Raw genomic sequence first — 142,495 nt, 5'->3', positions numbered from 1 at the left:
GTTAAGTGATATAATTATCATTGTTTACTTCGCCTGTATCTCATCCTATTTTCCCTTTCTGTTCTCTCCCTAGTTTGCAATTTCTAAATTAGTGCAAAGTAAAGAATTCTCTGTTGATCAATGAGATTCGCATATACAAAAGCTAGATACCAATATCCCCACGCAGAAAAATTGACCAAAAAATAGATAATTTCATCTAACATGCCTGCAGAAATTTGGTAAGAGGCCAAAATGTTTGATAGCAACAGCTTGCACTAGTCCTGAAACTGCCATCTCACGACACTAAACAAAGCTTTCATTCATTCACTACACAGTGGTCCAGAAATATTCGTTTTTAGTATGGTCCAGAACCATTATTACAAAGTTATTTAATTTAAAAACCTACTTTGACTATTCCTTATGCCATTTTCAATGTATTTATTTATTTGTTTCTCTGCATAAGAGTTGCATCCACTAACTTGGCATGAAGTGCAAATCAGAAGACATTTTTTTTTTGGCTGCAACTACCAGTTCCATAGATATTAGATAGACTACTAATATACAACTAGACTACGAACCATGTTATGCACTGGTCTGAGTTGAAATGGTTAAATCTTGATCTTGAACATCAACTTGTGACGAAGTGCAACGCAAAGGTCTAGTTGCCGAGGGTTAGCGCTTGATCCATCCAGCTTGGCATTTGGCTCTGCTTTTTGGAATTCATGAGTTCTCCCTTCTAGTGGAAGTAGCCTTCACCAGTTGTTAGAAGTCCACACTTACCTAACATACATGGAACAAACAGAAATACATTATTGAACTGCATTTTCTGCCAGTCTAATTTTGTTTGGCAATTGGCATCCCATGATATGATACCAAATCATTAGAACCTGCTGGCCAGTGCAATCACACAGATCTAACACCCATTTGACAATGTCAGGCAATAAATAAAGACACTAAAGGACATAAAGATAGATTAAAAAAGAAAGAATCAATAACTTCTGCTAGAAATTTAATAAAACTAATCAGCACTAATTAATAGTTATATTAAGATTCAAAGGGGCTTTGAAGGTTTTTAGGATATAATAGCAGTTTACCACTTTATATAGCTGCAAAATTGCCAGCCAACAGAGGTGTTTTTGTACTACTTCTTGCTCTTTCCATTTACCCCTTCTCTTGTTATTTTTTTTTTTCAATTCTTCTTTATTGGTACATTACAAAAATTTCATGGCACTGCATGTTCATTGATGATTATATATGCATGTATCACACCAATAGAAAGAAACCAATATGCCAGAAGAGTCGATTGCATCATCAATAGAAAATAATGAAGTGCTTATTCAAAGTGCATAAATAGATGTGTCATCAGTTAATTGGCCTATTATTATTAGTATATAAAAAGCCATAAGTGGCCAAATTCAGGCAACCAGTTGCCAAATACAAATTTAGTAATTACGTCTTTCAGTACGAACCGCTACTAAATATTTAATTAATAATACCAGCATCGTAGTGATGAATGACCTGGCCATAATAAAGAAAAAAAAGTTTCATTCTTTTATATGAGAAAGGTTGGTCAACAATGTTCAATTGGCACTACCAAGAAAACAATAGTACTATAAAAAGGGAAGGAACCAGAAAGGACTAGTCCTTCACTAATTTTAAAACCAACCATACAGCATAACAGAATACAGCATATGCAAGAAGTAAACATAAGAATTGACAAAAGATCTGTTCATAGATCCAGGATATTGCAGTATATTCCCATCAGCAAAAGATAATTCCCTACTGGTGAAACAATAGGACTATAACTAAAGAACCAAGGAGAAATGGGTGGTCAGCCTAATATGAGAGATCATCAAAAACCACTTTTTTTATAAGTAAAATGAAATTTTATTACCTCAGTACCCAGAAAGTGCCTCAAAAAGTTAGAACATGCTAGTCAAATTGAAAATATACTCCTATGCATGTATTATGGATAACTTCCAAATGCCCCTTTATCCAATTAAATTTTCGCACCGCATAAAAGAAATTTTACACCTACTAAAAGCATAGCGGCAGAACATGGTTCTCTCTGAATATCTGATTCCTCATTAGAATAAAAATCAAGCAATTTCTGTCTATTGACACTACCTACAGCTATGTCAGTGTACTAAGTGCTTGCCTCTAACAGAAACTAATTACTCCAGGAAGCAGTCTTACCCGAGATCTTTTGGTTTTTTCCCAATACCAGTTTAATTCTAGCTAGAGCCAATCTTACTATCAAAGCACAAGTTATCCCGCATTTTCTCTAATTACTTTGTTCCGTGTAATATGTGACTTTTTCTCCCTGTAGTCTTGAAATTTGACTATAGATTTAGGCATTCTATACATTATGAAGTATAAAGCAGTTGCCATCTATTGGAAAGCCAAAAGGCAGTGCTTCAGGTCTTAGGGGAAAAAAGTCATACTATAGGCTTCAAGGGAAAAGCTTGAGGCAAATTATTCGAACACGGTATATACCTACTTCATCACCGACCAAGGGAGAACAGAGAGCTGGTTTCTGTAAATCTACAATAGTCGTCTTCACTTAAAAGTTTGAACAGTCAAATTCTCCATATACATTGTCCTAAAACATTCACGCAAATAAAACCTATCTGGACAAACTGATTTGAAAGAAAATCAATTCTTTTTCAGAATCCCTTCCAGCAGAAGCTCAGCCAGCTATATTTTTTGTTATAAGTAAATAAATAGTTTTATCCTCCAATTGCAAAAGGAAGAGTTACCTCACTCAAATGTCATTGCCTTAGTTGTTGCCTGCACTCAGACTTGTGGCACCTACACCTATCAAAGGTTAAACGGGCATTGCGTGGCTAGTTTGTAGCTCTTCAAACTAGGTTCTTCTTTTTCTTTTTCCCTGGAGAAGATCTACTGATATTCAAGTATAATCAACTGAAAGGGAAACTCCAGATTGACCAAGAAAACTAGCAGGGAAGCTAAAAGCTCAAGTGAAAAGCTAATGACAAGCAATCATTCAGTAAGGTTTAGCATAGGAGGTAACATCCTCAAGAAAATCTTTAAGAGCCTTAATCCCATTTCCAATCATCAAGGTTCCACTGGCCTTGATCAGAAACTTGGCAATAGTAAGGAAAAGATTACAATCCATGAATGATCCCCATTTCTATAAGACCAATGCAGACACCAACAACCTAAACAAAAATAAACAAAAAAGCGGTTGATAAACAATTGAACCTTATACTATATCTGGAATTGTTCATGAATTTCCATAGACACCCCCCCCCCCCCTTTTTTTTTTGCTTGATATGAATTTCCATAGACCATCGTCCTCTTTCTTTTCTCATCATTCTGCGAAGTCCATATGTGTTGGGGATGGATTGAATAACTTTTGAGTAATTAATTAAATATTACCAAAATCTCATTGCAAATATTATTTTACAAAAAATTGCTCGTTATTTATAAATGCTTGCTCATTCAATCCAACAATTGACAACTGCATGATAGCTACACCTGCTTCTTGTCCATACTAACTAGAGAAAGTTGCACAAAACGAGAGCATTCAAGCATATACCATCATCCGCAACAAGTGGTACAGAAAAGCTGGCCTTATAAGATTGAGAAGCTCGATCTATAGCACATGGCTTCCACAAGCTACAACGAAATTGGGAAGCTTAATCTGTATAAAGAAGCACTTCCACAAGCTACAGACTAGTACAGCTATGGATTCGCTCATAGGAATAGTTTACCAAATTATGAATTTAGCGTCAGAATATTATTAGTTAGAGAAAATAAAAGGAAATTGAGAACTGAGCCAATTCTGAGACACTGATGTATTCCATTTTTTAGATCTTCATATAGTATTCCACAACAAGAACAGAAATTACAAGATATCACAACCTTAGAATGTGAGCTAATAACAGATGCAAAAGTGTAAATACAAAAGTGCTATCTATACAAATGCACCTAAAGATATTAAAACGAAAGAGAAGAGAGCTTACCCTTTTCCCTTCTCTTTCTCTCTATTCAGTATCTGATGGCAAATAAGATGAATGGATAGGGTCTCCAACTTCAAGCGATAAATTCTGTAACCCTGGCTTCAATTCCCTGTTGTAAAACTCCTCATACTCCACTCTATCTCCTCCTTTCTTCTTCACCTCAACAACTCTCAGCGACGGCGTCAACTCAAATATCTCAGCTGCAATTGTCAATGGTCCCTTTTCACCCTCCTTAGACCCCTCCAAACTCACTCTACAATCCTTCTTCCTCACTGCAAAGCTCACAACTTTAGCAATTTCCTCCAACTTACTTATGATCTTGGGCACGGGAGCCCCGGATACAAACCTTGCCCCATCTCCTCCCTCCTCAAACAAACCAGACAAATCAAAACCTCGGGAAAATGAAATGATATCAAATGCATTCAAGCTAGCTGGCCTAGGCAAAGTAGCCGGCTTCCTTCTCATCTCCATTTCAGATTCAGACTCCGATCTATCAGACGAATAATCAGCCCCGCCATCATAATCATCATCATTAACACTACACAACTTGTCATCCTCAATATAAAACTTGACATGTTTAAAACCCTTCTTAAACCACCTATTGTTCATAACCTCCTGAATAGTGATCCTAGTTTCAGGATTAGTATCAAGAAGTTGTCTTAGAAACCTAGTCAATTCAGGCGAAAACCATCTAGGACATCTAAATTCACCTTTATATATCTTCTTATACATAGCCATAATATTCTGATCATGAAATGGCAAATACCCTGCCATTAGCACAAAGAGAATAACACCACATGACCAAATATCAACTTTGGCTGCATCATAACCCTTTCTAGCTAACACCTCCGGCGCCACATAGGCCGGGGTACCACAAAAAGTATGAAACAAACCATCTTGTTTTATCTGCTCTGAAATGGCACTAAGGCCAAAGTCAGAAACTTTCACATTCCCATCTTCATCTAACAGTATATTTTCAGGCTTTAGGTCCCTATGGTAAACACCACGAGCATGACAAAAGGCTACAGCAGAGATTAACTGCTGGAAATATTTTCTAGCAACTTCCTCCTTAAGCCTGCCTTTAGCAACTTTGTTAAAAAGCTCACCGCCTTTAACATACTCCATGACAAAGTAGATTTTGGCCTTTGTGGCCATAACTTCGTACAATTGGACTATGTTTGGGTGCCTAACTCTCCTTAAAATTGAGATCTCGCGTTTTATGTGATCAATAAGACCAACTTTCAAGATCTTTTCTTTATCAATAACTTTTATAGCAACGCTCTCATTTGTCTTCACATTCCTAGCGTGGTACACCTTAGCAAACGTACCATGCCCAAGTAATTTCCCAATTTCGTACCTACCCAATAAAAGTCCTTGATTTTCCTTTTTGCTCAGACTTTTTGTCGGCGCTAGGTTGCTTCTACTGCTGGTGCTGGTGTCGCCGGCGGTAGTGGTACCGGCCATGGATTCTCCAAACTTTAACCAAAAATGGTATACTTCAAATTATGCCCAAAATATTATCAAATAGGGGTTTCCAAATTTGCAACCAAAGGGTAGTTCAAGATTTGCGAAAAATAGGGAAAAGATCAAAAGGGGTAGTTGAAAGTCAGCCTTAAAAATGGGTTTTTAGAGGAGTTTTTGCCATTGAAATGGTGGGCTGTCGTGTAGTTGGGAGATGTTGATGTTGTTGTTTGTGTTTTTGAGCTATATTTAGGAGGTTTGTGTAAAAGTAAGAAAAATGATTTGTGTATGGAGCTGTATGTATACTGTTATCTATTTGTTTGTGGGGTTATATTAAAAGGTGGTTGGTGTAGGGTTGATGGGAGGTGGGGGTGGATTCGTATTAGGATTATTTTTAATTTAATGCGTATAAGTATTATTTAACGTTGTGGGGAATCCACCAGCTGGAAATATCATGAAATTAAATTGTCAATTAAGAAAAGGTTTTTGTGTGTAAACACTACAGAAACTTTTTATTAATGAAAGAAGAAGAAAAAGAAAAGGCAAGACTAATAAAGGAAGACTTCTTTTTTTATTTTACTTTTTAAAATAAAATAATGATGCTTGAGTCACGTGACGTTCATGTGATTGCTTTTTACGTGGTTGGAGTTTATTGGTTTTGAAGATATATGGTGTCTGTTTCTTTAAAGGAAATTTCGCGATGGATATTGGAATTATTCTATTTTTGGGTCTCAACGAAAAAGATTTTTTTTTCTTTCCTTGTTTGTGAAAAGGAGTTTTATATTCGTATTGTTGAAAGCTTTTACAGCCACAAATATTTGTACGATCACGAGATTTTGGTGAATGCTTAAGGTTTTTGTTTGGTTGTAGATAATATTTTAATATTTATAAAGACTCTAACTTTAGTATTTGAAGCTTTTTGCTGTTAAAAAAATAAAACTGCAATCACAAATAACTATAAAGAAAGAATTTTATTGATAAACATTATGGGTTACAATTCTGTTTATTCCTTAATTTTTTCCTTCGATTTGTTATCCGTAATTCGAGGGCCTTAGATGCGTATTTCTCGAATGTAGGATGATATGCATCTCCTTGATGTATTTTATGATTACGAAGCATGTAGCAACACTCCATTTGGATCTTGAATGTTGCTAGAACTTTAAGCAAGACATATTTGACATGCCTTTCATCTATTCCAAAATTTTAATGGAATTTTGGAGATCGTATATTTGATCACATTGTACATATTCTAGGAGTTTATGTAATTTCTGAGATCGTCTTTAAAGAACATATGTAGTCTTATTTATAGGCATAAATTAAGGTTTGGGTGGAGTAGCCACCGAGTAACCTTAATAGACTCCTAATATTTCAAGAGTCGTCTTGAATTTAAGATTTATCTTGATCTGCTAAAATTTCAGTGTCTACAAATGCCCCACACTTCAATGTTTTGTCGAGGTGCAGTCTTTGCTGAAACTTGAAGACGAGACTTGAAGTATCCGACCATCACAACATATAATTTTGAAACTTGTAGTTTTCGATTTGCGGGAGGAAAGAGATGAAGAGCAGAACTGGTCTCACTGGGCGTGCTAATTTGTTTGCAATAAATTTGTGCAGAAAAATAAAACTGCAATCACAAACAATTATAAAGAAAAAAGAATTTTATTGATAAACATTGCGGGTTACAACTCTGTTTATCCCTTGATTCTTTTCTCTAATTTGTTATCCGTAATTCAAGGGTCTTAGAGGCGTATTTCTCGAATGTAGGATGATATGCATCTCCTTGATGTATTTGATGATTAGGAAGCATGTAGCAGCACTCCATTTGGATCTTAATATTGCTAGAACTTTAAGCAAGATATATTTCACATGTCTTTGATCTCTTAATGAACATTTCAAGATTTTAATGGAATTTTGGAGATTGTATATTTGATCTCGTTGTGCATATTTCGGGAGTTTATGGAATTCCTGAGATAGTCTTTGAAGGACATATGTAACCTTATTTATAGGCATGAATTAAGGTTTGGTTGGAGTAGCCACCAAGTTAACTTAATAGACTCTTAATATTTCAAGAGTCATCTTGAATTTAGGATTTATCTTGATCCGCTAAAATTTCAGTGTCTAAAGAAGCTTCTTAATACTTTTTAAACTTTAAATATATATATATATTTTTCAACTTTAAAAGCATGATTTTTATTTTGTCGAAGTTGGAGAAAAGTCTACCCTTCATGACCGACATGATTTTGAGGATAGTGTATCTTCATTTCTTATTTGTTTGATATATAATTAAGTAGGCCTTTGGACATAAAAATTATAATTTTAAAAAAAATAGTATTTGGAGTTAAGTTGAACAATGGTATTTGGAATATGAAATTATGTTTGGACATGCATTCTACTTGAAAAAATATTACAGTTTTTATGTGTGGAGAAAAAAAATTATGAAAAATTTGAAAAAATGGTCAAAATCACTTTTGGGTTTTTGAATAATCATTTTCAAAAAAAAAAAAAAATCAAAAACTTACAAATTTTCATGAACAAATATATTTTTGAAATTTGTTTTTAGAACAAAAAAATTATGAACAAACGGACCCAAATCAAGCTATTTTTTGTAGCCAAGCACTTCTAAATTCCTCCTTTTGTTTTTTTCTGTTTAGTGGCTGTCTCTGTCAAATAATAAGCTAACAAGCTAAGTTTATATGCAATTATATATTACATATACCTCAAATTAGATTACTCTTATTGCTTATTTTCATCTTACGAGGTAAAGTGCGAATTTTACTAAGTTGAATCAATGGTGTTGTTCGACTTACATTTATCAAGTTCATCATATTTATTATGTTGTTACTTCCAAAAATATGCATAATTTAAATTATGTTATAAAATAAAGACCGTAAAGTAAAGACAAGTATGGAGAGAAACTGATATATTATTCAACTCCAAACTGATGTACATAATGAACTGAAAACTCCTCTATTTATAGAAGAAAGGAAGCAGCTGTGAGGCTTTTTAGGAAGCAGCTGCAAGGCTTTTCTTGAGCTGTTTGTAAGCTGTCTGCATGAACTGCTTGCAACCTGCCAGTTTAATAAGAAACTGTTGTAAATCATTTCATTTAGTTGCTTGCAACCTGCCTGCATCAGCTGCTTGTAGATAAACTTTAATAGAGTACCAAACAGATAATCTTCTTGAGCGGAGTAATAAATGGATATCCACAATATAATTATTCACATAGCACTCCCCCTTGGATGTTTATTAAAAGATATTGTACCTCGTTAAAACCTTACTAGGAAATACTCAGTGGAAAAAATCATAGTGAAGGAAAAAGAGTACACATATTTAGTAATACGCATTTCTAGTTGCCTCATTAAAAACCTTAGAAGAAAAACCTCATGGGAAAAACCTTAGTAAGGAAAAAATAGTACAACGCGTATTTCACTCCCCCTGATGAAAACTTTGTTTCAAATATTTGAGTCTCCGCATTCCAATCTTGTATACCATCTTCTCAAAATTTGAAGTTGCCAAAGATTTAGTGAACAAATCTCCTGGATTGTCACTTGAACGGATTTGTTACACATCGATGTCATCGTCTTTCTGAAGATCATGTGTGTACAATAATTTTGGTAAAATGTGTTTCGTTCTATCTCCTTTTATAAATCTTCCCTTTAATTGGGCTATGCATGCAGCATTGTCTTCATAAAAAATTGTAGATCTTTTATCACATTCCAAACCATATTTTTTTTTTAATAAAATGAATAATTGATCTTAACCATACACATTCCCTACTTGCTTTATGAATAGCTATTATCTCAGCATAATTTAAAGAAGTAGCAACAATAGATTGCTTTGTATAGCGCCATGATATGATAGTACCTCCACATGTAAACACGTACCCGATTTGAGATCGAGTTTTATGGGGATCAGATAAATTAATTGTATCTGCATAACCAACAAGATCTACACTGCCTTTGTTAGCATAAAACAAACCCATATCAAGAGTTCCCTTTAAATATCGCAAAATATGCTTAATCCCATTCCAATGTCTCTTTGTAGGAGAAGAGTTATATCTTGCTAGTAAATTAACAAAAAATGATATGGCAGGCCTTGTAGCATTAGCAAGATACATAAGTGCACCAATTGCACTGAGATAGGGTATTTCAGGACCAAGGAGTTCCTCATCCTCTTCTGGAGGTCGAAATGGGTCCTTATTCACTTCAAGTGATCGAACAACCATTGGTGTACTCAATGGGTGCGCTTTGTCCATGTAAAATTATTTTAAGACCCTTTCTGTATAGGCAGATTGATGTATAAAGATCTCGTCTGCTAAATGTTCAATTTGTAGACCAAGACAGTTTTGTCTTTTCAAGATCTTTCATCTCAAATTATTTCTTAAGCTTTTGAATTGCCTTTTGGAGCTCTTCTGGAGTTCCAACAAGATTTATGACATCAACATAAATAGCAAGTATAACAAATTCTGATGCCATTTTCTTTATAAAAATATATAGACAAATAACATCATTTACGTAAACCTCTTTCAACAAATATTCACTAAGGTGATTATACCACATGTGCCCAGATTGCTTTAAATCGTACAAAGATCTTTGTAATCTGATTGAATACATTTCTTGAGATTTTGAATTTGCTTTCGGTGTTTTAAATCCTTCAGGGATTTTCATGTAAATATCATTATCAAGTGGCCCGTACAGATAAGCTGTAACCACATCCATCAGATGTATTTCAAGCCTTTCACGAAAGGCTAAACTGATGAGATATCGAAATATTATGGCATCCATAACGGGTGAATATGTTTCTTCATAATCGACTCCACGTCGTTGTGAGAATCCTTGTGCGATAAGGCGAGCCTTGTATCTTTCAACTTCATTTTTGTCATTCCTTTTTCGCACAAAAACTCATTTATGACCAACTGATTTTATACCATCATGTGTTTGGACTACTGGTCCAAAGACCTAGCTTTTAGTAAGTGAGTTCAATTCTGATTGAATTGCCCCTTATTATTTTGGCCAATCAGATCTTTGTCGACATTATTCTACAGATCGGGGTTCAGAATCTTCATTATCTTGCATAATGTTAAGTGCAACATTATATGCAAAAATATTATCCATCACTATTTCAGATCGATTTAAATTAATCCCATCACTAGTAGAACTTATTAAAAGTTCCTCGCTCACTTGAGTCTCGGGTTCATTGATTTCTTCAAGAATCTCAGAACTAATCAAATCTTGGGTCTCTTCAGGAGATCCCTTTATAGTATCGTTTTGATCATTTGTCGATTTTATTTTTCGAGGATTTCGATCCTTAGAACCCAAAGGCCTATCACGCTTCAAGCGTGCCTTAGGTTCACTAGCTCCCATGCTAGTAGATGGTCCTGCTGGCACATCAATTCGGATAGGCACATTCTCTGCAGGGATATGTGATTTAGTTATCCTTTTTAAATCAGTAAATGCGTCTGGCATTTGATTTGCTATATTCTGTAAATGGATGATCTCCTAGACCTCCTGATTACATATAGGGGTACGTGGATCAAAATGAGATAATGATGAAACTTTCTACACAATTTCTCTTTTGATTTCCTTTTTCTCTCCCCTAATTGTGGAAAATTTATTTCATCAAAGTGACAATATGCAAATCGAGAATTAAATAAATCTCCTGTCAACGGTTTAAGATAGCAAATAATAGAGGGTGATTCAAACCCAACATATATTCCTAACCTTCTCTGGGGGCCCATCTTACTACGCTGTGATGGTGTTACTGGCACATATACAGCACATCCAAAAATTCATAGATGGGTAATATTTAGTTCATGGCCAAAAATTAATTGTGATGGAGAATATATATTATAATGTATTGGTCTGAGACAGATAAGTGATGTTGCATGCAAGATAGCATGACCCCAAACAGTAGTGAGCAATTTTGTTTTCATAAGTAGTGGTCTTGCTATCAATTGCAGGCGTTTAATAAATGACTCTACAATGTCATTTTGAGTATGAACATAAGCTACATGATGTTCAACTTTTATCCCAACTGATAGACAGTAATCATCAAAAGCTTGAGATGAAAATTCTCCAGCATTATCAAGGCGAATAGCCTTTATAGGATGATTTGGGAATTGTGCCCTTAATCGAATTATGTGGGCTAATAGCTTTGCGAACGCCAGATTGCGAGATGATAGTAGGCACACATGAGACCATCTTGAAAATGCATCTATTAGGATCATAAAATATCTAAATAACCCACTTGGTGGGTGAATAGGTCCACATATATCCCCATATATATGTTCTAAAAAGGCAGGGGATTCAATGTCAACCTTCATTGGTGATGGTCTAGTGATCATTTTGCCTTGATAACAAGCATCACAAGAAAATTCATCATTTGTAAGAATCTTCGGGTTCTTTAATAGATATCCACTCGAATTTTTAGTAATTCGTCTCATCATTATTGATCCAGGATGGCCCAAACGGCCATGCCAAATCACAAAAATATTTGAATCAGTAAACTTCTGGTTTACGATAGAGTGTGCTTCAACTGTACTAATCTTTGAATAGTATAATCTAGAAGATAAAGTTGGTAACTTTTCTACAATGCACTTCTGGCTAGAAACATTCTTTGTAATACAAAGATATTCCACATTCATTTAATCTATTGTCTCAACATGATACTCATTTCGGCGAATATCTATAAAACTCAACAAGTTTCTTCGGGACTTGGAGGAGAATAATGCATTGTCTATAATAAGTTTTGTTCCCTTACACAGAAATATAGTGACTCTTCCAGAGCCTTCAATCAAACTTATATTACCAGAAATTATTGAAACATTTGCTTTTTCCTTATGCAAATAAGAAAGGTTTTTCTGATCTTTTAATATGGCATGAGTTGTTCCACTATCAATTACACAATTATCTTCATGATTGGTCTTTGATCCAAACATAACATGAGGATTGTCCATATTTTTTAAAATGACATAAACAAAATATATTATAGTAAACATCATTATCAAAGGATAACTTTATATTTATGTACAATAATTACATAACCATACTATCTACTACAAATAATAAAAATTAAAATATTTACATTTCTACAGATTCATCACACATCACATGACTTGTTTCTCCTTCTGGGAGTGCAAAGTAATCAACTAAATCCAAGTGCATGAAGTCTAAATTATCTTCATAAATAAAATTTGCTTCAGCATTTTTCTGTCTTCTTCAAGGAGGCTTGATAAAGCTCAACCAGGTGCTTTGGCGTACGACAGGTATGTGACCAGTGCCTTTTTCCTCCACATCTATAGCATGCATTTTCTGCATTTATTGCTTGCACCGCTTCATACTTTTGTTCCTTCCTTTTCCACTGCTGGTGGTAAGGCAGGTTTTTTGGTGCATTATTATTACCATGATTAGAGTGTTTTTCCCGACCAAGGCCATGACCACGATTGGGGCCATGACCTCTTCCACGCTTAGCTTGGTGGAAGTTCGTCTCATTCACTTCAGGGAATGGACAAGAACCAGTAGGTCGACTTTTATGGTTTTTTATTAATAGCCCATTATGTTGCTCGGCTACAAGAAGATGTGAGATAAGTTCAAAATACTTTTTGAATCCCATCTCTCGATATTGTTGTTGCAGGAGCATATTTGAGGCATGAAAAGTGGTGAAAGTTTTCTCCAACATATCATGATCAATAATATTATCACCACAAAATTTCAATTGGGAAATAATTTTGAATATAGCAGAATTATACTCACTGATATATTTAAAATCTTGTAGTCTTGATGAGTCCAATCATAACGTGCATGTGGAAGAACGATCATCTTCAGGTGGTCATATCTATCTTTTAAATTATTCCACAATATGACTGGATCTTTAATAGTGAGATATTTCATTTTCAAGCCTTCATCAAGATGATGGCATAGAAATATCATTGCTTTGGCACGGTCTTGATTTGATGTCTGATTTTGTCCTTGATGGTGTCTGCCAGACCCATCGCATCAAGATGAATTTCAGCATCAAACACCCAAGACATGTAGCTTTTGCCCGATATATCCAAGGGTACAAATTCAAGTTTAGAAAGATTTGACATTATTTAGAAGAAAGAAAGTTCATACCTCTGATACTTTTAAAGTATTTGTTCGAGATGGCAGAGTCTCGTGCTAATAACGTGTTATAAAATAAAGATTGTAAAGTAAAGACAAGTATAGAGAGAAACTGATATATTATTCAACTTCAAACTAATGTACATAATGAACTGAAAACTCCTCTATTTATAGAAGGAAGCAGCTGCGAGGCTTTTCAGGAAGCAGCTGCGAGGCTTTTCTTGAGCTGCTTGTAAGCTGTCCGCATGAGCTGCTTGCAACCTGCCCTGTTTAATAAGAAGTTGCTGCAAATTATTTTATTTTGTTGCTTGCAACCTGCCTGCATTAGCTGCTTGTAGATAAATTTCAATAGAGTACCAAACGGATAATCTTCTTCAGGAAGATTATCTATAGCAGAGTAATAAATGGACATCCACAATATAATTATTTTCAGGGAAAAGGGCCAAATATACCCCTCTACTTTGATATATTGTTCACATATACCCTCTGTTATACTATAGGGCCAAATATACCCCTTCCGCTATACTTTGGGTTCAAATATACCTCTTATTTAAACGGAGGGACACGTGTCATCGTCCTATTGACCAATTCTAAATATCTCCTAATTAATTAAAAAGTCCCATTACTCATATCCGAAAATCAATTTTCTAAAGCAATTTGTTTTTGTAAAAACTGGAAAAAACTGAATGGTTTTTATTAAAAACTGAAAAAAAACGAAAATATTTTTTTTCCAGTTTTTACAAAAAAAAATTGCTTTAAAAAAAAATGAAAAATATTTTCTAATAGGATGTCCCTCTGTTTAAATGAGGGGTATATTTGAATCCAAAATATAGCGGAAGGGGTATATTTGGCCATATAGTATAATAGAGGGTATATGTGAACAATATATCAAAGTAGAGGGGTATATTTGAACATTTTCCCTTATTTTCATAACAAATCAGATATATTGACTAATATTATAACAACAACAACAAGTGGGGTCTGGGAAGAGTAGTGTGTACGCAGACCTTACCCCTACCCTGGGGTAGAGAGGCTGTTTCCAAATGACCATCGGCATCCTTCCCTCCAAGAACTCCCCCACCTTGCTCTTGGGGTGACTCGAACTCACAACCTCTTGGTTGGAAGTGAAGGGTGCTTACCATCAGAGCAACCCACCTTGTCAAATTATACCAGACTACAAAGATGGTAAACATGGTTTTGATATGTGTTGAGGTTTTGAATGAACCCTAATATCTTATCTCGAATTCTTGTCATATTTCTTATTTCATGATATTTTGTCATCTTACCTCTTCTTTGTTTTTAGGTAGGATATATGTCTGCTAACTTTTGATCCTCTTTCGTTTCTTTTGCTTTTCCTTTTTGTATGGAAACAAAAATATCTCAAGGAAAAGCAAAATGTCTCATCAAGATTTAGACTTTTCTTTTTCTCTAATCTTCATGATTATGATAGTAATAATCATCTGAAAAATAAAGCCTACTCAGTGCTTTAATCACTCATCTGCATCATTTTCTCCTACTAACAAAATTGTGACAAGTTTCCTTATCTAATAAGCAAAATCACTTCTACACCTGCATAAAGATGTGACCGTCTGTTTCTTTTTTAAAATCTTTTTCGTAGGAGGAATAATGAGAGATAATGAAAAATAGTTTTCTTCTTTTTTCCATCATTTATTTCAGATGTACAACATAAGATCAGGAAAGAAAATATTGTTTTATATATTAGTTGTAAACCAAATTATGATTGCTGGTTTAAGCTTCAAGACTGGAAAAAGGCCGAGAAGATGAAGATTTGACGCAAGAAGAAGCTTTAGGAAAAGCATATGATGTGGAGTAATTAGTTAACCTAAAGAGAAAGATAACCAATTTGATGTAAAGGGAAAAGAAATATCATGATAGCAAAAATTACATAAAGGGTAGTTATAACAATTTAAAGGACAAAATTGTCATCACAATTACTATATCACTGGTCAATGACCAAATTTGAGATAGGAGACGAAGAATTTTTATTATCGTCAAAAATTGCAAGGAGATTGATTTTTTACACAAAATTGAATTGAAATATATTAATTATTAAGTATCCCCCTTTCCTTAAGAGAAAGGAAACGGAAAATTTCTTTTTAAGTCTTTAGATTTCACTTTCCTTCATAGACTTCAATGTCTTGATAAAATATTTGGGAAACCATCACAATTACGTACGTCAGCATATATATATATATATATATATATATATATATATATATATATATATATATATATATTGCACATTTCTTATCATTTATGATAGATATTGGACTAAAGGTCGAGTAGCAAGTCAACCTAATGGTCGGTTTGTGAAGTGTGATTCAAAGATACGTATTTCCCTTTCTTCTGACGGATAAGGACATTGAATTTTTAATTTTTTTATTCTAGCGAGAGTTTCAATATAAAATCAAACTATAAGAAAATTGTAGCAACATAAAAATGAAATTAAAGTGATTTGCTAATCAGAATAAATATAGGAACCTATATTAATCTAATTATTCATAATCAAGCCGTTTGGACAATATTTAGAGACAGTATTTTGAACATTTTTTAGATTTTGTGGAAGTTGAAGATGTGCGTAGATTGTTATAATTTTTGGGGAGATTTTGTGAATGGAAGTAGAGTTTGAAAATATGTCTCTGAGAAACATTCTCAAATCACAATTAATAAAAACAGGTAATGAAATATTTACTTTGCGAAAAAGAATAATCTAAACAAACATCAACTCGGAAAATCTTTTTGCATGTTTTGTAAATGAAAATTGATGTTTAATGCTACCTAAGATATTTGGTGCAGTAGTCCAAATCATTTGAACCACCTTAGGGTGTGTTGCTAGATAGTAGTCTATTTTTTTTTTGGTAGTAACTAGCAACAGAGCATGTGCACCAAACTCACAAAGGATAACTACTGTATTGAAACTTTAAAATAGATGACCAATGTTTCCAACTAATGATACAAAAATTAATCATGTTTATTAGACATATATAGTGTAATAAGAAACAGCTAATTGTGTATCATGTAAAATGAACGCGTAAACATAATAGCCAAAAGACAATTCGTTGTTGCTTCCGTAGAATAGATAGGAGTACTTTCTTGTTTTAAGGAGTACTTGTTGTACCTGTTTATGTTTAGAGAAGGTGTCTATGAAATGAGATCCTAACTGTCATTATATGGGACGAACTCTTGTAGTCTTCTTTTTCTATTTTTTTGTTCTTCTCACTTGACAATAAGATAGAGCAAAATTATTTTTTTGTTCTTCTCACTTGACAATAAGATAGAGCAAAATTACTTTCACTTCGCGTCTAAGGCGTAGCCAGAATTTAAAGGTTATAAGTTTTGACCTTATTATTAAATCTTAGCTCATTTTAGTTACTGAGTTCACAATTAGATTTTTTTAATATAAATATAGGCTTTAGCAAAAGCTAATAGGTTCGGACGTATTCGTAGCTATCAGTAGCGAAGCCACATGGTCATAAGGGTGGTCAATTGACCACACTTCGTCGAAAAATTACATTGTATATTTAGGTAAAATATTACGTTTTAGAGGTATATAACACATATTGAACACCCTTTGTCATGAAAATTTTTCACTTTTTTTTAAATTTAGATATCCTTTAAAAAAATTTCTAGGTTCGCCACTACCTCCGACAAATTAACTTTAGTCAACAATCTCGTTTTGAACGACAATGCACTTATACCTTCCGGTAATTTTTCGTGTATTGCGTGCGGGAGATGTTATTGAATTTCATTCTCTCGCATTTCTAACTAGTTTTTGTTGCTTTGTTTCTCTTTCTGCAGAAAATTACTCGATAACCACAAAATAGTGCAAAATTATTTTGAAGAGCTTTAATTCAATTTGGGTGGCACCGACCACCGCCCACACGCTGCCCACATTCCGGCCTCATACCCGGCACCAGCCCCACTACAATTAGCCGTAAATGCAGAATGCAAGAAGGAAAAATGTGGAATTTAATGAGAGAATTAATAAAAGAAAGATCTCTGAGTAATTAATGCTTGCTTTATCGTACTTCCTTCCTTGAAGAGAAAGAACAGACAATATATTATTCACCTCACTACGATCCCTCACTTGCTCCACATCTCCAAACGTAGAGGGATGCACAGAATACGAAGCAGGTTTAAGCGCACCCCCATTGAATCGCATGTTATTTTGGCTAACTCATATATTTTTAAACTTTCGTTTGCAATAAGTCACACATGAAAGTTAACTAGTATGTATGAACTTTTCATTGTTTAATTAATGAAATCATGTCTTTTGTTTTCTTGATCATGGGTGAATGGGGTAGAAAGTATTTAACAGGCTTGCTCGATCGGGTTCACTCGGTTGAGCGTCGGTAGCGCTTCCCGAAGTTGGGTCGTGACAATAACCCAATGGACTGCCACACTTTAAGCGTGCTTTTGACTCATTAGCTATGACACTAGAAGATTGTCCAACAAGAACATCAATACGGATTGGAACATTTTCTATAGGGATATGTGATTTCGTTATCCTTTTCAGATCCATAAATGTGTCTCGCATTTGATTTGCTATTTTCTACAAATGAATAATCTTTTACACCTCTTTTTCACAAATAAAGGCACGTGGATCAAGATGAGATAATGATGAATTTTTTCACGAAATTTCTCGTTCGATTTCACCAATTTCTCCCCCTAATATTGGGGAACATGCCTCAGCGAATCGACAATCTGCAAATCGAGCAGTGAATAAATCTCATGTTAATGTTTCGAGGTAGTGAATAATGGAGGGCGATTCAAACCCAACATATATTTCTAACTTTCTTTGGGGACCCATCTTGGTATGATATAGCTGTGTTACAGGCACATATACTGCAAATCCAAAAATTCTTAAATGGGATATATTAGGTTCATGACCCAAAACTAATTACAACGGGGAATATGTATGATAATTTGTCGGTCTAAGAAGAACTAGCATTGTTGCATACAAAATGGCATGACCCCAAACAGAAGTGGAAATCTCGTTTTCATGAGTAACGGTCTTGCTATCAATTGCAAACGTTTAATCAAAGACTCTGCAAGGCCATTTTGAGTGTGAACATGAGCTACATGATGTTCCACTTTTATCCCAATTGATAAGCAATAATCATTAAATGCTTAGAATGAAAACTCAGCAGCATTATCAAGTCGAAGAGACTTAATTGCATTATCGAAAAACTATACCCGTAATCGAATTATTTGTGCCATTAATTTTGCAAATTCCAGGTTGTGAGATAACAATAGGCACACATGAGACCATCTAGAATATGCATCTATTAAAATCATAAAATATCTAAACGACCCACTAGGTGGGTGAATAGGTCCACAAATATCCCCTTGTATACGTTCCAAAAATGCAGGGGACTCAATCTCAGCCTTTGTTGGTGATGGTCTAATAATTAACGTGCCTTGATAACAAGAAGTGCAAGAAAATTCATTATTTAAAAGAATATTTAAATTCTTTAATGGATGCCCATTTGAGTTTTCTATAATTCATCTCGTCATAATTGATCCAGGATGTACCAATCGATCATGCCAAAGTACAAAAGTATTGGAATCAGTAAACTTTTGGTTTATGATAGAATGTGCCTTAATTGCACTAATTCTTGTCCAATACATGCCACAAGATAAAGATGGGAATTTCTCAATAACTCTTTTCTGGCCATAGACATTCTTGGTAACGATGAGATATTCAATATTATTCTCATCTATTGTCTCAATATGAAATCCATTTCGACGGATATCTTTAAAACTCAACAAGTTCCTCTTGAACGTGGAGGAGAACATTGCATTCTCTATGATAAGTATTGTTTCATTAGGCAGAGTTATCGTAGCTCTTCCAGAGCCTTCAATTAGGTTACTACTACCAGAAATTGTAGTAACATCTTCTTTATACATACTTAAATGAGAGAAATATTTCTTCTCTTTGAATATTGTATGTGTCGTATATGAATCAATTAAGCAAATATTTTTACAATTGAACTTTGATCCAAGTTTATTTTGAGAAATTCATATTTGCTTCTCATGGTTTGACATACAAAAAGAAGTATATGAATAAATATTAGTATTTTAAAAGAAAAAAGAAAAAAATAAAGTTAAACCAATGATTCAATAGTGACTTTTAATACAATTTCGAGCAAACTCTCATTATGATACAAACAATTCCATAGCTAAAAATAATGCAATTATTTTTAGGTTGTCATATGATTTTAAAACACAAAAAACTTAAGTCATATTAATACACATGAAACAATGAGTGTGCAAATAAAGGTAACTAAACACAAAAGTAGACAATAAACTGTATAAACGTTAGAAACAGGACCAACGTTCATAAGGTATATAATAAACAAAATGACGAAATATTGTAGTCATATTAACGAGTTACCATAAATAATATATTATACAATAGTTAAGTAACAAAAAGATTTCCTAAAATATGCTAAATAAAAATGGTCAAAGTTATACATGTAACCTCTTAATTGACATCCTTATTGAAGAAAAGGTTAATGACGCTTTATTAAAACTCAGATTACTAGGATTACAAACCAATTAATTGAACAAAGTGCGACATTGATACCGTTGGTACTTTAAATAATTAAATTATATTGACATAAAAAAATCTAACATTTGTTTGGTACTAATTTTCTATGTTAAGTAGAATAATATAATATTAACACATAAAAAAAGAAGAATATTACTTGGCCACGGCCAGGACCACGACTACGAACAAGGTCACGACCTTTTTCACGCTTAGCACATTGGGAATACACCTCATTAATGTGGGCAATGGTGTAGACCCAATGGATCGATTATCGTGATTTCTCATGGGCAAGTCATTGTTTCGTTCAGCTACAAGTAGAAGAGAAATCAACTCAGAGTACTTCTTGAAAACTTTCTCTCGGTACTGCTGTTGCAGGACCATATTGGAGGCATGAAACATTGTGAATATTTTTTCAAGCATATTATAGTCAGTGATACTATCTCCACAGAGTTTCAATTTAGAAGTAATTCTGAACATCGCAGAATTATATTCAGAAACAAACTTAAAGTCTTGGAGCCTCAGATGAGCCCAATCATATCGTGCTTGTGGAAGTGTGACCAACTTTAAGTTGTCATATCTTTTCTTTAAGTCATTTCACAAAATAAGTGGATCTTTGACTCTGAGACATTCTATTTTCAACCCTTAATCAAAGTGATGGCGCAAGAAAATTAAGGCCTTAGTGCAGTCTTGGGTAGATGATTTATTTCTATCTTTAATGGCGTCTCCAAGACCCATTGCATCTAAATGGATTTCAGCATCCAACACCCATGTCATATAGTTCTTGCCCGAAATTTCGGGGGCAACGAACTTTCTTTTCATAATATCAGTCATAATTAAAAGAGGAGAAAACTTATACTTTAGTCTTCTCAAAAAGCTTCTTGAGACGGTTGAGTCTCGTACTTATAACGTGTTATGAAATAAAAGCAATTTAGTAAAGCATAAACAAGAAATGGAGATAGGGAGAATGAAGAGATTGTATTTCTTCTTCAATTGTGTGTTCTTTCCATCTATTACAATGCCTTTACATAAGCATGAAAAATGAAGAAATATGTCATTAAGCATTTGAGAGGAAGATTATGGAGGAAGATAGACATCCACCGTGATTTGATTTTTCATATAACAATGATCCTTTTATTCCAGGTTTCCAGCATAGAATTATTCATAGTTCTTAGTTACTTTGGGATGACATAATTATTTATCAACTTACCCACCATCTGCCATCTGAAACCCACCAATTAATTAATATTTGTGTAAGATAGGCTTACTGAGGGGGTGAAGGGTCCCTATTGAAACGGTTTTGAGTTTTTGGCAAAAATCATCGTTGAACTATAGCCCAAACCTATATTACATCCTTGTGATACTTTAGTGAATAAAAAACATACGTGTACTATTTAAGTTATTGCAATAATCATCCTTCCGTTAGTTTTTGTCAAAAAAACTAACGGCCAAGCAAAAGTGCATACCAAGCACATGGGTTTCCTCCTAAAGTGTTCAAGAGTACCCCTCCTGCCTATTCATCTTCCACCTTCATAAAAAGTAGCCTTGCCTAAGAGTATCATTTTGTTTCTTCTGACAAGTGTACTAACACCACTAATTCTTTATTTTCGTTAAGGTGAAGCAATGAGACATTGCAATAAAGTATTTATCAATTAAATTTTCATATTTGTTAATACTTAAAGTCAGTGAAAAACTAGCAAATGACGCCTTTATACCCTTTGCTACTTGATACCTTTAGACCATCACACTAGCACCGGCAAAAGGCAATAATGAGCAGGGAAAAACAACAAACAAGAGCAAAAAAAATAACAAAAACTTTCAGTAAAAACCAGTATCCCTATACTGCAATACCATTGATTAATTCAAGATAAAAACCAGCAACATAACACCAATGCAGAAAACCAGCAGCTAATTAATAAGAAATAAAAGAACTCCAAACACCAGTAAACGAATTAAAGACAAGAAAGTATCAATATTTCTTCAATATAATGAGAAGGCAAAATTCTTCAAGAATTGTCGTTTTATAGAGATGATGAAAAGATACAACTTTGTTGAGTGACCAGCGATGTGCCTCTTCTAACCCGAAAGAACAAATTAAAACACTAAATATGACTCTCTTTATTTATAAACTGTAATAAATTAAAAAAAATTAAGAAAAAACTTTTTTACCGGTAGCTTTTCAATATTATGAAAACTTGACGCTCCCTCAGCCATAATGGAGTCCAAACTGCAAGGGTAGTCTGATGGATGAATTTCAATAGCATCTAAAGTTAAAGTGCAAGTTCTACTGTTGTGGCCAGGTCAACCACATTTCTTACAATCAACTGATTTTGGTCTTTTTTTTAACTTCGTCCTGCTAGCTCGTAGCTCATCATCTTCTTTCCTTCTTAATTTCTGTTTCCTTTCTTCTTCTTCAAGTAAGAAGGTGGCAATGGTGGAGAATTTGGTGACTTAGGACATAAATCATGACCATTCATAGGCAATATGGAAGCTTCATAAATTTTTTTATATGTTTCGATCTTGTAGCAATCATCAACATAGTCTAGAACCTCATCATTTTTCAACCAAATGGCCGCTATAGCATGCTTACAAAGAATTCGTGAAAGATTTCATTTCCTACAGCTACATGTTTGGTTATATAAGTCAACAACCCAAGTATCACCTTCGATAGGTCCATTGACTTCATAATTCTATGTGTTCGACATTTTAGGAATATAACTAGCAGCATCCTTCATAGTTTTGGCCAACATCTTCTTAATAGTTGGACAAATATCACCCAAATTTTATTTTTCAGCTTTCTCTCTATTTGAATTAATTCTAGTCATGAGCAAGTGCCTAATGGTCTCTAAAAGTTTCAAAATTAGTTTATCTCTCGCATCAAGAATAAATTTATTAAACACCTCACATAAGTTGTTCAAAAGAATATCGCACTTAGGAAGCGAAGAGAAATGTGATCTTGACCATTCACTAGGCAATTCAGTAGAAAGTCATCCACATACATTGTCAACTAATTCAAATAAATCAGCCATACAAGCATCAAACCTGCCAACAGTTATTGCTGAAGCTGACTTCCAAAGAATATTTTTAAAAGCCATGCCACTATACACAACTCTCTTGAGATTGGTATGCAAATGTCGCACACAAAATCTATGAGAGACGTCAGGCAACACTGTTTCAAAGGCTTCAAGGAGTCCTTTTTGCTTATCTGACATAAAAGTCTACAAGTACTGCTATTCAATCTCAAGATCATTCAACAAATAGGTTAAGAACCATTGCCATGTTTCTTTATTTTCCTTCTCGATAATTGCGTAAGCTATTGGAAAGATATTGTTATTCCCGTCTAAAGTAACTGCTGACAGTAATTGTGCCCCATACATAGTGCCCTTAAGCCAACACCCATCAACCCCAACAATTTTTCTACAATCAGCCTTGAAACCAGCTTTACAAGATGCAAAACAAACATAAATTTTTGAAATCTCATCGGCTTGTTAGAAGTTTCATTAGGAGTTAGTTTCATAAAAACAGAAGTCCCAGGATTGCTTCTAACAATTTCATTGCAATAATCCCATAATATACTAAATTGATCATTTATATGTCCATCAATCATTGCAATAGCATTTTTCTTTGCCCTTCATGCTTGATGCATACTCGCATGGAGTTGTAATTCCCTACTCACTGTATCTCTGAATTCTGATACTTTCCAAGTCTTGTTTGACCTAATTCTATCAACATACTTCCTTGCAATCCAGCTAGTATTGATACTTCTATTGTTATAATTTCAGTCAAAACAAGTATGTTCAGACTCAAACGTCTTTATTTGGAAAGATATTATGTCCCTTTGCATTGGTGAGCCCAATATCTTCCACTCACATCCAGGCTTTCTGTATTCGGCCCTAGCTCTTTCTCTGTCATCTTTAATCCACTCGATTGACTTTCCTATTTTGACTTGATTTGCAATCACATCTTCCTTAAACTCTTTTGCAATCACAGCTTCCTTAAACTCTTTTTTGTTACCAAATATCATTCCCAACTCTAATTTGGGATTCAGTGCATCGATTTTTGGGTTGTGCTTGGGGAAACCATAATCTTTATTTTCAGAATTGCAGTCACTATTCAAACGGTTTAAATCATCGGAATATACACAACCTGAGTCACCCTCTTCATTCTGCATCCTTTCACTTACATAATCTTGCTTTCCATCATTTTTCTTCTTTTTTTCATGTATACTGATCCCAAAAGATTCAGCTGAAGGATCAATATTTTTGGAGAATTATATATACCATCTTCGTCCAAGGTATAATTAGAATCTTCAAAATCATCATCATGAGATTCATCACTGTTTGCTCCTGCATCAATTGTTGACAAAGTATTCATTTTCATTTCCTCGTGATGCGTGAAATAATAGCTCTTGCTTCTCTTTTTGCTCAGGAGTTTGCAACGTCTTACTGCTTCACCTTAACAAAAATAAAGAATTAGTGGTGTTAGTGTACTTGTCAGAAGAAACAAAATGATACTTTTACGCAAGACTACTTTTTATGAAGGTGGAAGATGATTAGGTAGGAGGGGCACTCTTGGAAACTTTAGGAGGAAACCCATGTGTTTGGTATGCTCTTTTGCTTGGCCGTTAATTTTTTTGACAAAAACTAACGGAAGGATGATTCTTGCAATAGCTTAAATCGTACAAGGATATTTTTTGTTCACTAAAGCATCACAAGGATATAATACAGGTTTGGGCTATAGTTCGAGGATGATTTTTGCCAAAAAATCAAACGGTTTTTAATTCCTAGTGTTCGGACTTAAGACCTCTAGTTAAGGTTAGAGAGACGTCAATCTTCACTTGTAGTACATTAACTTATGGAACACTTTTTCATTAATATTAATAACCTAGAAAAAATAAATAGAATTACTTTACAAGTATTAGGCCTAAATTCGAGAAAATCGTTTCAAGCTTCTTTTGGAAGAACCTATAAATGAAAAGAAGAAGAAAAACTATAAATGGACGATGTGGGTCGTGATCTTTAATAGGGAAACCGGAGCTTTAGAAATAAACTTTGGGATTTTTACGGGATCCTTATACAAATGTCCGCTGAATTTTACTTTTTCTAACCGATATTATACACAATTATATATATAATATGTTTGAATTATACATATATTACATATCCACCGACTATTTTAGTTAATCAATTGGGTAGGCTGTTATTTATTTATGTTAATAATCCATTGATTTGGACTCGGATTGGTCCCTTAACCCAGATGAATAGATTAGTGGCCCAATAAACGTTTTTGCAAGATAGCTTGAAACACATAGTTTGCAGATGGCCGAAAGAGGATTATGTTTAGTCGATCCAATAACTTTTCGGTTGATTGACAAGCCAACCCAACCCAAACCATATTTATACTGGCCACATTGGTAAGATTACATCGGAGTCCGGAGAACCTTTTTAGAATTACCATTTATAGTTTGACCCTGTTAAAAATCTTTTGTAAATAGCCCCACCCAGAATTTATCCATATGAATTCCAGTGATTGTCATATTTGTGCAAATCCTGATGATCACCATATGAATTTTTTTGGAGGTTGTAAATTTTGATGATCACCATGTTAAAAATTCTGGCGGTTGCTATTCTCGCAAGATTTTTTTTATCGGGTCAAAAAATCAATTCTTCATATATATATCAAGGCCCAAGCAACAATATACTTGTTTCTTCTTTTCCTTTTATCTTTTTAAATTAAGGATCACCTGAAAAGTGTAGACTAATTTAATGTTTTCGAACTTCTATTTAAATTCTGCCTTCCCCTTCGCTCCATTTCTTTAAAGGAGAAAGTGAATTGGCATGTCCATAACCAAGTATTTCAGACGGTATATGTTTTTAGTATGAAATGTTAAAGAATGATCTATACCCTATTTGTTAGCGAATATGTTGAGTCGGCTAAACCACGTGAGTTGTAGCATCTTGAAAGTTTTAAGTAGAACCTGTCTGCGGGAAATTTATACTCCTATTAAACACTTCATAACATCTTCCTTTTCAATCCAAACACATTATTGGCTAATATCTTTTTCTCTTTTAAGTTTCTCTAATTTGAATTAGCACATGCACCATTGTTGTACATTGGGATATGTATAATTAGGGAATGATGGCATTGACTCCTAAAAAAGCTATGTGAAAGCTTTACCAAGAACTCAAGTTGTTCAATATGTATTTTGAATTGAGACTTTGATCAAAACAAATTACTAATAGGATTGAGGAGCAGATACTTCCCCTCCCAACTCAAAATGGAAAACCTAACTCCACCTTTCTTCAAAAGTTCAACTGCAATTCCCAAATCCAATAAAAACCAACCCCAACATTATTGCAAGTCAATAGCGAAACCATAATAAAGCAAGTCAAACATCGGAAAGGAAATAGAAAGGAGAAAGGAAAATAAAATTCATCAACCAAGTGTGATAATATTAAGTGAATGTGGCAGATGGTACGTTGAAAATAATGTTCTCATTTTCACATTCTATGAGTGGCAGTAGTACAAATTAGTCAAAAAATGAGAGGAACAAAAAGAAAGTGGTAGCATAGTTATACTACTACCGAGTTTTCCCTTAAAATGAAGCAAAATACATTTTGGGAACTCAACTGCTAAAATGGGATTAATTATAGGGTTCTAGATGTTTCAAAAAATAATTACACGATTAGATCATATACAAAGTAACTACAAGCAGATTTTCACGGTAGATTTAGTTGACAACCTGGTAAAAATAATAACTAATATGCCATAATTGCTTAAACCACGTGATAATTTAAAAAATTATTACAGTGTATATAAGCTTAATCTTAAATATAATAATGAACTTGTAAATAAATTGGTGCCTTGGTGGTATATAAGAGTATTATCTTTTGCGATTGTCTATCACATACCATCAAATTATCAGTTAAATGGAAATCTCATTGTGTTCCGGGATATACTTTATAAATTGGACTTACACTTACGAACGAAAAAGGAAAATGAAAGAAATTATATACAAAAAGAAGGGTGAAAAAAGGTTTGAACCAACTGATTATTGGTACTGTAGAAAGCAGCCAAAGGAGTCATATTTGTACCACCAGCACAAACAATGAGAGAATTAGCAGCAAGAACAATGCTCTTGAATTTGTTAAAATATGCTAATTTAATTTAATTAAAATATTTATAATGGCTCCAAATGGGTAATCAACTTTCAGGTAGATGGTTGGTATATTTATATTTTGTACCTTTTTATTAGAATTCGAAAATCTTAGTTGTCATTCCATTTGGAAGTTATCGTTTGGTTTCAACTAGGTTAGGTAATTCATTAGTCATCCATTATTATTCTCTCGGGAATTAATAATACAAAAACACATTCTTATCTAGATTACAATAAGGCATAATGTAGAAATTAAAAATCAATGGTTACACGTTGGAACTCAAATGCCGTGAACTAAATTGCCTTCTTTTGTCCCAATATACCTTTTCTTTTCTTTTCTTTTTTTGTCATTTTATGTTATACAGTTTACCTAGACTTAAAAAATTTATAATATAAGCCATCAAAGACTTATATTGGTATCAGCTTAGTAAGGTTGATAATGATAAATTTGTAAGCATATATTACTGAAATAGTGGTGATTATTTAAAGCGAAATAGAGAATGAATGCAAGTTAATATTTTTAGTTAATTGATATAACAACGAAACTTTATTTTACACCCCTTATAAATCTTTGGCACGTAATTAGTAAAATAATGACTTGGAGCATATTCCACTAATTGAAGCAATCATAGTAAGTCTGAAAAGAAAAGTTATAAATATTTCATATTCACTAAAACATCAAATATTTTAAAATTAATTCAATTTATTAAAATACTAAGCTGTGAGACCAAATGAAGTAAATACATGCATTTGAAACTTGTCATGTTCTAATTCCAAATTGTTTTTTGTCCATCATATATTTGTTAGGGACATTGAATTCAACATTTTTTGGAGGTTTGTGTACATATAGATGTAAACATGGAATTTGTAATTTACAATTACTTGTCGACGAGAATTTAGTGGTACATGACTTTGGATGGAGTCAAGGTCTTTTATCAAAAAATTGTGGCACGATTATTGTCAGTTTATGCTTGACTCTTATTATTATGTGAATATTCTTTTGTCCATATATTTCACATCCTCTTCCTAGAAATGATCGCGCTGCCTCCTTTGTCAAAAAGTGTAGCAGATTAAAAAGAGAATAACTTGTTATAAAAAATTGTAGATTCAAGTAAGCATGTCTCAGATGATTAATTTGAGTGTTAGATTCTGCAGTAAAGTAGATGTCACATGATTAACATTAACTAATCTTTGTTAAAGTAACACAAGAGAGTGACTTTGAAATGAATACATCATCTTCAGTAATTATTGATTCTTCTCCAGTCATTTCCCAAAAGTTTCCTGTTTTCTTTCATTTTTCAAATAAAATTTACGGCATGTCTACTTTATGAAGAATTAATGGATCAGACATGAACTTCATTAGCAGAGCAAATTCCTGCGCCTCTCAAAAGATTTACTAGCACTTAGTGTTTCAAGTCAACAAATGTCAAACATCCTTCCTTCACACATATGTTTGTCACATAATCATGGTTAGTCGTTATACTTTCTTACTTTAAATTATTAAAATTAAAGTAAAATTATTTAATTTAATGTGAACACCAAGTGTATATATGCATTTCTTTCCCAATCTCAATAAAGAAAAGAAAAAGATTTTGTGAATCTTTGTTATTTTTAATATATATTTTTACATAACTCTTTAATATGTGGAATTCAATAGATTCAATATGTGGAAAAATTTATAAAAAATAATCAGTTACAAATAATCTCACTCTGCATGGTGTAATTAACTTTATCCTACTTTTTAACAAAATGTAATATTAGCCTATACTTGACAAATAATTGGGATAGAGGGATATGCTATAAAGTAATTCTGCCCAACAAGTTCATGTATGATTTATTATCTCTTTTTCTCCCTTTTTTCCCGAAAGAAAACGTATTAATCACTCACGAGAATGAATAATTCACGAGAGATGAATTGACAAAGGTTAGAAACAGGTCAAACTAGATTTCTGGCACCGTTTGACGCCGAACACGCGTTTAATATTGAATTGAAATTGGTCAGTAAATATTCTCTTTTGGAGTGTGTTTTCCACCATGGTACACGTTTTCGAATTCGCATCAAAAAACTTTTCTTTTTTAAAGGTAAAACTAAAATAACTCTAATCTCAAAAGTTGAATCCAATTTTTTTTATCAGTAATTGAAAAAATACTTATCACGCATCACAACATTAATCGGTCAGTAAATAGTTACCTGTAGGGGAAAGATATTTTTTGCTTTTACATACCAATAATGATAATTGATTGACAATGCATTTGTAGGTCATAAACGTAATAATACTTCTCTCCGAATGGAAGCAGGCATTTGGAGAATATTTAATTTATAAAAGAAGCCTATGAATTTTTTTTTTGGACATGTTTGGCCAAACATCAAAAATCAGCTTATGTTTGAAAAGTATTTTTCTCAAAAAAGCTATTTGTGTTTGACTAATTAATTTAAAAAGTAACACTAACAACAATTAATGTTTGACCAAGTTTTTCAAAATAAGCTATTACTCATCTCACGACTAAAATGTTTTTTTTTTGTTTTAAAATATTGAAACTTCAAACTACTCTTAATCACACTATTAAAAGAAAATCGTAAAATCCAATTAAGTAAAGAAACGGAGAAAGAGAAGAGCTTTAAGAATTTGCTCAATTAAAAAGATATTTTAAAAATTCTATGGTTGAACCCTAAGGAAGTTTAGGTTCAACAAAACCTCCCACGGGTCCTCATCTATTTGTGCATCTCTCTCTCTCTTTCCTACCATTTCATTTCCTTTTCTCTTTCCATATATAAAACCAAAACCATTTCGTTGGACTTATTTACCTCCACTTGAAACCCCTTCTCCATCTACTCTTATCAACTCTCTAAGGCATTTAAATCAACTACTTCCAACTGAAAGAAAGAATTCCAGTTCCATCAAAAAATGAAAATCTTCTTCACTTTTATCATCTTCCTTTCTCTTTTCACATTCTCATCAAAATCAGAGTCCACTTGCAAAAACAACACAGATTTATCTCTAGTTTCCAAGGCTTTCAGCTTTGTTTATGGCTTCAACATCACTTGGTTCAGCTCAAACTGTTCCTCTACCACTCCAATAACTGTGATAAAGTTATCTTCAAGAAATCTAACTGGCACAGTCTCATGGAAGTACTTAAGAAACTTGTCACATCTTCATACTGTAGATCTCTCGAACAATTCCTTAAAAGGTTCTGTTCATCCTCTGTTTTGGTCAATCTCATCTTTGGTTGAAGTCAACTTATCCAAGAATAAGCTAGGGGGAACAATTGCTGTTACAAGTTCATCTCCTATTCAAAGACTTGATCTTTCTTTCAACAGGTTCACCAACTTAGGCTCTACTTTTTATGGTTTTCCCAATCTCACTTCTCTTGACCTTTCACATAATGATCTCAAGATTTTGCCTTTTTGGTTCAACAACCTAACCAAGCTTGAAAATTTGAGCATTTCTAGTTGTAACATTTATGGCAATCCAAAACCCATTTCACATATCAAGTCACTAAAGCATTTAGATGTTTCTTTCAACCACATGAATGGTACATTTCCAGATGATTTCCCTCCTATTTCCAGTCTTAAATTCTTGAATATCTCATTCAACAACTTCACTGGCCTAATACCTCAAGACCAGTTTGCAAAATTTGGGAACTCTTCTTTTATTCATGCTGGCCATTTGCAAAGCAAGAATCTAAAATTACCAAATCCCAAGAATTCCTCAGAACTTCACATCAAACATCATAACTTCACAACCCCACCACACAAAGTGTTGCCTATCAAACAGAAACCTACTAAACCAATGGACAAAAACACCAAGAGAAAAAAACCCAAATCAAGAAAGAGAGTTTTAATCACAGGCATTTCAGCTGCTTCTGCATTTCTAATCTTGGCCATAGGGTCAGTCATTTTATGTCTATACAAGAGGAGAAAAACAGTGGCTAGGAAAAACAAATGGCTAATCTCAAAACCAATTCAAATACCATTCAGAATGGACAAGTCAGGGCCATTTTCATTTGAGACAGAGTCAGGAAGTTCGTGGGTAGCTGACATAAAAGAACCAAGTTCAGCACCAGTTGTGATGTTTGAGAAGCCATTGATGAACTTTACATTCAAGGATCTCATAGCAGCTACATCTCACTTTGGGAAAGAATCATTGTTAGCTGAAGGGAGGTGTGGGCCCGTTTACAGAGCCGTACTTCCAGGTGACCTCCACGTGGCAATTAAGGTCCTAGAGCATGCTAGGGAACTAGGAAATGATGATGCTATTGCTTTGTTTGAAGAACTGTCAAAGCTTAAGCACCCTAATCTGTTGCCTATTTCTGGTTTCTGCATTGCAGGTACAATTTTCTTCTCTTCTTTACTTTCCTTTTGACCATTTTCAATTTTACATGCATGGGTCAGTAAAAAATCTGATACTATTATTTTATAAATATTGTGTCTGATTGGGTGAAATGCTAAATATGTGGCACTCTTTAAATGGGGTTACCCCTTATTTTCAGTAAGGAAGAAAAATGGAGAAAATTTTTGTGTGATATTTAAGGGAAGATATTTGAGGTGGAACCATATTGAATGTATTCACGTGGAGGATGAGAGGAGAAAGAGTACAGTCAGTAGTGAGTAATGAGACAGAAATCTTTGCAACCATAGAAACGTAAGCAGTAGTTATGATAACAAGCAGTAAATAGGAATGCGTGAATAATTTGGATGTTAGTACTATGAGTACAACATTACATTTGAAACTGCTTTAAATGCTCTTTGTAAATTGTGTCCATTTTTACAAACAAAGTCAAACTTTCAAATCTTATGCCCGATTGGGCTTTGAAAAAAAATTGAACTGTAAACGTTATTTATGATAATGCTCTTTGTAACTTGTGTCCATTTTGACATAACAAAGTCAAAAAGTTTAAAATCTTACCAGATTGGGAGGATGGGAGTTGAACTGTCCCAACCTTATTTTATGATTTTGGAAGAATGTTGCACAAATGTTTTCCACAAATTATTTTTTCTTGGAGAACTTTTTTTAAGCATTAATGGTTCCAAAGAATGTTTTATTCAATTAAAAATGTCTTAAAGTTGGAAAGTTAGAGTAGAATTAAACAGTTAAGCCGCCAAATTTGTTCTCTACATTATATTATGACTGGAAAAATTATTTCATGACATAGTTGATTGTACAATCAAACTCCTTGTAAATAATATTTAGGACTTTTCTAGCAACCAAAGAAAAGAACAGATACAGGGAATCCAATTTTATTGTTCCTTTCAATCAAATCATATTTAAATCTAATTTAATGTTCCCCTTGACGCAGGGAAAGAGAAGCTAGTGTTGTACGAGTTCATGGCTAACGGTGACCTCCACCGATGGCTACACGAGCTTCCAACTGCTGCCATCAACGTGGAGGATTGGACTACTGACACGTGGGAGCAGCAAAATGGGTCCCATCTGACATCACCGGAGAAAATGGAATGGCACACGCGCCACCGCATTGCAGTGGGCATAGCGCGTGGACTCGCCTACCTCCACCACGCTCAGTCAAAGCCGGTGGTTCATGGCCATTTGATACTGTCTAATATCTTATTGGCCGATGACTTTGAACCTCGAATAGCCGACTTTGGACTGAGTCACGACCGAGTCAGTGGATCCACTGAGAAGGATGTGTACGATTTTGGAGTCGTATTAGTGGAGTTACTAACTGGAAAAACTGGTTCGGATGACACGATCAAGTTGGTGAGAAGGCTAGTGAAGGATGGACATGGAGCCGATGCGCTTGACTCGAGATTAAGACTCGGTGGTGACTCAGTGAGTGGGATGGTGGAGTGCCTCCGAGTTGGATATTTGTGTACGGCGGAGAGCCCAAACAAGCGACCGAGAATGCAGCAAGTTTTGGGTTTGCTAAAAGACATACACCCCACCAATTCGGAACTCATTTTGAGTTGACTCAGTACAACTCGGTAACTGCTAAAATTCTAATCTCTGAACAACTATTCTCACCGCAGCGCGTAGTTGGCACGACGAGGAAATACTGGCTGGCAGCATCGAATTATTGTACCACCATGTGTTTGATTGACCTCTGAAAAGTCAACAGTACAAGACATCTCTCCACTAAGGTTTCCACTTCATCAAGGGCATTCAGTCACGTGCATGTCACGTGTTTTCATTGTCGGGAAGATGCACTTCAAAATGTAGAGAGAGGGACATGTTTGCTTGGTTGTCAGTTTATTCGTCTCACTATTCTTCTCTTTTTTTCGTTTTTTGTATTTTGTATATCAAATTAGAGATAAAAAAGAATTTGCACAAAAATATGCGGGTAAAGCTTGGTTTTGACAGAATATTTATTATTTTTGTTTGGTTTAATCAGAGAGTCTTATGGTATTTGAAGTGGAACAGAGAAACCAGAGAATCCCACTTATTGTTCGTCTCTTCTAATAAGGGGCATTAACTTCATCAACTCCTTTAGTTTTCTACTCTTTTCTTTCTCTCTTTAATTTGAACATTTCTTGTTCGTTTGTTCTTTTCCTTTTTCATTTGTTGCTTTATTCCCTTTAATTTTTATTATAGGAGCAGTCTTTAATTTTGCTATAGAGGACAAAAGGCAGTGATGAGTATCTAATAAAGTGGTTTAGAACAATCTTTCCTAAAGTGATTGGTTCAAATATTGAACCAATGAAGGGACCTTTAATTTTATCTTATTTCATTATATTTAAACCTTTCCAGCATTTGGATGCCACCAAGGCCATATGGGGTGCCTTTAATCTTCAAAAAAAGAATTTAAAAAATCATGGATTTGAAATATTAATAGTCAATTTTGTAGGCCAAAATTCCACTCTATCAACTAGCACATTATTTTGACCTGTTCTCAATGGCAGACAATATACTAAGCATTGATTTATCCTTTCTTCATTCTCTTTTTGTTTTTAAATTTTGGATAAAAATCCAAAAGAATCATATTTGAACAATTAACAAATAGAAATAGATAAAACATGATTGAGGGGTCGAAGAAATTTGAGGTAAAAGATTATCCATTGGCTATTGTATGTTCCAATGAAGATTTGGGGGGTTCTGTTTATTTGGATCAAAACAATGAGGTAAAGTTCCTCTTTCAATTATCTCACTTTCAAAGGTTTGGTCCTTTTCTCCTTTTCCACTTTTTTTCCCTTCAGATTTAATCTCATCATTGGCCGTGTAAAGAGAAGTAATCAATTATTAAAGAAAAAGGCAGAAATACCTTTTGCCCCTTATCTTTTTTTGGTTTTCCCAACCATTTTTGGAGAAAATGGCGAACAATGTTAGCTTTTCCGTCTTTCTTTTTTTTTTACATGAGGAACTTTAAAGTAAGCTAATATGACAAATAGAAATGTCATTCCTAAATTACAGCAAAGAATAAAATGTGATGATACTTGAAATCTTAAGGAGTAACTAGGATCAACGATCAAATTTTTAACGATGTGAAGGTCTCCTAAGTAATTTTTTCTCGGGGGGTGGGGTGGGGTGGGGTAGGGGGGTTAGAGGTGGGGAGATTGGTAAGGTCCAACTATACTTTTGAAAATAAAAAGGAGCTTATAGGGCTCTCCATGTAAAGAAAATTGGGACAGGTTCAGATCTAGAAATAGGAATAGATAAGGGAAAAAGGTTATCCAATTACGAGGGAATAGAATGGTCCATAAAAACAAACATGAGAACAAACTGGAAAAGAAGTTAAACCGTCCACTGCGTTCTGTGCGATGAACAATTACGAGTGATGTTTAATGAAACTAGAATTAAAAAATTAAAGCAAACATGCGTGCCCTGTGGTTTTTTTCCTTTTTTGTTTTGTATATAATTTAACGTTAGAATGTGAAGGACTTAAGTAAACAACATGAATAATGAACATTATGTAACTACTCTATTTTGCTTGAGATTGAGTGGAATTGTAAATATTTGTTTCTAAAGACGGTCATACAATACACAAGATTGAAATATTAGTACATGTGAACGTACATATTGCTTATTTGCTCAATTGCTCTGAGCTACCATGAGAAATTGTTGATGACTCTATAACACAATTTTTTTTTATATTATCCGATTATTAATGACACAATTTTAATATCGTATAATTGTTCCTTTTAAGTTCACTTATATTTTATATACACATTTTCAGCCGAAAAAGATTGAAATTGCATGTTATGCTGGTCAGTTATGTACCAAGGAAATCGTTCTTATAAGTTTTTAAGTTAAAACTGTAAGTACTTGTACGTGGTGATTATTACTCACAGTTGAATTTTGGTACAATACTTCCAGCAACGAAAGCATAGGTCATTTGTGAAGTGCCTAAGGATTACTGTTCAAAACGTGTAAGTTGATATAACATTAAATTGCAATAACCTCTTATCCAATATGTAGTCATGATCAAATTAAAAGTTTTAAAATCAAATAAATAAAGGTCAGTCTAATTAGAGGAGCTAACAAGAAAAGTCTTTTTTTTTTAAAAAAAAAAAAAAAAAACTAGTTATGGACAAAAATGGACTGTAATTACTAAAAGATACGGCCCAAGTTAATTGTTAATGAGTGCATAGCAGTTTTGTAGCCTAGCTCAAATAAGAGCAAAGTGCTTCGTGGTAAAACTCCAGGAAAAATGACATTGTATAGTCGCTATCAAAATAATAGCCAAAAAATATATAATTTTTATTTTTTTGTATATATATATATATATATATATATATATATATATATATATATATATATGTAATATATAAAAATTATACATCTTTTGTATACTTTTTCGGCTAAAGAATATAAATAATTTTTGACGTGGGCTAAAAGTGATAATAGCTCGATCCATAAAGAGTTCAGCCCACAAAATTCCATGACCAAAGGAAGCTTTTTTATCTTCCTAAGATCGTTCTTGCAAAAAATTACGTTTGATGAATTTTTTTAGATCGTCGTTTATATTTTTACCTTGTTAAGAAATATTTTGAGAAAATAACCTCGTACTAGGATACACTCGTGACGTTGAAGCATCTGGAATTTTAATGATCACCAGAATTTTAACGATTGCTATAACTTTTAAAAATTTAAAATTTTGACACAAGGCTTTTTTGTCCCTTCCAAAACTCTTATTACTGGCCACTCCCTATCAAAATGCAGAAATTCCTATTTGTGTCGTTCGCCCTTGTTGTTTTTGAGGCAATTAGTCTCTTGTAACGTGCGTTGCACGTTTGTTCCCTATCATTATTATAAAATATCGATAAATTTAAAAAAAATATTAAGTTATCAAATAGGAAATGTTGCAACTAATAAAAAATATCAATTTTACCGTTTAAATTTTATTCATTAAATACATAACATTAGAGTGGTGTATTTTTCATTTACCAAAAAGTGTTTGAAGCTAATTAAGATAATATAACCTCTAATGGTACGGATATGTTGATGAATTCCTGCTCTAAATTTAATAAACGCATGTAAATAATCTTAACAAAATTAGGAAAAACATGAAGAAATATATATTTCAATGAAACCTCCAAACAAAGCATAATGATTATACATTTATCTTCGCCCCAAACGTTCAAAAGTAGGATTGTTCGTTCAGATTTATAAATACTTCCCAGAAGTAGAAATAAAAATAAAATTATAATAAAATCTAACTTACACTCACTAATTAAATATTTCGCTTTACCCAGCCAAGTACTCAAAATTGCATACCAAAATTTGAATCTCGTTGTCTCAAAAGATAACAATAAAAGAAAATATAGAATGAGACTAAAGTTATAACACCACAATGACAAAACAATAATACATATTTATGCACTAAAATTACTAAACCTCTAAATACTATAATTTAAATGGATTGACAACTGAATAGTTAATTATGATACAATACAAGAATTATGTATACAAACACAATCAGAATTTATATATTTCAAACCCCAAGCAATAATAGAAAAGACATCTGAGTAAACATAGGGCAAATGAACAAAAATAACAAAGAGGATACATTAAGAGTTCATCTGGCAACATAATATTTGCCTTTGGCCTCGACAATAATGCTAGGACTCTAAACTAGGTAGAAAATTCAGATCATATACAGCAATATATGAATAAGGCCTTCTGAATTTTCTTTGTCCAACATCTAGATAATCAAGATGATAACTCACTTGTCATTGACAGTAAATAGCCAATAATGTTATTTTAAAACAATGAAAAAATATTATTTTTACATGGCACAATTCACATAAAAATCTTGTAAGGTAATTGTATTTATAAGCAAAAAATACACTCAGGGATAATGCAATGCAAAAATCTCAAAAGTCACTATAATGAAAGGTTAATTAGCTAGTTTTCTTCATTTCCGTTACAAGTGAACAAACACGGCGCATTAGAGAGACTTTAATTTCAGAACAACTATTTAATTAGTAACTTTTAAGTATGTAATTATTGCTAGAAGTTGCTGCACGCAACTCCAAATGCCAAGCAATATATATATATATATATATATATATATATATATATATATATATATATATATATAAAATTAAATAGTAGTAACTTTTTATTGTCTTGCTAATTGTAACTTACAATTGAATATTAGTCCATACAAGAATTTATGACGTATATTTACATATTTGTACAATAATAACAAATTGAATATATGTAATAAAAGGGTAAAATGGTTGATCAATGTTTGAAAGAGATTTTAGTAAAATAACTTCCACTAAAAGTCCATATTGGAGGATCGGGTTGCACACCGCAACAGACTTATTAAAAAGTCCATATTGGAGGATCGGGTTGCACGTCGCAACAGACTTATTAAAAGTCAATATTGGGGGGATCGGATTGCACGCCGCAACAGACTTATTAAAAGTCAATATTGGGGGATCGGATTGCACGTCGCAATAGACTTATTAAAAAGTATATATATACTTGATTAAAATAAATATACGACGGACTTGATTAAAAGGAATATATTGGGAGAGCAGGTTGCACACTGCAACAGAATTGAATGTGAATATATTGTGAGAGCGGGTTGCACGCTGCAACATAATTGGTTGAAATAATAATGGATTATGACTCCTTAGTTGGCTTCAATTATTATAAATGAGTTACCTGATTTATTTTTATTATTTGTCGTTGTCATTAATATTGCGTACAGGTTAATGTAAGTGAACCGCCTTAGCCTAGTCACTACTTCACCCAGGTTAGGCTCAGCACTTACCAGTACATGGGGTCGGTTGTACTGATACTACACTCTGCACTTCTTGTGCAGATTTCGGAGTTGGTCCTAGCGGCATACCATAGGCTTGCTCGGATTTCAGCTACTAGAGGAGACTTGAGGTATAATTGCATGGCGTCCGTAGTTCTGAAGTCTCCGTCTATTTTATTTTAGCTGTGTGTTTATTTCCAGACAACTTTATTTTTATTCAGACCTTTATTTGTATTTATTCTAGAAACTCGTGCACTTATGACACTAATTCTGGGATGGTATTTAGACACCGTTGTATTTATGGATTATTCACTATATTTCAAACTTTATTTCCGCATTTGTTTCTTTGATTATTAATAATTTAAAAATTATTTAAAAATTAGTTAATATTATTCTAACGTTGGCTTGCCTAGCAAGTGAAATGTTAAGCGCTATCACAGTCCGAAGGTGGGAATTTCGGGTCATGACAGATTAACTTATTGAAAAACTAATTTGGCTAAGAAGGTCGAGCCTAAGTTAAAGCCATATAATTAACTAAAGAACTAAAGAAAATTTCAAGAGTAAATTCATATAAAAGCAAAAATAATAACCGTGATGTCATAAATATAATTAGCTATATATGAATATACTTACATAAACATGGAGAAAATAACTCACATCATTTGAAGGTATTTAGGCAAGCAAGAGTGACAATATTTGTACTAAAAGATTGATTTATGAAGTGCAGATAAATTATAAGCATTGTAGACCCACATACGTCAATGCCAACTTCTATTTACAATTTATATTTTTTTAATATAAAAAATCTTATAAATATAAGCACATGCAAGATAATAATCTCCAATAAATCAATCACAATAAAAGAATTACATAATATAAGAACTAATTGTACGAAAAATGAACATAGCAACAAAAAAGATGAATTGCACAAGCTTTATTGATTTTTAGTCATCATTTTAAGAGACTTACCAGCTCTATATGGATAGCAACACATTACCCTAGTTGAATAGCAAGAAATACAAACATAAGCTAACTTTCCTTCCAAAAGTGTTACGGGAACCGTAATCATTAACCTTTCAATTTACAATTCTTAATCAAGCATGCATATATGAGACGTACGTCCTATAAAATTCATAATAATTGATAACCTTTCAATTTGTAATTTGTTTTTATCAAGAATGCATGTTTATTGTTACATAACTTCAAGAAGAGATTACATGTAGAAAATTTACCTCAAATCTCAAGTTAGTTCACCTCCGAATGTTGGCGCTATCAAAATATAGAAATAAAGTGAATGCTAAACCTAAACAAAGACAAGTAACATGAATTAATTGGTAATACAGAACCAAAAAAATAATAGCGAATAATAAACGGAGAAGAACTTAAAAAATCCTAAACCTAGTGAAAAGCTACACCGCAATAAAGAATCCTAATCTATATATAAATATAAAGTTGGGAATTGAAATAGTGATGTGGCACCTCCAAAACCCAGCATCTATATTTATCTTTTTTCCTGATTTTTTGAATTTTCATCATTATTTCAATACAATCTCAATTACTAAAATGCTTTCCCTATACATAATTATCATGAGTCTTAAACCAGGGAAGAGGAGGAAATTTTGGAATTGAATTACATCTTCCCCCACATACATTAATTATTAGTCTTAAATAAGGGAGAGGAAGAGATTCAAGTTAATTGGGAAAAATAAGCAGCTTTAATGACTTAAAGAAGAAAATGCATAAAATAAAGCTGGTAAGGAAGTATAGTATTCTAAATCAGAAACGGCTTCTCCGGTGAATCCTCACTCCTCTTATTTTTCTTCATCCCAATGAAAGCTCTTTGTATTATTTTTCCAACCGTTATTAGAATTAATGATACAATTATGAGTAGTAAATAGTATCTAATTGATATTTATTTGTTGTTCTTCCAGTTCTCTACTTGACCATCCAATTTCGAATCCAACTATATATAATAGTCTCTGGTTGCATACCAAATACATTGTGGTGAGTTTTCAAATCCTTTTTCATCTTAATAGTATTCTGTATTACATGTTGAAATTAGAGTAAAAATCAAATATTTCACCAATTATTCATGTATCCATATTATACATGTCATACTATATTTATGTATATAGATATGGAGGAGACTAAGTCCATGATGGTGATGATAATATTAGAAATATTTTTCTATCAAATTCCACGAGCTGGTGAAGAAGTTTAACAAGCTTTTATCTGAAGTTGATTCAATATTACTTTGTAGTTCGTATTCACTTTCAAGTGTTTTTGTTGTTTTGTTTGTGTCCATCATATGTGGATCATCATGGGGGTTATAATGGTGACCGTGTTGTCACAAATATTATTTTAGTGATATTTTGCTTTTTTGTAAAGTAGAAAATATATTCTAAAAGTTCTTATACTTTATTGGGTTTTACTAGGAGATTACTGGTCATTGTGTGAAGAATAATTTGTATCTAATTTACAGAGATATAGTGTGGCACTTCTCCAAGACTAATGACCAATTATTTTTATCACTTTTTGGTATTTTTCTCTTATTCTGTCCAATTATTTGATTTATGGAGATATAACGTGACACTTTTCTAGAACTAAAATGACCAATTATTTTTATCAGTTTTTGGCATATGCGCAATTAAAACTATATAACAATTTTAATTCTTTTTCCTCCCTTTATTTAAGGTGTACATATAGTAACTCCAAAAATTAATTGACTGCGGTAAGAAATTTAAAAAAAGTTCCCCTCTTTCCGGTTTTTGCATAGTAATAATTGTCAAGAGAATAAATTTAATAAGGCAAATTGAAATAGGAAAGAGAAAGAAAAAAGGAAAGAAAGAATAAAAAAATGTAGAGGAAGTATAAGATAGGGAAAAAATAGTAGAGTGTTTAGGGAATTGAGAAGGAAAGAAAAACAAGATCAATAAAAGGAAAGACAATTAGGAAAAAGTATAAATGACTTGAGTTTAACCAATGGATTTTCTTTTTTATTTTTAGTTTCTTTATTTTTCATTTCATGTTTATTAAAAGTTTTACTATTTAGTGAAAAGAAAAAAAAATCAAATGCATATCTAAGTACACATTCATGTATATTAAAAAACAAGTATTAAAACCATATGCGCACAACTATGCCCCATACAAACTACAAGTCTCCTTAATATTCTTATTAAAAAATCTGATCAGAAGATAGATTCATTAAGCTCAACTTCTAATAAGAGTATTATTTTTTGTAACTTAATCAATACATAGAATAATTTCTTATATACATTTAAATAAAAAACAGTTATGTCTCATATCTGGATTGAATTTATAATAATTATTTTGTTCAATGACACTTATTGCAATCGCGCGAAATGCAGACAAGTTCTCTAGTTATACATAAACAAAGAAGAGCCTAAATAATTGTAAACCTAAATAAAGTAAAGTCCCGACCAATAGAAAACACTAAACGAGAGTTTTTGTTTTTTGAAAAATAAAATTTCTGATTACAATTATAATTATATCCAATGTAGAATGCATATAGAAAGGATAAAAAAGATGAATAATATTTCGATAGAGGTTTCGTGCTTTTAATATAGTATAGATAGATATAGGTATATGATATGAGGATATTAGAGGTTTTGACCAATAGTTTCCCTTATCTTTAAGGGTAGGTCTACTTTGGTCCCTCAAATATAACCCTAAGCATATTTAGTTCCTTAAGTATGCTAAAGTGGAGCATCTTTAGTCTCACTGACAGAGGTTTTGACCAATATTGTCCCTTATCTTTGAGGGTAGGTCTATTTTGGTCCCTCAAATATAACCCTGAGCATATTTAGTCCCTTAAGTATGCTAAAGTGGAGCACCTTTAGTCTCACTAACACAATATATTAAAAAACTAACAGTATTACCCAACTATGATTCATAAAGCAAATCTTGTGCTCTAAAGCAAAATGATTCCTCTCATTTTATTGGATAACGCAAATTATCACTTTAATTCCTCATTTTTAGATAATGTCTTCTAAAATTTTGATCTTGAATATATCCTATTCTGTGCCAGTTTTCAATGAGAAACTGACACTGTATAACCGTTGTTAAAATAATAGCCAAAAAATGTATAAAATTTGTAAATTGTTTTGTGTATATATATACATTTAAAAATTTCGGTTGATTTTTCTAAAAAGAAAAGTTAAAATTTGAAAAAAAAATAGAGCTGCCAGGATCACTTCTAGGCATATTATTGAAGCAAACGAATAACCAGTTTGTATTATCATTTTTAGCCCGTACCAAAAACTATTTACATCTGGTAGCGGAATAAGTATATAAAGTTGGTATATTATTTGTATATTAACATACAAAAAAAAATTAAAAAGAAATATATATATATATATATATATATATATATATATATATATATATATATATATATATATAATACAAATTTTATAATTTTTTTTGGCTATTATTTTAACAACGGTTATACAGTGTCATTTTCTCATTAAAAACTGGCACAGAATGGAATATATTCAAGATCAAAATTTTAGAAGACATTATCTAAAGATGAGGAATTAAAATGATAATTTGCGTTATCTAATAAAATGAGAGGAAACATTTTGCTTTAGAGCAGAAAATTTGCTTTATGAATCAGAGTTGGGTAACACCGTTAGTTTTTGAATATATTGTGTCAGTGAGACTAAAGGTGCTCCACTTTAGCATACTTAAGGGACTAAATATTCTCAGGGTTATATTTGAGGGACTAAAATGGACCTACCCTCAAAGATAAGGGACAATATTGGTCAAAACCTCCGTCAGTGAGACTAAAGATGCTCCACTTTAGCATACTTAAGGGACTAAATATGCTCAGGATTATATTTGAGGGATCAAAATAGACCTATCCTTACAATATTGGTCAAAACGTCGAGAATATTATGTTAATTTTCACCCGTATCTCTTTCCAACCCGAACCGGACCTTTCCTCAACCCAATAGCTGCTCTCGGAACCCCCAAATGTTCATTATTTTCAATTTTCCAAAAACCCCTGAAATTTGAAAACTTCGAAAATCCCCAATTCATTCATCAAAAGCCCTAATTGAAGTATGTCACAGAAGAAAGAATCAGAGGGTATCGCTTTGCTGTCGATCTACGGCGATGACGAAGATGACGAAATGGAAGATATGGAAGAACGCCAAGAAGAAGAAGAAGAAGAAGCAAGGCAAGAAGAATACAAACCTGAATCCGAAAACATGGACTCCGAGCTCCTCCAAGATGACAACAATAACAGAATTGTTGGTTCTGATTCGGGTCGGAGTTCGACTCCATCACCACTGATTCAACAACTTCAGCAGCAACAGCAATATGTTGAAACTTTGACGGTTTCGAGCTTAGGGGTAATTGGGTCTACCATTACGACGCCGTTTATGTCAGTCGCTTCTCCAAATAATCCTCAGCCGATGGATTTGAATGTGAATGTGAGTAGACGAGGAAGGCTTACAATTGTTGACTATGGTCATGATGAAGTTAATATGTCTCCCGAACCTGAGGTAGCTACTCCTATTTTATGCTCTCATTTAAGCTTTGATTTAAACTATGCTAGAAGACTCAGGTTTAATAGGATACTATTAGAGATTTATTATTCATGTAATGAAGTTATGAATGTAGGAAGGAGAAATAATGGCCAGTGGGAGAGTCATGTATGGAGAGGAACTTCAAACTGTTAGTGGTATGTATGTATGCTTTGTGTTTTTCTATATTCAGCTCTGCACCTCTCTATACTTTGTTTTTTTTTTTTTGGTTATGGCCCTTGCTTATTTGAAGTGATCCTACGAGTTATATGCCTAGTGTGGTTTACTTCGTTCATATATGGATCAAATTGAAGCATGTGTTCTCAATATATAGTCAACTATTGTAATTCAACCAATTATTATCTCACTCCCTCTGTCGCAGTTTGTTTGTCTCTATTTCCCAAGTACGGCTCTCTATTTTCAGAACTATTTAGATTACATATTTTCATTTTGCCTTATTTGCACACTCTTATGAGAATTGACATGACTTGTTGTAGACCTCACTTGATACAAGAGAGGAAGTCAGTCTAATACTAAAGATACTTTTGGTATTTTATGCATATTTAGTTTATGTGTCAAAAGTCTCATTTTCTCTTAAATTCCATGTCCAGTCAATTATTTGGAATAAATTGGGACAGAGAGTTTCTTTTATAAGCTTCTTCATAAATATGATTGGGAGCAACTTTTGGGTAAAAGAAATCATTTTTAGTTGGGTAGCAGAACGTCATTTGGTAAGAAATTGCCATTACAGTTTTTTGATCCATATATTTGATATGTAAAAAAGACGTCTTCCGTATTTGTGAAGTAAGATTGACTAATGTTACTCCAATTATTCAAAGTCAAAACTAAAAAGAGAACTCTGTTGTTTTCTGCACCATATTAATTTGGGAGTTCAAGCTTAAAAATCTCACTACTTTCTTTTTCAGTTGAATCTATAGAAAAAGCTTCACCAGCTCTTCAGGTTAGGACACCGAGCACTCAAACCCCTCCTCAGTCAGCTGAACCATCTGATCAGATCGATGATGCTATGGACTTTCCTGTTAATGAAGGACATGGAGTGGCTGAAGAATCTGATATGGTTCCCGCAGAAGAACAAAAAGATGTAGATTTTTTGGAGAAATTTCTTCCTCCTCCACCAAAGGAAAAGTGCTCAGATGAATTGCAAGTAAGTTTGTGGTATTAGTATTTTCCAAACTTTAATGATATTGGAAATGTACTTATCTTAATTTATATATGCTATCTTGAGGTAGCACTGAATTTGAAATAGACCTTTAAAGTTGAAGCTCTGCATCTTCAGACTTACTTCTGTAGTGTACATTTAGATGATATTGGCAACTTATATGTCTCTTGCATTATGTCTTCTAAAATGAATTTGCATCTTATACAGTACCTTTCTGCTATAGATTTTGCACTGCCTGAATTGGGACTTTGAGAAATATGTTTCTCAATTCTACAGTGATTGGTAAAGGAATGGTTGGTTACATGAGGACTGGCTGAAATGAACTGAGGGAGATGAAGCAAGAACTTAAAATGAATGTTTTTCAGCTGTCCCGACCACGAAATCTGTGCTTGCTAAATCTCTCACACTGACACAATATCTCATTCTCTCTCTCTCTCTCTCTCTCTCTCTCTCTCTCTCTCTCTGACACACACACACACGTGTAATGTATAAATACTCTATCCTATCATGTATCCTTTATTTTCTACTTCTTGACAAATCTTAAGTGGATTACAATAAGCTCAAGTTGAAAGTATATCATGCTTTTTGCATAGGCAAGTTTCCGAGTTGGTAAGAGATTTAGACTCTGAACAATACATGTATCTAGTGTCATTTAGTAATTTGACCTTGAATGGAACATACGTGCCAGTAAAAAGTGAACCTTTATCATACTAGCTAACCAGAAACTGCTTGCCTATTTGGAATACACTAAAAGGAAACTACTTTTGGCTTCCATTTTTCTGTGAACTTACCATTCATATATAAGGAGGGCCTTTTGGTGTACCCTTGTTGCATAGATGATTGATTTGGCTAATTTGCTTTTAATTTGTTACACTCTTTTTCTTGTCAATTCATTCTGCAGGAAAAGATCATTAAATTCCTTGCTTTAAAGAAGACTACTGGCAGAAGCTTTAATGCAGAAGTGCGCAACAGAAAGGAGTACCGGAATCCAGACTTCTTGCTGCATGCAGTGACTTATCAAGATATTGACCAGATAGGATCTTGCTTCAGTAAAGACGTATTTGATCCGCGTGGATGTGACAAAAGTGACTTCTATGATGAAATAGGTTACTAGCAATATAATTTTCTATTTTTTTTGTCTATCTTTCGACTAGAAATATCTCATTTGAGTTGCGTTGGTTATGGCATGTTTGAACAATTTAGCTACTTCCACTGTTATACTTTTGTTAACAAAATAGTTCCTTCTGTGAATCTGGAACAAGAATGGGATTATGACTTTTTCTGAGAATTCAGTTCAATCATATCTTTTTGCTGGTATTCATTTTGGGGTTTAAATTTTAAAATCGTAAAAGTTCCGTTATTTTAGGACTCTGACAGATAGCTGTTAGAAAATCTTAGTATATTGTACTGTCCTGAAGATGAGTGACTTTATATCTAAAAATACAGCCTTTTTACTGGATCTAAAGTACACGTCACAAGGATTTTCATGTTATGTAGCTAACATCATACCTTTTCAACTTTTTTGTTGGGAGCTATAGGAGGTTTAAAGGATATCTATTTCTTTTGAGGTTAAGCATTCACGAAATTTTTGTTCATTTCAGTGTTAGAATAATTTCTCTTGAGTTTTTGGATAATTTCTTATCTACGAATGCTTTATCCGAAAGAAATATTGATTGGAATATTTATTTTGTAAGCAGAAGTTGACATGAAGCGTGAAATGGAGAGAAGGGAGCAAGAGAGGAAGAGGAGTCCAAAAGTTGACTTCATATCTGGAGGAACACAACCTGCAGCTATGGTTCCTCCACCAAAAATCAATTTGCCAATTCCAGGTTACCCACCTTTCTTCTTCGAGTCAATTTCTGTAGCACAGGTCTCCATTCACGATTGATTATAAGAGTTCCCTGCATTACTCATTTTCTCTCTGCAATTCTTTTGCATGGGACGGCTCCTGTCTCTGTTGGTGCATTACCGCCCACTGTAGATGTTGTAACTCGGGATGGTAGACAGAACAAAAAGTCGAAGTGGGACAAGGTTTTTATCTGCACAATGTCAATTAAATTGCATTTGATCAACCCCGATGCCTCTTGTTTATAACCCCAAATGTTACTTTTTTAGGTGGATGTTGATCGGAGAGATCCTGTTTCTACTGTCGGTGCACATGCAGCACTTTTATCAGCTGCTAATGCTGGTACTGGCTACACTGCTTATGCGTAAGTTTATTACGACTCCGTTTTATCTGTATTTCTGTAATCTGGTAGAGTTTCCTTTGCATCACTTGACCCACCTCCCCTGGCCACCCTACGGGATAAGAAAGGTGTAGATTGTAAGGGTGGCTAACTACTTCTTAGCTTTCTAATAATAATGAGCCTCTGGTATTACTTTCTGAGAAATAATTGATGTCGAGCCATGATGGGTTGAAAATTCAACATGTTGTGCAAGTCCCACATTGGTTTATCTTTTCATAGTTGTAAGCTTTCACCATAACATCCCTATGAGCGTCTAAGGTATGCCTTGTTAGAAGTGTGCAAATAGTGCAATAGGTAGAGCACTTGCCTTGAGAAAAATACACAAACACTGGAAGATGGATATATATGCCTCCTATTAATCTGTAGAGTGGTGCAGTGTTGGTTTCTTAGGAAACACACTAAAGATATAGGAAAGCTCTTCTTTTCTTTTGCTTAAATCTTATCTTTATGTAGGTTGAGGCACTTTTCCTGCCTCGCTGTGGTATTTTTAATGTTCGTAATATAGCCATTTTTTGTGTGATTTTTTTGCCAAAATCCCTAAAAGGCTCACTATTTAAGTTAAAATAGAGACACAAATAAAAAAGGGAAAAAAAGGAATTATAATGGAAGTAGTTAAGCTCAGTGCTTTAAAAGGCTTTTTTGGCGAGTCCCAGGGCGGGCCGTATCGAAAAAGCTTCAGGGCAGTATAGAAAGGTGTAGTTCCTGTGGGCAAACACACTATATAACAGGGCGCACTCCAAGGCGCAATAAGTGCACCAAGCTTAGGACTCACGCCTTATGGATCTCAACTAAATTAGGGATAATTAGGCAATTCCCACTTCTTTTTTAAACCTTCTTCGTGCATATGCCTCTTTCCACCAGAGAAAAATATCCCTAATTCGTTAACTTCTTTGCTGAAGAAACCTCCTTGCTCCTCGATTGTCGAAGACTCAAAGCTCTTTGTTTCACCACTACTCTACAACTTTAAAATATATGCTTCGTCCCTCTTGCTGCTTTATTTTTTGTTTTCCCCGTCCGAAATATGAAACTCTCTCTGCATTTTAATCATATTTTGGGTGTAATCATTGTGATCCATGGCTTGTGATATTACGTTCAGCATATACTTTATTTGCTTGTTTGAATTCTAACTGTATTTAAGCCTATCCAATGCTATTGAACATGATTTGTTTGCTTAAGCTTTTTCTACTTTTTTCTTATCTGTAATGTGTAAAGAACTAAAAGTAAAATATCATTAAGATGTACCTCAGGTATTATCACATTTTGTGTTGTTAGTTCACTCATATAATAATTATAATAATTTTCCTATATTTTCTTTTTAATATTCTACCAAAATTTAGAAGGGGATCCTTGTTGTAACTGGTAAAGTTGCTGCAGCGTGACCAGGAGGTCACGGGTTCGAGCAGTGGAAACAACCTCCTGCAGAAATGTAGGGTAAGGTTGCGTACAATAGACCATTATGGTCCGGCCCTTCCCCGGACCCCGCGCATGGCGGGAGTTTAGTGCACCGGACTGCCCTTTTTAACCGAAATTTAATCAAATTTTCATATATTTCAGAAAAAAATAAAGCTTATTTATTAATTATAAAATATAAAATTGTAAATTGAAGGTCCATGGGACTTACGCCGTGTCTAGGGTCATAAGCCTTGCCCCTTTTTAGGTAAAACGCCTCACCCTTCCCCCTGCCTTTTAAAACATTGGTTAAGCTCACATCTAGTTGTGTTTTGTTTTGCAAAGGGTGTAGTGTGTGTAGTTCAAGAATGTATACCATCATGCTAATGTAAGAAATTGTAACTTCATTACATATCCTGCAAAGAAACTTGAGGTTTTGTACCTTATCTTTTTTTTTTTTTTTAAAAAGGGAATTGAGTTTTCGTTTATAAACATGACTCACCAGCGTTCTCTTATTGCCGATCATTCATATTATTAAAATGATATTTTATAAATAAAAAAAAAGAGAGGAGAGAGATGCTAACTTCATAAAGCTATGAATGTATTTCCAGTTCAAAGATGTGTCAGATTTTCATTGTTAATTCAATTGCAGCACATTATATTTTAGAAGTAAAACATCTCTCTCTCTCTCAACATAATAACTCATTTATGGAATTAAAATCTATCTGTCTTTCAGCTTACTAGTTACTACGGGGTCCTAAATTTGTGATCTTGATTTTGAAATAATTCTATAGATTTCTTCGACTTCTTAGATACACTGCTATTCCTATCGGCTGTCTGTCTGTTAGTCAAACTTGCAGCGAAGAAAGAACTTCAGATTACGGGTGTCACATCCTAAAACATCAGTCCTAAGAGCTTTTGCAGTTTAAATTTTATAGGAGCAATCCATGGCGTCTAATGTCGCATACATCTCTTCTCTTAAACTTCTATAGTTCTATATACATTTCCCTCCACATTGTTTTTGTGGGTCATGCAGTCCCTATCCTTAATGAGTATAGCTAATTTATTACTTTTAGTATTTCATCCAAAAAAGGAGATTCATGTTTCACTTTTTATTACTTTTTGGTACCCAAAAGCCTTTCATCATCCGTGTTTTCCAAGTATAGACATGTACCTTTCATCATCCGTGTTTTCCAAGTATAGACATGTACTGACGTTTCATCTAGCAGAGGGTGGAGTTGATGTTTCATTTAGCGGATGGTGTGGTGATGGTTCATTTTCCTTTTCTACAGGCAACAAAGACGCAAAGAGGCAGAAGAGAAGCGACCTAGTGACAAGAAGTTAGATAGAAGATCTTGACAATCTAATTAGATTCACTGACTGTGAAATATTACAGCTGCAGCACCCAAGTATAGACATGAAAGTAATGCCTCTAAAGAGATTATGGACTCGGGATTATGATCATCTTTGCTGTGTATAGACGAGCTTTAGAGCTTTCTATATTTGTCGTGCCAACACAATCCAGTCCTGCAAAATTTTGGCACAGACAAAACAGTTATCTTCCTTGGAGCAATGGTGCCTCATTTAGAGAGGCAATTTACTGGCAACATGGGAAGATTCCTATATATTGTAAATTGACCTTGATACCCAGTTTTTATGCTTGGTGAAATCAATCATGGGTTTTGAAGTCAGGAATGTACTTAGACAGTCGGAAATTGAAGGTCGTGTGAAAGTTTGTCAATATGACAATTGGAGAGAGTAAATTGTATTAGATTCTTTTTGCCCTTTGTGCCATTGATGCAAAGTACACCTTTGGATATTATAGAAAATTTTCAACTCGAACAAATTATTCTGAGGAAGACCCCGAGCTATTTGGGTGAAACTTCTTTCTTTTTGCTGCACTGTTTCACTAGTCCTAAAGGGCGAAAATTTTTTATGCACTTTTTGTGAAAAGTTGGATACTTTGTTTTCTTTATCCAGTCAAATTTCATTATTGAGTTTTTATCCAGTAATCTAGTCATTCAACCGAAAGCAAATCCCTTTCCAAAAGGAATCCTAAAGGCCATATAGACCCTCTACCTTAGTCTATCTTTTAAATATGAACTTTCCAAATTCTAGCCTAGCCTAGCTTGCCTTGTATTGTGAATTTTGAACTGTAATCCTTATCTTTATGTCCACCTTTTGAAATCGGGTTAGGTTTTAATTCTACTTAGGTTAAAGAATACCCCCTAGATAGAGGTATTTACCTTTTCAAAAGTTTCAAACCCACCATATGATAGCACTATTTTTGATTAATTTTCTCATATTTGCAATTGTGTTGTAAAGTTTGTGAAATTTAATCTTGGATGACGTTGCCCAAAGTTTTTATAAGTTTCAAATCCACGCTGGCCTATTTCTATTTGAGGGTCTATCTTGTTAGGTAAATTTGCACATAAAAAGTTCAATTCAGGGGTCACATCCTAAGATCCCAATCTAAAGAGCTTTTGCATTTTTAATTTGAAAAATGTGGAGCAATCAATGGTATCTGATCACACAAACACATACTTTTCTTAACTTATTTTAAAGTTCCCCTTTATTTCTCGACTTTTTAAAGTTTCCATCCACATTCCTTTTGTAGGTCATGCAGTCCTATCCTTATTGTATGTATTGGGAGAACATATACTTCACTTTGTTTCAATTTATGAGATATTTTTTATTTTTTGAGAGTACATTTGACTAATTTTTAAAATTAAATTGAAATTAATCAGTTCAATATTTTAAAGTAAAGATGTAGATATTAAAAAATTATACGAAAAGTACTATAACTTGCGATTTCTTCTCATGTCAATATGATGAAAAAATACATTTTAAATATTAATTAAAGTTCACATAATTTGAATCTTAAGAAGCAAAAAATATTACATAAATTAGGACGGAGGGAGTACTTGTATTTGTATTACTGACACATAAATTAGGAAGGGAGTACTTGTATTTGTATTTTGATGTAACAAAAACATGTGTCTTGCATATAAATTTTTATCTTAACAAGGTTAAATGATTAGTGTTCTTCAATTTAACTTGTATTAGATCTCTTATAAACATAGAGTGTTGTAAGTATTTTCGGTATATTTAACTCTTTTTTATTTTGTGAAATCCAAAAAGAGAGATTTTCTCGCATTTTTATTAGAGTAAGTAAACTTTCTCATAATTAAGGTACGCAATTCACCTCGTATTTTTGGAGAGCAGTACAACGCGAGTTGACCACGTGGGTTGAGTTGAGCACAGTGTTTCATTCTCAGACGGACGGGCAGTCCGAGCGCGTCTTCCTAGTACGACTGACAATAACGAATCTCATACTTCTATCCTAAACCCAATTATTCTTATGTCCTTATGTGATATTATTGTTTGGGAGTCAAAGACTTTTTTATTATGATTGTCTCAAAAATATTTAAAGAATATGTGCTCGAATTTATATTGAAAACCAGGTGTTTTTATTTTCGAATTGCGAACACTTTCACATAAAATCAACGAGACCGAGGGAGTATTATATTTGGCATAGTAAGGAATACTCGGTTCAGAGAACTTTGGAATGCCTTATTTATTTAAGAAAACTCCAAAAATGAAATTACCTGGTACAAGTTCAGATATCTAATTATTTTCATTAAAGGAAAGAGGAAGAGATATAGGCTTCTAAAGGATTAGCTAGAAAAAGAATTTCATTACTAAAATTTGAGTTATACTAGTTAATTTGATTTGATGTCTAAATAGAAGGCACTGCACTTTCAAATCTATTTTCCCCTTTATGACCTGTTATATTTTTTCAAAAGATTCTTAAATAAAGTACCTCTCTTTATTGTAATTCTATTCTATCTGATCTAGAAAAGAGAGAGAGAGTTCGTCTTGATTATTTTTACATTCTCTCTCTCTTTTTTTTTTTAGAATTCTTGTTTGCAAATGCATGTATATTTTGGTTAAAAAAAGGAGGACCTCTATGTATTTAAATAGTTATATCGAATCAAGTTTACACGTTAATAGAACATACACATGGATTTGACTTTTTAATATACTGGAGATTGAGATAGACATAAACTCCAGAAAAAAGAAGAAGATAGACATAATTCTCTTTCAAAACATTTTTGAAATTATTAGTTGTACTTTCTATGCATCCCCATTTTATGTGGTACAAAGATTGTCATGTTTGAAAAACTGTTTAATTTTATTAACCTCATTTTATCATTAATGATATAATTTAAAAGTTCATCTTTTTATGAGGGGCGAGAAATAAGAAAAGACATGCAAAACTCATAGCAGTTACCCCAAGTCCTAACTCATTTAATTGTTGGAACTTGGTATTATAATCTGCTATTTTAGAATAACATATATATACAATATGTAATATGTATGTATTGTTATTCCCGGTCAATATTCCTGTATTTGTAAATATTAATTCTGCAAAATATAAGTTAACGTAATGAAACAATAATAATAAATTCGAGCCCACTGAATTCACAGTGTTTCCTTAAGGAATTTAATCCCCTCCTAGTACCCAAGGTAATGGATTATTTCCTCCCAGGATAGAACGAATAACACACTGGTGTAGCGGTACTTCAAACCCCAGTGTTTCGGCGAACACAAAGTTCGGTAGCAAATCACACTTACAGTTGCTTTGTTTGAAGTTAAAAAACAATGCAGAACGAAGGGGTATATACTCAGAAAAACGTATGGAAGTTCTGAGAGGAAGGAATGCAATGTATAGCCAATTTGTTGAGCGAATTGTATGTTGAGTTTTTTTGGTATCTTTCTTCAACATTTGCTGCTCATATATATAGCAGCCAAGAAGGAGTGCAAGACCAAATGTCCACCCTTCATGGTGGATCAAGCATTACATATTTGTGGAGCAAGCACTTCATATTTGTGGAGCAAGCACTTCATGGTGGGAAGACCATTATCCGGATGCCAAATTATCAATACACGGATTGAAAAATATCCGTTTACAAATACGGATAATCTTACGTTAATATTTACTATTAACAAATAAATTTGGTCCAAAAAATTAATCAATCAATCGATCATTTGACCAAATCCAAATCCAAATCCAAATCCGAAGCCGAAGCCGAAGCCGAAGCCGAAGCCGAAGCCGTAGCCGTAGCCGAAGCCGAGCCGAGCGAGCGACGACGACGACGACGCGAGGCTTGCTTTCTTCTTAACTCTTTAAGAGCTACAAGAAGAGCAATTATATATATACCCACCAAAAATGTCTTCCACTTCCAATATGGGACAATGTCTCATTGTTAAGAGGGAAACTTAAAATTTTACTCAAAATTTTATTTTTCCTCCATTTCACATTCACCCTCATTTTAAGAATATTACATCTTAAAATAAAACCTCAACAATCCCCCACATGAATGGGGAATGGCTATATCACGGAAGTATGCATGAAAAACTGTGTGATTTACAAGCAAGGATTAATTGCATCTGGATAAGTAGGTTTCCCTTTGAACTTTCCGTAGTAAACTTATGTCGGATATACTCGGTCAATCGGTAGATTTGATATCTTTGAACCGTCGATCTTTGGTGTATACCTAGACAACCATAAGTCACACAATCAACCCTTAACCGTCTTTGGTTCTCATTGTTGTGTTCGTTTCAGCCATGAACACCGCCTGGTTTCATAAGTGCGTAGAGAACTGGCCTTACAAAGTTCTCCTTGAAGCGGCTCACACTTCACACTTAAATAGGTGATTCCTAAACGTGTCATCCTGTAGATACACTATTTGATATACCCCGTATCAAATTTAGAAATCATTAAAAAGCCTTAATGCTTTATCCTTGGTACTGAACATTATCTCATCACGAGAATGGACTAAAATTTTATTTGACAATGTTGAACCGTCATTAATGACTTTGTTTGATCTCTTTGAACCTAGATCTTGGGATCTCCAGTCTTCTAGGTAGAGTTACCGCCACAATGACTTGTTCTCGGCCATAGCCCCATTCTCCTTGATGATTTCTCAACTACCTCTCTAGTTAGGCCTTTTGTAAGTGGATCCGACACATTATCACTTGACTTTACATAGTCAATTGTGATAATTCCTCTAGAGAGTAATTGCCTAACGGTTTTATGTCTTCGTCGTATATGACGAGATTTACCGTTATACATGACGCTCCCAGCCCTTCCAATTGCCGCTTGACTATCACAATGTATGCATATTGGTGCCAACGGTTTGGGCCAAAATGGAATGTCTTCCAAGAAATTCCGGAGCCATTCAGCTTCTTCACCGGCTTTATCTAAGGCTATGAATTCAGCCTCCATTGTAGAGCGGGCAATACATGTTTGTTTGGACGACTTCCAAGATACCGCTCCTCCACCAATAGTGAATACATATCCACTCGTGGACTTAGAATCAGTTGAACCGGTGATCCAATTTGCATTACAGTATCCCTCAATCACCGCAGGGAAATTACTGTAGTGCAATTCAAAGTTCTGGGTATGTTCTAAATATCCCAAAACTCGTTTCATTGCCATCCAATGAGATTGGCCTGGATTGCTCGTATATCGACTCAGTTTACTTATAGCACAAGCTATGTCTGGTCGTGTACAATTCATGATATACATTAAGCATCCCAATACACGAGCATAATTCAATTGTGATATGCTTTGGCCTTTGTTCTTTGCTAATGCAAGATTCACGTCAATTGGAGTCTTTGCAACTTTAAAGCCCAAGTGCTTGAATTTTTCAAGTACTGTCTTAATATAATGAGATTGTGACAATGCCAGACCTTGAGGAGTCTTATTGATCTTAATTCCCAGAATTAAATCAGCAACTCCCAAGTCTTTCATATCAAACTTGCTATTGAGCATACGCTTAGTAGCATTTATGTTGGCAATGTCATTACTCATTATCAACATATCATCCACATATAGGCAAACAATGACTATGTGATTTGGAACATTTTTAATGTACACGCATTTATCACATTCATTTATCTTAAAACCATTTGACAACATTGTTTGGTCAAATTTCGCATGCCATTGTTTGGGTGCTTGTTTTAGTCCGTAAAGAGACTTAACAAGTCTACATACCTTCTTTTCTTTACCTGGAACCACAAACCCTTCAGGTTGTTCCATGTAAATTTCTTCCTCCAACTCTCCATTTAAGAAGGCCGTCTTAACATCCATTTGATGAATTTCAAGACCATACACTGCAGCTAATGCTACTAACATCCGTATGGACGTAATTCTTGTAACTGGAGAGTATGTATCAAAGTAGTCTAGACCTTCTCGTTGTCTATACCCTTTGACTACGAGCCTTGCCTTGAATTTATCAATAGTGCCATCATCTTTGATTTTTCTCTTAAAAATCCATTTAGAACCCAAAGGTTTATTTCCAGGAGGAAGATCAACCAATTCCCATGTATGGTTGTTCAATATGGATTCTATTTCACTATTGACTGCCTCTTTCCAAAACAATGATTCCGAAGAAGTCATAGCTTCTTTAAATGTTTGAGGCTCATTCTCCAATAAGAAAGTCACAAAATCTGGTCCAAATGAAGTAGACGTTCTTTGACGTTTACTACGTCTTGGATTCTCCTGATTACATGTACTTTCTTTTGTTTCTTCTCGAGGTCGTTTAGATCCTTCACCAAACGACTCACATTCCTTTTTATACGGATATATATTTTCAAAAAACTCAGCATTATCTGATTCTATAACCGTATTATTATGAATGTCGGGATTTTCTGATTTATGAACCAGAAATCGATATGCTTTACTATTTGTCGCATATCCTATGAAAATACAATCAACGGTTTTCGGTCCTATCTTTACCCTTTTGGGTTTAGGAACTTGCACTTTTGCCAAACACCCCCACACTTTAAAATAATTCAAGTTGGGCTTCCTTCCTTTCCATTGTTCATAAGGAATGGATTGTGTTTTGCTATGGGGCACTCGATTTAATATTCGATTAGCCGTAAGAATGGCTTCCCCCACAAGTTCTGTGGCAAACCAGAACTTATCAACAACGCATTCATCATCTCCTTTAATGTGCGATTCTTTCTTTCCGCAATCCCATTAGATTGGGGCGTGTAAGGGGCTGTTGTTTGATGAATAATTCCATATTCTAAACATATTTCTTCAAAAGGAGATTCATATTCACCACCCCTATCACTTCTTATCATTTTTACTTTCTTGTTAAGTTGCGTTTCAACTTCATTTTTGTATTGCCTGAATGCGTCTATTGCTTCATCTTTACTATTCAGTAAGTAAACATAGCAATATCGAGTACCATCGTCAATAAAAGTTATGAAATACTTCTTTCCACCGCGAGATGATATTGACTTCATGTCACAAATATCTGTGTGAATTAAGTCTAAAGGATTTGAATTCCTTTCAACTGACTTATAAGGATGTTTAACATACTTACATTCCACACATATTTGACATTTTGATTTTTCGCATTCAAACTTGGGCAGTACTTCCAAGTTAATCATTTTCCGCAAGGTTTTATAATTGACATGACCCAAACGTACATGCCATAAATCATTTGACTCAAGTAAGTAAGAAGAAGCTGAAATATTATTATTATTTTCAACAACCATTACATTTAGATTGAAAAGGCCCTCGGTGAGGTAACCTTTTCCCACAAATATTCCATTCTTACTAATTACAACCTTGTTGGATACAAAAACGCACTTAAAACCGTGCTTAACAAGAAGTCCAGTAGAGACTAAATTCTTTCTCATTTCGGGAACATGAAGGACATTGTTCAAAGTCATGACCTTGCCAGAAGTCATTTTTAGAAATACCTTCCCATATCCTTCAACTTTTGCTGTTGAAGCATTTCCCATATAAACTGTCTCTCCGGGTTCAGCAAGAGCATAGGTAGCAAAAGCCTCTCTAACTGCACAAACATGGCGAGTGGCTCCTGAATCAAACCACCACAGTTTAGGATTTCCCACCAAGTTACATTCAGAGAGCATGGCACACAAGTTATCAACATCATCATGGTTTACTACCATGTTTGCTTGACCCCTTTTCTTGTCTTTCTTCGGAGCACGACACTCCGTAGATTTGTGTCCGGTTTTCCCACAGTTGTAGCAGTTTCCACTGAACCGCTTCTTGCTTGGGTTGTATTTCGGACCAGAAGCCTTCTTCCTCTTTTTGTTAGCTTCAACAATATTTGCTCCCATTATTGTTGAATTTCCATGGCCTCTCCTTTCAGCAGCTTTATTGTCCTCTTTGATTCTCAACCGAACAATGAGATCTTCAAGGGACATTTCCTTTCGTTTGTGTTTCAAATAATTTTTGAAGTCCTTCCACAACGGAGGCAACTTCTCAATCATTGCTGCTACTTGGAATGCTTCATTGATTACAAGACCTTCAGCAAGTAGATCATGAATAATCACTTACAATTCCTGGACTTGAGTAATAACAGACTTGCTATCTATCATTTTATAGTCCAGAAATTTTGCGGCAACGAATTTCTTCATCCCGGCATCTTCAGTCTTATATTTCTTTTCAAGCGCATTCCACAATTCTTTGGATGTCTCCATGCTACTGTATACATTATACAGATTATCATCCAGTCCGCTAAGAATATAATTCTTGCATAAAAAATCAGAATGCTTCCACGCTTCAATCACGAGAAAGCGTTCATTATCTGGAGTTTTATCCGGCAGATCAGGAACATCTTCCTTGATGAACTTCTGTAGACATAACGTAGTTAAGTAGAAGAACATCTTCTGCTGCCAGCGTTTGAAATCAATCCCGAAAAATTTTCCGGGTTTTTCTGCCGGTGCCAACGCCGGTGTTCGGCTTAGAATTTGAAGCTCATTTACTTAATGTGATATCACTTATTCTTGAAGAACCGATGTCGAAACATTCTAAGTTCGATGCCGAAATATAGTAAATCAAATCCGATTGACCTCGAATTTTGCACACAAGTCATAAATAACATAACGGACCTATCAAAGTTTTTATAACTGAATTCCAACCCCGATATCAATAAAGTCAACTCCCGGTCAAACTTCTAAACCTTCAATTTCCAACTTTCGTCATTTCAAGTTAAAATCAACTACAGACTTCCAAATAAATATCCGGACATGCTCCTAAGTCCAAAATTACCATACGGAGCTATTGAAATCATAAAAATTCCATTCCGAAGTCGTTTGCTCGAAAGTCGACTCTCTGGTCAACTCTTTCTTCTGAGTTTCTTAATTAAGAATTGTTCTCCCAATTTGATCCCAAATTGTCCGAAAACTAAACTCAACCACACACGCAAGTCATAATACGTATTATAAAGTTGTTCGGGACCTTAAGTCGATGTACGAGGCGTAAATTCTTAAAATGACAAGTCGGGTCGTTACAGCACACCGTGAAGGCGGATAATCTCGCGGATGTAAATCTCCGCTAACCGCTCTGAAGAATAGGTAATTGCTACTGGAATAAAATGTGCTGACTTGGTCAACCTGCCCACAATGACCCATATTGTGTCGAGCTTTCTCTGAGTCATTGGGATCCCAACAACAAAATCCATAGTGATACACTCCCACTTCCACTCAGGAATTTCTAACTTTTGAAGCAAACCACCAGGTCTCTGATGCTCGTACTTGACTTGCTGACAATTTAAACACCAAGCTACACATGCAACTATATCCTTCTTCATTCTCCTCCACCAATAATGTTTCCGCAAGTCTTGATACATTTTGGCTACACCCGGATGAATAGAATAGCGGAAACTGTGGGCCTCCCCAAGAATTAATTCACTAAGCCCATCCACATTAGGAACACATATACGACCCTAAATATGCAAAACTCCATCATCTCCCACATCAACCTGCTTGGTACTACTGTGCCGCATTGTGTCCTTAAGGACAAGCAAATGGGGATCATCATACTGTCGCTCTCTGATGCATTCATACAAGGAAGACCGAGCGACTGTGCAAGCTAGAATCCGATTGGACTCTGAAACATCTAACCTCACAAACTGATTGGCTAAAGTATTAATATCTACAACTAACGGTCGCTCACCAACCGGAATATACGCAAGGCTGCCCATACTAACAACCTTTCTACTTAAAGCATCGGCCACCACATTGGCCTTTCCGGGGTGATACAAAATGGTGATATCATAGTCTTTCAACAGTTCCAACCATCTTCTCTGTCTCAAATTGAGATCTTTTTATTTGAACAGATATTGTAGGCTACGATGATTAGTAAATACCTCACACGAGACACCGTAAAGGTATGCCTCCAAATCTTCAGCGCATGAACAATGGCTGCCAATTCTAAGTCATGAACATGGTAATTCTTCTAGTGAACTTTCAACTGTCGCGACGCATATGCAATCACTCTGCCATCTTGTATTAATACTGCACCAAGCCCAATGCGAGATGCATCACAATACATCGTATAAGATCTTGAACTTGTGGGTAGTACCAACACTGGCGCCGTAGTCAAACCAGTCTTGAGCTTCTGAAAGCTCAACTCACATTCGCATGACCATCTGAATGGGGCACCCTTTTGGGTCAATTTGGTCAATGGAGATGCTATAGATAAAAATACCTCCACAAACCGGCGATAATAACCTGCCAGACCCAGGAAACTCCCAATCTCTGTAGCTGAAGTAGGTCTAGGCCAATTTTGAACTGTCTCAATCTTATTAGGATCCACTTTTATGCCTTTTGCCGATACAACATGCCCCAAAAGGCAACTAAGTCTAACCAAAATTCACATTTTGAAAATTTGGCATACAACTGATTATTTTTCAAAAGTTTGAAGCACAATCCGAAGATGTTGCTCATGCTCCTTTTGATTGCTGGAGTAAATCAAGATATCATCAATGAATGCAACTACAAAAGAATCCAGATAGGGTTTGAATACCCGGTTCATCAAATCTATAAATGTTGCTGGGGTATTTTTGTCAGCCCAAATGACATCACTAAAAATTCATAATGCCCATACCGAGTCCGAAAAGCTGTCTTAGGGACATCAGATGCCCTAATCTTCAACTGATGATAGCTTTTCCTTTGCTACTAGACAAGGTAACTACATTCATCTCTCTTGCAGCTGGTTGATCTGCTTGACTCCCTACGGTGTGGGAAATTTCAGCAATTGATGATGAGTTGAAGGCACAACCTTCATTTCATGTATCCATGTCCTTCCAAGATCACATTGTATCTTATGTCTCCATCTACAACTTCAAACCTAGTGGTCTTCCTTATGCCTTCGACATGTGTTGGCAGTAATATCTCTCCCCGAGTCGTTACAATCGTTAGGTTGTTGTCACGACCCAAAACAAACCCCTGTCGTAATGGCGCCTATCGTGAAACTAGGCAAGCCAACTCATTTCCAAAACAAACCGATATTTTCATTTTAAAGATATTTCAAGGTTATTTAACATAAAACCTCCATTTAAAGAGTTCAAATCAAAGAAGTGCAGAAAAGAATAGCCCGACATCGGGGTGTCACTAGTCATGAGCATATACTACAATCTGTCTAACAATATCAAGACTAACGCAGCCCGGAGAATAGATAAATACAACTAGAGGATGATAAGAGGGAGAAGAGCAGGGGTTGCGATCGCCAAATAGCTACCTTACTATCTCCAAGAAAATCTGCAACCAGAATACTCAATAACCGCTACCGTGTCCAGCTACACCTGAATCTGCACACAAGGTGCAGGGAGTAACGTGAGTACGCCAACTCAGTAAGTAACAACAATAAATAAAGACTGAGCAGTAGTAACAAGCAATAAAACATATAACGTTCATATCAGAAAATCTCAATAAAATACCACATGCTTTTTAAAAATCAAGATTTGAATCAAATTATCTAGTTTAAAACCAGTTCCAGTAAAAATCATTTAAAGATATTTTTCCAACAGTTTTTCAAACAAAGGCTCAATGCAAAAGTGAGCAAAAATGATGAAATCATAAACAGCCCCTCGGGCAAAACATCAGTCATAAACAGCCCCTCGGGCAAACCTCACAGTCACTCGTGCCACTCGGGCATACCTCACAATCACACTTGCCACTCGGGCATACCTCACAATCACTCTTGCCACTCGGGCATACCTCACAATCACTCATGCCTCCCAGTCACTCAGCACTCGGCACTCGACACTCGGCACTCGCACTCAGTAGGTACCTGCGCCCACTGGGGGTGTGTACAGACTCCGGAAGGGCTCCTTCAGCCCAAACACTATAATCTGCACGGACAACTCACGTGCGATAATAATAAAGTATGCAGCAGGCGGACAGCCCCGATCCACACTCATCCTCACAAATCATGCCCTCGGCCTTACTCAGTCATAAATATCTCAAGCCACTCGGGCATTTCAGTAAAACGGGGCATTCGGCCCAAAACATTTATATGCATCAAAATAGAGTCATAAAACTGAGTTATGCGGTAAACAAGTATAAACATAACTGAGTATAGATTTTCAATCGAAAACAATGAGAGGATGGTAAGAAACAGCCCCTAAGGGTCCAAACAGCATTGGCGCAAGGCCCAAATATGGCATTCAGCCCAATTTACATAAATTCTTTCTAAAACATATAAGTATCAAATGGTTTCAACAAAGTATGAAACTTTACAGTTGCTACGGGACGGACCAAGTCACAAATTCCCAACAGTGCATGCTCACACACCCGTCACCTAGCATGTGCGTCACTTCAAAATAGTAGAATGATACGAAATTCGGGGTTTCATACCCTCAGGACCAGATTTACAATCGTTACTTACCTCAAACCGGTCAAATATCTAAACGGCAATGATCTTGCCTCTGTACTCGGCCTCCAATTGCTCCGAATCTATTCACAATCAGTACAATACCATTAATACGCACTAATGGAATGAATTCCACAAGAAAAACTACAAAATTAGACCAAAACCCGAAATTGGCTCAAACCCGGCCCCCGAGCCCACGTCTCGAAATCTGACCAAATTTATAAAACTAGAAAGCTCATTCACTCACGAGTCTAACCATACCAAATTCATCAAAATCCGACATCGTTTGGTCCTTCAAATCCTTAAATTACTTTCCAAAATTTTCAAGCCCTAACCCCTCATTTTCACTAATTACCATGATTAGAACAACGAGAAACCACAAGTATAAAAGTATAGGGCTCAAGTAACGTACCTCAACGAATTCCCCTTGATCCCCTCTTCAAATCTCTCCCAAAAGCTCCAAAAACCGAGTTGAAATTGTGAAGAATGACCAAAATTCGCGAAGGGTTCTATTTATGGTTTCTGCCCAGGTTTTTCGCACCTGCGGCCATTTTCTCGCACCCGCGCGACCGCACCTGCGGTCCAAGAAGCCGAACCTGCGCAGCTCACTTAATCACCCAGCTTTCGCGCCTGCGGACACCTTCCTCGCACCTGCGGACTCGCATCTGCGGTTCCAGGTGTGCATCTGCGAAACCAGCCCAAACTCCTCATCTCCGCATCTGCGCTCAAGGCCTCGCACTTGCGGGCTCGCAAATGCGGCCAATTCTTCGCACCTGCGTTCCCAGCCTTGGCCTAGCGTCTCCCGATCCTGCGCACTCCCCACGCGCATCAGCGGCCTCGCACCTGCGACCCTTTCTTCCGCAGGTGCGGAAATAGCAGAAGCAACAGCTCCAGCTGCAATTTCCAACTTCAACAAATCCGTTAACCACCCGGAATCACCCTGAGGCCCTCGGGACCTCAACCAAAAATACCAACAAGTCATATAACAACATACCAACTTAGTCGAACCTTCGAATCACTCAAAACAACATCCAAATACCAAATTCCCTTCGGATTCAAGCCTAAGAACTTCTAAATGTTCAAATTCGGCAACTGGTGCCGAAACCAACCAAACCATGTCCGAATAACCTTAAATTTTGCACACACGTCACAAATGACACTATGAACCTACTCCAACTTCCGAAATTCCATTCTGACCCCGATATCAAATTTTCCACTGCCGACTGAAATTGTCAAATTTCAATTTCGCCAATTCAAGCCTAATTCTATCACGGACCTCCAAATCACATTGCGGACGCACACTTTGATTCTGCAGGTTCAGCAGAAGGCCGAATTGGTTGAGCAGCTTCGTAAGGAGGCCAAGATGAAAGAGGCAGAGACTTTGGGGTGGAAGTCGAGCATGGACCGTCTCGCCTCGGAGAAAGATGCGGTTCGGGCCCAACTATCTACGGTTGAGCTTCAACTCCAAAGTGTGAAGGTGGAGAACTTGGCCCGAGCCCAGAAGGTTGAAGAGCTCGAGACTCGGTTGGCCGCTGAATTTGTCGCCATCGGAACAGCTTGGTTTTCGTTTTCAGTCATCATCTTTTTCAGAAAAGAATGACACAAACAAACGTTTAATACACGTTTTCAAACTGGAGTAAAAATCACGTAGATTTTAATATCCAACAAAACGCCACGAAGGCTTAACTCTCCAAAACGGGAGTACACAAACCACAAAGGTTTTAGTTTGCAGAATAATAAGAATAACACAAGTACAGAAATAAATATTAAATTCCTTAAGATTGTTATTCCCGGTCAATATTCCTGTATTTGTAAATATTAATTCTGCAAAATATAAGTTAACGTAATGAAACAATAATAATAAATTCGAGCCCACTGAATTCACAGTGTTTCCTTAAGGAATTTAATCCCCTCCTAGTACCCAAGGTAATGGATTATTTCCTCCCAGGATAGAACGAATAACACACTGGTGTAGCGGTACTTCAAACCCCAGTGTTTCGGCGAACACAAAGTTCGGTAGCAAATCACACTTACAGTTGCTTTGTTTGAAGTTAAAAAACAATGCAGAACGAAGGAGTATATACTCAGAAAAACGTATGTTGAGTTTTTTTGGTATCTTTCTTCAACATTTGCTGCTCATATATATAGCAGCCAAGAAGGAGTGCAAGACCAAATATTTACTATTAACAAATAAATTTGGTCCAAAAAATTAATCAATCGAAGCCGAAGCCGAAGCCGAAGCCGAGCCGAGCGAGCGACGACGACGACGGCGCGAGGCTTGCTTTCTTCTTAACTCTTTAAGAGTTACAAGAAGAGCAATTATATATATACCCACCAAAAATGTCTTCCACTTCCAATATGGGACAATGTCTCATTGTTAAGAGGGAAAACTTAAAATTTTACTCAAAATTTCATTTTCCCTCCATTTCACATTCACCCTAATTTTAAGAATATTACATCTTAAAATAAAACCTCAACATGTATATTATTGATGTGTCAAAAATCTTCCTCTATTTTTAATTCCGTGTCCGATTATACATCACTACATAAAATGAGTAGGGAGGACGTAAAAATATTACTATTTTGTTGTATTTGTTTAGTCGTCTAAAAAACAAAACCCCACCAACTTGGCTATCTTTTATGAATGTTTGTTGGAATTGGAGCAAGCTTATTATTGTGAAGTAGACAGAAGAGAGGAAAATCCCTCAATTTTCGCTGTTTTTGCAGGGAAAAAGTTGAGAAATTTTGAGCCCAAAAATATTTAGAATTATATATTCCATATGAAATAAGTACTCCATAAATAGGCTCGAATATCTAAGCTGCCTCTTGTCCTTGCATATAAAGAGAGACATTGGTGAAATTAATATACTGTTTTAATTAATGTCCCCTTCACACGTTGGGTCTTACTCAGACACTGTTCTATTTCTGCATAAACTAAAGAATCTTTATGGTGCTCATAGATTCTACTTTCACCAATTATTTTCTCTCTTTCTTGCTTTTTTTATTTTATTTCTAAATGCTAAGGTATAGAACATTTAAGAGGGTTTCGTTCAGGTAGTTTATATTAATTGTTTATCAACTACATATTGCACATGAAATGCTAAAGTCTTTTCCTAAATAACAAATATAGACTTGTATTGACCTCTCTGATTGTTATTATTTTAAATTAATTTTATTCATGAAAGTTCACTTGTTATTTGAAAGTTTACTTTGCAGATTTCGCAGCTAGCACTAGATTGGACTATCACATTTATTCACTCACACACACAGATAGAGTTTTATTTAAATTTTATAGCAACCTTTAGATTTTAGAGCTAAGTCCTTTCCAACTTCCAAACTGAGCCTCTAACTCTAGAAAAAATGAAACTTCCAAAAGATACGTGTTGTTTTTTTCTTTTTCTTTTTGTTGCAAAATTTCACCAAACAGATAGTTTGTTAAAAAATAAAAAGAATTCCAAACTCAGTTTTTGCATAAGGTGAAACAATCGCCACCTTATTAATTGCTGTAACCAGAAATGGAAAACAAAAAATGGACAGAAAACGAACAACAAAATCCAACCTTAGTTACTCTATAAAAGGTATTGGAATCTAACATAAAAATAACATGAAATAGTGAAACCGAGTAGTATATCAGTTGAACTTTCAACTTCTAATTACAAATTAAATCATAAAATTGCCATTTTCGTTCATAGCCAAAATCTTATTTCACCTATCATTACACACATATCAATCTAAGTCACATAAAAAAGTCAAGTTGACCGCGAATAAATCAAGCATTACAAGACATCCTCGTACTTGGCTAAAATTAGTTGCATGAATAAAAGAAATGACTATAATTTCTATTACTTTCTATTTTAATGCCAAAAATTCATCTAAACTGAAAAGGAAAATTCTTTCATTTTACTATTCAAATAATTTCTTTTTCAAATATTTCTGTTTTCCAAGACTTCCCAAGTATTCTGCCTATCATCAAATCAAAATCAGAATTCACGTGTTCCTATAACAATATGTTTAAGAAAGAGTTTGAAGGATTTTTAAGAAATATTCACACAATCGTATCACTTGTAAAATAGTTAATTTATAAGTCTCTGTAATACTAAATATTACTCTCTCAAGTGATTTAATATTACTAAATATTAAATAGTTAATTTAATTTTTTCAGATATCAAGAAGGAATTAACTTCTACTCCATCCGTTCACTTTTACTTGGTATGTATACTAAAAATAGATTTTTATTTTTTGTCACTTTACGCATATTAAGAGAAGATAATTTTTTTTTCCTGTTATACCCACAATATCTATTACTCATTTCAAATCATTTTCTTAAATCCAATAAAATATGCATTAATTAATATGAGTATCATGGTAAACTATGCACTTCATTTATTATTTCTTAAGAGCCGTGCAAAGTTAAAACGTGCCAAGTAAAAGTGAACGGAAGGAGTACTTTTTAAAGTTGCCCTTGGAGTAAAGAGCCCATGAATAGTTTGTTATATTTTCAATGAACAAATTAAGGATAATATGGTCAATTTTATTATTAATTAATGTTAAAAAGTGAATTCTTTAATATGCGTGAAAAAAATAAAAAAATTACTTAAAGTGAACTAGAGGGAGTACTAATTCATAATATAGTAGAGTGGTAATTAATTTGTGATAATACAAGTCTAAAGGGTTTTTTAATGAAGTTTGAGTTAAAAGATGAAAAATAAAGAGGGTGCAGAAAAAAGTACAGTCAAGCAAACAACAGAAACTAACGGTAACATATGAGGTGTCTTTGGAAGTTCCTTCAGGGCATTTCCGGAATACACGAAAAAGTTAACGGACACTCTCATTATCAAAGCCAAAAGAACACTAAATAAACCTTAATAAGCAAAGTAAAAATTCACTTTCAAAGAGTGGGTTGCAGGTGCTGCTAAATCTTCTTTCTCTATAGTCTATATATATATAAACCGATACACATCACATCATCTTGACTTCTCTTTCTCTCTTTTTCTTTCCCTCTCTCTCCAATCACCTTTTTTTGCTTTTTTCTTTCACTAACTTTGCTTGTTTACAGCTTTTACTTTGTTATCTCATTGATTCACTAAAACCCCACTTGCATTGAACTAGTCATCTTTCTTGATTCATTTTTTGATACCCCATTTGAGTTTTTAGTGGAAAGAATTGAGAGATTTTAAGGCAATGGCAGCTGCTCCTAAACCTGAAGAAATTAGTCATCCTCCAATGGACCAGCTTCAGGGTTTGGAGTATTGTATTGACTCTAATCCTTCTTGGGGTATGATAAAGTTTGTATCTTTTTGAATGAATGAGCTTGTTATTTGATTTCTTTGTGTTTTGTATGAGATGAATCTGTTTGAACTGAATTTGGATGTGTGAATGAAACAGGGGAAGCTATTGCTTTGGGCTTTCAGCATTATATATTGGCATTGGGGACTGCTGTTATGATTCCTTCATTTCTTGTTCCTTTGATGGGTGGAACTGATGTAAGCTACTTTTTCTGGAGTTTTCATGCTTTTTTTTCCTGGCCAATGTTCATGTGTTTTCATTGATTGTAAACTCAAAATCATTTAGTAACTCCATGAAAAGCGAGTCTCATTTTTACAAGTCAAAAGAATGAACATAACACTTTCTTGGACATTAAATTACTTTGATAGGTCTTTCACATTCTTAGACTTGATTTTGAATCGACTTGTAGAAAAAATTATCATGAATTAAAAAATTCCATTTGCTTATGGCTTGTTTATTTATTATTTTCTGCTGATTTTGGATGTTATGTTTGGTGGCATTTTTGATTCTTAAATGGCAGGGTGACAAAGTGAGGGTGGTGCAGACCTTGCTTTTTGTTGAAGGAATCAATACACTCCTTCAAACTTTATTTGGAACACGTTTGCCTACTATTATTGGAGGGTCATGGGCTTTTGTTGTACCAGTAATTTCCATAATCCATGATTCGTCATTGACAAGGATTACTGATCCTCAAGAAGTAAGTATTCTAAGACTAAGGTGAATTAACTTAAGTAGAGATATAGAGGGGTGGGCCCATTACCCATCCGATTTTGACCCGTGCACCAGCTGTCTCTAAGTGATTTTTTCTGTTATAAAAGGAAACGAGGATAGTGGGTAATTTTGTCTGATCAAGTGTGCACTATGATGTATTTAGTTCATTGATTGGATATTTGGATTCAAGATAGCTAGCTGCATTTTGTTGCTCATAATAATGAAGTAGGAAGTGATTATGTGATTATTTCAAGTATGGCAGTTGTTTTTGTTCTTTCAGTCTAAGCACTTGTGCTTTTAGTGTGATTTTAAATGATCAAGTAAAATCTTGCAAATTCCCTTCAGTCTAGATGTGGTTGTAGCATTTCATGAATGGCTGGCTTATTCAAGGAGTGCAAATTTAGTAGCCATTTCTTGGCTTATTAATATTTTCTTGAGAAAACTAACAGTATTGCACTATTTTTGTTTTATCCTCACTTTTAGAGATTCTTAAGTACGATGAGAGCAATACAAGGTGCATTGATAGTAGCATCAAGTGTTCAGATTATTTTGGGTTATAGTCAACTTTGGGCTATTTGTTCCAGGTACAAATTTTCCACCAAGATGAAATTTCTTTTCACTCATCATATACTGTTTATCATGTTAACGGCTTCAAAATGCTGACTTGCTGTATACTTCAGATTTTTCAGCCCACTAGGAATGGTTCCGGTAATTGCTCTAGCAGGATTTGGTCTTTTTGATAAGGGTTTCCCAGTGGTAGGTTGAGGATTTATCTACCGAAAACAAAATTGTTTCATGCATAATGTTGTATGCTTTTGTCAGCTTACACCGACTACTGTTTTATGCTCGGTTGAGGATTTATCTACCGAAAACAAAACTTTATTGTTATATCCAATTGTTTCATGCATAATGTTGTGTATGCTTTTGTCAGCTTACACTGACTACTGTTTTATGTTTGTGCAACTTTATAACAGGCTGGACAGTGTGTGGAAATTGGTGTACCAATGTTCATTTTATTTGTGATCTTCTCTCAGGTTTGTCACTTTTTTGAAGCTTTTAAGCCTGCTTTTTTGGGTCCAAAACCTAATAGTTTGCTTCTTGCTTATGTGAAACTAAATTCATATTTTTGGCCAGTCAGTCTTCTTTTACAACATCGAGAATTACAGAGACAGTGCTATCTCCAAACTTTTCTGTCTTCTATTTCATAAATATAAATGCAAGGGAACTTCAAAATGGTTGCCTGATGATTAATTCATTTTTTGCACAGTATTTGAAAAACTTCCAGTTCAGGCAACTGCCGGTGATGGAACGATTTGCTCTAATTATGTCAATCACGGTTATTTGGGCTTATGCACACCTCCTAACGGCCAGTGGTGCATACAAACATCACCCAGAGGTTACCCAAAAACACTGCCGCACTGATAGAGCAAACCTCATCTCGACTGCACCATGGTTGATATCCAATTTCAGCTTCTTCCACTTTTTAGATGAATAATGTAGCCTTTTTATCTAACGACACACTCTAGAATTTAAAGTAGGGTCTGATAAACGACACATTTTATTAGAGACTTAAAGATTGGAGGAATTCATCTCTTGTCCACTTTGGTTTTCAGGATAAAGATTCCATATCCACTTCAATGGGGAGCTCCTACTTTTGATGCTGGTCATGCTTTTGGAATGATGGCTGCTGTGCTTGTCTCCTTGATTGAGGTTAAACCTGAATAAAATTGATGGATTGTGGTCATGTTTTTCCATTTTGTACACAGCTAAGTCTTACTCTTTTGTCTTCAGTCAACTGGAGCATATAAAGCAGCATCTCGCTTAGCAAGTGCAACACCGCCCCCAGCTCATGTTCTGAGCCGTGGCATTGGCTGGCAGGTTTGTGCAGTAACTTGTAACAAACATGTTTTCTTGAAAAGAATTTGTATGAATCTTTAATATCATGTTTTATGTTGAATACCAATAAATAGATGATGTTAGCAGCCTAGATCTTCTAATCCTTTTCCAAATCTCACCTTTTGAATCTTGGTTTGTCAAGTTATCAAATGAAAATTCACTTCAGCTGGATATAAATAATATACACATTCATCATTAGTGGTTAAATTTCATTTTGGGGTCCCTTTTTAAGAATACTTCTCAAAATTGAGCCTCTGGAGTTCTCATGACAGTGATGATTCTCTAGTCTCTGCAAACCTGGAACATCTATAGGTTGGTGGTAGTGAGTGTTTCCAAGAGGACCTTGCATAATATAAGTGCAGAATATAATGATGTTGACCCTCAAATTCCCAGAATTTCTTTATTCTTGAAACAAGTCGTATAATATTAGGTGCTTCATACCTGTCAACATCTTAGGTTGGCAGTGTTTAAGTGGGGATCTAAAAAAACGTTAAATATTTTAAGTGCAGAATACTTTGATTTTCAACTCTCCAATGATAATTTCTTCTCGAAAAAAAGATTTGAATCACGGAATGCCCCATATTATGTGATGTTTTAGGGAGATGTAGCTAGAGACTGATGTTGAACTTTTTGTTTGCAGGGTATTGGTATCTTGTTTAGTGGACTTTTTGGGACAGCCACTGGGTGCACAGTTTCTATGTTAGTAACTCAACTCCTATATTACTTTATGCTCTGTGATTTTTCTCTCGGGTTTGACATATCATTTATGACAACAGTGAGAATGTGGGTCTTCTTGGAAGCACTCGTGTGGGTAGCCGCAGAGTTATCCAAATTTCAGCTGGCTTTATGATCTTCTTCTCACTATTAGGTGGGTGATTTCTGCCATATCTAAAATTATCTTTCAGCTAGTCTTGACTTATTTCCTCATAAATAATCCATTATTTTGACATTTGTAGGCAAATTTGGAGCATTATTTGCATCAATACCTTTCCCAATATTCGCTGCTGTATATTGTGTCTTGTTTGGTCTTGTTGGTGAGAACCTTTAGTAACTCATCTCCTGACAACTTCATTCTTATATCTCTTTGTTTATCTTCCCCAACTGATAAACATTTCTTTTATTTCCAGCTTCTGTGGGATTATCATTTTTGCAGTTCACAAACATGAACTCGATGAGAAACCTCTTCATTGCTGGTGTTTCTCTCTTCCTCGGGTTGTCTATTCCCGAGTACTTCAGGGAATACACTACTGCTGCTTTTCATGGTCCTGCCCATACTAAGGCTGGATGGGTGAGTCAAGCATTATATATTTAACTTTCTAAATTTGTTGATTTCCTATAAAGTCATCAGTAACTGATATCTGGTTCTACTGTAACTATGCAGTTCAATGATTTTCTCAACACTATCTTTCTGTCTTCCCCGACTGTGGCGTTGATGGTTTCTGTGTTCCTGGACAACACATTGGATTACAAGGACAGTGCGAAAGACAGAGGAATGCCATGGTGGGTGAAGTTCAGGACTTTTAAGGGGGATAGTCGAAATGAAGAGTTTTACACTCTCCCTTTTAATCTCAACCGCTTTTTTCCACCTTCATGATCGTGTTAAAGATGCATTTTTGGACTAAAGGGAAGGAGGTTAAAGTGAGAAGAGTTTTATCTCATCCTATCTCAGGGTTGTGACCCCTAATGATATATTTGGATCAAAGGACTGGAGATGAAAGGAAATGAAGACCTCTCTATGTAGAAGAGTTAGGATGAACGAGGAATGCACTATCTTAGGAAGTAGACATTAATTGACATGAATATTTATTAATTTATTTGTAGCCATAAATGTCAAGGCCTATTTTGGCATAATGAAAAGGTTTTCTTAAAAGATAGTACCGTACTCTGTTGGATGCAAGCAAAAGTTTTAAGTTTTTCTCAGATACCTTATCCCTTCAATGACGAAGGTGCAAGCAAAAATTCACTTGCCAAAAGCTTTTCGACGCGAGCTAAGTTAAGTTTTTCTCAGTTTCCTTTTCCCTAAATTTTTTAGTGATGAGAAGACAATAAGTAGGAATTTCAATGAGAAAGATGCTTTCATATGCATGGGACTAATTTCCAGTCGTCCCACACTTTTTCTCCTTAGGATTTGATACAAAAGCGGACCAACTTTATGTACTATTCTAAAGTTCTTTTACACAACAAATTAATGTTGGACAAGGAATTTGGAGTTGGGAGTTGCTGAGGAAAAGTTTGATCACTCTAATGCCTGCACATGCACTCTTTGCATCTGGGGTGTCGATAAATACTACGACCAAAGCCTCGTACCTGCACTCTCTGACCTTCATCAATCATCTTCCGGATCTTCTCCTCGAAACTGTTCCATCCTATGGTCTTATTTCTTGACAAAATTGCAGCAAGCCTCTTCTTGCTAGGCCTCAACGTGGGAGCATGACCACCACCATAATATGTTCTGAACCCTGACACAAGGGATGATAGCTGACTGCCCGAGTCTGTTATTGCAAATACATCGGATGTTGCACATGCAATGAAGTCCAATGCTGCAAGCTGCATTATAAGTGATAACTTGTTGTTAGAGTCACATATAATATGTTCGTGTGTGTGTGTGTGTATTCGCATGCCTACAAATCAGAAGCAACTTACTTGAGAAGAAAAGTTTCTAAATGGCGCGAGTTCACTTGGTGAGAGAAGATTTTCCTTGGTCACTAGGTTGGGATAGAGGGTAGTTAAAGCTTGCATTCTTGATTGACCTCCATATATGTCGGAACCAGCAAGATAGATGTATGTTCCATGTTTGAAACCAAGGCCAGCGAGAACTAGTGCTGCTTCTTCTGGTGTCAATGGACATTTGCCCATCCTTCTTAGCTCCTCTGGAGAATAAGACCTGCAGACACCGGTAAACCAAAACTTATGGTCAATTGAACTATCACTCAAACTCTGTCAAACTAAAAGGTGTGTAATTGTTGTACAGCAGAAACTATACTTTGATTCCTTAAGACGCTCAAGAAGTAAAGGAAAATGGACTTGTCGATAAGTTTGCAATTCCCTTCTCTCAGTTTCTCCACCACCAAATTCACACAGAGAGTAGGCCACCATATCAATCTCAAACCTTAAATGCAAAGCAAGGTACTTGGAAGGGCCTTCTGCTGCACTATGGTCAACACGCGGCATTAAGTTTCCAAGAAGTTGCTTATCCAATGTGCTCCTTGCAAAATCATATCTCCGAATCCGCCTAACCAGTAAAGAACCCCTTTTTTGGATCTTTGGCACAAACTTTAAGGCATGGAAGTTGCACTTGCACCTTAGTCTCTGCAACAAATTACAAATTTGTCTATAAACAAGAACAGAAACTAAAATACCGTCATTGATCATTTTTACAAAGTCTTATGAATAAGTAGCACAATCTAGATATTTTTTGCAGATGTCATACCAAACATACATATATTCCCTAGCCAATCAAACAATTAAAGAATGCTCTTCACCTGAAGTTCATATGGCAATGGGTCAAAGCCGAGTCTATTTCCATATCCTAAAAAGTGAACAACTCGATTGCGTAAGAGGAGGGGAAGTATCTTCTTAATGTATTCATCAGGTGTAGCCTCCTTTGAGAGATCTGCATCAGTTATCTAAGCAAAGGAAAAAAGGTATTATAAGCTATCCTCCAAGTAAATACAATCTGTCCCAACTTTTCAACTTAAGAGAAAAACGTACAAGACTTCCAGCTGCTTCTACATCAAGTAATTTCAGATTAGGAGGGAGCTCCTTTATAATATTAACTTCATCCTTCAACATATCCAAGAAATAGTCTTCTTGATATATATCCCCGAACTGGCTGTGCTCGCAGCAAAAAGAGTGTTATAGCTTGCTGTTAAATTTAGCCGACTGGTGGAAGAAATTTTGGCTGTAAAACTAATTTTCCTCTTTTCTTGGGTATTTGAATAACTAGAGGGACAATTAGAATCAGACAAAAATATCAAACCTAGGATCCTTCCAGACATTGCTATAAAGAAACTTGGGAATGACCAAAGTGGCATTTAGGAGAGATGCTACAGCAACAGCATTGCAGACCTGCAGGCACAATTACAAAATTTCATTTCATGATCTATTCAAGAATAAGCAAACATAACAGTCCTACCTAGCAAACAATCATGAACGTGCGCAGAGTTCCATATACTAGTGTTTTCACTTGTAGATCACAATCTTCAGGACAAAAAAAGAGACAAGTAGACTCAACTGTACAACTCGACTAAGAGTAGAAAGGAAAAAAAGCACTGTTCTATACTTACAGCAACTCTTTGTTGATTTAGTCCTCCATTTGCGCTGATCAGTATATAGCCAGTGATGTTTCTAGGTTTCCCTGCCCTGACAACTTTAAACAATTATATACCGGAATTCAAAATTCAAAGAGTGAATCACCTACTCTCAGATATGAGAAATGAAACAATTAAAGATGCATATAGTAAATCAACATAATTCATGTATGAGCAAACTACACATAAGAGCAAAAATACCCTTACCTTGTGGACTAGTTTTATCTGCACAAGGTTTCCAAGATGATGCCTGAGGGTATGGCTCCTCCCATAACTTTGATGACTCTTGCTTAAACTCTCTCTGCAGCAATTTAAAGAAAGCCAAATAAAAGGTAGAAGTTATATTAGGATTGTTAGTGACTATGGTTTTAAATGCAATTTTCGAATGAAATTAATCTGGTTGAGTATCACAACCTCAGCAAGAGAAGCAGCAGCCAGATTTAGCAACCTTTCATGCAGCTTTACTGGACCTTCTTTTTCAGTCTTCTCTATCATTCCCACCTTCAGGTGCAAAATAAGATAGCAAATTAAAATAAATCACCTTTCGGAGTTCATATTATATATTCTAAGAAATTCATGTTTACACATTCCATTCAGTATACTAGGGACTTATGTGAAAATCATAGTTCCTATCACCTTAGCGTTGTTCTATATCATCGTTATCTGGAAAGGCGTAAAATGACTGCTAGTAGACTATAGGAATCACAATGTCATACCTTGGTCTTACTTGAGCCTTGTAAAGAAAAATTATTCTGAAGCATTGCGGGGTCAAAAATAAAGCATACAAGAGAATCTAAAAGGAAAAGAAAGCCCATTAACAAAATTGTGAAAACTATAGACCTAATATGTCTATGCAGCCACCACATTTGCCTCTTCCCAACATGAACTCCTTTAAAAGGAGTGAACTTAACAGAATCATTTTTCAACCCTTTGGACAAAACAACTTTGTCCCAATTGTAATCTCCCCCTGATAACCTTCTTCCTAGAGGAGGATCACCTCCGTGTTGCATATCTAAACTTCGAAATTCATGTTCTTTAACCCCAAATGATACATCTAATTCCTGGTTCTCCACTCGACGACCTCTAGGAGACCCTTTTTTCCCCATTTTCTCACAACTAATAGCTCAGAAAGTTTGAGCTCCAACGTAACAGAAGCAGAGATCAATTACACTATCTCCTCCTTTTCTTTTTAATATGTTCTGAATGCCTAGAATATAATTCCACAAGTATGTTTAAAATATTTTTTGTGAATGCCCATTTCAAGAATTGGTTTTCAATTGAAGTTTGTTGAGAAAGTTACATGAAAAATAGATCAAACTGAAACGTCTATGCATAAATTGTAAGTAAAGTTATTGGTGACTGTGAGATATACAACCAAACCAAAACTAGGATCATCCAGAATTAGCATACGAGTAAAATTTAAGGCATTAAAAAAAGTTGAATATTATATTTGTTTGAAGCAGACACCGAATAGGATATAAAAGAAGAATTGCCATCTAACTATAACTACTACCCACCAAACTGTGAGAAACTCTGGTCTTTACGCTTATGATTTTGTGTTATTTAAGAGGGATTTTGGAAGAGGAAAATGGGTTTAAATAAAAAACCATTTACATGGCGTCACGGATTAATTGTTAGTGGTTCAATTTTTTCATTCCTATAAGAAAAAACATGGCCTTTTCAGTTCTTTTTGATACGAGGGGATCGTTGGTGCCTGGTGGGGCCTTTTTAACTAACATTTAATACCAAACGGTTGATTTTCCTCAATGTCCTATTCTATAATCTTTATTTTATTTTTATTTTTATTTTTATTTGTACTTAAAGGTTCTTCTATCTCATTTTTTGTTACTATCTTTTATACAAATCGAAAGACAAAGTTTAAAAAGTAGTTTGAAAATTTTCCTATAACTACATAATCTGGAGATTCTTGTAGCCACATCCCATATATGGCCTTTTAGTCAATGTCCCCATCTCCGATGGTAGTTTACGTGTAAACATCAAAAAGGAACGGCGTTATTCAAAAGTTTTTCCCTAAATTTTTTCATTATATTGAAAGAATGTTTTCTTTAACAACTTAAGCTTTTAAATGAGCTGATCATACACTTCAAAATAGTAGCATAGCAGACAGAAATCTTGTTCGAGTCTCACTACCACTCAATATTAAATTTTTTTTTCATTTGTTTGGCCAATGAAAAAGAATCAAACTTGCACATGATTAAGTTCACACTTCAACACTACGAAACTAATTTGTATCATTCATTGGAAAATACCTACAAATCATATTGATACAACTTATAATTTTCTTTGCCTTCTGTTTTAGTGGTGAATGAAGTGTAATGACAACATGAGAGACCATTGTTCGCTGCCCAAACAATAGTTTGATGTGCGGCCAAGCTAGCCCAAACACCACTGTTATAATTTTGTTGTTGTTGTGTAACCACATTCTTCTCTGGTAAATAACTTGACAGATTAGGAGCACCTTTCATACTGTTGAATGGCGGCCCTAAAGAACCTCAGCAAGACATTAAATTCCTAATTTCGAGGCCTTCAAGACCTTAGAAATTCAATTCAAAAACTTGACAGTAATATAAGAATATACAACCATCTTCCTCAATCCTTTAGTGCCTTATTACATTTTCCAACATAGTCCTGAGAGTCTTGAGTTGAACAAGAACATGTTTGATATTCAGTCTTTCCTCTGCCAAGTCTGCAGTGCACCGCAGAGCTAATTCCATGATGGTTGATAAGCACTGCACCTTTCCTGTTTTGTTCTTCTCCTCTGGTGTCATTAGCTCAGGATCTATTATCTTGTCCATTCCTTGTGGCCATGATTGTCTTATCCACTCCCTCAAGCTTGCATTTTCAGCAAACTGTTCATCTGTTGGCTTCTTTCTCGTAAACGTTTCCATCAACATGATACCATAGCTGTAAATGTCACACCTTGTAGATACTAGTCCTTCCAATCCAAACTCTGCATTAAAATACAACAAGATATCAAGAGAATATGGTCTCTTTCAAATGGTTGAAATTAGGAGGAGAAATGAAGCATGTTGACATGATTGTTACCTGGTGCAATGTACCCGATGGTTGCAAGAGTTTTGGTTTGTGCAATACTTTCTCCTACCCCTAATAACTTTGCTAGGCCAAAGTCACTCACATGTGCAACCATATCTTCGTCGAGTAGGACATTGCTAGGCTTTAGATCACAGTGAACAACGGACACAAAATAGCCGTTATGGAGATAGTCTAATGCTGATCCCACATCAATCATTATGTCTACTCTCTGCATGATATCTAAGGAACAACTCTCAGAGTGAAGCCAATCGTCTAGGTTTCCATTAGGCATGTACTCTAATACCAAGGCTTTGAAATCAACGTTGGAGCAACTATTGATGACTTTAGCCAGATTTCTGTGACGAAGGTTGCGCAAGACTTCACATTCTGTATCGAAACTCTTGAATACGCCTTCTGTTTGCAAGTTGAATACCTTAACGGCCACTATAGTACTCCCAAATGTAGCTTTGTAAACAGACCCATAACTTCCATACCCAAGCAAGTTGCTCGTACTGAATCCATTTGTTGCTTGTTGAAGGTCATGGTACGAAACTCTTCCATGTACTGTGGCTGGAGAAGAATCCGCCTGATGAGTAGCAATGATTGTTTTCCTCTTTCGACATCTAATCACCAAAAAGATGGTGAGCGTGACTGAGAGCATTATGATTGAAGCAGCCATCAGTGAGATCAGCACAATAAGAAGCACTTTCTTTTTTCTTTTCCTATGAGGAGAATTAGACCTACATGCTGGTATCTGCAATCTAGCAGCGCCACATAATGCCTCATTTGAAAGGAATGAATCATAAGAGAAGTTCGCAAAAGGACCTCCAGTTGGAATTTCACCACTCAATCTGTTGTAAGATACATTGAGATGGTTAAGATGTGAAAGACCTACCAATGATTTGGGAATGCCACCAGAGAGTTTGTTATGAGACAAATCTAACGATTCCAAGGCGACCATGTTTCCCAATGACTCTGGAATAGGCCCTTCTAGTCTATTTTCTGCAAAAGAAAGTTCAGCCATATTTTGCATTGCTCCAATTGTGCTCGGGATAATTCCTGAGATTCGATTCTTCGATATATTCAGTAATGTTGCGACTTTTAGATTTCCAATTTCTGGAGGTAGAGAGCTTTCCAAGAAATTTGAGGACACATCAAGATGCAAGAGATCATTGAGGTTCCACAGGCTGGGAGGTATGCTAAAAATCAATTTGTTGGAATCTAAGTAAACGTATCTAAGAGATTTAATGTTCCCTAAACATGCTGGTATAGAACAGCAAATCTCATTATTTCCCAAGCTCAAGAATCCCAAATTCTTCAAATTGCAGAGTTCCTCAGGGATAGGTCCACTTATCATTTTGTTGTCATACAAATTTAATGCTTGAAGATTCTCTAAATTCCCTATTGAACTTGGAATGAATCCACTCAAGTAATTGCCTTGAAGAAACAAGAAAGACAAACCACTTAAATATCCAATTTCACTGGGCATGCTGCCTCTGATTTCACTATAAGCAGCATAAACGTAGTCAAGAGAACTTGAGAGATTTCCAACAGAAGCGGGAAGATTTCCATCGAGTGGATTATAACCTATCCACAGTTGTCTTAAATGTCTGCAATTTGTCAAGGAATCGAAGAAAGTCAATTCTGGAGATGAAGGTTCTCTTGTGAAATGATTGTCATTCACATTTAGGTACTCTAAACGTCTTAGATTACCAAATGACCTCGGAAAAGGACCAGAAAAGTTATTATATCCAATTCCCAGCCGGAAAATGTTGGAAGCATTTGATAGAGAGTTAGGGATGGATCCAGTAAGGTTATTGTAACCAAGATAAAGTTCTTCAAGATTAGGAAGGCCATGTCCTATATCTGCTGGAAGACTTCCCGTAAAGAAGTTCCCCAAAAAAGAAATGCCCCTTATGTTTGACATGTTGAATATTGTAGATGGAATAGGACCTGTTAAGAAGTTGTAGTGTAGATCTAATCTTCCCAAATTGAAAAGATTACCAATCTGCATTGGTAACTCACCTGATGATGTTTGAGTGACTCATCAGGATATGAAAAGCATAGCAACAACACCAAAATTTTGTAAAAGAAAAGGAAAAGATGATACCAAGAACCATACAAGGTTAAGAATAGCATACCAATACACGCCAAAAGCTTGAAAAAAAATAACAAGATGATACCTATTAGGTTGTTTTCTCTTAGGAAGAGGTCAGAAAGTGAAGTACAGTTTCCAAATTCTTTTGGAATGGTTCCACTGAATTGATTATTCCCAAGATCAAATGCTCTGAGATCAGGCATGTTCAAACACATATCCGGGGGCAATGAGCCAGAGAGCTTATTGCCATAAAGGTTGAGCGATCGAAGTGAAGTTATGTTACTTATAGAAGATGGTAAAGGACCACTTAGGCTACAGTTCTGCACATCCAGTATCTCTAGATTACGGAGATATCCAATCTCTTCTGGTATTTCACCTGCAAATTAAATCATAAACAGTAAGTCCACTTTCTGCAGTAGAGAAATTAAGGAGCACATATATACAACAACAACCCAGTAAAATCCCACAAGTGGGGTCTGGGGAGGGTAGTGTGTACGCAGAGCTTACCGCTACCCGGGATAGAGAGTCTGTAAGGAGCACATATATGACTCCAGAAATAATTTTTCATGTATCCGCAAAGAAGAAAAAATACAAATATGTATAACTCACCTTCCAAATCATTTCGACCAAGGTATAAAGAAGATATCATAGTCAAATTCCCAATCTTTCTAGGTATCACTCCAGTGAACCTATTGAATGATAATGACAAAATTTGAAGGTTTGAGCATTTGTCAATTTCCAAAGGAATTTGTCCATCAAATTCATTGTTAGACAGTGCAAGTACCATGAGTTCTGAGAGATTCGAGCATATATCGACAGGAAGGTTTCCAGACAAACTATTGTTTGTCAGGACCAAACGTTGTAACGACGAAATGTTGAACAGGCTAAGTGGTACAAGGCCTGTTAGCTGATTTGATCCCAAACTCAACCATGTCAAGTCTTGAAGATTACCAATTTCATTTGGAATTTCCCCTTGTAACTGATTAACTCCCAACACTAAACTCTCTAGTTTGGATGCATTAAAAATGGCCGGTGGAATCATACCTGTGAAACTGTTAAATGCTAGATGCAAGTGCTGGAGTTCTGGCAAAAGAGAAAACCATGAGGGAATATCTCCAGTGAACTTATTAGAAGTGACATTTATAAATTCTAATCTGTGCAAATTAGTCAACTCTTGAGGCAAAATTCCATGGAAACGGTTGCTACTGATATCGAAGGAGACCAGAAAAGACAGATTTCCCAAGTGAGGAGGGATGGTTCCTATTAGTTCCATGTTGGAAATATCCAAGGCTGTGACTCTTTGATGGCGAGAGCCGCATGTGACTCCAATCCACTTGCAAACTGAAGTGGTTGAGGTCCAGTTGCTTGTCAAGATATTGTAAGTATCAGAAGTAACATAGGATTTCAAAGCAAGAAGAGCAGCTTCATCAGTTTTGAGGTTGACTTCTGCAGTGGCTGATAATATCAGAAAATGCTGCCATATTGAAACTACAAGAGGGGAAAGGAAATTGTTTTTTCTCTTCATGATTGTGTTTATGTTGGAATAGAGAAAGTGTACCAGAACTAAGGCATATATCCCCATTACTACTAAAAGTGCCTTTTTGTATTCTGTAAAGAATTCAAACAATTGTCCACTTTAAGGTCAATCAAGAGAAATAGAGGAAGGTGACAGACAATGATGATGTTAGGTTTGAATTCATTAGCATTTTCCATCTTTGAAACATAATGGACTGATTGTCATTCTTGAATTCATTAGCATTTTCCACGAAAATTCCTCAACGTATAAAAATAGAAAGCTTAGAAACAGGCCAAATGATAGTCAATGCTGATTGTTATTTTCTTCTTTAGTTTAATGCCATTTCAAAGACCAGAGTCACCCTTTTGGACAAACATTATGTGGCTTTTCCCATTACTTAGTTATACCTCAATATGAACTCAGAATGGGTAACTTTGCTGAAAAAGCCCTGAACCTTACAAGTATATCTACATGTTTAACATAATAATTAAAAATAGAATGGTCCAGAACCTTAATGTTCTTTAAATAAACCTAGTAATTTGTTAAAGAAGACTGATTAATCAAAGATTAATTGTTTACTATTATATAATTTCCCGTATTTTACATATTATGAACAGAAAATGAGATCCTACAAGTCAAATTATAGAAGCTGAGATACAGACAATCAGTTCTTGGACTTTGAGCCTTTAAAAATCATAAACTGGTATGAACATGTTAATGAATAGTAACTTTTATACATCGTTTTATTTTGGTTTGTTATAGCAGGTCATTTTAAGGCAGCATATAATAGATCCTTGTGGTCCGGTCCTTTTTCGGACTCCGCGCATAACGAAAGTTTAGTGCACCAGGTTACCCTTTTTTAATAGCAGGTCATTTACTTTATTTTTTAATTAAGTTAAAACCCACTTTAGATTTGGTCTGATTATCTTAGTTGACTTAGAAATAGAAACCTAAATCATATAATTGGTTTAGAAAAACCAATTATATTTTCAGATGACACTTGTCGTTTAAAATCTTAAATTTTACAAATTTAGGAAAAATAAATACTAAAACCAAACTGGCACAAATTTACGGGATGATCCTAAGAGAAACTAAAGGAAAACCAGTATTACATAGTTTAACAGTAATATCTCGCACTATAAAGTTATTCTGCTTAAAAATATTACTCCATTTGGTCCCAAATATTAGCCTTTTTAGTAAACTGAATTTCTTTCTAAATATTTGACGTTTTAGAAAAACAATAAGTCATTTTTCTTGTCAAATCTACCCCCAACTTTCGAAATAGTGGAGTGTTAATCAAGTGTGATGTTTAATAAGAGATAAAAGTAGCTTAGACAAACAGTCTTATGATTAGGATATCAAATATCTTTCTTAATCAGTGTGCTAAAATATTAAAGGCAGATAACATGGACCGGAGGTAGTACAGTAGAATGGCTATAAAATACAAACAAAAATATAAAATGACAGTCTATATATGGAGCTAAAAATGTTTATCAAACACTTGCTATACCAATTAAGTAATTTGAAACAACTTTTTTTTATGTACTTGCAGAATATGAAAGAAGTTGAATCTTGATCTTCTGTAGCATTCCTACGACATCTTTCATGTTGATCCTTTCTTCAGGAGATTCAGCAGAGCAATCTAGTGCCACTTTCATGATCGACGCTACACAATCTATCTTGTTCACGAGTTTCCTATCTTCTGGCTTTAGCAAATTCGCATCTACAACTTCGCTTGTTGCCTTTGGGATTGAATCACTTACCCATTTCTTTAAACTAAGACCTCCATCAAATATTTCATCATTAGGCCTTTTCCTTGTAAATGTTTCCATCAACATGATCCCGTAACTATAAACATCACATTTTAGTGACACCAATCCCTCCCTTCCATACTCTACAATAAAATCACACTTATAGTTTATCATTTTCATAGCGAAAAAAGAAAATTAAAGATAGCATACTGAAACAAGAAGCAAGAGACTTACCTGGTGCAATGTAGCCCAAGGTTGCCAAGGTTTTAGTGTGTACATCACTCTCATCTTCTCCAAGTAGTTTAGAAATTCCAAAGTCACTTACATGAGCAACCATGTTTTCATCTAACAAGACATTGCTAGGCTTCATATCACAATGAACTACAGGTTCAGAGCAACCATGGTGTAGATATTCCAATGCACATGCCACATCTATCATTATGCTTAGTCTTTGCATGATGTCTAAGAAGTGGTTATGTGAATACAACCACTTATCAAGGCTCCCATTAGGCATGTACTCGAGCACCAAAGCCTTGAAGTCAAGGTTGGAGCAACTACTAATCACTTTGGTGAGATTCCTATGGCGAAGGTTGCGGAGAACTTCACATTCTATTTCGAAACTCTTGAATGCACCTTCTAGTTGTAGGTTGAACACTTTAACTGCAATTGTAGTGCCATTTCTGAGAATGCCTTTGTAAACAGAACCAAAACTCCCGGAACCAACGCAATTACTCTCACTAAACTCATCAGTGGCTTGTACTAGTTCATAGTGTGAAATTCTTCCCCTTGTAGCCAACAAATCAGCTTGGACTGGAACTGGAACCTTTCCTTCTCTTCTGTACCTCATACGTACAAATACCAGTGTTACGAAAACAATTATCACAGCAGCTCCCAGAAGAGGAAAAACTATCAGAAGTAACTTCTTCCTCTTTGATCCATGGTTTGACGAAATGGGGCATCGGGGGACACGAAATCTTGGAGCACCACACAATGCTTCATTGAACATGAATAACTGGCTAGAAAGATTTTTGAAAGGACCACTGGAGGGAATTTCACCATGCAAGCTGTTAAAGGAAACATTGAAATAGTTGAGATATTGAAGTTTCTCCAAGGACATGGGTATTGATCCAGATAGATTGTTATGGGAGAGGTCTAGAAATTCCAAGCTCAGCATGCTACCAATTGAGTTAGGTATAAATCCTTGTAGCTTGTTTTGTGCCAAAGAGAGGTGCATCAGATTTTGCATGCCTCCTATTTCTCTAGGAATAACATTTGAAAATTGATTCTGTGAAAGATCTATACGTATCGCACCCTTTAGATTTCCAGTTTCTGCAGGTAAAGAGCCGCTCATGTTGTTACACGATAAGTCGAGCTCCAGAAGATCTTTGAGGTTACCTAAGCTTGATGGTATAGTGGAACTCAGTCTGTTGGAATTGAGTTTTATCTCCCTAAGGGAAGTAACATTCCCTAAACATTTAGGAACAAGCCCTGAAAGTTGATTTTCACCCAAATATATGCTACCCAAGTTCTGCAATTTACATAGGCTATCTCCAATGGATCCTGTTAGCTTATTGCTGGCCAGAGACAGTTGTTGTAGCCTGATTAAGTTGCCAAGCGTTATGGGTATTGATCCGGTCAAGCTGTTCCCATAGAGAAACAAAAATATTAAGCTGCTTAATTTCCCAATTTCATTTGGAATTCTACCTTTGATTTGGCAATCGGAAATTAAAATTTTCTCAAGAGAAGTTGAAAGGTTCCCAACTGAGGCTGGAAGCATACCATTTAGAGGGTTAAAGGAAAGACTAAGTTCTTTTAGATTTCTACAATTCGTCAAGGAAGTTAAGAAGCTGAGTTCCTGAGAAGACTGGTCACTGCTCAAATTGTTCTCCATCAAGTTTAGAGTCTCTAGGAGTGTCAAATCTCCAAGAGAGTTGGGAATCAAGCCGTACAGTTTGTTCAGAGAAAGATCTAGAACAGTAAGTTTTGAACAATTTGAGAGGGAATGAGGTATAGTCCCAGCAAGGTTAGTTAGGCCACCTAGATAAAGAAGTTCAATGTTGGGAAGCATAGAACCTATATTCAATGGGATGGTTCCCAATATATTATTATCGGTAAGATCAATCAATCTCAGTCCCGAGATGTTGAAAATCCCCACTGGAAATGAACCACTCAATCTGTTACTCCCCAAATCAAAGTCCTCCAACTCAATGAGATTGCTTACTTCTTTTGGTATTTCACCTGCCAAATTTATATAGAACTAATGATCTTCAGGAAGGTAGTTCAGCATAGCAAACATTTTTAACTTCTTTGGCTGCATACCTGTTAGCATGTTTCTACCAAGATATAGACGTTGAAGCATAGTTAAATTTCCAATCTCCCTTGGTAATGATCCAGTTAGATTGTTGCCCTGCAGCGACATAAGTTGCAGTGAAGAAATATTGAATATGGACATGGGTATAGGGCCTGTAAGCTGGTTTTTCTCCATAGCTATCATTATCAAATTAACAAGATCCCCAATTTCCTGTGGTATTTCCCCTGCAATCATGTGACAACATCCTGTATAAGTAGCTAAAAAAAAAGGAAAAAGAAAAAGAAAAAGAAAAAGAAAGACCTCATAACTTATTAGAATTAAAAAAAGAAAGACCTTGTGCCATACCTGTGAAACGGTTAAATCCAAGATATAATGTCTGCAAGTTACTTAACGTCCCAATTTCACTATGTATTGGTCCATCAAATTCATTATTTGATAGAGACAATAGCTGAAGTTTGTAACATCTTGACAAGCTTGTTGGCATATGACCTCGTAGCTTATTAAAGGAAAGATAAAGCCCTTTTAGTATCGGAAGACGATCACATAAATCAGTAGGGAGACTACCAGATAAACCATTTTCGGAAAATCCAATAGTCTCAAGTGTGGAAATGTTGAAAATTGAGAATGGTATAGAACCTGTAAGCTAATTAGTTTCTATAGTCAACCAGTTGAGGTTGTGAAGATCACCGATCCCATTTGGGATGTTTCCATGGAGGAAATTCTTAGAAAGAATCAAAGTTTCTAGCTTTGAGGTATTTGAGAAGGATGGAGGAATAGAACCTGTAAGATTGTTACTTTCAAAGCTAAAACGCTTCAAAATTTTAAGGTTTCCAATGTCTTTTGGGATCTGTCCCTCTAAAGCATTGAAGGCTAAATTCAAAGTTGCAAGATTGGAAATGTTAGAAATAGAATAAGGGACTAAACCAGTAAAACTGTTATTCCTTAGAGTAAGAACTTGAAGTTGAGCGAAGAAACCAAACCAAGAAGGAATTTCACCGCTAAAATTGTTATAACTCAATCTAACAATCTTTAGCCGATGCAAATGAGCCATTTCTTGAGGCAGAGTGCCATAGAAACTGTTGCTTCTCAAGTCAAGAGAAACAAGAAATGTGAGGTTTCCAAAATATTGAGGAATGATTCCTGTTAGATCCATGTTGGAGATGTTCAAGGAAGTCACTCTATGGTGCAGAGAGCCACAAGTGACTCCAATCCAATTGCAAACAGAAGTATCCTGAGACCAGCTTTTGGCCAAGAGCTCAAAAGGATCAGAAATGATCTGAGATTTCAAGGAAAGAAGAGCTCATTGATCAGTTGTGATGTTGGTTTCGGTCTTGATGGCTGAACTAGTCACTACATATTGAAGCAACAAGGCTGCTAGTTGAGAATAGAGCAAGAATTTCTCCATGAGTGTCATTGCTTTGAAAATAGAACTAGGTTCCGAGAAGTAGTAGTGAGAATTTGGGACATATACTATAAATGTTTCAACGTTCTGCTTTTATTTCTTCTTACAGACTTAATTAGTTATCTTTGTATGTTATCTCATTCTTCACAGAAGATTGTTTCTGATGATAAATGATACTAATATAATAATTGGCCGAAAATGGTTTCCATTTTCAAACATATCTGGATGGAGGTTGATGTTAGTCATAGATATTTTCCATTGGTTTGTGGGGTATATAAACATCTTGGAGTTATTTTACACAGCTGAAGTAATAAGATCAATTATTTGAGGGGAAAAAAACAAACCTACAAAATAGAGAAGACTTCCATTCTTGAAGTCAATTAACGACTCAAGTTGTTACAGCTATGACATTCAAATGCTGCAGAACAGTCAATACGAATCATTAAATAAGATGACGAAAACCAGCCTTGGTGCTTTCTACAGAAGATGGTAACGGTAGACTACAGTTCTGTTCTGTGTAATTGTATCCAATATTTCCAGATTTAGAGAGATTTCGAATCTCGTCTGGTACTTCACCTGAAAATGAGAAATTTCCATCTTCTGCAGTAGCGCAATTAAGAAGCACATACATGACTCGATAAATAATTTCATGTATGTACAAAGAAGAAAAAAGAAACAAATATCTATAACAGCATAGTCAAGTACCCAATCTGTTAAGGCATCAATCCGCTGAACTTACTGAATAATGTCAATGAAAAACGTTTGAAGCTTTGAGCATTTGAAACTTACTGAATTGACAAATGCCCATTATCACTAAATGCTTAAAAACAACAACGACAAAACCCAATGCACTCCAATAAAGTGGGGCTTTGGGGAGTATAGTGTGTTACCTTACCCCTACACTGGGAAGAAGGTGGAGAGACTATTTATTCTCGGCTCAAAGAATAATGACTATCACTAAATGCTTCAATATAAAGAATTCGAGCAGTCGTTCATTTTAGAGCCAATCAAGAAAAATTGGAGGAGGGTAACAGACAATGATGATATATGAAAAATAAGACAGACTTATTTGTGCGCTCACAAATTCAAGAAAGATAATGGACTGATTATCCTTGGAAAGACAAAGAAATGGCAATTAAGGGAGTAATATAACAAATAGGAACCGGAAGGAGGAGAAGATTCATAACCGGGTTGATTTTTGTGAAAAGACAAAACACTCCTCTAGCTAATTTGTTACTAGTGTCTTGTGCGGGGTATTTAAGGAAAACAAAAGCTAGGAATATATACATAGGCTTTTTTTAATTACCTCTGTTTCTGAGGACATGAATCTAAAATTCCTTTCAATTGATTAGAGGGTTGGGTTTCAACTTCTTATGCCTATACTGTTCACTCATATAATTGCAGAGAAGATATCAAAATGGGACATTCTCTGGCTTTAACATCTACAATCCATATCCGACATGGCATTAAGAATCCAACAACTGGGGCTTTACCTAGGGTAAGTAATACATCTTTTCGAAGCTCAAATAGATTATTCAGAATTCAGGCTGTGCAAGATAACGGAGGAGGGCCTCGGCGGCTAGTTGATATTATCCGTGTCGTGCCAGAGATTTCAAGAAATTATTTTAAAAGCCCATCACGGAGGGCACTATTTGGAGGTATATCATTGCTGGGTGGATTTTATGTGGCTCAGACAATTTCTCTATCTTTTGGTGCTTTAGGAGTCAATGATGTCATTGCTGCTGTAGTCTGCGTCTTAATTACCGAGTATGTGACGCGGTTCTATTACAGTCGGCCTAAAGTGACTTTTCCCATTGCTCTTTTGAACAACTTCAAGATGGGTTTTACTTATGGTCTGTTCATTGATGCTTTCAAACTTGCCAGCTGAACTAATTGCCTCAGTTTTACAGCAGTAAGTAACTTTTTACCGTGTAGTTTCTCCCTTTTGTTATATATCTCTTATAAAAGATCAACTCTCTTATTGATGGAGATTAAAGCATTATGTAATGTCACCATTTTGAAGCAATGCCATAAGGGGCGGATCCAAGATTTAAACTTTATGGGTTTGCAATGTCACAGAACCCACTGACTATCTGAGTTACATGGTCTAGTAGATCTGCCGGCGCAGTTTTGCGGAACCCGTAGCTTCTATACTGCATTCATCTCGTCCCTAATGGTTAATTGTGCTCCCATTACTGAAAAATAGTTCTACAACATCCTTTTCTTTTTGCTAATCAGCATCTGTTTCGAAAATGATTTTAGGAAAAAAGTAACAGAGCCGGGTCTTGTGAAGTCTAATGGTCAGTAGATAGGGTCCGGCAAGATTTTGCTGAACTTGTGGTCTTTCTCAGAGTGTACTGCATTGTTTGAGAAGCTGGAAGAACCTGCTTTCGATGCCCATTAGTTGTGTTAGTCTCACCCTCTGGAATTTCGTTTCATAGAGAATATAAGACAGGTCCAAAACCTCAAGGCTTGACAATTTTGAAAAGAGGGCCATGGAAACCTTTATTTCTTAGAGTCAAAACTTGAATCCTGTTCAAGAAACCAACCACAATGGTAGTTACCCATTGAAGCTGTTATAATCTAGTTTGCCGCTGCCTCGTAGTCATAAATTAACCAACTCTTTTGGCAAGTCCTCCTGCAAAAAGTTGCCACTCGTATCATGAGAAACAAGAAAAGATAGATTTCCTAATTCGTTAGGAATGGTACCTCTAAGACCCATCACCCATGTTAGAAACATCTATTTTACTTACTCTCTTGTGGCAAGCACGACAAATGATTCCAAACCGGTGGCAAACTGGAATAAAAGTAGACCAATTGTTTGCCAAGACACCTTGAGGGTCTGAAGTGATTTGAGCCTTCAGGGTAAGAGGGGCGAATTGATCAGTGGTGATATTGGTTGCTGCCATGGCTAAGCAAACCAGTTGGCCAAAGACCAACGGTTCAAGAAAAAAGAGGTGTGACAACTAGTAAACCCAACTCCTCAATATGACAGTAACCACTCAATTACTGATCTAGGTAGCAAACTCAATACTCAATAATGGAATTACAATGGGAATTACTGAGACAAATTAGTATCTAAAGATATAGACCAGAAGGGAGATGTGAAGAACAGATACAGAAGGGGGATGAGAGGAAATCAGAGATCACTCATGATTTAAGTCTATCTTATTTCAACTACTACTTTCTTATTTATAGTTATTGCTCTTCTAGAATTTGCTCCTGCTCACGCGTTCTCTGCCCTAGCTGCCAAACAAAATTATTTAGAGCTTTTGGCGTTTTGCGAATTCTCGTGCTCCGCCTCATGTTTCCAGTTCGTTGAGGATCCATGACGTGGCTGCTGACTAGGATAGCTGATTGGGCGTCGAAAGTGTTCATAACATTACCTCCGTCCCCGAAAAGAACCTTGTCCTCAAGGTTCAGATTATCCTGTGATGGGGTAGTATCGCATAAATGCAGTGGTGTGACATGTTGATCTGGGGATCCCACACATCTCTTAATCACTGAAATATGAAACACAAGATGAATCTGTGCAGCTGCCGGCAATTCCAACTTGTATGCAACAGGTCCAATCTGTTTCAAAACCGTAAAGGACCCAAAGTATTTGCGTTCCAGCTTGTGCGGCGTCTGAAGACGCAGTGAATGCTGACGGTATGGCTGAAGCTTAACATAAGCCCAATCCCTGACTTGCCCCCGACTTGCAATGTGACCTCAGTCCTCTTGCGATCAGCAAACTTTTTCATACGATGTTGGGCCTGTAACAAATTCCCCTTAAGCTTCTCCAAAACCTCATCTCTGTGAAGGAAGTATGCCTCAACAAGCTTATGAGAACTGCTATGTTGAGTATAGCGAGCGAGAGTTGGAGGTTCACGACCATATAGCGCTTGAAAAGGTGACATCCCCGCAGAAGTCTGGAATGAAGTGTTATACCAGTATTCTGCCCAAGTAGCATGCCTACCATATCCTTTGGAGAATCGGCCACATAACACCGAAGGTATTGTTCTACACATTTATTGAGAGCCTCGGATTGCCCATCCGTTTGAGGATGATAGGCTGTGCTCATAGCCAAATTAGTACCCTGAAGACGATGGAGCTCTTGCCAGAAAGAGTGCAAGAAACGAGGATCACGATCTGTGACGATGGATATAGGAGGGCTATGTAACTTCAGAATATTAGCAACAAATGCTTCTGCTACAGTGATGGCAGAAAATGTGGCTGGTAAGGGAATGAAGTGGGCGTACTTGGAGAGTCTATCAACCACAGTCATGATAGTGGTCTTGCCTCGTGATGGAGGAAGACAAGTGATAAAATCCATTGTGATCTCTTCGAATACCTGCTCCAGAATAAATAATGGTTGAAGCAGCCCGGCGGGATGATGGTGAACATCCTTCATCTGCTGGCAGGTGGGGCAAGAAGATATGAAGGTACATCATGACGCATATTTTTTCAGAAGAAGTTCGAGGACAGCCGGTGGAAGGTGTGCCAATGCCGGAATGCCCCCCAAGGGCGAGGAATGGAACTCCTGAAGCAAATAAAGTCGCAACAGAGAATCTGAAGGGAGCACAATGCGACCCTTAAAAAAAGCATCTCATCTCGGAGCTGATAGTCAGAAAATGTATTAGGATCATTTTGCAACCCTTGGTGGATAGCAAGTAATTCAGGATGGACCTTGTTCAACTCCTTCAGTTGCTCAAACAAACGAAATGACTGACTGGACAAGCCCATGAATGAGGCAGTAGGTAATCGAGATAGAGCATCAACTGCGAGATTATGTTTTCCTGGCCTATACACGATATCAAAATCGAAACCCACTAATTTCCCCAACTATTTCTGCTGCTCCGGAGTTTGTATAACCTGGTTAGTGAGATTCTTTAACGCTTGTTGATCAGTGATGATTGTAAAACGATGCCCGAGTAGGTATTGACGCCACTTCCCAAGTGCTTGGGTGATAGCAAACATTTCACGAACATAAGTAGACGTCTGTTGCATCCTAGGGCATAACTTTTGGCTGTAGTAGGCAACTGGATGACCCTTCTGCGACAATATCGCTCCGATGCCGATCCCAGAAGCATCTGTTTCAACCAGGAAGGGTTGAGCGAAATCAGGAAGTGCCAACACTAGTGTGGAGCTGAGACATTGCTTCAAATTCTTGAAGGCCTTTTGAGCTTGAGCTGTCCAAAAATATGAGTCATGTCGAAGAAGATCAGTCAACGAATGAACCGTCGATAATATCCAGCGATCCCAAGAAAACTGTGTACTTCCCTCACGTTTCGTGGTGCTGGCCATTGTTGTACAATAGCAATTTTAGCAGGGTCCACCGATAGGCCTTGCTGTGACAGAACATGGCCCAAATAATCCACTCGTTCCTAGCCAAACGTACATTTGGACATTTTGGCAACCAACTGATATTGTTGTAACAAATTGAGCACCTTAGTCAGAGGCTCCATGTGCAGGTCCCAGGTTGGGCTATAAACTAAGATGTCATCAAAGAAGACAAGCACAAAGCGGCGCAAGTAAGGTCGAAAGACCGAGTTCATAGTAGCTTGGAATGTTGAGGGAGCATTGGATAGCCCAAAGGGCATCAGCAAGAACTCGTAGTGTCCCTCATGAGTGCGAAAAGCAATCTTCTCAATGTCTTCAGGCCTAACTCTGATCTGATGATAGCCGGATAATAAATCGAGCTTCAAGAAGTACTTTGACCCATGTAGTTCATCAAACAACTCATCAATCGTTGGAATGGGAAAACGATCTTTTATCGTTATAGCATTGAGTGCTCGATATTCCACACAAAAACGCCACGAGCCATCTTTCTTGCGAACAAGGACAGGGGATGAAAAAGGGCTGGTGCTAGGTCGTATAATGCCTTCAACAAGCATCTCATTGACCATTTCTCCATGACTTGCTTCTGAAAATAAGGGTATCTGTAAGGCTTTACATTGACAGGGCCCGTTGCAGGTGCTAAATGTATGGCATGGTCCTGTGATCGAGCTGGAGGAAGGCCATACGGTTTGGTAAAAACATCTGTATAAGAGTCTAATAACTCGGAAAAAGCTGGTGGTGGGTCAAAAGGGGTTGGGGGAGAATCACCAACCATTTCCAAGTGATACTAAGTGGCAACAACATCAATAACACATAGGCGTCGCAAACTTTGGAGTTACACATGCTGCATATCCAGAGGGGGTTCACATTGCCAACTAAATTGCTGTCCATCTAGAATAAATTCTAACTGATGTTGGCCATAATCCTTCACCACTCGGCCCAATGTGGCTAACCACGATACACCAAGGACCAAATCGGACCCATGCATAGGTAGAACATAGAAGTCCATAGAGAGGAGACACCCCTGAATGAGTAAGGGCATCAGTCGGACCACCCCTTCGCAAATGAGGCGTTGACCACTGCCCACCACGGGAAATGGCGTGATAGGCTCCACCGTTAAATGTAAAAATTTAATTGCTCGAGTCTGAATAAAACAGTGTGTACTACCGCCATCAACTAATACTTGTACCGGGGACCCTTGAATATGGCCGGTAAAGCGTAGGGTGGTGCCAATGTTACCCCCAGCCAATTCGTGATAAAAGATGGCAGATTGCAGGAGGACCTCTAAGTGTTGTAACTCCTCGGCAAGAGCTTCATCCGTAGGATATGAATCAACCCCAATAGCCTGGTCGTTGTCATCTTCTGCAAATAATAGTAGATGTGGAAGAGCCTTACATTTGTGACCCGGAACATACTTCTCATCACAATGGTAACAGATACCTTTCTCGCGGCGCTGCTGGGCTTCAGCCGGCAAGAGACGTTTAATAGGTGGCCTGTTGGTTGGAAGACCAGAAGCTTTATGACCTAAATTTGAGGTAGGCAATAACGGTGGAGTTCTAGGGAAAGCAGGTTTGGGCGACCCGCCCCGCTCAGCCAAAACTCTTTGCTCGTGTATTTGGGTCAACTCAAATGCTTCATCTAATGTAGTGGGCCAATGGGCCAACACAGCGTTTTGGATATCCAAACGTAGGCCGGACGTAAAAATAGGGACTAACCAAGACTTCGGCGTATCATTCGTCTCATTAGCCACTGGGCCTGAAACTCAGCAACTGTCGATGTCTGCTTGAGCTTAGAGAGGCGTCCCTCCGGTGGCAATAGAGCACGTTTTCGAAAATGGCTCGAGACCTTGACGGCGAAACGATCCCAATCACTGAGCTGCATATTGCGAAACAACCAACGATACCATTCCAATGCCTCACCATCTAAGTAAAACGAAGCTAATGTCAATTTATGATCCTCCGCGATGTGGTAGAAGTCAAAATACCTCTCTGCTTGAAAAACCCAAGCCTCTGGGTTATCATCATTGAAACGGGAAAAGCCAACAGAAGCTGGCTTATGGCGCATAATTGGAATTGCTGGAGCAGTATCAGCAACACCCTTGCAAAGCGACGAGTTCGCAACTTGAGTCATAAGATCGAGAAGCAACTTCTGCTGACCGGCGAACGCCGTAGTGAGCTCAGCGATAGAAGCCACGATATCTGAAATCTCCTTAGAGTGAGCAGCAGAGGAAGAAGGCGGAACATCTACCGGAAGTGAAGAACTCGAAAAACCAGTCATGGAGTTCGAACCAGTGAAAGCACCAGTGTGACAACTAGTAAACCCAACTCCTTAATATGACAGTAACCACTCAATTACTGATCTAGGTAGCAAACTCAATACTCAATAATGGAATTACAATGGGAATTACTGAGACAAATTAGTATCTAAAGATATAGACCAGAAGGAAGATGAGAAGAACAGATACAGAAGGGGGATGAGAGGAAATCAGAGATCACTCATGATTTTAGTCTATCTTATTTCAACTACTACTTTCTTATTTATAGTTGTTGCTCTTCTAGATTTTGCTCCTGCTCACGCGTTCTCTGCCCTAGGTGCCAAACAAAATCAGTTAGAGCTTTTGGCGTTTTGCGAATTCTCGTGCTGCGCCTCATGTTTCCAATTCCTTGAGGATCCATGACGTGGCTGCTGACTAGGATAGCTGATTGGGCGTTGGAAGTGTTCATAACAAGAGGTGCATGGTTCTCAGTGAGCATATCTCTGGTTTTTGAGTTATGGGATTAATGAAGATACCAATAACATACTGAACCACAAAAAGAGAGTGAAGCTTTTGTATGTGATTATAGGAGGTGTCATGCTGTCTTTGTCAGTATTGAACCACAGAAACTTTCTGATCTGTTGAGATTCAATATTGGAGGATTAACAAATGTATGAAACCAAAGTTGTTTCTGATTTTGTATGCTTGTTACTAACTGCTACATGGTCCAGTTAATGTTGGAATTTTACTGGAAATTGCTTTCTTCTTTGAGTCGCTGGATTTTATTTGCCAAGTGTTAGTGATTGGGCGGATGATCTAAGTACTTGGGAAAGAAGTTCAGTCTTTTAGTGTTTTTTTCCACCAATTAGGACCCACCTTAAATATTTGGGTTTTTAAGTCTCAATTTCAATTGTGACTTGTGAGTGAGTGGAAAATCTGGACTATATTTGTGCTTTCAATCTGTAGCCAAGCTGTTAAGTGTAACTTGGTAACCAAAAGAGCCTATAGCTTGTAGTTCAACATTTTACACTGCTCTTCATCGACTCTTGAAGCTGATTCTACATAATAATGATCATCAATATTATACAAGGTATTTCCATACCAACTTCAGTACACACTTATTTATTAAAGTTATTTGACACGCGCGCACACACACTCAAACCTTAAACACGCACAAGAGAAAAGCACAATAAACAAGAAAAGTCCAAATCTCGGACCAAATGTTGGTTGTCATCTCAATTGGTGTCACCCATAGGAAAAGGCGGCACCACCTGTTCAAAATTAAAGGGATCAAACATGAGTTGGCTCATTCACTATGGTTACGAACGCAAAAATATACTACTAGTAAGAGAGACTTGAGTTATTTTCATATTTTTCCTTTGATAAATGAAACTCTTAATTTTTTGAACTTTAAATTTCTTAGTTGGCTCATTGGACTTTGTTTTCCTTTTGTTTTGCCTTTTAAATTAAGACTCTTTAAAAAGATGTCCTTCAATTCAGTTCTTTTTTTACTACAAGGGAGATATTTGTATGAAAGAAAATGCTCATTTTCTACATTTATATATGGTATAGACAAGAAAATAATCATTTCTATCCAGAAGACATGAGAATATCGACGAAAAAGCTGGATACTTACCATCACATAAACTTTGCTACATCATTCGCAAAGAATTCCAGCTTGATCTTCTTGATATTTGCCCGGACATCTTTCATGTTCAGCCTCTCATTAGGAGATTCAGCTGTACAATTCAATGCCAACTCCAAAATAGAGGACATACAATGCAACTTTTTCTTGAAATCAATCTCTTCTGGTTCCAATAAGGTGGCATCAATAATATCCTCTGAATTACAGACCCAACTCCTCATGCTCAAATTTTCTTGAAACATTTCATCATATGGCTTTTTTCTTGTGAATGTTTCCATGAGCACTATGCCATAGCTGTACACATCACATCTTCTAGAAACTAATCCTACTGATCCATACTCTGATCCAATGTTACTAGAGTGAATTAGTTTCTTAACAAACTAAATAAATAACGAAAGTAATATCTTTGTATTTGGAAGATATTAAAAAAAGCTAAATCTATATTGAGTAGATAAAAAATTTAAAAATAAAACTGAAGGTAAAACGAAAATGAACCAAGAGTAAGACAATCAAATGAAACAAAAACTTGCAGTTTTTTTTAAATTGTCGTAGATGCATGAATATAGGGTTTGACATTGTCATATTTCATGCAAAATCTGTGATATGTTACATTAAAACTAGCAAATAAGATATTTGTGTTTGGCAAGCCAAAAAAAAAAAAACTGTTTAAATTTCTTGTACTTTTAAGCAAAACATAAGCCAAAAGCTATAAGTTGGGCATATATTAATTACTACTATGTTATTTCAATAAATAACTTATATTCATTTAAGATAATTTTATCTATTCAATTTAAAACTTAAAAATGAATTGAAAGATATAATAATTTGTATCGGAAATGAAAAGTCGTGCAATAATCTATTGTTTGATATTAACATCTTTAATGGCATTTTGGTCATTTTAGTAGGAAAAAAATGCCGCACTTCTATCTAACCGCATAATTGTTTGTTCATAAAATTAGTCTGAGCATTTAGAAAGTGTTTTCCGGCACGTGGTGCTTAAAAGCAACAGTCCTGTTTTTGTAATGGGCACTATATTTCGATGTTTTCAATACCATTTTTTCATGAATCTGTGATATATTACATAAAACTAGAAAACAAAAGATTACGTACTATTTGATACATTAGCACTTTATATTCGATAATAAAAAACCAAAACAGAAAGTTACCTGGTGCAATGTAGCCCATCGTTGCAAGTGTGTTAGTATGAGCAATAGATTCCCCTTCTCCTAATAACTTGGTCAGGCCAAAGTCACTCACGTGTCCAACCAGCCTTTCGTCTAGCAAGACGTTACTAGGCTTCAAGTCGCTATGTACAACGACTGTTGCATAACCATGATGGAGATATTCCAAAGCTGATGCAACATCGATCATTATGTCTAATCTTTGGATCATATTCAAGTAGTAATCATCAGAATGTAACCATTGCTCTAGGCTTCCATTGGGCATGTACTCTAGAAGTAATGCTTTAAAATCCATGTTAGTACAACTACTGATAACTTTGGTAAGATTTCTATGGCGAAGGTTGCGTAGAACTTCACATTCAGTATCAAAACTCTTGAATGCACCTTCAATATGTAAATTAAACACTTTGATTGCCAATACCATCTCATTCGCAAAGATGCCCTTGTAAACAGAACCGAAACCTCCACGGCCTAGCAAGTTGCATTGGTCGAACCCTTGAGTTGCCCTTTCAATTTCAATGTATGAAATCCTGGCTAGTATGGTTGTTGTAGGTAAGGATTCGACTTGGGTTGGAACATTTTTACGTCTCCTGAACATGAACACAACAATTGAGCCAAGTCCCATTAATGAAACCACCAATGGGACAAGTACAATCAGAAGAAATCTGCTTCTCCGTGAGTGATGAACAGACCTAGCCTTACAAGGTCGGAAAAGGAAACCACCACATAACTCTTCATTTCCCATAAAAGATTGAGAGGTGAAACTGCTAAAAGGTCCTTTACTTGGGATTTCACCTTCTAATCTATTGAATGATACATTGAAATCCTTCAGATACCGAAGTGCCTCTAATGATTTTGGAATCATACCTGAAAGAATGTTATTGGATAGATCAGCTGATTCCAAACCTATCATTTTTCCGAGTGACTCAGGAATAGATCCTTGTAACTCATTAAAAGCCAAAGAAAGATAAATTAGTTTCTGCAAACTGTGGTTGGAATACTTCCTGAAATGTGATTCTTCGACAAATTCACTAATGTGATGGCATCCAAATTTCCAAAATCTGGAGGTAAAGAACCAACCAAAGAATTATTGGACAAGTCAAGTTGTACAAGATCTTTGAGGTTCCATAGACTCATGGGTATGTTAGTGAGCCTATTTGAATTTAAATAAATATTTCTCAAAGAGGTAACATTACCAATGCAATATGGTATTGGACCCGATATTTGATTATAAGACAAACGAACCAAGCCCAACTCCGGCAATTTGCAAAGGCACTCCGGTAAGGGTCCACTTAATCTGTTCTGTTCAATATATAATACTTGAAGATTGTGTAAATCACAGAATGTTCTTGGCATTGATCCAGTCAAGTCATTGCCGGATATGGAAAAAGTGTTTTAAGTTACTTAAATTACCAATTCCTAATGGTATCTCTCCCCTAATTTCAGTTTCCTCTAAATCAAATAGTACAAGAGAACTGGAGAGATTGCCAATGGAATCTGGAAGAACACCATTAAGAGGATTAACCGCTATCTCTAGCACTTTCAAAGATCTGCAGTTCGCCAAAGAAGTTAAGATACTTAGGTGCGGAGATGATAAGTTGTTTTCGAACAACGTCAAACGTTCAAGCTGTCTCAAATCCCCCAAAGAGTTAGGAATCGGGCCACTGAATTTGTTGTGGTTAAGATTTAATTCCTTTAGATTTGAAGAATTGGAGATTGAGCTGGGTATAACCCCATCTATGCTGTTATTACCAAGATGCAGATAATGTAGATTTGTTTGCCAGTAGCTTGAAGCAGATGGAAGACTACCCGAACGGTTATTAAATGCAAGTGACATCACTCTTAGCGTAGAGATATTGAAGAGCTCTTCCGGTATGGAACCACTTAATTCATTAAATTGCAAATAAAGTGTCTCCAACTTGTGAAGGTTCCCAATCTCTTTGGGTATAACACCTGCAAAAAGATTTAGATTAATGTTATTTTTAATTTTGTTTCATGAAACCATTCAGAAAGAGTATATCTGGATGGCCAAACAACAACACATTGCTCGAAACTTACCTGTTAAGTTGTTGGTCTTGAAATTAAGTATCCATAGCGATGTCATGTTCCGTATGTTATTATTCTGTATTGCTATAATAAAGAATTAAACTTTCTGGGAAAAACAAAATAGAAAGTTAGTAATACTTGTTTAACAAAATAGATTCTGGAAAACAAGAAAACAGTATAGGAATAAATCGAGCCCACTGAATACACAGTGTGTCCTTAAGGAAATTATTCCCCTCAAGTACCCGAGGTGCTGGAATATATCCTCCAAGGATAGAACGATTTAACTCACCAGTGTATAGGTACCAAAACTCTGATGAACTGCGAACCACTCAATGGTCGTAAAACACACTGGAAAATATTGTGCAGAAGAAGAAGAAGAAGAAGAAGCTCAGAAAATTTCGTAAGGAAAGATTCTGGGATTCAAACTCTATTTATAGTGTTGATGGCAATGTTTCTGAAAAGGTTTGCAACCTTTCAGAAACAGCCATGGCTGTTGAAAAGGGGTGTTTGAAATATTGCGGGAAAAATATATTTAAAATAATCCGGAAAAGAAAACGGGCCTGACCGAACCGGGTCGCGGGTCATGGGTTATTCCGGATTGAATTTTTCGTTAATTATTTAATTAATTAATTAAATAATTGAAAGGAATTTTGTCCAAAAAGATTAATCAATCAATGAATCTTTGACTAAATCCAAATCCAAATCCAAATCCGTAGCCGAAGCCAAAGCCGAGCCGAGCGAGCGATGACGACGACGGCGCGAGGCTTGCCTTTTTCTTAACTCTTTAAGAGCTAGAAGAAGAACAATTATATATATACCCATCAAAAGCCTTTTCTTCCTCCGATATGGGACAATGTCCCTTTCCCAAGGGAAACTCAAATATTTCATTTTTCCTCCATTTCTCATTCACCCTCTTTAAGCTACACAAGCTTAAAATCCCAACAATCCCCCACATGAATGGGGAATGGCTATAAAATAAAGGAATGCACGGACACGTGTATGTTTTACATGCAAGAATTAATTGCATCTGGATAAGTAGGTTTCCCTTTGAACTTTCCGTAGTGAACTTATATCGGATATACTCGGTCAATCGGTAGATTTGATATCTTTGAACCGTCGAGCTTTGTTGTATACCTAGACAACATAAGTCACACAATCAATCCTTAACCATCTATGGTTCTCACGGTTGTGTTCGTTTCAGCCATGAACACCGCCTGGTTTCATGAGTGCTTAGAGAATGGGCCTTTACTTTCATTCCCCTTGAAGCGGCTTACACTTCACACTCACATAGGTGATTTCTAAACGTGTAATCCTATAGACACACTATCTGGTCATATCCTGCCAGACTTAGCAAATCATTAAAAAATCTTTAAGCTTTGTTGACTCATCAAAAAGCCTTAATGCTTTACCTCGATTTCTGAACATTGTCTTCATCACGAGAATGGGTTGAGTTATTTGACAATGTTGAACCGTCATTCATAACTTTGTTTGATCTCTTTGAACCTAGCTCGTGGGATCTCCAGTCTGCTAGGTAGAGTTACCGTCATGATGACTTGTCCTAGACCTTAACCCCATTCCCTTTGATGATCTTTCAACTGCCTCTCTAGATAGGCCTTTTGTAAGTGGATCCGACACGTTATCTCTTGACTTTATGTAGTCAATTGTGATAACACCACTAGAGATTAGTTGTCTAACGGTATTGTGTCTCCGTCGTATATGACGAGATTTTCCGTTATACATAATGCTCCCTGCCCTGCCTATTGCCGCTTGACTATCACAATGTATACAAATAGGTGCCTAAGGTTTGGGCCAAAATGGAATATCTTCCAAGAAATTCCGGAGCCATTCAGCTTCTTCACCGGCCTTATCTAAAGCTATGAATTCAGATTCCATTGTAGAACGGGCGATGCACGTTTGTTTGGATGATTTCCAAGACACTGCTCCACCCCCAATTGTGAAAACATATCCACTCGTGGATTTAACTTCAGATGATCCAGTGATCCAATTTGCATCACTATATCCCTCGATCACGGAGGGATATTTGTTATAATGCAAAGCGTAATTTTGGGTATGTTTGAGATACCCCAAAACTCGTTTCATTGCCATCCAATGTATGTGATTGGGATTACTTGTAAACCGACTCAGTTTACTAATAGCACATGCTATATCTGGTCGTGTACAATTCATGATATACATCAAACTTCCTAATACTCTTGCATAATCCAATTGTGAGTCACTTTTACCTTCATTCTTTTGAAGTGCATAACTCACGTCAATTGGAGTCTTGGCAATTTTGAAATCCAAATACTTGAACTTGTCAAGTACCTTTTCAATGTAGTGAGACTGTGATAATGCTAGACCTTGTGGAGTCTTGTGAATTCTGATTCCTAAGATCACATCAGCAACTCCTAAGTCTTTCATATCGAATTTGCTAGCCAACATGCGCTTAGTAGAATTTATATCTGCCATGTTTTTGCTCATTATCAACATGTCATCAACATATAAACAAACAATGACTTCATGACCTGGAGTGTTTTTAATGTAAACACATTTGTCGCACTTGTTGATTTTAAACCCACTTGCCAACATTGTTTGGTCAAATTTGGCATGCCATTGTTTTGGTGCTTGTTTAAGTCCATAAAGTGACTTAACAAGTTTGCACACTTTCTTTTCTTTACCAGTTACCACAAAACCCTCAGGTTGTTCCATGTAAATCTCTTCCTCTAATTCTCCATTTAAGAAAGTTATTTTAACATCCATTTGATGGATTTCAAGACCATACACGGCCGCTATTGCCACTAACACCCTAATAGATGTTATCCTCGTTACTGGCGAGTAAGTGTCAAAGTAATCAAGGCCTTCGTTTTGTCTATAACCTTTGACAACAAGTCTTGCCTTATATTTGTCAATAGTGCCATCAGTTTTCACTTTCCGTTTAAATATCCATTTCGAACCTAAAGGCTTATTTCCTAGAGGAAGATCTACCAATTCCCATGTATGGTTATCCAAAATTGATTGAATCTCACTATTGATTGCCTCTTTCCAAAACGCTGAATCAGAAGATGACATAGCTGCTTTAAAAGTTTGAGGCTCATTTTCAAGCAAGAATATCACAAAATCTGGTCCAAAGGAAGTAGATGTTCTTTGACGTTTGCTACGCCTTGCATCTTCTATACTTGGAATATTTTCCTTTGGTTCTTCCCAAGGTCGTTTAGGTCTTTCACTTAACGACTCACATTCAGTTTTATACGGATAAATGCTTTCAAAGAATTCAGCATTATCTGATTCCATTACCGTATTAATGTGAATTTCGGGATTATCAGATTTATGAACCAAAAATCGACATGCTTTACTGTTTGTAGCATATCCAATGAAAATGCAATCAATAGTTTTTGGTCCGATTTTAACCCTTTTAGGTAAAGGAACTTGTACCTTTGCTAGACACCCCCACACTTTGAAATATTTCAAGTTGGGTTTTCTTCCTTTCCATTTTTCATATGGAATAGATTGCGTTTTGCTGTGGGGTACTCTGTTGAGTATTTGATTAGCTGTAAGGATAGCTTCGCCCCACAAACTCTGCGGTAATCCGGAACTTATTAATAAAGAATTCATTATTTCCTTTAATGTCCGATTTTTCCTTTCCGCAATTCCATTGGATTGAGGTGTGTAAGGTGAAGTAGTTTGATGGATAATTCCATATTCCGAACATATTTCTGCAAATGGAAATTCATATTCTCCACCCCTATCACTTCTAATCATTTTGATCTTTTTATTCGATTGATTCTCCACTTTATTCTTGTATTGCTTAAATGCTTCAATTGCTTCATCCTTACTATTAAGCAAATAAACATAACAATATCGAGTGCAGTCGTCAATAAAAGTAATAAAATACTTTTTTCCACCTCGAGATGGTGTCGACTTCATATCACAAATGTCAGTATGAATTAAGTCTAAATGATTTGAATTCCTTTCAATAGACTTATAAGGATGTTTTACAAACTTAGACTCAACATATATTTGACATTTTGATTTATTACACTCGAATTTAGGCAACACTTCTAAATTAATTAACTTTCGCAAGGTTTTGTAATTGACATGTCCTAAACGAATATGCCATAAATTATTTGACTCCAATAAATAAGAAGAAGCTGCAATTTTATTCATACTGTCAACAACTATTACATTTAGTTTGAAGAGGCCCTCTGTGAGGTAGCCCTTTCCAACATACATTTCATTCTTGCTTACAACAACTTTATCAGAAACAAATACACATTTGAATCCGTTCTTAACAAGCAAAGAAGTAGAAACTAAATTCTTCCTAATAGTAGGAACATGAAGAACGTTGTTGAGCGTTAACACCTTGCTGGAAGTCATCTTCAGGAATATTTTTCCATAACCTTCAATCTTGGCTGTTGCAGTATTTCCCATGGAAAGCTCTTCTTCGGGACCAACAGTAGAGTAAGTCGCAAATGCTTTCTTGACAGCACAAACATGTCGAGTGGCTCCAGAGTCAATCCACCACTCCTTCGGATTTCCAACTAGGTTGCATTCCGAAAGCATTGCACAAAGATCATCAATATCATAATTCTTCTCCACTATGTTGGCCTGTCCCTTCTTCTTATACTTTTTCGGGAGGCGACAATCAGGGGCTTTGTGACCGGTTTTTCCACAATTGTAGCAACTGCCCTTGAATTTTTTTTTGTTCTGCTCCTTAGTCTGTCCAGAAGACCTCTTTCTCTTCTTACTTTTTGGAGCAGTCTCCTCAATGATATTAGCTCCCATGATCGTTGAATTTCCACGAGATTTCTTCTCGGCTGTTTTGTTGTCTTCCTCAATCTTGAGACGAATCACAAGATCTTCCAACTTCATTTCTTTGCGCTTGTGCTTAAGATAGTTCTTGAAATCTCTCCACGAAGGAGGCAATTTTTTAATCATTGCAGCCACTTGAAATGCTTCATTCACGACCATACCTTCAGCAATAAGGTCATGAAAAATAAGCTGAAGCTCCTGAACTTGGGTTTCAATAGTTTTACTGTCTATCATTTTATAGTCTAGAAACTTGGCAACCACGAACTTCTTCAAGCATGCATCTTCAGTCTTGTACTTCTTATCAAGTGCGTCCCATTATTCTTTCGAAGTATTCATCGCACTATACACATTGTACAAGTCATCCTCTAAAGCGCTTAAGATATAGCCTTTGCAAAGAAAATCTGCATGCTTCCACGCTTCAACAATCATGAATTTCTCGTTGTTCGGCATGTCTGCAGCAGGCACTGAATGTTCTTCACTAGTGAATTTCTGCATACCAAGTGTGGTAAGCCAGAAGAACACCCTTTTCTGCACTGAATCCTTTTTTTTTTGAAAAAAATGAAAATAGCTGAGTATGGGTTTAATTTCGGAAATAAAGCCGAAGAGAGCATATTCTAAAGGATAGACTTATAGTTCAAGTCCATAGAATCTAAAAAAGAAAGCTATTGAAAAAGTTGTTCCACGTGAGATCAGTTTAAATGCATTAACATAGTTAATGATGATACATAGAGCTAGGGGTGTCAAATGGGCTGAAGTTGGGCGGGTCAAGATGAGCTGAGTAAATAAATGAGCTAATGCCCAACCATGCCTAAAGATCATTTGGGTCAAGATGTGTTTGGTCAAGATAAACTAAATAATGGGTCTAACATAACCCGTCCAACTTGACCCAAATCCTTACAATATTCTCAATTTTTAAACAAATCTTTACTATATTCTCACCATAGGATGATGAAAGCCTACAGATGTCACTGTAAATAATGATGTGGAAGAATCCTAGAGTAATTAGTAATGAACAAAAAGAATTACAATGTCAAAACATTATCATTAACAGGTATTATCGAAAATAATTAATGATGAAAATCTGATAGAGAAGTGTGAATTTCATAACTTAATCCATCGGTCAAGGTTGATCAACTGTATCATTACTTATTAGCATTTGTTTTAACTGTTGGATTATAATTGACGTTTGTTTCAAAAGATAGGTGGAAAAAAATGAAAAAAAAAAAAATCAACCAAATTTCATTTAGAGAAATTTTGCGAAAATTGAAAATTATTGCAGAAGTGTTTTTTAATTTTTGCAGAAACTGAATAATTGCACTAAGACGAAGATTCTGTATAGAATCTTACCTACGAACCATATATCTAAACAACTATTTTTTTTTTTTTTTTTTGATATGTCCGGACAACTGGTATTCAAGATCTACAGATTTTTCTTTTCTTTTAGCACAACCAAGTATGTATCTCTATATCTATATGGTGAACAAAAGATTGAAGCTATAACATGTGTTTAGGTATAACTCTTAAGATAGAGCATTTCCATGGGTCAAAATTGTGCATCATCATGGGTCCATCTGGGCTGATGATTTGAGATGGGTTAACTTGGACTAGCCCAAACCAGCCCATCTTCAAAACTATTCTAGCCCAAACCCATAAAAACTTGGACGGGTTGGAGGTGTCAAATGAGTTTGGGTTAGTTTTGCCACCCCTACATATAGCCTGACCCAACTATTTTGGGACTGATATTTAGTTGTATTGAAAAAGGTGTTCCCATAGTGGTTATTTTGAAAATAATTCTATTTTTTCCCGAAGTTATTTTTAAAGGTTGAAGGTTCGTCCAACCAAACATCATGTACGTCCAATCGCCTACCTAGGATTGTAAATAGAGCAGGGCTGGGGCTATTATTATGAGGGCAGAGCAACACGACTTCTTGAATTAAAATGCAATGTTACTACTCCTATTAAACGTCACAATTTTCTATAGATCACGTGTTTATAAATGCTAACAAAGCATTCTAAATGCAAATTGAGAAAAGTACTTACTCCTATCAAGTGCGTACCTTGCAAGTTGTTTCCCCCAAGGGCTAAGATCACAAGCCTCTCCAAGTTTACAATGTCTGGTGGAATGATCCCATTGAAGTTATTGTATGACAATGACAACTCATACAGTTCTGTGCAGTTAGGCAAACTAGCTGGAATGTGACCACTCAACTGGTTGGAAATTATTGTAATGCTCTTGATTTTATGCAGACCGCGGCATATATCTGCAGGAAGACTCCCTGATAATTGATTATATGTGAGAGCTAAAGTCTCCAACGAGGAGATGTTGAAAATGGAGTATGGAATAGCGCCAGTAAGTTGGTTACTGATTAAAACCAGCTCCTTTAAACTCTGAAGATTGCCAATATCTTTGGGAAAATTACCTTGAAGATGATTGCTTCTAACACTGATAGTTTCTAACTTGGACAGGTTAGAAATAGAAGCAGGAGGTATAGCAGTGAAACCGTTGTTATCAAGAATTAATATTTGAAGCTCAGAAAAGAAACCGAACCACATTGGAATCTCTCCTCTGAAATTATTGTATCCCAGATCAATCACCTTCAATCGACGTAAACGAGACAAATCTTGAGGGATGTCTCCAAGAAAATTATTTTTGCTCACATCTAGAGAAACGAGAAACGAGAGGTTTCCCAACTGTGGTGGAATGGTTCCAACAATTTCCATGTTTGATATATTGAGTGCTCTCACCCTATGATGGCGAGAGCCGCAAGTGACTCCAATCCAGTCACAAACTGAAGATTGAGAAGACCAATTTTGGGTTAAGGGATGAGAAGAGTTTAGAGTAACTTTGTCTTTTAAGGCAAAAAGAGCTGATTGATCTGTGCTTATGTTTGTGGCTATGCATGCCACTAACAAGTAGAGTAATTGCAAGATAACAGAAAGAATAAAAGAGTTGGCTTTCTCCATGGATACAACTGATCTTTGTAGTATATAATAAAAATTGTAGATAAAATAAGGAATGAAGTATTCAGCTATAAATAAGGATAAAAAATTGTTAAGAATGTCGGGAGGAGGGCAATTGGGGCAAACCAGTGCGTGAATAAGGGGCTATAAATTTTCCAGAGGCAGACGACATGACTTTATTAAGTCTTCTGAAAGTTTGCCCCAAAAAGGCGTTAGATTCCTGGAGTTTAAAACACGTTCTTTTTGAATGCTGTATGATGTGTGACTTGTCTGTCCATCTTTACTTGGCATAATTGTATACGGTTAAAACCGATCCTCGATCATGAAGATTGATCGAGGATGGCATCTCAGTCAAGGGGTATCTTCATGGAGAACCCGAACGAATTCCGAGATGGGGGCGTCGAGCTCGGGGCGTCCGAATCGACCGAGGTAACATCGACCGATACAGGTCCCGAACATCGATGCCCGAAAGTGATCACCAAGCTCGAAACCAAGGCCGAGGTTCCGATCCGACATCGAGCTCGAGTCTGTATCGAGCTCACAGACAAAAAGCTATTACAACCGCACCAAAGGAGAGAATCTTAGCGGGAATTAAGGAGGAGACACACCATCATGGGTCATCTAGTAATATTATTCCATTATGTTGCTATAGATAAAGTAGTGATCCTTGGCTATAAAAGGCAAGATAGATTGTAATAGAAGACATCTTCCGGGGGGATTAAGAATTCATTGTGTTTATCTTTCTAAAGCTCACTAAGTATCTTTGTTCATCATTTTCTATTTTGCATCATAAATACGTGTATTGTTATCTTCAGATCAACGGAGTTTACTTACCCTTAGAACCATACATAAATTCAACGTTATCCGATTTTTCGGGTAAACAGTTTGGCGCCCACCGTGGGGCTAAGTATAACAAGTGATTATTTGATACAAATATACAGTACACTCCAGCTTACAACTTCATACCAGCAATGGCTCTGCCAATCGACCTCGAAGCCGGCCTTTAGGATGAAACCAACAACTTGGTGCCCGTGGCCGAAAGGCTACCCAACAACGGAAATGAGGCTCGAATCGAGGAACCCGAAATCCGAGCCGAAGTACCAGTAGATATCAATTCACAAATAGCTCTAGAAGCGAATCAGCGTTCCGAGCAGGAAAGAAGCGTTCAGGGTGGCGCTCGACCCATAGCCCGAGACACCCACAGCACGGGGGAAATCGGGGTCAGCTTGCGTATGATTTTCGATATGCTACAAGCCCAACAAGTAGCGATAGCTCAGTTGCAGAGCCAAACTCATATGCAAAGTAATCCAAACTCCAATCCACTTCTTCGAGAAGTAACCCCCAGAACGGAGCCCGACACAGTGAAATCGAATGAGCGAGAATCAGGAACCGCTCCTGAAATTGCTAAACTGCTCAAGGAACTCACAAAACGAGTCGAAGCCAACGACAAAAAAATCGAAACATATGATGCTAGGATCGATCAGATCCCGGGGGCTCCGCCCATGATGAAAGGGCTGAATTCGAAGAAATTCATACAAAATCCTTTTCCATCGAGCGCGGCCCCGAAACCGATCCCAAAAAAGTTCCGTATGCCCGTAATTCCCAAATATAATGGTACGACCGATCCTAACGAACATCTCACCTCCTATACATGTGCCATCAAAGGCAACGATTTGGAAGACGATGAGATCGAGTCCGTATTATTGAAAAAGTTCGGAGAGACCCTCGCAAAAGTAGCAATGATCTGGTATCACAACTTGCCACCAAATTCTATCGATTCTTTTGCCATGTTAGCAGATTCGTTCGTAAAAGCACATGCTGGTGCCATAAAGGTCGCAACGAGGAAATCGGATCTATTCAAAGTAAAACAAAGGGGTGACGAAATACTGAGGGAATTCGTATCCCGGTTTCAAATGGAACGCATAGATTTGCCACCAGTCACAGACGACTGGGCCGTACAAGCTTTCACCCAAGGGTTGAACGGACTGAGTTCGACAGCATCACGTCGGCTGAAACAAAGCTTGATCAAATACCCTGCAATAACTTGGGCGGATATACACAATCGGTATCAATCGAAAATCAGGGTCGAAGATGATCAATTGGGATTTCCGTATGAACCCACGCGTCAGAACCGCGCAACCACTAAAATTATGAAGGAAACCAACAGAGAACAAAGGTCAAACAGAGACCGATACCAGTCGTACATCACAGATCGGGTGAACCACGGTTCGGCACATGAGACAGTTAGGAATAACCGTAGGTATGATCGGGGGCAAAATTCTCGGGGACTTATGAGCAAGAAAGGCTTTGATAAATATGCCGATCCTATAGAAGTTCCTCGATTATCGGAATATAACTTCAACATCGATGCATCCGCCATCGTATCGGCTATCGGACGCATCGAAGATACCAGATGGACTCGACCCATGCAGACCGATCCAGCCCAAAGGAATCCCAATCAAATATGCGAGTATCATGGCACCCATGGTCACAAAACGGAAGAATGCAGACAATTAAGAGAGGAAGTAGCCCGCTTGTTCAACAAAGGGCACCTTAGGGAATTTTTTGAGTGATAGGGCGAAGAACCATTTTAAAAACAAGGACTTCGGCAAGCAAAACGAAGAAGAAGAACCACAGCACATCATTCACATGATCATCGGCGTCGTCGATACCCCTCAGGGACCTATGCTCAAACGCACTAAAATGTCGATTGTGAGGGAAAAGCGATCTCGAATTCAAGATTACACTCCCTCAGGGACTTTATCGTTCAATGATGAAGATGCAGAGGGAATCATCCAACCCCATAACGATGCACTGGTAATATCTGTACTCATGAATAAAATTAAAATTAAGCGTGTGTTAATTGATCCAGGTAGCTCGGCCAATATCATCAGATCGAAGGTCGTAAAACAGCTCGGCCTACAAAACCGGGTCGTATCCGCAACTTTGGTTTTAAACGGATTCAATATGGCATGCGAAACCACCAAAGGCGAGATAACCCTACCGATAAACGTCGCCAGAGCAATTCAGGAAACAAAGTTTCACGTGATCGAAGGCGATATGAGATATAACGCCCTTTTCGGAAGGCTGTGGATCCACAACATGAGAGCTGTACCTTCGACCCTACACCAGGTCCTCAAATTCCCAACACCGACAGGTGTCAAAATAGTGTATGGAGAACAACCAGCCGCAAAGGAAATGTTCTCCGTCGAGGAAGCAAAACCAACATCTTCGTTTTCGCCGGTGAATGGATCGGGTTCAAAATGAGGCACAGTCGAAGACTGGAACGCCAAATAGCAACCAAAGACATCGGCCTCGACCCAGCCAGATAAGCAGAGCATCAAAGAAGATAATGATAAGTGGATCCCTCGATCCTTCGTGACCCCCGATGACTCCGATGTCACCAAATCAACTATTGAGGAATTGGAGCAAATCATTTTGATCGAACACTGGCCCGAACGAAAGGTATACCTGGGAAGGGGTTTGAGCCCCGAACTCAGGAAGAAAATCATTCAATTTCTTATCGATAACATCGATTTCTTTGCTTGGTCCCATTTAGATATAACAGGAATCCTGCCGGACATAACGACACATCGACTAAGTGTGTCCCCTAGATTCAGACCGGTGAAGCAAAAAGAAGACCCCAATCGGAGGTGAAGCACGCATTCATAAAAGATGAGGTAACTAAACTGCTCAAAATAGGATCCATTAGAGAGGTAAAATACCCCGAATGGTTGTCCAATGTGGTCGTAGTGCCTAAAAAGGGAAACAAACTTAGAATGTGTATAGACTACAAGGACTTGAACAAAGCATGCCCCAAAGATTCTTATCCACTTCCCAACATCGATCACTTGATCGATGCCACGGCCGGCCACGAGATCCTTTCTTTTCTCGATGCCTATTCCGGGTATAATCAAATCCAGATGAACCCGGAAGACCAGGAAAAGACTTCGTTTGTGACCAGATATGGAACATATTGTTATAACGTAATGCCCTTTGGGCTAAAAAATGCAAGAGCTACTTATCAACGCCTAATTAATAGAATGTTCGAAGAACAAATAGGTAAATCAATGGAAGTCTATATTGATGACATGCTAGTCAAGTCCCTGCGCGCAGAGAACCATTTGACCCATTTGCAGGAAACATTCGATATTCTGAGGAAATACAACATGAGGCTCAACCCCGAAAAATGTGCTTTCGGAGTCGGCTCGGGTAAGTTCCTTGGCTTCATGGTGTCAAATCGGGGAAACGAGATTAACCCAGACAAAATCAAGGCCATTGAAGACATCACCATCGTGAACAGCGTGAAAGCTGTACAAAGGTTAACAGGAAGAATAGCAGCCTTAGGCCGATTCATTTCGATATCATCAGATCGAAGCCACAAATTTTTCTCTCTACTCAAAAAGAAGAACGACTTCGCTTGGACACCGGAATGCCAACTAGCGTTACAAGAACTGAAACGATATCTATCGAACCCACCACTGCTGCACACTCCAAAAACCGACGAAAAACTTTACCTGTACTTGGCAGTATCAGAAGTCGCCATAAGCAGTGTCCTGGTTCGAGAAGAGGAAGGTACGCAATTTCCTGTTTACTACGTAAGTCGGACTTTAGAGGAAGCGGAAACTAGATATCCGCACTTGGAAAAATTGGCGCTTGCGCTGATTAGCGCCTCTAGGAAGTTACGACCGTACTTCCAATGCCACCCCATAAGCATATTAACCACCTACCCACGTCGTAATATTTTACATAGGCCTGAACTATCGGGCCGATTGGCCAAATGGGCCATCGAACTCAACGGGTATGATATCGAATATCGACCTCGAACGGCCATCAAGTCTCAAATTTTAGCAGACTTCGTGGCCGATTTCACGCCGACCCTCGTACCCGAAGTCGAAAAAGAACTACTGTTAAAATCAAATTTATCGACGAGGGCATGGATCCTCTTTACGGACGGAGCTTCGAACTTAAAGGGGTCCGGACTAGGCATAGTTTTAAAATCTCCCACAGGTAACATTATTAGGCAAGCTATTAAAACTATCAGGTTAACTAACAACGAGGCCGAGTATGAAGCCATAATTGCAGGTCTCGAGCTAGCTAGAAATTTGGGAGCGGAGGTCGTTGAGGCCAATTGCGACTCTTTGCTGGTGGTGAGTCAAGTAAACAAAGCCTTTGAAGTTCGAGAAGGCAGAATGCAAAGGTATTTGGACAAACTGCTTATCACTTTGAACCATTTCAAACAATGGAGTCTACGACATGTTCCACGAGAACAGAATAACGAGACCGATGCGCTTGCTAATTTGGGATCATCGGTCGAGGTGAATGATTTGAACTCGAAAACTGTCGTTCAACTTTCAAGATCTGTAATCGAAGAAGGGCACGCCGAAATAAATTCTACTAGCTTAACCTGGGATTGGAGAAACAAGTATATTGAATACTTAAAAAACGGAAAGCTCCCTTCAGACCACAAAGAGTCCAGGACCCTTCGAACTAAAGCTGTTCGATTTACTTTGACTGCGGACGGAACGTTATATCGAAGAACATTCGATGGACCGATGGCGGTATGCATAGGTCCGGGAGATACCAATTACATCCTCCGGGAAGTACACGAGGGCACTTGTGGCAATCACTCCGGTGCCGACATGTTAGTTCGAAAAGTGATCAGAGTAGGGTATTATTGGATCGATATGGGCAAAGACGCAAAAGAATTTGTTCGTACGTGCGATAAATGTCAAAGGTTTGCTCCAATGATCCATCAACCCGGAGAACAACTTCACTCGGTCCTATCCCCATGGCCATTCATGAAATGGGGAATGGACATCGTCGGCCCCTACCATCGACCCCAGGTAAAGCCAGATTTATTTTGTTTATGACTGACTATTTTTCTAAATGGGTTGAAGCGCAGGCGTTCGAGAAAGTAAGAGAAAAAGAGGTTATCGACTTTTTGTGGGATCATATCATATGCCGATTCGGGATACCATCCGAAATAGTATGTGATAATGGGAAGCAATTCATTGGCAACAAAATCACAAAATTCTTCGAAGACCACAAAATAAGAAGGATACTAGCAACCCCGTACCACCCCAGCGGAAACGGACAAGCTGAATCAACAAACAAAACTATTCTTCAAAACCCGAAGAAGAGATTGAACGACACTAAGGGAAAATGGAGAGAAATCCTGCCCGAAGTCCTTTGGGCATACCGAACAACATCGAAATCCAGTACAGGGGCGACCCCATTCTCCTTAGTATATGGCTCCGAGGCATTGATACCAGTCGAAGTCGGAGAGCCTAGTCCCAGATTTCGATTCATGATGGAAGAATCAAATAACGAGGCTATGAACACCAACCTTGAATTATCGGACGAAGGACGAGAAGCTGCCCTCATCCGGTTGGCCGCACAAAAGCAACGAATCGAAAGGTATTACAATCGAAGAACTAAACTTCGCCACTTCAAGCCAGGGGACTTGGTGTTAAGGAAAGTCACCATCAATACTCGGAATACAAACGAAGGAAAACTAGGACCAAATTGGGAAGGACCGTACCAGGTGCTCGAGAACTTTGGGAAAGGATCATACAGGCTCGGCATCATAAACGGCAAACAGCTATCAAGCAGTTGGAATGTATCACATCTAAAACGGTACTACTGCTAAGGTCCGACCTTTCCCATATTTATTCAACTGTCCCGTACAGAAGTTCGAAAAAAGAACAGAAGTATTCTTTTACTCAAAAGCACGTGTTGCACTCTTTTTTCCTTAGACCGGTTTTTTCCCAAATGGGGTTTTGCGGCAAGGTTTTTAATGAGGCAACCATCGATTGTGCTGCGCTTTTAAAACAGTATCCGAGGCTTTCGAACCTTAGCCCGAACGGCCTCGAATACCGGGGGGGGAGGGGGGCACCAGACCCTCAAATACATCGAGTTCAGATGCAACAAAGTCTTCTCACAACAATAGAGGAAAGATTGTAAGAGCCAAAATGGTCAAAATGAACCATGCTCATATAGATTGCCCCAAAACATATGTACAATGACTTGAGATTTATTATGCAACCAGAATTAACAATCACTCGAATATTAAGCCTACGGGCTACCACATTATCTCGAATTCAAAATAAACACTCGAATATTAAGCCTACGGGCTACTTCTATATTGAGTTCGAAATACTCAGTCGACCGTTGAGCCTACGGGCTACTTCAACATCGAGTTCGAAATAATCACTCGAATATTAAGCCTACGGGCTTCCACATTATCTCGAGTTCGAAATAATCACTCGAATATTAAGCCTACGGGCTACCACATTATCTCGAGTTCGAAATAAACACTCGAATATTAAGCCCACGGGCTACTTCTATATCGAGTTCGAAATAAACACTCAAATGTTAAAGCCTACGGGCTGCCGAGTTCGAACAAGGACCCAATTGAGTTTGAAACATTGAAAAAGCTACGTTTACTCAGAGTTTACGTTAACTACCACATTATCATCAACTCAACAAGCAAAACGTCACTCCAAATCTGATCGATCAAAATTGACCTTGTTATATATATACAAAATTGCCTACGTAATTAATTTACAGATATAGAGAATTAGACTCTAAGCTTCTGGGTCGGGGTCTTCCCCACCCTCGGACCCGCTTTTGCTACCATCATCGTTATCATCGTCATCATCATCAGAAGCCAAGGCTTCAGCTTTCGCTTCAAGCTCTTTTGCCTTTCTTACCTCTTCGGTAAGGTCGAAACCTCGAGCATGTATCTTCTCGAGGGTCTCCCTCCGAGATCTACACTTAAAAAGTTCGGCAACCCAATGAGCTCGCGCATCGGCAATCTTCGCCGCTTCCCGGGCCTCCACCTGAGCGGCCTCAACATCAGCTCGATATACAGCAATAGACTTATCCGCCAAAACTTTTGACGACTCAACCTCTGCCTTAGCCTCAGCACGTCGTATCTCAAGCTCATCGATTTTCTTAGCCTGAACTGACACCTTTTGCTTGACGTTTCGAAGCTGAACGTCGGCTGATAATAACTTTGTTAAGATGTTTTCTTTCTCCGCTGCCAGGCGGTCAATAGTCTCCTTCCACTGGTTGCATTCGGCCCGGATTTGATCGACCTCCTCTCGAAGTAGCCCAATCTTCTCGATCTTTTGCTGCAACTGAGACAACGAAGGGTTAACTTCCACAGTCGAGTCGAATCCATACTTTAACAGAACGAGGCTCACTTGCTGATCGAGCTCGACCCTTTCTTCACGAACCTTAGCCAAATCCGTTTGAAGATCCTTTATAGCCTCCTCCTTTTTGCTACAAAGAAGCCGAAGGTCATTTATTTCACCTAGGACCTTCCAGAGTTCGGCCTCACACTGGCTAAGATCAACTCGAAACCTACCGATGGCCTGCATAGTTAGAAACTGTCATCAACACCAATAAAACAAAGAAGGATCACCGATATCGGAACCGTCAAGTATGGAAAAGAACAAAGAAGCCAAGTATGGAAGAATCATTACCCGAGTAATAAAACGCTGAGCTTCCTCTAACAAAAGAGAAGCATCACCGATATCGGAACTGTCATCAACACCAGTAAAACAATCCTTAAAAGGATCCGCTGCACCTGAGCCAACACCAATATCGGGAGTCTTCAGCTCTCGAGCCTCCTTCAACGCCTCCTCAGAAAAAGACGGAAGAGAAGGTGAATGATCCATTGCCATTGCCCCGAGCAAATCACTCAGAGTACTCCGATCGAGACTTAGGTCTTCGGAACCAACCCCGATGGGCACGGCCGCCATCGGCTCAGTAGCTCTAGCAACCTCGACTGCCTCCGTAGGTCGGACTACCAAAGCCGAGGAGCTATCTTCTTCTTCTTCTTTTTCTTCTTCCTCCCTCAGTCGTTGGACCGAGTCGATCGAAAGGGCAATGATTTTTCTCCTCACCTTTCGAGTTTTGGGCTTAGGGTCCTCCGGCCGAGAGGAAGCCCTTCGTTTCTTTTCTTTTCCCTGTTCCAGGACCGAGGACTTGTTTCCTTCATCACCACTCGAAGGCCTCAAAATGGCATCCCTAGTTACACCTATATACAAAGGAAAAATCGATAACGAAATGAACGCAGAATATACCTGGAGGGAAACAGGAACCAAACCTCACCATGATTCTTGGCCTCCCATCTACCTTTAGCCAAATCACGCCAAGCGCGCTCGGTATATGATGAAGTCGAGGCTAACTTTCGAACCCAATCCTCGAGATCAGGCACAGCTTGTGGCATCCAAGGTGCAGCTGGACATCATAAAATAATATTAACAAAAATGGAAAAAGACACGAAAAGCAAACATGAATCACTTACGGTCGAAATTCCATTTTTCAGGAAACGACATCTTTTCCTCCGGGATAAGATCACGAGTCCTCACTTGAATATATCGACCCATCCAACCTCGATCCTTATCTTCATCGATGCTCTACATCAAAGCCTTCGATGTTCGACGATGTAGCCTAATTAGTCCACGATAAATCTGAGGCCGATACAGTCGTATAAGGTGGTTTAGAGAAAAATCCAACCCTCCAGCTTTGATAGAGAAGAAACGCAATAAGATGACTATACGCCATAAGGAAGGATGAATTTGGCCGAGGGTGACCTGATATCTCCTGCAGAAATAAAAAATCACGGGATCGACAGCTCCCAACGTAAAGGGATATGTGTAAACACTTAAAAATCCCTCCACGTAGGTAGTGACGCTCTCATCAGAGGATGGGATTTGTAACACAACCTCAGAACCCCAGCCGCAGTCTTTTCTGACGGCCTCGAGGTGAACCTCCGCTATAGAGCACGTATACATCGATACGTGCTCACACCGACCCGGAACGGACGAAGGGTTCTCCACCCTAAAATCAGTTTTTAAAATACACGGGCCGGGAATATAATCTTGAACGGATGGCTCTGTCGGCGCCTTATCATCACACGGCCGTGAGGAGGAAGCTTTCTCCTTGTGAGGTACGATTTTTGAAGTTTTCGGCATCAATATGAGAAGAAAAAGTCGCAAAGGAAGGTGAAAGAGGGGACAACACCAAAACTCTGGTATAAGCGGCACTAAAGCAACGAAATAGAGAAAATAATCAAAGGGAATTTGGGAAAAGAGGAAGCACAAAAGTGGAAAATATTATATGGGAAAACTATTTATAAGGCATGGCGATTCGTTTCTAGCGGTGGCCGACCACCGACTGACACACATTAAATGCCTCGATAAAACCAAATCGATGGGACAACTATCACGCATGTCATAGTCAAAGTCGATAGAAACGTCATCATTGATTCGATCGAACCTTAGGGAAATCACATCGTTTCTCGTCATCTCCTTTCCAAGAAACGAGGGGGCTATCTGTATACTTTTAAAACCGATCCTCGATCATGAAGATTGATCGAGGATGGCATCTCAGTCAAGGGGTATCTTCATGGAGAACCCGAACGAATTTCGAGATGGGGGCGTCGAGCTCGGGGCGTCCGAATCGACCGAGGTAACATCGACCGATACAGGTCCCGAACATCGATGCCCGAAAGTGATCACCAAGCTCGAAACCAAGGCCGAGGTTCCGATCCGACACCGAGCTCGAGTCGGTATCGAGCTCACAGACAAAAAGCTGTTACAACCGCACCAAAGGAGAGAATCTTGGCGGGAATTAAGGAGGAGACACACCATCATGGGTCCTCCACTAGTAATATTATTCCATTATGTTGCTATAGATAAAGTAGTGATCCTTGGCTATAAAAGGCAAGATAGATTGTAATAGAAGACATCTTCCCGGGGGATTAAGAATTCATTGTGTTTATCTTTCTAAAGCTCACTAAGTATATCTTTATTCATCATTTTCTATTTTGCACCATAAATACGTGTATTGTTATCTTCAGATCAAAGGAATTTACTTACCCTTAGAACCATACATAAATTCAACGTTATCCGATTTTTCGGGTAAACAATAATCTTGAAGCTCAGTCCCCTCATGTTATTCAATAGCATACTAATCTTCGTCCACAAAATATCACTTCGATTATTAAATTTATTAACAGAAGAAACACACAGTGACTTAAAAAATCAAGATGAAGAATATTAATAATCAAGTTTGATCAAGAAGAGCACACTGATCGGTGGGTTACTATGTAAGATATATATTGCAACAACAAATTTTTACAGATGCACGCTCTGGTGAATGGTGATACTTTACCTTCTGAAGTTAGTGGAGATAAAGTTTCCATTTTTCTTCAATATTAGTTCAAAAAGTGCGCGGTATATTAGCGAATTTAAAAATAATTTTTTAATAACATAAGTTTAGATAGAAGAGATAAAATTTTCTATGCTTGGAGCCAAGACTTCATTCCCCTACTAACACATAGCACAAAAAGGAAAGAAAATAAATAGAATTATAAAATAAGTTGATACCATAGAAATTGTTTTTTTTTCTGGCCATAGAAATTGATTTAAAGGAAAAGAAAAGTGTTTTTTTTTTGGATTGAGTGTTCAATCCAATTTTGATATTGATTTGGTTTTACTGAACCATGTTATATATTTAATATTTAGCTAACTAAGAAGTTGGTTTTAAGCAAGACGAAAGTTTTATATATAACCAATGATCAAATCTCTTTTCCCATTCTGATTAACTCTTGAATGCGAAAGAAACGAAAGAAAGAAAAAACGTTTGTTAAACGCCGTACCCTTTAATTGAAAATTTACTTAAGAAACTTTTTATTGTGGAAAAAAAATAAATGGCTTCTCTAATCATAGAGTGCCAAATCATCTTGTCTTAGGCCCTGTTTTATATAAATATACGGATTAGTGCAAAAAGTGTTTAGCTCGAGTCTTGATGCTTTGAGTAGATAAATTAGAAAGCCAAGAAGTTTTGAAGTTAGTAGAGATAAAGTTTCCAATTACCATTTTAAAATGCATTGTTGAGCGCTCTTGATCCTTTAAATAAATTCGAACGCGAAAGAAGCTCTTTTTTTCCCCTCCAAAGTTCACTCCGACTAGAAATTACGACATTGTATATCATTCTCTTTGATAGCATAAAAAATTATCAGTGTATGTATTTTTTCTTTTACCTACGACTTTCGATGTGCTTCCCTTCTCGGCTCCTGCCTCACGTTTGACATGTCTCTTCCGTTTATTATACTTTCTTCCCTTTAAAATTTATATGTCACTTAAAATAAAGGTTTCATATGCACTTCGATTATAAAACCACTAAACACAAAATTTTAAGAAATACAAATTCATCTATATTTACCCGAAAAATCGGATATAGTTGAATTTATAAGTAGTTCTAAGGCTATGCGATATAGCCTGACATAAATCGTATGCAGAAGTGGAAATGTTTGGATTCTTGGCTATAGAAATGAGATATAAATTATTGAACTAGGAGAATGAGTATGTTGAGTAAAAAACAAGCTTAAGAGATTTATTCTTCAATAAACAAAAGTAGTCTTTTCTTACAATGTCTCCACTGTGTTTACAAGGATTCCCCCTTTTATAGTAGAGGGATCTTACTATTATTTATAATAAACAATATATAATGGAGAACCCATGATAAATTGTCCCTTCCTCGATTTCTGCCAAGATTCTCTCCCCTAGTGCGGTTGCAACGACTCCTGTCTGCGAGCTCGATACTGGCTCGAGCTCAATACTGGCTCGAACTCGGTTAGGGTCGAGCCCTCGGCCTTGAGTTCGAGTTCGACATTCGGGGTGAGTGTCAATCGGCCTGTGCATTTCCGACAACCTTCTCTTTGCCTTGCGGTTCGATTTGATCATGGGCTTAACAATGATACCGAGTCGATTCCTCGATCGGTCTTGGAGCTTGAGGCTTGTATGCACTATCCTCAGAACTCGTCTCGGGCTCTCACTTCGATCACTTATCATTCGAACTCGATCAAACGCACGGAGGCCGAAATCTATTTCGACCGTATTCAGATAGTCCCCTCGTTTCTCAGGAAGAATGTGGTGAGAAGCGATATGATTTTCGACGGCTCGATCGGATTATAAGCTGACGTTTTCACTGGGCTCGTTCGTGACATATGTGATAGCTGTCCCGTCGATTTAGTCTTTCAAGGTATTAATGCACGTCAGACGGTGGTCGGTCACCGCTGACATTGAACCGCCACAGTATAAACCTTTAAATAGCCCTTCCATTTATCATTTACCACTTTTACATCTTCAATCTCCCAAATTTTCTTACTCTTTCCGCCTCTATTTCGCCGCTTGTAGAGCCACCTTCATCAGCGTTTGGCACCATCAACCTTTTATCTTCCTTCGCTTTTCTTTCTCTTACATCAACGGCGAAAACTTCGAAAACTGTACCTCAGAAGGAGAAAGCTTCTTCTTCATGACCGTCCGACGATAAGGCGCCGGTGGAGCCGCCTCCCCATGAGTATGTTCCTGGTCCGTGTACTCTGAAGATTGATTTTAAGGTTGAGAATCCTTCGTCTATTCTGGGTCGATGTGAGTATGTGTCGATGTACACGTGCTCGATAATGGAGGATCATCTCGAGGCTGTGAGGAAAGACTGCAACTGGGGTTCCGAGGTTGTGTTACAAATTCCATCTCCCGAAGAGAGTGTCATCACTCATGTGGAGGGGTTTTTAAGTGTTTACACTTACCCCTTCACGTTGGGTCCCGTCGACCCAGTGATCATTGATTTTTGCAAAAGATATCAGGTCACCCTCGGTCAAATTCATCCTTCTCTATGGCGTATAGTAACCTTACTTCGTTTCTTCTCCAACAAGGTCGGGGGGCTAGATTTTTCCCTAAATCACCTCATACGATTGTATCGGCCTCAAATCTTTCGAGGACTAATTAGGCTTCATCGTCGGGCATCGAAGGCTTTGATGTCGAGCATCGATGAAGACAAGGATCAGGGTTGGATGGGCCGTTATATCCGGGTGAGGACCCGTGACCTTATTCCGGAAGAGAAGATGTCATTCCCCGAGGAATGGAATTTCGACCGTAAGTGGTTTTCATGAGACATTGCTTTTTGTATCTTTCTCCGATTTTATCTGATGTCTTTCTCCGATATACAACTGCCCCTTGGATGCCACAAGCGGTACCCGACCTCGAGGATTGGGTTCGAAAGTTAGCCTCGACTTCCTCTTATGCCGAACGCGCTTGGCGTGATTTGGCAAAAGGTAGATGGGAGGCCAAGAATCACGGTAAAGGTCACTTCTCGTGTTCTTCGAAATGTTTTTTATGCTCCATTCGTTACCGATTTCCTTTCATGCAGGTGTAACCAAGGATGCCGTTTTGAGGCCTTCGAGTGGTGAGGAAGGAACTAAGTCCCCGGTCCCGGAACTGGGGAAAGATAAGAAGCGAAAAGTTATCTCTTGGTTAGAGGACCCCAAGCCCAAAACTCGAAGGGTGAGGAGGAAGGCAATCGCTCTTTCGACGGACTCGGTCCAACGATTGAGAGAAAAAAGAAGAAGAAGATGCCTCAGATTTGGTGATCCGATCTGCGAAAGCTATCGAGGTTGCCAGACCTTCTGAGCCGATGGCGGCTATACCTGTCGGGGTCGGTTCCGGTACTCCGAGTCTCGATCAGAGCGTCCCGAGCGATTCATTTGGGACTATAACAGTGGGTCATTTGCTTTCTCTTCAAAATTTTTCTGAGGAGGCGTTAAAGGAAGCTCGAGAATTGAAGACCCCCCGATATGGGCGGAGGCTCTAGTGTAGGCTACCCTTTTTGGGATTGCTTTACTGGAGTCGATGATGCCTCTGACATTGGTGACGCTTCTCTTCTCCTAGAAGAGGCCCAACGTTTCATTTCTCGTGTAATGATTTTACTGTGCTTGGTTTTTTCGTTCTTTTCCAAACTTGACTTGTGTTTTTTCCCTACTGTGCATGCCATTAGCAGGTTTCGAGTCGACCTCAGCCAGTGTGAGGTCGAGCTTCAGAAGGTCTCGGGGGAGAGAGATGCCCTGCGGCTTCTTTGCAGCTAAAAGGACGAGGCTATAAAGGACCTCCAAGCAGATTTAGCTAAGGCTCGTGGAGAAGAGGCCGAACTAGATAAGCAGGTGAGCCTCGTTCTGTTAGAGTATGGGTTTGACCCAACTGTGGAAGCTAACCCTTCGTTATCTCAGCTGCAGCAAATGGTTGAAATGATCGGGTTACTTCGGTAAGAAGTCGATCAAATCAAGGCTGAATGTAACCGGTGGAAGGAGACTATCGACCGCCTGGCTGCAGAAAAAGAAACCATCTTGGCCAAATTATTATCGGCCAATGTTCAGCTTCGAAGCGTCAAGCAAAAGGGTTCGGCTCAGGCCAAGAGGATCGAGGAGCTTGAAACATGGCTTGCTGAGGCCAAGGCGGAGGTTGAGTCATCGAAAGTCATGGCGGACAAGTCCATTGCCATGTATCGGGTTGATGCCTAGGCTGCTCAGATGGAGGCAAGAGAGACACCGGATACTGCCGACACTCTTAGCACATTACCGAACTCGCTAAGTGTCAGTCTCGGAGGGAGATCCTCGAGGAGATACACGCTCGAGGTTTCGACATTGCTGAAGAGATAAAAAAGTCTAAAGATCTCGAAGCTGAAGCTGAAGTCTTGGCTTCTGATGGCGATGATGATGATGATGATGATGATGATGATGATGATGGTAGCAAGAGCGGGTCCGAAGATGGGGGGGATCCCGGTGGAGAAGAGACTGCTCTCGATGATAACCTAGAAGCTTAGCCCTTAGCTTCTTCTATGTTGCATTTATTTGTGTAAACCACCCATGTATATCTATACAAATATCTTTATCTTTTACTGCCTTGCTTCGTGAAGATTTCATTTATGTCTTGCGGATGCTTTTATGAGGATTTAGGTGATTTTATCGAATTCGGTCTTCGTAGCCTTTAATTTGAGTGAGTGATTGTTTCGAACTCGAACTCAGAATATCTTAGCCCGTAGGTCTTTTATGACCGAGTGAGTGATTGCTCGAACTCGAAGTAAGATTGCCCTTAGGTTTTAATTTGAGTGAGTGATTGTTTCGAACTCGAACTCAGAATATCTCAGCCCGTAGGCTTTTAATAATTGAGCGAGTGATTGTTTCGAACTCGAAGTAAGATAGCCCTTAGGCTTTTAATAGTTGAGCGAGTGGTTGTTTCGAACTCGAACTCAGAATATCTTAGCCCGTAGGCTTTTTATGACCGAGTGAGTGATTGCTCGAACTCGAAGTAAGATAGCCCTTAGGCTTTAATTTGAGTGAGTGATTGTTTCGAACTCGAACTCAGAATATCTTAGCCCGTATGCTTTTTATGACTGAGTGAGTGATTGCTCGAACTCGAAGTAAGATAGCCCTTAGGCTTTAATTTGAGTGAGTGATTGTTTCGAACTCGAACTCAAAATATCTTTACCCGTAGGCCTTTTATGACCGAGTGAGTGATTACTTGAACTCGAAGTAAGATAGCCCTTAGGCTTTAATTTGAATGAGTGATTGTTTCAAACTCGAACTCAGAATATCTTAGCCCATAGGCCTTTTATGAATGAGTGAGTGATTGCTCGAACTCGAAGTAAGATAGCCCTTCGACTTTAATTTGAGTGAGTGATTGTTTCGAACTCGAACTCAGAATATCTTAGCTCGTAGGCCTTTTATGACCGCTATCAAAAATCCCTTTGATGGTGGTTGGCCTTTAAGCCCGTTTGAATCATGAAGCAGGAAAATCTTTTCAAAGTGTGAGATATCTGAAAAATAAGTTCTCCTTTATAAGTCATTACACATGTGTTTGTATCTTGTGCCAGAGTCCGAGCGAAACTACGTGGGCATGGTTCGTTTTGACCATTTGGCCCTTACACTTTTCTCTATCGAGACCTTGTTTGTCATGAATTTGATATGGAACAACTTTCTTATGTCGGACTTGATTTATTCGCTTGGTAGCCCCCCAGTATTCGAGGTTGATTATGAAGGAGCCTCAGATACTATTGATTTGTCCCCAGGTAGCACATAGTTGTTGTCTCGTTAAAAACCTTGTCGGAAAAACCCATTTGGGATAAAAGTCGAACTTGAGGGAAAAAGAGTACAACGCGTGCTTTGAAACCAGAGGTCTTGATGTTTTTCGTCGAATTCCTACAATGAGTTAGTGTTGAATGTACGTATATAGATGATATAGGAGAAAATCATACCTTAACAGTAATATCGTTTGAGAAGCGATATGTTCCAATTGTTTGATAACGGTTTTCCATCCGTTGCTCCAAGTTTATAAGACCCCTTCCCGACTATATTGAGGACTTGATAGGGTCCTTCCTAATTTGGGCCGAGCTTCCCTTCATTAGGATCTCGAGTGTTAACAGTGAGCTTCCTTAGGACCAGGTCCCCAGCCTTGAAATGGCAGAGGTTGGTTCTTCCTAATTCGTTGTTTTTGTGCAGCCATTCGAACCAGTGCCGCCTCTCGTTTTTCATCTAATAATTCTAGGCTAGTATTCATTGCCCTGTAGTTCGATTCTTCCGATGTATGTCCGAACCTTGCGCTTGGTTCCCCGACTTCGACCGGAATTAGGGCTTCGGATCCATACACTAGGAAAAATGGGGTTGCTCTTGTACTGGATTTGGATGTTGTCCGATATGCCCAAAGGACTTCGGGCAAAATTTCTCTCCACTTTCCTTTAGCTTCGTTCAATCTTTTCTTTATGTTTTTGATGATAATCTTGTTCGTTGATTCGGCCTGTCCATTCCCGCTAGGATGATATGGTGTAGATAGTATTCTTTTTATTTTATGGTCTTCGATGAATTTCGTCACTCTGCCGCCGATAAACTGTCTACCACTGTCGCATGTTATTTCTGCTGGTATCCCAAATCAACACACGATGTGGTCCCATATGAAATCTATAACCTCTTTTTCTCTCACCTTTTGGAATGCCTGTGCTTCAACCCATTTAGAGAAATAGTCAGTCATAAACAGAATGAATTTAGCTTTACCTGGGGCCGATGGTAGAGGGCCGACGATATCCATTCCCCATTTCATGAATGGCCATGGAGAAATGACCGAATGAAGCTGCTCTCCGGGTTGGTGGATCAACGGTGCAAACATTTGACATTTATCACATTTTCGAACGAACTCCTTAGTATCCTTCTCCATGCTATCCCAATAGTACCCTGCTCTGATGATTTTGCGAATTAATGGTTCGGCGCCAGAATGGTTTCCACAAGTGCCTTCATGAACCTCTCGTAAAACATAATCGGTGTCTCCTTGTCCTAAACATACCGCCAGTGGTCCGTCAATCGTCCTTCTGTATAATGTTCCATCTTCAACCAACGTGAATCGAGCAGCCTTGGTTCGTAGAACACTCGATTCTTTAGGGTTCGATGTGAGTTTTCCGTTCTTTAAATATTCAATGTACTTATTCCTCCAATCTCAGGTTAAGCTCGTGGAATTATTTCGGCATTTCCATCCTCGATTACGGATCTCGAGAGCTGAACGACAGTCCCCGAGTCGATCTTATCTTCCTCGACCGATGACCCCAAATTTGCGAGTGCGTCGGCCTCACAGTTTTGTTCTCGAGGAACATGTTGTAGGGTCCATTCTTTAAAACGGTGTAGAGTTACCTGTAATTTGTCCAAATACCTTTGCATCCTATCTTCTCGAACCTCGAAAGTTTTGTATACTTGGTTTACCACTAGTACAGAGTCACATTTGGCTTCAATGACCTCTGCTCCCAGGCTTTTAGCTAGCTTGAGACCTGCAATCATGGCCTCGTACTCGGCCTCATTGTTAGTTAATTTAGTGGTTTTGATGGATTGTCTAATAATGCCACATGTGGGAGGTTTCAGTACGATGCCAAGCCCAGACCCCTTCACATTTGAAGCACCATCTGTGTAGAGGGTCCAAACCCCTGACGTCGTACCCGATTTTAACAAGATTTCTTTTTCAACTTCGGGTACGAGGGTTGGCGTGAAATCGGCCACGAAGTCCGCTAAAATTTGGGACTTGATGGTCGTACGAGGTTGATATTCGATATTGTACCCACTGAGTTCGACGTCCCATTTGGCCAATCGACCCGATAGTTCGGGCTTGTGCAAAATATTGCGAAGTGGGTAAGTGGTCAAAACGCGTATGGGGTGACATTGAAAGTATGGTCTTAACTTTCTAGAGGCGCTTACTAGTGCAAGTGCTAATTTCTCTAAGTGAGGGTATCTAGCCTCTGCTTCCCCTAAGGTCCGACTTACATAATAAATAGGAAACTGTGTACCTTGCTCTTCTCGAATTAGGACGCCACTTAGCGCAATTTTCGTTACCGCCAAGTATAAGTACAACTTCTCATCTGTCCTCGGAGTGTGAAGTAGTGGTGGGCTTGATAAGTACCGCTTCAATTGTTCTAGTGCCTGTTGGCATTACGGGGTCCAGGCGAAATCGTTCTTCCTTTTGAGTAGGGAGAAGAATTTGTGGCTTCGATCTGATGACCTCGAAATGAATCGGCCTAAGGCAGCTATCTGCCCAGTCAGCCTTTGCACTGCTTTCATGCTATCCACGATGGTGATGTCTTCGATGGCCTTAATTTTGTCGGGGTTGATCTCGATTCCCCGATTCGATACCATGAAACCAAGGAACTTTCCCGATCCAACCCCAAAAGCACATTTCTCGGGGTTGAGCTTCATGTTGTATTTCCTTAAGATCTTGAACGTTTCCTGCAAATGAGTCAAATGGCCCTTTGCGTGCAGGGACTTAACTAGCATGTCATCAATGTAAACTTCCATCGACTTACCTATTTGTTATTCGAACATTTTATTCACTAGGTGTTGTAAGTAGCTCCTGCATTTTTTTATCCCGAATGGCATTACATTATAGCAATAGGTTCCGTACTTGGTGATAAATGAAGTCTTTTCCTGGTCCTCCGGTTTCATTCGAATTTAATTGTACCCGGAGTACGCATCGAGAAAAGTAAGGATCTCGTGGCCGACTGTGGCATCGATCATGCGATCGATGCTAGGCAGCGGAAAAGAATCTTTGGGGCATGCTTTGTTTAGATCTTTATAATCTATGCACATTCTAAGTTTGTTCCCCTTTTTAGGGACTACAACTACGTTGGATAACCACTTGAGATATTTTACCTCCCGAATTGATCCTATTTTGAGAAGTTTAGTTACCTCATCATTTACAAATGCGTGTTTCACCTCGGACTGAGGTCTTCTTTTTTGCTTCACCGATTTGAACCTAGGGTCCAAGTTTAGCAGGTGCGTTGTTATCGACGGTGGGATCCCTGCCATGTCTAAATGGGACCAAGCAAAACAGTCTATGTTATTGTATACGGTCAAAATAGATTTCGGCCTTCGCACGTCTAATCGAGTTCGAATGATAATCGATCGAAGTGCAACTTCGAGATGGGTTCCGAAGATGGAACAAGCAAGCTTCGAACTCAGGGGGTCGATCAATGTCGAGTTCGATATTGTTACCGAGTTCGAATCCAAATCGAACTATGATGGAGAGTAAATCTATCAAGCTCATGATCCAGAGACCAACCAACATTGACCCTGAATCAATTCATGGGTCCGAGTCAGAATCGAGCTTAAGTCAAAGATCGAGAGCTCGAGTTAGAATCGGACTCAAGCCGAGATCAAGAGCCCGAGTCAGATCGGACTCACTGACAAAAGCCGTTGCAATCCCACTAAGATGAGAGAATCTTGGCAGGAATTGTGGAAAAGCTGGTTTATCATGGATATCTCACAGAGTATTTTTTAATTATATTTAAAGTAAGACCCCTCTACTATAAAGAGGAGTTTTTATCATTTCTGGCTGGACAATGTTTGGAGCTCACATTGTAATTGAAGCACCATATTCTCTTATATTCAAGAGTTATTCTTTTAAGCCTCATAAACTGATTCATCTTGCTTAATCCCCAAAAATCGCTTTCATTACAACAGTGTTTATTTTGTCTTCTCTGCGATCCATATTTGATATTTCCTTTTATTCTTACAGTTTGTATTGAGCTATATCACATATCCTTAGAACTACGAATAAATTCAACTCTATCTGTTTTTCAGGTAAACAGTTTGGCGCCCATCGTGGGGCTAAGGATAACAATGGTTATTTGATGTGAATCTGAAAAAACACGCCATTGTGCTTTGCACTTGTTTTCGAAAATATCTTGAATTTCGGATTAGCTAAGACTAACCATCAATCAAATGGCTTCACCGATCGATAACGGGGCCGGTCTTTAAGATGAAAACAATAACCTGGCACCCAGTACTGAAAGACCACTTGTGAACTCCGTTGGAGCTCGAATTGGAGCGCCAATTGATATCAATTCGCATGTAGCCATCGAGGCGAACCTACATGCTGAACCCGAGAATAGCATCCATGGTGGAATTCGTTCTGCAGCTCGAGATACCCACAACGTCGAGGAAAACGACGTTAGCTTGCATATGATTTTCGAAATGTTGCAATCCCAACAGGCAGCAATAGCTCAGTTGCAGAGCCAAGCCCAGCTACAAAGCAGGCCGGAGCCCAATCCACCCCGAGAAATCACCCACAGAACGGAATCAGCCATAGTAAAGTCAAATGAGCAAGAATAGGGGACTACTCCCGAAATTGCTAAATTTCTCGAGGAACTCACAAAACGAGTCGAAGCCAGCGATAAAAAAGTAGAAACTTATAACTCTAGGATCGATCAGATCCTGGGAGCTTCACCAATGATAAAAGGGTTAGATTCGAAAAAATTCATGCAAAAACCTTTTCCCTCAAGCGTAGCCCCGAAACCAATCCCCAAAAACTTCCGTATGCCCGAAATTCCCAAATATAACGGAACGACCGATCCCAACGAGCACGTCACTTCTTACACATGTGCCATCAAGGGCAATGATCTAGAAGATGATGAAATCGAATCTGTGTTGCTAAAAATAATCGGAGAGACCCTCTCGAAGGGGGCAATGATTTGGTATCACAACCTACCGCCAAATTCTATCGAATCATTCGCCATGTTAGCAGATTCTTTTGTGAAAGCACATGCCGGCGTCATAAAAGTCGCAACAAGGAAATCAAACCTCTTCAAGGTAAGACAAAAGGATAACGAGATGCTGACGGAGTTCGTATCTCGTTTTCAAATGGAACGAATGGACTTGCCACCAGTCACAAACGATTGGGCTATTCAGGCTTTCACTCAAGGTTTGAACGAGCGAAGTTCGACGGCTTCACGACAATTAAAGCATAACCTGATCGAATACCCAGCCATCACATGGGCCGATGTGCACAATTGGTACCAATCGAAAATTAGGGTCGAAGATGATCAATTGGGGTCTGAACCCGCTGTTCGAAGGGATGCTAATCGGGGAACGAGGTCCGATTGGGATCGATACCAACCGTACAACGAAAGCCACTAAGTCAGTGAATCGAGACATAACCTCAGGCAAAATAACAAAAGTGATCGAGGTCAAGGGTCTCGGGGGGTGATAAACAGAAGTAGTTTTGATAGGCCTGCCAGATCTAAGGAAGCACCTCGGTTATCAGAATATAACTTCAGCGTTGATGCATCCGCCATCGTATCGGCTATCGGATGCATCAAAGACACTAAATGGCCTCGACCCATGCAGAACGATCCTGCCCAGAGTAATCCTAATCAAATGTGTGAATATCATGGCACCCATGGCCACAGAACGAAATATTGGAGGCAACTAAGAGAGGAAGTAGTCCGGTTATTTAACAAAGGGCACCTTCGGGAATTTTTGAGCGATAGGGCGAAGAACCATTTTAAAAATAGGGATTTCGGCAAGCAAAACGAACAAGAAGAACCACAGCACGTCATTCACATGATCATCGGCGGCGCTGATACCCCTCAGGGACAAATGCTTAAACGCACTAAAACATTGATTGTGAGAGAAAAGCGATCTCGAACTCAAGATTACACACCCATAGGAACTTTGTCCTTCAATGATGAAGATGCAGAAGGGGTCATACAACCTCATAACGATGCACTGGTAATATCCGTACTGATGAATAAAACTAAAGTTAAGCGTGTGATTGATCCAGGTAGCTCGGCCAACATTATCAGAATGAAGGTCGTAGAACAGCTCGACCTGCAGGACCAGATCGTACTCGCAACCCTGGTTTTAAACGGATTCAATATGGCATGTGAAACCACCAAGGGCGAGATAATTCTACCAATAAACATGGCCGGAACCATCCAGGAAATGAAGTTTCACGTGATCGAAGGCGACATGAGATACAACGCCCTTTTCGGAATGCCATGGATCCACAATATGAGAGCTGTACCTTCGACCCTGCACCAGGTCCTCAAATTCCCAACATCGAGAGGAGTCAAAATAGTGTACGGAGAACAACCAGCTGCAAAAGAAATGTTCGCCGTCGAGGAAGCGAAACAAATATCCTTGCCTTCACCAATAAAGGGATCGGGCTTAGAAGGGGAACAAGATACCAAATAGAAATCATAGACATCGGCTTCGACCCAACCAGATAACCAGAAGATCGAAGAAGATGATGATCATAGAATCCCTCAATCCTTCGTGATTCCCGATGACTCCGATGCCACCAAATCAACAATTGAGGAACTGGAGCAAGTCACACTAATCGAGCACTGGCCCGAACGAAAAGTATACCTGGGAATGGGGTTGAGCCCCGAACTCAGTTTGAAACTTATTCAATTTATTATCGATAACATTGATTGCTTTGCCTGGTCCCATTTAGATATAACAGGGATCCCACCGGACATAACGACGCATTGGCTAAGCTTGGACCCTAAGTTCATACCGGTGAAGCAAAAGAGAAGACCCCAGTCCGAGGTAAAACACGCATTCATAAAAGACGAGGTAACCAAACCTCTCAAGATAGGGTCCATTCGGGAGGTAAAATATCCTGAATGGTTAGCCAATATAGTTGTAGTGCCTAAAAAAGGGAACAAACTCAGAATGTGTGTGGACTATAAGGATTTAAACAAAGCGTGCCCCAAAAATTCTTTTCTGCTGCCCAACATCGATCGCATGATCGATGCCACGGCCTGTCATGAGATCCTCACTTTTCTCGATGCCTATTCCGGGTATAATCAAATCTAGATGAACCCGGAGGACCAGGGAAAGACTTCATTTATCACCAAATATGGAACATTTGTTTATAATGTGATGCCCTTCGGGCTAAAAAATGTAGGGGCTACTTACCAATGCTTAGTAAATAAAATGTTCGAAGAACAAATAGGTAAATCAATGGAAGTTTATATTGATTACATGCTAGTTAAGTCCTTGCACGCAGAGGACCATCTGACCCATTTGCAGGAAACGTTCGAGATTTTGAGGAAATACAACATGAAGATCAACCCTGAAAAATGTGCCTTCGGGGTCGGATCAGGAATGTTCCTCGGCTTCATGGTGTCAAATTGGTGAATCGAGATTAACCCTGATAAAATCAAGGCCATCGAAGACATCACCATCGTGGACAGCGTGAAAGCTATACAAAGGTTAACGGGACGGATTGCGGCCTTAGGCCGATTCATTTCGAGATCATCAGATCGAAGTCACAAATTTTTCTCCCTACTAAAAAAGAAGAACGATTTCGCTTGGACCCTGGAATGCCAACAGGCATTAGAGTAACTAAAACAATATCTGTCGAGGCCACCACTACTTCACACTCCAAAAACAGACGAAAAACTTTGCTTATACTTGGAAGTATTGAAAATCGCAGTAAGCGGTGTCCTAGTTCGGGAAGAGCAAGGTACGCAATTTCCCATTTATTATATAAGTCGAACCTTAGGGGAAGCAGAAACTAGATATCCGCACCTAGAAAAATTGGCGCTTGCACTGATAAGTGCCTCTAGAAAGTTACGACCATACTTTCAATGTCACCCCATATGCGTATTAACGACTTACCCACTTCGTAATATTTTGCACAAGCCTGAACTATCAGGCCGGTTTGCCAAATGGGCCGTCGAACTCAGTGGGTACGATATTAAATATCAACCCCGCACAGCCATCAAGTCTCAAATTTTAGCAGACTTCATGGCCGATTTCAAGCCAACCCTCATACCCGAAGTCGAAAAAGAACTCCTGTTGAAATCGGGTACGTCATCGAGGGTATGGACCCTTTTTACGGACGGGGTTTCGAATGTGAAGGGGTCCGGGCTAGGCATAGTTTTAAAGCTACCCACGGGTAACACTATTAGGCAATCTATTAAAACTACCAGGTTGACTAACAACGAGGCTGAGTATAAGGCCATGATTTTAGGTCTCGAGCTAGCTAAAATCTTGGGAACAGAAGTCATTGAAGCCAAATGTGACTCTTTGTTGGTGGTAAGTCAAGTAAACAAAACCTTCGAAGTTCGAGAAGATAGAATGCAAAGGTATTTGTACAAACTACGTGTCACTTTGCACCATTTCAAACAATGGACTTTACAGCATGTTCCATGAGAGAAAAACAGTGAGGCTGATGCACTTGCGAATTTGGGATCATCGATCGAGGAAGGTGACTTGAGCTCGGGGACTGTCGTTCAACTCTCGAGATCCGTGATCGAAGAAGGTCACGCCAAGATAAATTCTACGAGCTTAACCTGGGATTGGAGAAATAATTATATTGAATACTTATAGAACGAAAAGCTCTCATCGGACCCTAAAGATTCAAGGGCCCTACGGACTAAAGCTGCCCGATTCACGTTGTCTTCAGATGGAATACTATACCGAAGGACATTCGATGGACCATTGTCAGTATGCTTGTGTCCGGGAGATACCGATTACATATTACGTGAGGTGTATGAGGGCACTTGTGGGAATCACTCTGGTGCCGATCTATTAGTCCGAAAAATAATCAGGGCAGGGTATTATTGGATCGATATGGGCAAAGATGAGAAGGAATTTGTTCGAAAATGTGACAAATGTCAAAGGTTTGCATCAATGATCCATTAACCCGGAGAGCAACTTCACTCAGTCCTATCCCCATGGCCATTCATGAAATGGGGAATGGATATCGTCGGCCCTCTGTCATCGACCCCATGTAAAGCTAAATTTATTTTATTTATGACTGACTATTTATCTAAATGGGTTGAAGCGCAGGCGTTCGAGAAAGTAAGAGAGAGAGAAGTTATAGACTTTATCTGGGATCATATCGTATACCGATTCGGGATACCCGCCGAAATAGTATGTGACAATGGGAAACAGTTTGTGGGCAGCAAAGTGACGAAATTCTTCGAAGATCACAAAATAAGAAAGATATTATCAACACCGTATCACTCCAGTGGGAACGGACATGCCAAATCAACGAACAAAACTATCATTCAAAACCTAAAGAAGAGGCTGAACGACGCTAAAGGAAAGTGGAGAGAAGTCTTACCCGAAGTCCTTTGGGCATATCGAACGACGTCAAAATCCAGTAGGGGGCAACCCCGTTCTCCTTAGTATATGGGTCCGAAGCATTGATACTAGTCGAAGACGGTGAACCCAGTACCAGATTTCGATACACGACAGAAGAATCAAATAACAAGGCTATGAACACTAGCCTCGAATTATCAGACGAAAAACGAGAAGCTACTCTCGTCCAATTGGCCGCCCAAAAGCAACGAATTGAAAGATATTATAATCGAAGAACCAAGATCCACCATTTCAAGCCCGGAGACTTAGTTCTAAGGAAAGTCACCCTCAATACCCGAAATCCTAACGAAGGAAAACTAGGACCGAACTGGAAAGGACCATATCAGGTTCTCGAGAATGTCGGAAAGGGATCATACAAGCTCGGCATTATAAACGGCAAACAATTATCAAGCAATTGGAACGTGTCACATCTAAAACGATACTTCTACTAAGGTACGACCCTCCCATATTCATTTACATTTCAAAATTGACACCTGCAGAAGTCCGATCAGGAGCTAAATGAATCCTTCAGTACGAAGCCTTAAGATCTGAAAGCGCGCATTGCACTCTTTTTCCCTTAGACCAGTTTTTATCCCAAATGGGTTTTTTCTGCAAGGTTTTTAATGAGGCAACCAATGATCGTGCTGCGCTTACAACAGTATCTGAGGCCTCTTTACAATCGACCTCGAATACTGGGGGGGAGGGGGTATTAGCCCTCAAATATATCAAGTTCTGATGCAAGAAAGTTATTTCGCAACAACGGGCTTCCAATAGGAAAAGTTGTAAGAGCCAAATGGTCAAAACGAACCATGCTCATGTAGTTGGTCCGAACCCAGATGCGAAACATAAACACATGTATAGTGAATTGCAAAGAGAGTTCTCCTCTTTGCCAACATCTTATATCCAAGAAACAATCCTCTATTTGGAGATTTATTATGCGAACATAATTAAGATAAACTCGACCACTAAGCCTACAGGCTACTTTTATTTCGAGTTCGAGCAAGCACTCACTCGACCATTACGCCTACGGGCTACATTACTTCGAGTTCTAATCATTCACTCGACTACTAAGACTACGGGCTACTTTTATTTCGAGTTCGAGCAAGCACTCACTCGACCATTACGCCTACGGGCTACATTACTTCGAGTTCGAATCATTCACTTAACTGCTAAGCCTATGGGCTATTTTTATTTTGAGTTCAATCAAGAACTCACTCGACCATTACGCTTACGGGCTACATTACTTCGAGTTCAAATCATTCACTCGACTACTAAGCCTACAGGCTACTTTTATTTCAGGTTCGAATCATTCACTCGATTACTAAGCCTATGGGCTACTTTTATTTCGAGTTCGAGCAAGCACTCACTCGACCATTATACCTACGGGCTACATTACTTCGAGTTCGAATCATTCACTTGACTACTAAGCGTACAACTAATTTTATTTCGAGTTCGAATCATTCACTCGACTACTAAGCCTATGGGCTACTTTTATTTCGAGATCGAGCAAGCACTCACTTGACCATTATGCCTACGGGCTACATTACTTCTAGTTCAAATCATTCACTCGACTACTAAGCCTACATGCTACTTTTATTTCGAGTTCGATCAAGCAATCACTCGACCATTACGCCTACGGGCTACATTACTTCGAGTTTGAATCATTCACTCGACCATTACCCCTACGGGATATATTTCTTCAAGCTCAAATCATTGACTCAACTAATAAGCCTAAGGGCTACATCACTTCAAGTTTGAATAAGCACTCGCTTGATTATAGAGGCTACGAAGTCCAAATTTGATTAAGTTGTTTAAATCCTTGTTAAAACATTCATAAGGCATGAATAAAATCTTCACAAAACAGAAGCAAGTCGGCAAAATTGTCTATATACAAAAATTGTCTACATGATTGATTACAACGTAAAAATTAAGGGCTAAGCTTCCTGGTCATCCTCAGGAGTGGTCTCTTCTCTATCGAGCTCCCCCATTCTCGGATCCGCTCTTATTCCCATCATCATCATCATTGTCATCATCATCGTCATCGGAAACCAGGGCTTCAGCATCGGCTTCGAGTTCTTTGGCCCTTTTTATCTCTTCAGCGAGATCGAAACCACGAGCATGGATCTCCTCGAGGGTTTCCCTCCGAGATCGGAACCTAGCAAGTTCAACGACCCAATTTTCTCGAGTATCGGCGGTCTCGGCTGCCTCTCTTGCCTGGACCTGGGCGGCTTCAGCATCGGCCCGATAGACGGCCACGAGTACATCCGCATCGGCCTTCGCCTTTTCGGCATCAAATTCGGCCTTGGCAAGTACAGAGGCCAACCGAGGCTCGAGCTCCTCTATTTTTCTTGCTTGAACCAGGCCTTTTTCCTTCATTCTCTGAAGTTGGGTTTCGACCGATGATAACTGGGCTCGAGCAGTTTCTTTCTTTGCAGCAAAGCGGTCCATACCTTCTTTCCACTGCAAAGACTCCGCTTTTATCACGTCGATCTTCTCATGAAGCTTCCCAATCATCTCAATTATTTGCTGCAACTGTGAGACCGAAAAATTAGCCATCGTTCTGGTATCAAGCCCATAGGCTTGTCAAAGTATCATTACTTGCTCAGACAAATCGGTCTGATCTCGATAAGCCTTGGCCAACTCAGCTCGGAGGTCTTTTATTTCCTCTTCTCTCTGCCCTAAGAGAAGTGTTATGGAGTTCTTATCATCAGTAACCTATTGAAGGTCGGCCTCATATCGACACAGCCCGTTTTGGGACCGAGAACATGCTTCTCGATGAACTGCCACTGCCTACAAAGAAACAAGAAACGAAGTTAACAAAAAAGTAAACATAAAGGTAGTACCGACAAAATAATTTTAAGACTTACCTGATTCAAAGCCTGCCGCACCACGTGAAAAAGATCCGATCCATCACCAGTACCGTCAACGTCCTCGATACCGGTAAATAGGTCACGAAAGGGATCCTCTTCATCATGAGGTCTGTCTAGATCGAGGTCCCCCAGAGCTTGGGCTTCTCGAATCACCCCTGCTGAAAAAGCGAGAAAGGTGGGCGAATCTTCAATTGCTGCTGCCCCAAATGAATCACTTGGAGCATTTTCTCCAGTTCGAATGGATTCAAGGGCCCTTTCAGACATATCCCCCATCCGTTGGCTCCAATGAGATGCGTCTTCGATCTTCGATAATTCAGGGACTCCACCCAAATCTTTCTCCGGTATATCCTCAGTTCGAGGCGGAGCCTCATAAAGCATCATCGATCCCGCTGCCGATGGGGCATCAGTGGTTCTCTTCGTTCGGGCCGCCAACACGGACCCATCATTTTCTTATTCTTCTTCTTTATCCTTTAGATGCAGAACTGATTTCACGGTCAAAGGAATGGCATTCTTGATCGGCTTACGAGTCGTCCTCTTCTTCGATTTTGGATCTTCGGGAACGGAGGCTCTTTTCCTTTTATTTCCCTTCACCGGCTTTGGGACAGAGGCCAAAGTTTCTTCCTCGTTGTACAAGGGCCTCAAAACCACATCTTTTCCCAAACCTGCATTTGGAAAATTTTATTAAAATATTTGGAAACCACCTCGTTCGAATTATCAAGAGTACGAGAAAGGGGCTTACCATGATTTTTGGCCTCCCACCGACCCTTTGACAAATTGCGCCATGAGCGTTCGGCGTATGTGGAGGTTGAAACAAGAGCTCGTACCTAGTTCTTGAGATCGGGAACTGCTCTGGGCATCCAGGGAACCGCTACATCACAAAAAGAAGAGTGTCGATGAGAAAGGGAATGAAAGAACAAAATAGAAATAACAGCAGGATCGCACTTGCGTTTCATATTCCACTCCTCGGGAAAGGGGATCTTTTCGGTCGGAATGAGGTCCGAAGTCCTCACTCGAACGAACCTGCCCATCCATCCCCAATCCCTATTCTCATCAATGCTCGAGAACAGAGACTTGGTAGCCCGACGCTGAAGTTTAATTAACCCTCCTCAAAAAAGTCAAGGACGGTACAATCGGATAAGATGGTCGAGGGTGAACGACATCCCCTTGATTTTGCTCACAAAGTATCGGATCAGGATAACGATCCGCCAAAAAGAAGGTTGGACCTGGCCCAGGGTTATTTGGTATTGACGACAGAAGTCAATAATAATGGAATCGAGGGGACCTAACGTGAAAGGGTAAGTATACACATTCAAAAACCCTTTCACATAAGAAGTGATGTCTTCATCAGAAATAGGAATTATTATTTCTTTTTTATCCCAGTTGCAATCTTTCTTTAGCTGTTTGAGGTGCCTCTCGGTTATCGAACATATGTACCTCGATACTGGTTGACCTCGATACTGGCTCACATCGTCCAGGGACCGATGAGCCTTATCGACCTTAAAATCAGAAGTAAGAACACACGCCCCGGGAGCGCACTCCTCAGGCCGTGGTTCTACCGGTGTCTCATCGACGGCACACTATAAAGATGAAGCTTTCTCTTTCTAAGGAATGGTTTGTGATGTTTTCGCCATTTTCGAATTCAAAGGTGAGGGATAGAAGAAAGTGATGAAGATTTGGTAGAATTGAAGAGGGGCTTCTGTAAAGTGAAATCACAGATTTGTGGATAAGTCAGAGAATACGAATAGGGACTTGGAAAATTTGGAAGATTGAAGACGTAAAAGTGGTAAATGATAAAAGGAAGGGTTATTTATAGGTTTAAAGTGATGGCGGATCAGTTTTAGCGGTGGCCGACCACCGTCTGACATGTATTAAATGCCTCGAAAGACTAAACCGACGGAACAGCTATAACATGCATCATGATCGAGCCCAATGGAAATGACAGGTTATAATCCGATCGAGCCGTTGAAAAATCATATCGTTTCTCACCGTATTCTTCCTGAGAAATGAGGGGACTCTCTGTATACGGTCGAAATAAATTTTGGCCTTCGCATGTCCGATCGAGTTCGAATGATAATTGATCGAAGTGCGACTTCGAGATGGGTTCCGAAGATGGAACACGCAAGATTCGAACCCAAGGGGTCGATCAATGTCAAGTTCGATATTGTTACCGAGCTCGAATCCAAATCGAACTATGATGTAGAGTAAAGCTATCAAGCTCATGATCTAGAGACCAACCAACATTGATCCCGAATCAATTCAAGGGTCCGAGTCAGAATCGAGCTTAAGCCAAAGATCGAGAGCTCGAGTTAGAATCAGACTCAAGCCGAGATCAAGAGCCCGAGTCAGATCGGACTCACAGACAAAAGCCGTTGCAATCCCACTAAGATGAGAGAATCTTGGCAGGAATTGTGGAAAAGCTGGTTTATCATGGATCTCCCACTGAGTATTTTTTTTAATTATATTTAAAGTAAGATCCCTCTACTATAAAGAGGAGTTTTTATCATTTCTGGCTGCACAGTGTTTGGAGCTCACATTGTAATTGAAGCACCATATTCTCTTATATTCAAGAGTTATTCTTTTAAGCCTCATAAACTGATTCATCTTGCTTAATCCCAAAAAATCACTTTCATTACAACAGTGTTTATTTTGTCTTCTCTGCGATCCATATTTGATATTTCCTTTTATCCTTACAGTTTGTATTGAGCTATATCACATATCCTTAGCGAATAAATTCAACTCTATCCGTTTTTTGGGTAAACAGTTATTAATAAGAAATTGAATTAGTTTTTCCCTGTGTTCGGGGGTCAATCCCGTTCCCAGGTATACCTTTTTCTCGGGCAGATATTTGATTAATATAACCTACTCCAGTTCTTCGATCGTAGATTTGGTGGCGTCGGAGTCGTCTAGGATGACGAAAGCTCGAGGTGTCAGAAACCTTTCCTCGTCATCCTCTATTTCATGTTCCACCTGTTCGGTCGAGACTGGTAGCTGTGATTGCTATTTGGTTTCTCATCTTTGTTTAGTGATCGATCTTTTCGAGACCGATAGCGTTGGCATCAGTGTTACCTCATCGATCGCAAACATTTCCTTCGCAGCATGTTGCTCCCCGTATACTATTTTCACACCGTCCGACATAGGAAATTTCATTACTTAGTGGAGGGTCGAAGGCACTGCCTTCATATTGTGGATCCAAGGTCTTCCGAGTAGGGAGTTGTACCTCATATCCCCTTCGATTACGTGGAATTTGGTATTTTGGATGGTTCCAGCTACATTCACTGGTAGAGTAATCTCCCCTTTAGTCATTTCACTGGCCATATTGAAACCGTTCAAGACCCGAGCTGCGGGCATGACTTGATTCTACAAACCGAGCTGCTCCACTACCCAAGATCGGATGATATTTGCAGAGATACCTGGATCCACTAAAACACGCTTAACTTGAGCTTTATTTAATAGGATAGAAATTACCAGCGTGCCGTTGTGAGGTTGAGAGATGCCCTCAACTTCTTCAATTCCGAATGATAAAGTGCCCTCGGGTACATAACCTCGAGTTTGTTTTTCCCCTGTAGCCGGTATCTTGCCGTACTTGAGCATGGGTCCCTGCGGAGTATCAACCCCACCGATGATCATATGAATGATATGCAGAGGTTCCTCTTGTTTATCCTTTTTGCTAGCGTCCCTTTCTCTGAAGTGATTCCTGGCTCAGTCGCTAAGGAACTCTCGAAGGTGGCCCTCATCAAATAGGCGGGCTATCTCTTCTCTTAATTGTCTGCAATCCTCGGTCCTGTGACTATGCGTGCCATGATACTTGGACCATCCGATACAATGCTCGATGCGTCGACGCTGAAATTATACTCCGATAGTCGAGGTGCCTCTATAGGATCGCCATATTTATCGAAGCCACTCTTGCTCATAAGCCCCCGAGAATTTTGTCCTCGATCACTCCTTCGATTGTTCCGAGCGAAATTGCGCGTTGAGCCATTGTTCATTCGATCTGCGACGTATAATTGATATCGTTCTCTGTTCGACCTTCGTTCTCTGTCGATATCCCTCTGGTTTTTAATAGCTGCCCTTTTCTGGTGCATGGATCTGGAAGAAGCTCCCAACTGGTCGTCTTCGACCCTGATTTTTGGCTGATATCGGTTGTGTACATCCGCCCAAATCATTGCTGGATACTCAAATCAAATTTTGTTTAAGCCGACATGATGCTATTAAACTTTGCTCGTTCAACCCTTGGGTGAAAGCTTGGACGGCCCAGTCGTCTGTAACCGGTGGCAATTCCATGCGTTCCATTTGAAATCGGGTCACGAACTCCCTTAGCATTTCATTACTTCTTTACTTTACTTTAAAGAGGTCCGACTTCCTTGTTGCAACCTTTATGGCACCAACATGTGCTTTTACAAACGAATCCTCTAACATGGCAAAAGAATTGATGGAATTTGGGGGCAAATTATGATACCAAATCATCGCTCCCTTCGAGAGGGTCTCTCTAAATTTCTTCAATAACACGGATTCGATCTCGTCGTCTTCCAAATCGTTACCCTTGATGGCACAAGTGTAAGAGGTAACGTGTTCGTTGGGATCGGTCGTACCGTTATATTTGGGAATTTCGGGCATAAGGAATTTTTTGGGGATTTGTTTTGGGGCTGCACTCGAGGGAAACGGCTTTTAGATGATTTTCTTCGAATCCAGCCCTTTTATCATTGGTGGAGCTCCCGGGATCTGATCGACCCTAGAATTATATGTTTCTACTTTTTAATCGTTGGCTTCGACTCGTTTTGTGAGTTCCTCGAGCAATTTGGTAATTTTGGGAGTAGTCCCCGATTCTTGCTCGTTTGACTTCACTATGGCTGGCTCCGTTCCGTGGGTGATTTCCCGAAGCGGATCGGGCTCCGTCTGCTTTGTACCTGAGTTTGGCTTTGCAACTGAGCTATCGCTATTTGATGGGCTTGTAATATCTCGAAGATGATCCGTAAGCTGACTCTGATCTCCTCCATGTTATGGGTGTCTCGAGCTACGGATCGAGTACCTCCTTGAACGTTTTTTTCCGGATTGGAACGTTGGTTCGCCTCTAGAGCTTGGTTCGCCTCTAGAGCCACTTGTGAATTGACATCTAGTGGTACTTCAACTCGAATTTTAGGTACTTCGACTCGAGCTTCAGTGACGTCATTAAGTGGCCTTCCGGCCTTGGGTATCAAGTTGTTGGTTTCATCCTGAAGGCCGGCTTCGTGGTCTATAGGTAAAACCATGAATCGAGGGTTTGCCATTGCTGATTAGGAGTTGTAAAGTGGTGCGTATTGCGGATTTGTATCAAACAACCACTGTTATCCTTATCCCCACGGTGGGCGCTAAACTATTTAGCCGAAAAATCGGATATAGTTGAATTTATAAGTAATTCTAAGGATATGCGATATAGCCTGACATAAATCGTATGCATAAGTGGAAATGTTTGGATTCCTGGCTATTGAAATGAGATATAAATTATTGAACTAGGAGAATAAGTATGTTGAGTAAAAAACAAGCTTAAGAGATTTATTCTTCAATAAACAGAAGTAGTCTTTTCTTACAATGTCTCCACTATGTTTACAAGGATTCCCTCCTTTATAGTAGAAGGATCTTACTATTATTTACAATAAAAAATATATAGTAGAGAACCCATGATGAATTGTCCCTTCCTCGATTCCTGCCAAGATTCTCTCCCCTAGTCCGGTTGCAACGGCTCCTATCTGCGAGCTCGATACTGGCTCGAGCTCGATACTGGTTCGAGCTCGGTTAGGGTCGAGCCCTCGGCCTTGAGTTCGAGTTCGACATTCGGGGTGAGGGTCAATCAGCCTGTGTATTTCCGACAACCTTCTCTTTGCCTTGCGGTTCGATTTGGTCATGGGCTTGACAATGATACCGAGTCGATTCCTCGATCGGTCTTGGAGCTCGAGGCTTGTATGCACTATCCTCGAAACTCGTCTTGGGCTCTCACTTCGATCGCTTACCATTCGAACTCGATCAAACGTACGGAGGCCGAAATATATTTCGATCGTATATAATCTAATATACGTAATACAATATCTATTCCTTCAAAATATTAGGAGCTTAATAATGATTAATACCGGTGTAGCACACTACTAGAAATTCGGCAAAAACCGACCAAGTCGACCGATCAACTTTGGTCGGTGGTCGGTTTTTCAAAATATTTTATTTTTTAATTATTTTTACAAAACCGACAAATGGTCGGTTTCTTTGGCGCAAAAATGCGGAAACCTATTTTTGAGTCCCGCGAAATTTATTTTTCAAGAAACTAACCAATTTTGGTCGATTTTTCAATTAAAATAAATAA

At 37.7% G+C, this 142,495-nt stretch overlaps 12 protein-coding genes across 17 annotated transcripts; 4 read left to right on the top strand and 8 right to left on the bottom strand.

Moving 5' to 3' along the window:
• Positions 1–274: 274 nt before the first annotated feature.
• Positions 275–5,729, bottom strand: LOC104109167 (CBL-interacting serine/threonine-protein kinase 12-like). 2 transcript variants are annotated; one of them, XR_001971806.3, is made up of 3 exons: positions 3,969–5,729; positions 2,739–2,869; positions 275–759 (listed from the first exon to the last, which is right to left on the bottom strand). XR_001971806.3 is itself a non-coding variant. In XM_009618393.4 (2 exons), the coding sequence occupies exon 1, from the start codon at positions 5,427–5,429 to the stop codon at positions 3,990–3,992; it is 1,440 nt and encodes a 479-aa protein (XP_009616688.1). In that variant the 5' UTR covers positions 5,430–5,728; the 3' UTR covers positions 275–759; positions 3,969–3,989. The 2 variants fall into 2 exon arrangements, 1 of the variants encoding a protein (XP_009616688.1); XM_009618393.4 differs by lacking the exon at positions 2,739–2,869 and having other exon boundaries at positions 3,969–5,728.
• Positions 5,730–30,029: 24,300 nt separating this feature from the next.
• On the top strand, positions 30,030–33,690 carry LOC104109168 (calmodulin-binding receptor kinase CaMRLK). Its single transcript, XM_009618394.4, has 2 exons — positions 30,030–31,581; positions 32,551–33,690. The coding sequence occupies exons 1-2, from the start codon at positions 30,159–30,161 to the stop codon at positions 33,177–33,179; spliced, it is 2,052 nt and encodes a 683-aa protein (XP_009616689.1). The 5' UTR covers positions 30,030–30,158; the 3' UTR covers positions 33,180–33,690.
• A 9,683-nt stretch (positions 33,691–43,373) lies between these two features.
• LOC104099098 (uncharacterized) lies at positions 43,374–50,641 on the top strand. Its single transcript, XM_009605997.4, has 8 exons — positions 43,374–43,946; positions 44,065–44,125; positions 44,894–45,132; positions 46,049–46,253; positions 46,845–46,976; positions 47,129–47,178; positions 47,263–47,357; positions 50,075–50,641. The coding sequence occupies exons 1-8, from the start codon at positions 43,503–43,505 to the stop codon at positions 50,139–50,141; spliced, it is 1,293 nt and encodes a 430-aa protein (XP_009604292.1). The 5' UTR covers positions 43,374–43,502; the 3' UTR covers positions 50,142–50,641.
• A 16,891-nt stretch (positions 50,642–67,532) lies between these two features.
• Positions 67,533–72,257, top strand: LOC104099099 (nucleobase-ascorbate transporter 2). Its single transcript, XM_009605999.4, has 14 exons — positions 67,533–67,765; positions 67,876–67,973; positions 68,297–68,473; positions 68,971–69,071; positions 69,168–69,243; positions 69,462–69,521; positions 69,755–69,939; positions 70,101–70,197; positions 70,279–70,365; positions 71,024–71,082; positions 71,160–71,251; positions 71,340–71,417; positions 71,511–71,671; positions 71,765–72,257. The coding sequence occupies exons 1-14, from the start codon at positions 67,672–67,674 to the stop codon at positions 71,975–71,977; spliced, it is 1,578 nt and encodes a 525-aa protein (XP_009604294.1). The 5' UTR covers positions 67,533–67,671; the 3' UTR covers positions 71,978–72,257.
• Positions 72,258–72,439: 182 nt separating this feature from the next.
• LOC104099100 (O-fucosyltransferase 8) lies at positions 72,440–75,962 on the bottom strand. 2 transcript variants are annotated; one of them, XM_009606000.4, is made up of 10 exons: positions 75,410–75,962; positions 75,108–75,194; positions 74,901–74,994; positions 74,670–74,752; positions 74,363–74,451; positions 74,095–74,215; positions 73,866–74,009; positions 73,367–73,692; positions 73,027–73,267; positions 72,440–72,930 (listed from the first exon to the last, which is right to left on the bottom strand). In XM_009606000.4, the coding sequence occupies exons 1-10, from the start codon at positions 75,797–75,799 to the stop codon at positions 72,625–72,627; spliced, it is 1,881 nt and encodes a 626-aa protein (XP_009604295.1). In that variant the 5' UTR covers positions 75,800–75,962; the 3' UTR covers positions 72,440–72,624. The 2 variants fall into 2 exon arrangements, with proteins under 2 accessions (XP_009604295.1, XP_009604296.1); XM_009606001.4 differs by having other exon boundaries at positions 74,670–74,740.
• Positions 75,963–77,260: 1,298 nt separating this feature from the next.
• On the bottom strand, positions 77,261–81,791 carry LOC104099102 (probable LRR receptor-like serine/threonine-protein kinase At3g47570). 2 transcript variants are annotated; one of them, XM_009606003.4, is made up of 5 exons: positions 80,630–80,767; positions 80,455–80,534; positions 79,931–80,221; positions 77,760–79,772; positions 77,261–77,664 (listed from the first exon to the last, which is right to left on the bottom strand). In XM_009606003.4, exons 2-5 carry the CDS (start codon positions 80,492–80,494, stop codon positions 77,312–77,314), a joined length of 2,697 nt encoding a protein of 898 aa, XP_009604298.1. In that variant the 5' UTR covers positions 80,495–80,534; positions 80,630–80,767; the 3' UTR covers positions 77,261–77,311. The 2 variants fall into 2 exon arrangements, with proteins under 2 accessions (XP_009604298.1, XP_009604297.1); XM_009606002.4 differs by having other exon boundaries at positions 80,455–81,791.
• Positions 81,792–82,691: 900 nt separating this feature from the next.
• Positions 82,692–87,997, bottom strand: LOC104099104 (probable LRR receptor-like serine/threonine-protein kinase At3g47570). Its single transcript, XM_070195504.1, has 4 exons — positions 85,769–87,997; positions 85,432–85,647; positions 83,347–85,350; positions 82,692–83,255 (listed from the first exon to the last, which is right to left on the bottom strand). Exons 1-4 carry the CDS (start codon positions 85,905–85,907, stop codon positions 82,900–82,902), a joined length of 2,715 nt encoding a protein of 904 aa, XP_070051605.1. The 5' UTR covers positions 85,908–87,997; the 3' UTR covers positions 82,692–82,899.
• LOC104099106 (receptor-like protein 12) lies at positions 86,067–87,456 on the bottom strand. Its single transcript, XM_033656862.2, has 2 exons — positions 87,292–87,456; positions 86,067–86,699 (listed from the first exon to the last, which is right to left on the bottom strand). Exons 1-2 carry the CDS (start codon positions 87,454–87,456, stop codon positions 86,067–86,069), a joined length of 798 nt encoding a protein of 265 aa, XP_033512753.2.
• A 133-nt stretch (positions 87,998–88,130) lies between the features above and the next one.
• On the top strand, positions 88,131–95,153 carry LOC138906528 (uncharacterized). Of its 3 annotated transcripts, none has more exons than XR_011413954.1 (2): positions 88,131–89,782; positions 94,876–95,153. XR_011413954.1 is itself a non-coding variant. In XM_070195506.1 (2 exons), exon 1 carries the CDS (start codon positions 88,243–88,245, stop codon positions 88,711–88,713), a length of 471 nt encoding a protein of 156 aa, XP_070051607.1. In that variant the 5' UTR covers positions 88,131–88,242; the 3' UTR covers positions 88,714–88,737; positions 94,736–95,153. The 3 variants fall into 3 exon arrangements, 2 of the variants coding, with proteins under 2 accessions (XP_070051607.1, XP_070051608.1); XM_070195506.1 differs by having other exon boundaries at positions 88,131–88,737; positions 94,736–95,153; XM_070195507.1 differs by lacking the exon at positions 94,876–95,153 and adding an exon at positions 90,072–90,895 and having other exon boundaries at positions 88,131–88,737.
• A 226-nt stretch (positions 95,154–95,379) lies between these two features.
• LOC108943410 (probable LRR receptor-like serine/threonine-protein kinase At3g47570) lies at positions 95,380–107,185 on the bottom strand. Its single transcript, XM_070193489.1, has 6 exons — positions 106,120–107,185; positions 104,435–104,619; positions 99,283–99,359; positions 97,210–99,177; positions 96,035–96,383; positions 95,380–95,669 (listed from the first exon to the last, which is right to left on the bottom strand). Exons 1-4 carry the CDS (start codon positions 107,041–107,043, stop codon positions 98,594–98,596), a joined length of 1,770 nt encoding a protein of 589 aa, XP_070049590.1. The 5' UTR covers positions 107,044–107,185; the 3' UTR covers positions 95,380–95,669; positions 96,035–96,383; positions 97,210–98,593.
• Positions 96,037–98,137, bottom strand: LOC104099105 (probable LRR receptor-like serine/threonine-protein kinase At3g47570). The gene is made up of 2 exons (XM_070193490.1): positions 97,210–98,137; positions 96,037–96,383 (listed from the first exon to the last, which is right to left on the bottom strand). Exons 1-2 carry the CDS (start codon positions 98,135–98,137, stop codon positions 96,037–96,039), a joined length of 1,275 nt encoding a protein of 424 aa, XP_070049591.1.
• A 1,934-nt stretch (positions 107,186–109,119) lies between the features above and the next one.
• On the bottom strand, positions 109,120–135,853 carry LOC138904992 (autophagy-related protein 23-like). Its single transcript, XM_070193488.1, has 6 exons — positions 135,748–135,853; positions 116,188–116,292; positions 115,956–116,089; positions 115,533–115,688; positions 114,885–115,421; positions 109,120–109,182 (listed from the first exon to the last, which is right to left on the bottom strand). The coding sequence occupies exons 1-6, from the start codon at positions 135,851–135,853 to the stop codon at positions 109,120–109,122; spliced, it is 1,101 nt and encodes a 366-aa protein (XP_070049589.1).
• Between the last annotated feature and the right edge of the window lie 6,642 nt (positions 135,854–142,495).

Source organism: Nicotiana tomentosiformis, chromosome 2, assembly GCF_000390325.3.
Source record: "Nicotiana tomentosiformis chromosome 2, ASM39032v3, whole genome shotgun sequence".
Lineage (NCBI taxonomy): Eukaryota > Viridiplantae > Streptophyta > Magnoliopsida > Solanales > Solanaceae > Nicotiana > Nicotiana tomentosiformis.
This window is presented reverse-complemented; position numbering and strand designations above follow the sequence as displayed.

What these genes read in the sequence shown, in the direction of transcription:
- LOC104099102 (XM_009606002.4), bottom strand. Translation starts at nt 81,427, where the DNA reads ATGGGGATATATGCCTTAGTTCTGGTACACTTTCTCTATTCCAACATA. An exon ending in TGGTCGAAATGATTTGGAAG is followed by an intron (nt 80,222 to 80,454) that starts GTGAGTTATACA and finishes TTTAATTTGCAG; the next exon opens with GTGAAATACCAGAAGAGATT. An exon ending in CATCGGGTACATTGCACCAG is followed by an intron (nt 77,665 to 77,759) that starts GTAACAATCATG and finishes ATTTTAATGCAG; the next exon opens with AGTTTGGATTGGAAGGACTA.
- LOC104109168 (XM_009618394.4), top strand. Translation starts at nt 30,159, where the DNA reads ATGAAAATCTTCTTCACTTTTATCATCTTCCTTTCTCTTTTCACATTC. An exon ending in TTCTGGTTTCTGCATTGCAG is followed by an intron (nt 31,582 to 32,550) that starts GTACAATTTTCT and finishes CCCTTGACGCAG; the next exon opens with GGAAAGAGAAGCTAGTGTTG.
- LOC138906528 (XM_070195506.1), top strand. Translation starts at nt 88,243, where the DNA reads ATGGGACATTCTCTGGCTTTAACATCTACAATCCATATCCGACATGGC.
- LOC104099098 (XM_009605997.4), top strand. Translation starts at nt 43,503, where the DNA reads ATGTCACAGAAGAAAGAATCAGAGGGTATCGCTTTGCTGTCGATCTAC. An exon ending in GGAACTTCAAACTGTTAGTG is followed by an intron (nt 44,126 to 44,893) that starts GTATGTATGTAT and finishes TTTCTTTTTCAG; the next exon opens with TTGAATCTATAGAAAAAGCT. An exon ending in AATCAATTTGCCAATTCCAG is followed by an intron (nt 46,977 to 47,128) that starts GTTACCCACCTT and finishes CGCCCACTGTAG; the next exon opens with ATGTTGTAACTCGGGATGGT.
- LOC104099105 (XM_070193490.1), bottom strand. Translation starts at nt 98,137, where the DNA reads ATGATAGGTTTGGAATCAGCTGATCTATCCAATAACATTCTTTCAGGT. An exon ending in GATGGGCTACATTGCACCAG is followed by an intron (nt 96,384 to 97,209) that starts GTAACTTTCTGT and finishes ACATTGGATCAG; the next exon opens with AGTATGGATCAGTAGGATTA.
- LOC138904992 (XM_070193488.1), bottom strand. Translation starts at nt 135,853, where the DNA reads ATGGCTAATTTTTCGGTCTCACAGTTGCAGCAAATAATTGAGATGATT. An exon ending in TTGGCGTGATTTGGCTAAAG is followed by an intron (nt 116,090 to 116,187) that starts GTAGATGGGAGG and finishes CTTTGTATATAG; the next exon opens with GTGTAACTAGGGATGCCATT. An exon ending in CTCAGCGTTTTATTACTCGG is followed by an intron (nt 115,422 to 115,532) that starts GTAATGATTCTT and finishes CTAACTATGCAG; the next exon opens with GCCATCGGTAGGTTTCGAGT.
- LOC108943410 (XM_070193489.1), bottom strand. Translation starts at nt 107,043, where the DNA reads ATGGAGAAAGCCAACTCTTTTATTCTTTCTGTTATCTTGCAATTACTC. An exon ending in AGCGCTTTAGAGGATGACTT is followed by an intron (nt 99,360 to 104,434) that starts GTACAATGTGTA and finishes TTAATTCTTTAT; the next exon opens with TATAGCAATACAGAATAATA. An exon ending in CAAGACCAACAACTTAACAG is followed by an intron (nt 99,178 to 99,282) that starts GTAAGTTTCGAG and finishes ATCTTTTTGCAG; the next exon opens with GTGTTATACCCAAAGAGATT.
- LOC104099099 (XM_009605999.4), top strand. Translation starts at nt 67,672, where the DNA reads ATGGCAGCTGCTCCTAAACCTGAAGAAATTAGTCATCCTCCAATGGAC. An exon ending in TGCTTGTCTCCTTGATTGAG is followed by an intron (nt 70,198 to 70,278) that starts GTTAAACCTGAA and finishes TTTTGTCTTCAG; the next exon opens with TCAACTGGAGCATATAAAGC. An exon ending in TGTCTTGTTTGGTCTTGTTG is followed by an intron (nt 71,418 to 71,510) that starts GTGAGAACCTTT and finishes TTTTATTTCCAG; the next exon opens with CTTCTGTGGGATTATCATTT.
- LOC104099104 (XM_070195504.1), bottom strand. Translation starts at nt 85,907, where the DNA reads ATGCCAACAAGCTTGTCAAGATGTTACAAACTTCAGCTATTGTCTCTA. An exon ending in TGGTAGAAACATGCTAACAG is followed by an intron (nt 85,351 to 85,431) that starts GTATGCAGCCAA and finishes TAAATTTGGCAG; the next exon opens with GTGAAATACCAAAAGAAGTA. An exon ending in CTTGGGCTACATTGCACCAG is followed by an intron (nt 83,256 to 83,346) that starts GTAAGTCTCTTG and finishes ATTTTATTGTAG; the next exon opens with AGTATGGAAGGGAGGGATTG.
- LOC104099106 (XM_033656862.2), bottom strand. Translation starts at nt 87,456, where the DNA reads ATGTATGTGCTTCTTAATTGCGCTACTGCAGAAGATGGAAATTTCTCA. An exon ending in CTTCTGTAGAAAGCACCAAG is followed by an intron (nt 86,700 to 87,291) that starts GCTGGTTTTCGT and finishes TTGAAATCTCAG; the next exon opens with ATCATTTCTGATCCTTTTGA.
- LOC104109167 (XM_009618393.4), bottom strand. Translation starts at nt 5,429, where the DNA reads ATGGCCGGTACCACTACCGCCGGCGACACCAGCACCAGCAGTAGAAGC.
- LOC104099100 (XM_009606000.4), bottom strand. Translation starts at nt 75,799, where the DNA reads ATGGGGAAAAAAGGGTCTCCTAGAGGTCGTCGAGTGGAGAACCAGGAA. An exon ending in AAGGCTCAAGTAAGACCAAG is followed by an intron (nt 75,195 to 75,409) that starts GTATGACATTGT and finishes TTGCACCTGAAG; the next exon opens with GTGGGAATGATAGAGAAGAC. An exon ending in GAGCGTCTTAAGGAATCAAA is followed by an intron (nt 73,268 to 73,366) that starts GTATAGTTTCTG and finishes CGGTGTCTGCAG; the next exon opens with GTCTTATTCTCCAGAGGAGC.